Source organism: Leucopleurus acutus (genome assembly GCF_964270905.1).
Source record: "Leucopleurus acutus genome assembly, chromosome: 9".
Classification (NCBI taxonomy): Eukaryota; Metazoa; Chordata; class Mammalia; order Artiodactyla; family Delphinidae; genus Leucopleurus; species Leucopleurus acutus.
Genome location: NC_139144.1, coordinates 91,310,245 through 91,454,423, shown reverse-complemented (window position 1 = coordinate 91,454,423; position 144,179 = coordinate 91,310,245). Strand labels below are relative to the sequence as shown.

Sequence of the window (144,179 nt, the reverse complement as noted above, 5' to 3'; positions counted from 1 at the left end):
GAAAACCATTAGGTCTGTAAGCAAAGGAAAAATCGATTTTTTTTTTTCAAAACTAAATCTCATTTTTTCCATAGAAAAGAAGGGGGCTGGGAAAGAAATGACAAAGCTGTGCACATAAATGCATTTGGTAACACTCAGTGTCATTATTATTTACATTAAAAAGCAGAAAACTAGAAGCCAGTGGTGGCTTATGATGTCTGTTTTGTGAAGAAGGAGCTTTTGCTATAATCAGACTACTGTGAAGTAAAGAATTACCAGAAAAACAAACAGGATTACATAGATCAGATACATACATCTCAAATTTAAACGTAAATAAGACATTGTGTTCTTAAGATGTATGTAAAAATATTAAGTCATAGTAGCAATCTCATGCAGCAGTATACCTCTTATTTGCAAAAGTAATAATACCTCAAGTGTAAATATAAATACATATAGTTGTCCATTAAATCACTTTTGGATGTTGCTGCATAATTGTGATTTTTTTACAGATTTTATCTGTAATACTTGATGGAATCTTACATTTGACATTATATTCGCTTGATTGTGATAAATGGTCTGTTTCATCAAATGTAAACCGAGGTTAGGAAAGCTGTTTATAAAACTTCATTTTTCCTTTCAGCCACTTAAGCCACAATTTGGGGAAACTAAATAAATCCCAACTTTTCTGAGAATTGGAAGCAATTTATATAGCAAACCTTGTCCTAAGTTATGACCTGAGGTTTTTTTTTAAAAAAAGTATTACTTAATTTTAGTTTATCAGTAGGAATATATTTAATACAATTGATCTTCAACTCTAAGCAAAAAATATATTTCATTTTTCTTTGTAATACACTGGTGGAGAAGCTTTCCACTTTGAACAAGCCTAACACACGGGTTTAGAAACCCTTGGCAGTCATACTTGGCTGAATTGTAAGCAGTGTGTTCTAGGAGAGGACTGTTTGTCTGGCAGAAGAGGGTAAATTATTTTAATACATCTTTTCTTTTGTAAAGATATTTTGCTTCAATAAAAGCATTCTCAAGTAATTTTCTCCACTCTATAGTTTTTTTCCTGCCATCATCAAATTCTTAGTTATCAGCACTGTGAAGTCAAAATGAATTTACTTTGGAATCTTTAACACATCTGAAGAAGATATCTAAAGTTCTTTGATATTTTGATAGGAAATACAGAGCTGAGAGTTCAAAGTATTTTTGTATGGTTTAACTTTTTTTTATTTTTATAAATTTATTTATTTATCCTTGGCTGTGTTGGGTCTTCGTTGCTGCACGCGGGCTTTCTCTAGTTGCTGTGAGTGGGGGCTACTCTTAGTTGCGGTGCGCGGGCTTCTCATCGCAATGGCTTCTCTTGTTGCCGAGCACGGGGTCTAGGCGCACGGGCTTCAGTAGTTGTGGCTCGCGGGCCTTAGAGCGCAGGCTCAGTAGTTGCGGCTCACGGGCTTTGTTGCTCCGCGGCATGTGGGATCTTCCCGGACCAGGGCTCGAAACATATCCCCTGCATTGGCAGGCAGATTCTTAATCAGTGCGCCAGCAGGGAAGCCCGTGTGATTTAACTTCTTAAATGTAACATTTTGAGTATTGTAGCTTCATAATTTCGTGGGGTTCTTTTTTTTGGGATAGTTTGGAATACTTTCTGCCAGTTTCAGTAGTTGAATTCTTCAACTGAATAGATTATTTCTACAGAAGGGTTTTTGAACATGAGTTACTTGAGGTTGACTTATTATGAAATTTGTTTTCATAGAGTTCCATAGACAAATCTTTAATTTTATTAGGATGAGACAGTTATAATCAAATGGCAAAGTACAGAAAAATTGTTTTGTAATGCCCTTCAACTTCAGTCTGATTGGAGCACTAGCGATAACTTGCAGTTTATTACTTTGTAAAAGAAAGAGGGCATTGCTTAAGGATGAACTCCTTGCATTAGGGGAGTTTTATTTTTAAAATGATGTTGTATGTATCAATATAATGAAAAAATATCTTCTCAGTTTAAGCAGTATGATTTTAGAAATCTTCCCTTTCTCTCCTTCGCTACTCCTGCTTTAAGGTTAAGCTACACTCTTCATTAGAAAAAAGTTTCTTTTTTTTTTTGGTGCCTGCAGATAGCACTTGATTGAATCTATTTCAACTCAATGTTATTATTATTTTTTTAATTTTTTTAGAAGTTATTTATTTGTTTGTTTGTTTATTTATTTAGGCTGCATTGGGTCTCCGTTGCTGCATGCAGGCTTTCTCTAGTTGAGGCAAGCGGGGGCTACTCTTCATTGCGGAGCGCGGGCCTCTCGTTACCGTGGCTTCTCTTGTCGTGAAGCACGAGCTCCAGGCACATGGGCTTCAGTAGTTGTGGCTCGCAGGCTCTAGAGCACAGGCTCAGTAGCTGTGGTGCACAGGCTTAGTTGTTCCCCAGCATATGGGATCTTGCCGGACCAGGGCTCGAACCCGTGTACCCTGCATTGGCAGGCGGATTCTTAACCACTGTGCCACTAGGGAAGCCCAATGTTATTATTTTTATAGACCATTCAAATGAAATAGAAAGTTTTAGTTTATGAAAACTTAAACCTCTGCTGAAAATTCAGTTAGCTTTCTGTCATTAAGTATAGTACTGTCTTGACTTTTTGTGAAGGAAGTTACATTCATCTCAGTTCTAAAGAAAAACAGTAGGGAAATAGGTTATAGAGATTTTTAGTGCTCTAGAAATAGTATAACTAGAATGTACTACATACTTTTCTCAAAGGATTTCTTAATCTAAGTGGAACTTGTAAATGGTTTTCATCCCACTGGAATAGCATGTATTGGATAAAACTTGTTAACACATTTTGAGATTTAAAATATTTTGTGTTACCTCAGAGATATTAGGAAAAATCTGCAAATGCCCATGCTTATATAAAATGTGGCAATACCACTGATATTTTAAAGAGAGTAATATTTTTTTCTCAAAAGTTGAGAGTACACAAATTATAAAGATGGCATAATTTACTCACTTATTTAGTGATGCAATGAAAGAAGATAGTGGGACTGTTAATCCTATATTTAGTGGTTTTCTGAAAAAACTTTTTTCAGAATTGATTTTAATCTGATATTTATGTGGCCTTCTTTATTAGAAAAGATTGTGTAGTAAATGTCAACTTTTTCACGTGTAGTAATATTAACCCAATGGGTTTTGTCACATTTCTTTTTTGTAGCATGATTCTTTTATTTGTTAATCAGAAAGTAGTTTATAGAAGAGAAAATTTCAACACTATTTTGGCCCCTTAGATTAGCCTTACCGTAACAGTTTTTCTTTTACTAGAAGAGAGAAATTACATGCTACTAAAAAGAAGATGATTACTTTCACTTGCTAGGAAAATGAAACTTTAAAGATAGGGCAAGTACAAGGCAATTTGAGTATGAGTTTATTTTTCTCCTAAGGAGTTTATTTGTGAGGATGGTTTCATTCTTTCTAAACTCTGTTTATACAAGAGAGTTGTCCTGTTTTAAACTTTAATTGCATTGGGTGATGGGCAGATGATGTATTGCTATTGGGATAAAGCTTGCTATTTGTATACATCGGATATCTGTTCGCAATCAAATATGTTATTTAGTTATGGTATCTAAAACCTCCCCTCTTGAGTATTTAGAGAAAATATGGAGAAGGGGAAATCAGAATAATCAGATTGGTTTGTATATATGCCTAAAACCAGTTTTGGGGAAAAAAAAGTCAAGGCAAAGAAGCAGTGTAATTAGAAGAATAAAATGCCAGCATTTAAAGATAGATGTTTGTATCACTGCTTTTGGAAGGAATTAGTGAACGATGATGTAGGGAAATAATGGTTGAATTTTGAAGAGTAGTTATAGACTGAAATATCAAAGGGGTGGAGCTATATGTTGTCATTAAGCCAAATATCTGCAATTTCTTAAGCATATTTTTCAGGTCTCAGAATAAAGAGGAAGTGCTAATTTTCCTGATTATTTAAGAACCTACTAATTCAATCCCTGTTAAGGGCAATTGGTGTCTTCAGATAGTGAATTTCTTGAAATAACATTGGCTGATTCGGGTTATTGAACATTGATTTTAGCAACTTTTTTTCTTTTTATTTTCTGCCTTTCATATTATGCTTTTTTTTTTTAACAGTGTTTTGTGATATTCAGCTGTTGTTTGGGTGGACCCTTTTGTGAATGCTGTAATTGAATGAAAACTTGAAATATAAGCAGTATTGCTTTTTTTTTTTTTAGCATCTTTATTGGAGTATAATTGCTTTACAATGGTGTGTTAGTTTCTGCTTTATAACAAAGTGAATCAGTTATACATGTACATATGTTCCCGTATCTCTTCCCTCTTGCATCTCCCTCCCTCCCACCCTCCCTATCCCACCCCTCTAGGTGGTCACAAACCACCTAGCTGATCTCCCTGTGCTATGCAGCTGCTTCCCACTAGCTATCTCTTTTACGTTTGGTAGTGTATATATGTCCATGCCATTCTCTCACTTCGTCACAGCTTACCCTTCCCCCTCCCCATATCCTCAAGTTCATGCTCTAGTAGGTCTGTCTTTATTCCTGTGTTACCCCTAGGTACTTCATGACCTTTTTTTTTCCTTCCATATATATGTCTTAGCATACGGTTTTTGTTTTTCTCTTTCTGACTTTCTTCACTCTGTATGACAGACTCTAGGTCCATCCAGCTCACTACAAATAACTCAATTTCGTTTCTTTCTATGGCTGAGTAATATTCCATTGTATATATGTGCCACATCTTCTTTATGCATTCATCTGTTGATGGACACTTAGGTTGCTTCCGTGTCCTGGCTATTGTAAATAGAGCTGCAATGAACATTTTGGTACATGACTCTTTTTGAATTATGGTTTTCTCAGGGTATATGCCCAGTAGTGGCATTGCTGGGTCATATGGTAGTTCTATTTTTAGTTTTTTAAGGAACCTCCATATTGTTCTCCATAGTGACTGTGTCAATTTACATTCCCACCAGCAGTGCAAGAGTGTTCCCTTTTCTCCACACCCTCTCAAGCATTTATTGTTTCTAGATTTTTTGATGATGGCCATTGAGACTGGTGTGAGGTGATATCTCATTGTAGTTTTGATTTGCATTTCTCTAATGATTAATGATGTTGAGCATTCTTTCATGTGTTTGTTGGCAATCTGTATATCTTCTTTGGAGAAATGTCTGTTTAGGTCTTCTGCCCATTTTTGGATTGGGTTGTTTGTTTTTTTGTTATTGAGCTACATGAGCTGCTTGTAAATTTTGGAGATTAATCCTTTGTCAGTTGCTTCATTTGCAAATATTTTCTCCCATTCTGAGGGTTGTCTTTTGGTCTTGTTTATGGTTTCCTTTGCTGTGCAGAAGGCTTTGAAGTTTCATAAGGTCCCATTTGTTTATTTTTGTTTTTATTTCCATTTCTTTAGGAGGTGGGTCAAAAAGGATCTTGCTGTGATATATGTCATAGAGTGTTCTGCCTATGTTTTCCTCTAAGAGTTTGATAGTGTCTGGCCTTACATTTAGGTCTTTAATCCATTTTGAGTTTATTTTTGTGTATGGTGTTAGGGAGTGTTCTAATTTCAGCAGTATTGCTTTTGGTAGTAAGATTAATTTTTCTTTTGATGGAGATCCCCTCCATTTCGATTAGATTTTTTCCTTTAATTTTAAAATTAATTCTTAGTTGAGAATTAGCTCTTACAAGTTCCCTGTCAAATTAGATCTTTCCAGAATTCTTTTTCATACTTTAAATGGGGACTTAGGTATTTGTTGGGTAAAGAAAAGTGTTATGATATGCCTTGGTTTGTCATTTAAAATGAAGTAAAGACATTATTAGTGTTAAAAAAATGACTTATTAACATGAAAAATTTTAAACAAAAGTAGACACAGATCTCTATGTGTGTGTCACTTCAAAGATCATCAACTCATAGTCAATCTGGGTTTACCTATGCCCCCACTTAGTTTACCTATGCCCCCACTTAGTTTACTCTTTGACCTGCATTATTTTGAAGCAAATTCTCGTCATCACAATTATTTCATTTGTACTAGAACTCTTTTTGACATATAATATCCTTGATTTTTAAAAAAATCAGGATTATTCAATCAATTTTTCAAATAGTCTTTAAGTACTTATTATAGACCTACTTCTTGGGAAATGGCCCAGCCTCTTCTAAGAGTTTATTATCTTGTTGGGTATACTTTCATAATAATATAACTAGCACTATCCAAAGCATTATACAACTAACGCTTTGATACATGGGTCTGAGTCCATTATATTAGTATAGGGTTATCTAGGAGTAGGGCTTCCTTGAGAAAGTGGGACTTGAATAAAGAATATGTACTGTCTGCATAGGCAGATCATCTTCAGAAGGAGAACATTCCATACGTTCCATGTGGGACTTGGAAGCAGGAGCAAACACTTGGTGGGAACCAGCATGATGTGAGAGAGGTGTAAGGAGTCTGATCTCAGTAGAATAAGGTGTTAATTTCTGAGAATGGTGTCAGAGAAATTAGTATGCTAGAGTAGGGCTAGATTATGATGTGTATTCAGTGTCAGGTTGAATCTGATCAGCTACGGTAAGGAGCCAGTAGTTGGTTGGGGGCAGGAGATGACATGATGAAAGTACTCTTTAGAAAAAGATTCCTTCTTCAGTAGTGTGCAGCATATTTTGGGGTTGACAGTTGAATGTGAAAAATTAATGAGTAGGCCATGAGTAGAGATGTTGGTGTGGATATTCTACACGATTTGGCACTTAATTGATTCCATCTTCTCTTCAGTCCTTATATCCAGAAATGACAACAAGGTTTTGGAGAATAGAGGACTGAAGAAGTGTCTATTTGTCTTTGATAGTAAACTGCAATTTGTTATCCAAGCCCAGCTTTTGAAAAGGAAGTGATGCATGATTACTCAAATAACAATCTCAAGAAAATTCAGCAGAAAATAGCTACTAGTGTTTTCAAATAATTTTAGATATGTATTCACTGGGAGTTTGGAAAATAAAGAAAATCTTTATTACATGATAATGAGATGGAACATATTTCATTTGTAAAAGGGAAATTGATGCCTCATCTGCTTCTTATGTGTGTAAGAGTTCAGAAGAAGTATTAGGAAATGTATATTTGAACAGCTTGTAACCAGTATATATTACTGGATAGCTTTAAAGTTTAATAATGACCTGATTAATGCAGAAGGAATGGCATAAAATTCTGATGAATAGGGCACTAATATTGTCAGCCCCAACCTCCTTTAAGGATGGATAAGGATAGGTCAGCAGGCCAAAGAAGAATGTAGGGACATTATTAAGTGAAAGTTTATTCTTTGATTTATTTTGATATACTTTGTTTTGCAAAGGTATTATTAAAAACAGATCTGGTTACACAAAAGCCATATTTATTTTATTTGAAAATGTTTTTTAAGTTCTCAGACCCTTGAAGTTATTCTTTTCTTTGTTTTGGTTTGTTCACTCTTCATTAAACCAACTTTCTTCATCTATTGTGTATTTCTGGATAGCATGCTTGCTTTGTTTTGTGAAGGATAATTTCATTTGTTATCTTAAAGCAGCAGGGGAAAAGTAGATTTCTTGTTTCTGGCTTTGTAAATAGTAGATGAATAATACTGTATTGCCATTGTTCTCTTCCTGCTTCCCTCAGTATCACATGTATTCCCTTTCTACAATATTTAGCATGTGGATCTCAAGAATTCTTATAGTTGAGTCTGAAAACATCTCAAGCTTAGGTGCTTACAGCTTCAAAATTTAATTTACCGTAATTTACCAATCATTTTCTTTCCTATTATTATAAAAGGTATAACCTACAATAATGCCATGGACCTTTCGGGTACTTGGGAAATATTAATAAGGATAAAGATAATGATGCAATATAGTGCATTGTTGGGAAATACGTGTTTTTCATGGATGTTCCCTCCATCCTAAACCTCCTTAATCCTGGTGATGTGACAGAACTATTTTTCACATTTTTTTCCTTCTTTATTTAGCGGGTTATGCGTACTATCTAATATGATCACTGGAATAGAAAGCTATTGCCTTCTGCTTGGGTATGTTTTAACAGAGCCTTTAATATTTTAATTGTGGATTTAAGATTGAATTGCTATCGCCTTTGTGCAGGAGAATCTTGAGGAGGATTATGCTTCTTTCTCATTACCACCCAGTGTATGTGGGAAGGAAGTAAATATCAAATATGCAGTATAGGAGAACCTTAGTATTTGAGAATATTTTCAGTGGTAGCTGCCAATCCGTTCTTTTCCCCAAGAACTTTTAATTTAATGCCTTGAGTGTGGAGCCGCTTAAAAGTGTCACAGTGGGTGGTGGAGGGGAGAGGAGAAAATGGTTCCATGCTCCAAAAATCTCTCCCAGATTTTAACAACTTGAATTAATCTCAAATTATTAGTATTTTGCATAGTTTTATTCATGAAATTCTTGGGAGGGAGCCCTTTTGTGTGAGTGGCTTTGGGGTGTCTTGGGTAGCTGGGAGGGCAGGTGCATTTCAAACCTAGGAAAAGGGAGGAGAGGCAGAAAATACAGTGAAACACTTCAAATTCTAATAATGACCACGGTGCATTTTTGCCTAAGGCATTGATGGCACTGGCTCCTTTGCTGCCTTTGGCTACATACTTTAGGTTTTCTTTTCTAAGTTAGGCTTCTAGTTGGGAAGGCTACAGACTTTAGCCTTTTCTAAGTCAGACTAGCATCCTTATCCAGGCTTGTGCATTTTAACCTCTCTAGCTCAAAACCTGACCATTTTTGTGTCTTTAATCTGCCAGAATGAAGGGGGAAATGGGAAAGAGAAGAAAATGATATGTGTGATACTCCTCATTTTGCTCATGTATTAACGTAAGGTTATTCTAAGATTGTTTTATAGAAGAACCTCTTCCTTTCATTTTTAATTTTATGTAGTCAGTTATAAAGTAGTTTCATGAATTTACTAAATTAATACTTAGAAATCTTTTAAAATGTCCTTTAGCAATAGAGTTGGTGATAGGTTGAAGAGTACTGATGTTAGATGCTTCGTGGTACTTTCTTGGAATTTCTTGCTTCTACTAAAATCTTTTCTGTTGTCCTGGACCTAGTCCTAGATGTGAACTTTGCTTCTAAAAAGTAAAGCTAGTAGTATTTTTTAAGGTAGTTACCATCCCTGCACTGTTTTCAAATCTGTTTGATCCTAATGAAAACAAGTATGACAGTAAAATACTTTAATATAGCTGTGCTAACAAAACAACATTTGTTAGTTATGTGTTGCCCTCTATTTTTTTGTCACGCCTAGCAAGTTTTCAGCAGCTTTGGAGAACTCTGAATAATATATGATGTGTTTGTGTTTACAGGTTGTGCTTTTTATTATATACTACTAAATTCTGTAATTTTTAAAACTTGACATTATATTAAAGGAAATATTGCTCTTGGAGTAACGGGCTAACTTAAATGATTTTTTTTATAGTTGAACATAGTTTTCATTGGTCTATAGATTTGCTTGCCAGCCCTTTCAATTCTCCCTATTTTTATTTATGGCTTCTGCTGGGAGCATGCAGTTTAGTATGGAACCAGACTGCCTGAGCCTGAATCTTACTCCTACCACTTCTTGTCAGACCTAGGGCAAGTTACCTTATGCTGTCTGGACCTCAGCTTCCTCATTTGTAGAATGCAGCTATTAAGATTGTTGTGTGGAATAAATGAGTTAATGTATATAAAGTGCATGGAATAGCGTTTGGCATATAGTAAGCCCTGGATACGTGTTTGCTGTTTTTATATGTTTGAAAGAATTTTTTAAAAATCTATTTTTGAAGACTTATCTTTTTATTCAGTGTACTTTTTAATGTCTGGGTAGTAGACATATGTTTTTAGTAGTTACTTGACCAGCTGGAAACACAGGTAATGTGTTTTAGGGGGTAATCAAAGGACTGACCTACCTGGAATTCTTTTGAATCAAAGAGTAATGGAAAATGAACCTGGACAGGTATGATAGAAAATAATTATGGAGTATTTTGAACTAAGGCAGAGAAATTTAGATGTGGTCGATAAGAGGGGAATCATTGCAATCACTGCAGGTTTGTTTGTTTTAAGTCAGGAGAGTGATGTGTTTAAAATAGTATTTAGGGGAAGATGGTTTTGAGTGTCCTTGGTAGCGTAGAATTATTTGATTTTACGTGGATAAGAGAATTTTTTTTTTTTTGTCTATTCTGTTCACTGATATATCCAAAGTGACCCAAATAGTGCCTGGTAGATAGTAGGTGCTCAATAAATACTTATTGGATGAATAAACCTTAAGGGGGACTGAGTTAACAGAGACAAGCACAAAGGAAAGTAAGCTTTTGGATACCTACCTTTAAAGGGGTAGAAGTGAAAAAGTTTGTTCTTTTAAAATATTTATTTATTTATTTGGCTGCGTCGGGTCTTTGTTGCAGCACGCAGGATCTTCATTGCGGCACGCAGGCTTCTCTCTAGTTGTGGCGCACAGTCTCCAGAGTGTTCAGGCTTAGTTGCTCCACGGCATGTGGGATCTTAGTTTCCTTACCAGGGATCGAACCCATGTCCCCTGCATTGGAAGGTGGATTCTTAACCACTGAACCACCAGGGAAGTCCCTGAAAAAGGTATTATTAAAGGAACAATTAGAGAGGTAAAAGGAAGATGGAAAAGTTTGTCTCAGAAAACAAAGGAAGGGATTTTCTAAGAGAGAGAAGTCACGGGGATAGGAAGATCTAGGATGATACCACTTCAACTTCAAGAAGAAAAAAGGAATTTACATAGTTCGATGCAACATTCAAGCAAAATGAGAATAGAGAAAGCCCTTTGGCTTGTGTGTGACAATCACTAATCACATGAGAGCGATTTCAGTAGACTGAGAATGTAAATCAGATTGGCGGGAAGTTAAGAAGGATGTTAAGTAGAGACTAGCTACAGACTATTCAGTAGTAGGTAATGACTATAAAAGTAGCAAGAAGACAAATTATAATAGCAGCTTTCACGGTTATTGAATGTGTAATATGAGAGATTCTATTTATTAGAAATGAGAAAACTTGAGGCAGTCTTTGTGCTGAATGTTCTTAAGTTTCACAGTACAGAAGACTTATTACACATGCTGCTTCAGGGCTCTGCTACTTGCTAACTCTGTAATCTTGAAGAAAGTTGCTTAATCTTTTGTGCCTCAGTTTTCTTCCTTGTGAATGATGGAGATCTATTTCATAGATCTGTTATGTTCATAGATCTATGTTATTTCATAGATCTGTTAGATTACTTAATCTTTTTAAAACTCTTACAACAATGCTTGGTATATAGTAAATATTTGATAAATATTAGCTGTTATTATCATCCACTGCTGAAGTAACGTAGAGAGTAGGATTGGACGATAGAAGAGAAGAAATAGAAAAAAAAATAATAAAATTATTGCCAAGTAGTGGTAAGAGCTAAATGGAAAAGCCTTAGAATCTTTGCTCTGACTGTCCCTCTGCCTGGAGAACACTTATCTAATTACTACATAGCTGTCTCAACTCCCTCAGAACTTTGTTCACATGATGTCCTTTTCACTAAGGCTTGCCCTGTTTATTTACAGTTAGCATCCAGGCCCCTCTCCCCTAATATTAATATTTGCATTTTAAAGCTTTTTTTTCTATAATACTTATCTCCAAACATATCATATAATCCACTTAACTCATTATATATGCTGTTAGTTGTTAATCTCCATCTACTAGGATGGGGATGTTTGTTCTTTGATGTAGCCCAGGTTCTTGGAATAGCACTTGGTACATAGTAGGTGCTCAGTATATGCTCATTGAATGAGTAACTTATTTTACCATTGAAGTGGGGTGGATGGGGCAGTCAGTTTAAGTGGTGGTGGGGATACATTTTTGGAGGAGAGCCAATTTTCTGAGATTGAGGGACACTACATAGCAGTTGATCTCAGAGACTTTGTCTTCTCAAATGGGTTTTCTGAGTCCATTTTGGTACTGGTTTTCCTGGGAATCACTTGGGATACTCATTTAGCAGAGGAAAAAAAATGTAAGATGTATCTCTTTTTTTTCCCTATAATAATTATATTTTGTATTTGATTAATAAAAGCTTATATTTGTGTGCTTATTAGAATCTAGGAACTGTTCTAACTTCTTTATATTATTAATTTTTAAAAACTCTACAGCCTTACAAGTACATTACAGTTTCCTTGTAAGCTGTCATTAGGGGTGAAGGAAAAGCCCTTTGCACTGAGACAAAGGGCAGTGCTTCCCCAGATTTTTGTGTTCCATTGACAGGGAGCTTCTGATACCTCCCTCTAGCAGTCACAGCCTAGACACTACTGCTTGCCTAAAGTCCATCAGGACTAATCTCATTATATCTTTTATCCCTTTTTATGTCAGTTACTACCATCCTTCCAGGTGACAGTTCATGTCTCACACTTAAATCCTCACAATTTTCTGAATATTTCTTATCTTTTCACTCCTCTCCATCATCAGCAAAATTTCTTGTATCCTTGTTTTTTTTTCCTGAACACTTCCTCTACTTTCTACTTTTCTGAAGACACTGCCTTGTACGTGTTGGCTATAATGTTTTTCATTTTTTTCTTATATACTATCATCAGGGGTCAGTGAGGAGTCCATGCACTGAGATTTAAGACTGCATTTCCCATTCTGACCTCTTCCATGGAATAGGAGTCAAAAAGTGAGCCTGGTTATATTGTTCAAAAACCCTCATGTTTGCTGGCATTTCTTGCATTCTGAGTTACTCATCTCTTCTTCACTTCTAGCTCTTAACTTACTGTCATTCTTGCTAATAACACTATCCCTTTTTTTTTTTTTTAATGGTAAGCGGGCCTCCCACTGCTGTGGCCTCTCCCGTTGCGGAGCACAGGCTCCGGACGCACAGGCTCAGGGGCCATGGCTTACGGGCCCAGCCGCTCCGCGGCATGCGGGATCCTCCTGGACCGGGGCACGAACCCATGTCCCCTGCATCAGTAGGCGGACTCTCAACCACTGCGCCACTAGGGAAGCCCAACACTATCCCTTTTAAAATTCTTGGTAATTTCAACATATACCATCTGTGTTGCTTCTATTACTGTGGCCTCTTAAGTTCTAAAATTCTTTAATGATCTTGCTCTCCACTCTGTCTCAGTCACCACTCCATGGTCATATCTTTCTTTTTTTGGCCATACCTCATGGCATGTGGGCTCCCAGTTGCCCAACCAGGGATCGAACACATGACCCCTGCAATGGTAGCACAGAGTCCTAACCACTGGCCCTCCAGGGAAGTCCCCATGGTCATATCTTATACCTTGTTATTACCAATAACATGAACCCCCACCCCACCATGACTTGCAGTTCATGCAGCCCCTCTCTGACCACCATCCGTCTTTTCAGCTCCTTCCACGTACTTCCCAACTCAACAAGCTTACTATCATTAGGACCTCCAGTCCAGTTTCTATTACCTTTGCACTGTCCTTTGCCACCCTTGATTTCCTTTCTTCCCTTCTTACCTAGTGTATTACATTCATTACCTAGGTATCAATCATTATATTCATTCGCTTTCATTGGCCTCACCTCTCTTGCTCCTTTCTTGCTTCTTCATACTTACTTGGCGAAACCTTAACCCTAGTTAAATCAGATTCTCTGAGTTCTTCATGTCTGCACCTGTGCAGCTGACAGGGACTAAAGACTGAAAAGCCCTTAATATTGTCTGGAAATCGTAGTCTATTTCCTTAGTCCATTTGGTTTCCCCTCTCCTAGATGACCTAGTTTATACCTTTGCCTTTCTCCTCAAACTTCCAACTGTCCTCATACTCACTCTCAGTTGTTGGACCTGCTTTCTACTTCATTGAGAAAATAGAAGCAGTCAGAAGAATATTTATAGACTCCACCACCTATGTACCTACTGATATGACATTGCCTGCCTTCTATTACTATGGATGAATTGTCTTTGGTTCTGTCTAATCCCAGTTCCTCTGACTAATGCATTGGATCCCATCCCCTTTCATTTACTTTAGACAGTACTCTAGCAATTCTCCTCCCTCTCTGTACATCCTCAGTTCTTCCTTCTCTTCTGGATCATTCCCATCAGTGTACAGGCATACTGTTTTTCTCATCATAAAAATATCTTCTCTTGATCACTATTCCTTGCTCTTTTTTATTTCCATTGCTATAGAACCTCTTAAAGCATTGTCTAAGTGCACTTGTTCTAATTGTTTTCTCATGTTCTTTCTTAAGCCTATTCCAATCAGGCTTTTGCCCCTATCACTATGCTAAGATTTTTTTGTTCAGGTCTCCCAACAATGACATTATTAAATCTAGTAGTCAGTTCTTTGTCTTATGCAATCAGTCTACATTTGACAAAGTTACTTTCTTCTTCCTCTTTGATACACTTGTTTCACATGCCTTGTAGGATACCACATTCTTTTGGTTTTCTTCAAAACTCATTGGCTGCTCCTTCTTAGTCTTTCTTGTAGATCCCAGGCAGGGCTTACTCCTTGATTATCTTTATCTGCTCTCACTCCCTTGGTGATCTCTGCTAGTTTCATGGCTTTGAATTCTAAATATTGATGAGACTCAAATTTATTTCTCTAGTCCAGACCACTCTCCTGAACTCCAGATTTGTATGCCCGGTTGCCTACTCACTATCTCCGTCTGAATAATTATTAAACATCTCAAACTCAACATGTGCAAAATGGAATTCTTGCTCTTCCCCCCACCAAGTCTGCCCTCTCATACCTGCATCACCCACAAAGCCTTCCTCATCTTAGTTGTTGGCAGCTTCAAGTTGCTCAGGATAGAAACCTTGGTAAAATCATTCTTGATTCTCTTGTTCTCACATCCCACATTCATTTCATCAGGAAGTTGTTGGCTCTACCTTTAAAACATACCCGGAATTCAACCAGTTTTTCCCATCTCCATAGCTATCATCATCTCTTGCTGGGTAATTGCAACAACCTTTTAACCAACTTCCCTGCTTTTACCCTTTTCTTTATAGTCTGTTAACTAACAGCTGTCAGAATGATCCTTTGAAAACATAAATGAGATGGCAAGATTTGCTCTGAGTTTAAGAAATTTCATGAATTGATAAGATTAGAGATTATTCTAGTCTATCTTATCTTACTAAATCTTGAAGGCACATTTAATGTAGTCTTTGATTATGCCAATTTTTATGGCATAAAATTGGATGGGGAAGTTGTCATTGCTGGATCATGGCCTGCTTCTTTTCTCCTCACTAACCCTCCTCTCCTCCACCCTATACACAGAAAGACTTGACACCTATCTCCCAGAGGAAATTGGAAAGAGAAGCTATGAGTTGGTTGCTATTGCAGAAAGTTGCCTTGAGTAGAAGACTGGACCACCCTTTTAAAATAGAGATCTGTGGGGACTTCCCTGGTGGTCCAGTGGTTAATTCTCCATGCTCCCATTGCAGGGGGCACGGGTTTGATCCCTGGTTGGGGAACTAAGATCCCACATGCCACGTAGCGTGGCCAAAAAAAAAAAAAAAATAGAGATCTGTTGTTATTTCACTGCTACCGCTAACCTCCTTTAGCAATACTTGCTTTCTCCCCAACCCCTGCCAAATTAAGTGTCCACCCTCTACTCCTGCCCTTTCTGTTTTTCCCTACTTCCAGATGGATATATTGTATTTCTTAAGACTTTTGGCTCTATTTGAATTAGTATTTTATACTCTAAACTCTTTTCAGATATCTTGATAACCCATTCTTAAGTCTCTGATGTGAGTTGGTTTTACTTTTATTCATAAAGTTTCCAACAGAATGATGCTGAACATGACAGTAAAAGGGAAATTGGTACAAATAGGTGAAGAAGACATCATGTGTAAAATTGTGGGGAAAATGTAAGATATGTTTTTTGGGTACTCTGAATGTACTTGTCATAATGCTAATGATTTCTAGAGGAGTTACACTGTAATGCAACATATAAAGAAGCTTGGAGATTAGTTGAAAAAAGAACTTCACAGTTCATTTCCTTTATGTCTTTACTTCTGTTCTCTGAAGGCAAATGTTCTTTAATTAGTTTTCTTTTGATTTCCTTTCAGAGTGTTCTCTTATACTGGGATCAGCAATGATATTACAAGTTGTGATATTGTGTATACATTACTACTGATATCAGATCTTTTCTTATTATGGTGCATAGTACCATAGATTGGTACCAAGAGATTGGTCTGAGGGTAGATACATGCCTGTTTTCTCAAGCTGTTTCATAGACTTGTGTTGTTCAGTATGGTATTCACAAGCTACCTGTTGGCTCTTGAGCACTTGAGATGTAGCTAGTCTGAATTAAGATGTGTACTCAGTGTAAAATAATGATTACATGTTGAGTTCATAATATTTTGGATATATTGGGTTAAATAAAATTAATTACTGGTTCTTTTTTCTTAATGTGGCTGGTAGAAAATTTAAAATTCTGTGTATGGTTTACATTATATTTCTCTTTGACAATGCTGTCTTATACTTACCTTTCTTTTTGTCCTAACACTTTGAGTTATTTTAACTCAGTTAATAATCTGTTATGTATTCACTAAAAATGATTTTGGTATTATGTATTATAAAGGATTTTTTCCTGAAGTTTAATACTTTTATGTTGTTATCCTTCTTAGTATTCACTTTCTTAAGCTCTGAGTTGTCTTTTTTTTTTTTCAACCTTTTGACTTTTGTCATACCCTTCTCATGGTGCTACATAGGCATAAGTGATTCTTTCTGTATATTGCCTGGAAAATTTTTGGAGGAATTTAAAAGTTGATCTTTTATTTACTTCTTAAAATAATATTAGGACTACTAATAGTGTATTTTACAAATCATTCTGTTACTAATGTAAAATTTTAAAATTTAAAGTAAAGGCAGTTTGTATCTGGTAAAAAAGAAAATGGATTGAAAATTTCACATGTGAGGAAAGACTGATTGAACATGCAAATAAATTTGTATGATTGAGCAAACAAATAAACAAGCAAAAAATACCTACACTGACTTAGTCTGTTGTTACAGGTTTTTTTTGTTTTTTGTTTTTTTTTGGCAGTACGCGGGCCTCTCACTGCTGGGGCCCCTCCTGTCGCGGAGCACAGGCTCCGGATGCGCAGGCTCAGTGGCCATGGCTCACGGGCCCAGCCGCTCCGCGGCATGTGGGATCTTCCCGGACCGGGGCACGAACCTGTGTCCCCTGCGCCGGCAGGCGGACTCTCAACCACAGCCCCACCAGGGAAGCCCATGTTACAGGTTTTATACACTTTCATAAACTTGGACCTTAGCATCATTACTATTGTTTTTCCCTCCGTGTTATAGTCCTTTAAGGATTTAAGCTTATGATTTTATTACTCTTACCTTTTTTGATCTGTTGAAAAAAAGATTCATACTGGGTTCAGTGAATCCTTTTTTTAGGGTTAAGCCTCGAACTGTGTTTAAAACCAAGTGGTGTATAGCTCAGATCTGGGTAGTTTTTAAGTGAAAAACTGATTTGGGTAGCTGTGGATTATTTAAAGGGGGATTTTGATTTCTGAGCTCCAAAATATATTTCAAAGTAATCCATGATATGTTGTGACCTTAAAGGTATTAATAAAAATGGGTTTGTTAGGCATTTGAAAATAATTTATTTACTGGAGAGCTATTTTATTAGTTTCACCTACTCAGAGAGTCCACAGCACCTAGGTATTGAAAATTATGTAAAAGCACATTCAGAAGAAAGTGTATAAGAAAAAAGTTTGGGCCAAAAGGCTTGAATTTTTTAAAAATTTAATTTAATTTAATTTATTATTATTTATTTATGTATGTATGTATCTATTTATTTTTTTGCGATATGCGGGCCTCTCACTGTTGTGGCCTCTCCCGTTGCGGAGCACAGGTTCCGGACGCGCAGGCTCAGTGGCCATGGCTCACGGGCCCAGCTGCTCCGCGGCATGTGGGATTTTCCCGGACCGAGGCACGAACCCGTGTCCCCTGCATCGGCAGGCGGACCCTCAACCACCGCGCCACCAGGGAAGCCCCTAATTTTATTTTTTATACAGCAGGATCTTTTTTTTATAAATGTATTTATTTTATTATTTTATTTTTGACTGCATTGGGTCTTTGTTGCCGTGTGTGGGCTTTCTCAAGTTGTGGTGAGCGCGGGCTACTCTTCGTTGCGGTGTGCAGGCTTCTAATCGTGGTGGCTTCTCTTGTTGCGGAGCACGGGCTCCAGGAGCGCTGGCTTCAGTAGTTGTGGCACGTGAGCTCGGTAGTTGTGGCTCGCAGGCTCTAGAGCACAGGCTCAGTAGTTGTGGCGCACGGGCTTAGTTGCTCTGCGGCATGTGGGATCTTCCTGCACCAGGGATAGAACCCGTGTCTGCTGCATTTGCAGATTCCTAACTACACTGCACTACCAGGGAAGCCACAGCAGGTTCTTATTAGTTATGTATTTTATACATATTAGTGCATATATGTCAATCCCAATCTCCCAATTCATCCCGCTACCACAAACCCTGCCCCCCCTTTTCCCCCTTGATGTCCATATGTTTGTTCTCTACATCTGTGTCTCTATTTCTGCCTTGCAGTCTGGTTCATCTGTACCATTTTTCTAGATTCCACATATATGCGTTAATATATGATATTTGTTTTTCTCTTTCTGACTTATTCACTCTGTATGACAGTCTCTAGGTCCTTTTTTTAATGACTGGAATTGATAAAAAGTAGGTTTGAAAGTGACAATTAGGGGAGAAAAGATAAAAGATATCTAGGGAGAAAAGATAGAGAAATAGAGATAATAGGGATTGTGGGAAAGAAGAAGAAAAGTGAGCTCACTAAAGTTCACATTCTTAGATGCTCAGTGGAAGGATAATTTTGATAGACTCTTTGATAGACTGAAACAAAGATTTTGCTACCTGTCAACTTTCTGGATCTTAGAATACCCTATTAACCTGTTTGGTTCCTCCTAAGTTTTGAGGATAGGCCTGATTTCTGTTGGCTGTGCAGACTTAGGTTTGGGTTGATCTATAAGAATAACTTGTGAATCCATCTGTGTTGTTTACATCAAATGTTTGTACTTTTTTATTGCTGAGTAGTATTTCATGGTGTGGATATATCACAGTTTATTCGGGTTTTCAGTGTTTTTGGCTTTTACTAATTGAGTTGTTATGAACGTTTGTGTACAGATTTTTGCGTTAATAGACGTTTCCATTTCTCTGGGATAAATGCCCAAGAGCACACTTACTGGATCATCAGGTAAGTGCATATTTAGTTTTAAAAGAAACTGTAAGACTATTTTCTAGAGTTGCTGTATGATTTTGCATTTCCACAAGCATTGTATTAGTGATTCAGTTTCTCTGCGTTCTAATCAAAGTGGGTGTGTGTTAGCCCTGTTTTTTATTGTAGTCATTCAGATAGATGTGTAATGATATCTCATGGTAGTTTTAATTTGCATTTCCTTACGGTTAAAGATGTAGAACATCTTTTCATGTGCTTATTGGTCATTTGTAATCCTCTTTGGTGAAATGTCTGTTGACATCTTTTGCCCATTTTCTAATTTGAGGGCTTTTTTGGCCTTGAGTTGTGAGAGTTCTTTATATATTCTAGATACAAGTACTTTGTCAAGTATGTGGTTTGCAAATATTTTTTCTCAGTCTGTAGCTTGTCTTTTCATCTTCTTCATAGGGCTGTTCACAGAGCAAAAGTTTTAAATTTTGATGGGGGCCAGTATGTTAGTTCTTTGTTTTATGTATTGTGCTTTTTGTGTCAAGTCTAAGAACTCTTTACCTAGTCCTAAGTCTTGAAGATTTTCTCTTAAGTTTTTTCCTAAAAGTTTTAGAGTTTTACATTTTATGTTTAAGTGTATGATCCATTTTGAGCTACTTTATGTATAAGATATGAGGTTTAGGTTGAGGATTTTTTTTTTTCTTTTTAGTCCATTTGTCCTAGCACCTTCTGTTGGAAAGGCTGTCTTTCCTCTATTGAATTGCTTGCATACTGTTGTCAGCAATTAGTTGGGCATATTCGTGTGGGCCTATATCTGGGTTTTCTGTTCTGTTCCATCCATCCGTATGTCTATCTCTCTATCAGTACCACACTGTTTTGTTTTGTTTTAATTTATTTTTTTATACAGCAGGTTCTTATTAGTTATTTATTTTATACATATTAGGGTTATATGTCAATCCCGATCTCCCAATTCATCCCACCACCGCCCCCCTACCCCGAGTACCACACTGTTTTGATTACTGTAGCTATATAGTAAGCCTCAATATCGGGAAAAGCGATTCCTCCCACTTAATTCTTATTTTTCAAAATTGCTTTAGGTCTTGTAGGATCTCCTCTCCATACAGATTTTAGAGTAAGCTTATTTATACCTATAAAAAATCTTTCTGTGACTTTGCTAAGAATTACATCTATATCAATTATGGAGTATTGTTCTTTACTATGTTGTCTTCTAGTCAGTGAACATGCTAAGTCTCCAGTTCTTTAGGTCTTCTTTGATTTTGTTTATCAGCATTTTGTAATTTTCAGTATACAGACCTTGCACATTTTGTTAGATTTATAGCTAAGTATTTCATTTTCTTTGGAGTGATTTTAAATGGCATTGTATTTGTAATTTAGGTTTTCACATGTTTATTATTATTATATAGAAATGTGGTTGATTTTTATGTATTAATCTTGTATCCTCTGACCGTGCAGAACTCACTTATTAGTTCTAGGGCATTTTTTTTATAGATTCCTTGGTATTTTCTAGGTGGAAAGTCATGTCATCTGCAAACAGGGGCATATTTTTTTCTTCTGTTCCAATCTGTTTGCCTTTCATTTCCTTTTCTTAACCTTATTTGCTAGCTGGAAATTCCATTAACTATGTTGAAAGAGATTGGTGAGAACAGCCATTCTTGCCTTGAACTTGAGCTTATGGGGGAAATACATAATTTTCACTGTTAAGTTGTGATGTTAGCTACGGGGGAAGCATGGACACTATTAAGTTGTGATGTTGGCTATGGGTTTTTTAATATATATTCTTTAGCAAGTTGAGGAAGTTCTCTATTCCTAGTTTACTGAGAATTTTTGTTTTGAATTTGGTTAAATGCTTTTCTCTCAATTGATATGATCATATAATTTTTCTTCTTTAGCCCTTTTATCTTGTGGATTACAGCGATTGATTTTCAAATGTTGAACCAGCCTTGCACCTAGAATAAATCCCAGTAGTCTTTTTATACGTTTCTGGATTTTATTTGCTAACATAGTGTTTCGGATTTTTGCATCTAAGTTCATGAGGAATAGTGGTCTGAAGTGTTTATGTTTTTTGGTACTGTGTCTGGTTTTGATGCCAGAGTAATATTGGCCTCATAAAATGAGTTGGGATGTGTTCCTCCTCTTTTCTGGAAGATGGTATAAAAATAGAACTAATTCTTTAAATTTTTGGTAAGATTCTCCAGTGAAGCCATCTGGACCAGGGGATTTCTTTTTCCTGAGCTTCTGAGCTATGGATTCAAATTTTTTTTTTTTAATGCTTAAAGGATTATTCAGATTATCTGTTTCATCTGTATTGAGTTTTGGTGATGTGTGGTTTTTTAAAAAATTGTTTGTTTTTATCTTTTTTCTTTCCGTTTTATTGAGATATAATTGACATATAGCGCTGTGTAAGGTTAAGGTGTACAGCATAATTTCACTTACATCAGAAATGATTATCACAATAAATTTAGTGAACATCCATCATCTCATGTAGATACAAAATTAAAGAAATAGAAAAAATTTTTTCCCTGTGATGAGAACTCTTAGGATTTACTCTCTTAACAACTTTCATATATAACATACAGCAGTATTTTATTCATCATGTTGTACCTTACAACCCTAGTATTTATTTACCTTAAAACTGGAAATTTGTACCTTTTGACCACCTTCATCCAGTTTACCCTCCCCCCAACCCCCTGCCTCTAGTAACCACAAATCTTATCTATTTTTTCATGAGTTTGTTTGTTTTTGAAGTATAACTGACTTACAATACTACTTTAGTTCTTTTTATACAACGTAATGATTACATATTTCTATAAATGTCAAAATAATCACCATGATGTCTAGTTATGATATGTCACCATACAAAGATATTTACATGGTTGTTTATTGTATTCCCCACATGATGTATGGTTTTTTAAGAATTTTTCTAAGTTGTTGAATTTATGAGTATGAAGTTGTTCTCAGTATTTCCTTATTGACCTTTTAGTGGCTGAGAGATCTGTAGTGATCCCCTGTTTCCTTCTGATATGCTTCCAGTCTTTCCTCTTTTTGTTAGTCTTGCTAGAGGTTTATCAGTTTATCTTCTGTTTTCAATCTTATTGATCTCTGCTCTTTATTTTCTTCCTTCTGCTTGCTTTGAGTTTATTTTCCTCTTCTTTTTGTAGTTTATTGCAATAGGAACTAAGATTATCGACTTATGGCCTTTTTTCCCTAGTGTAAGCATTTAGCGCTATAAATTTTCCTCTGGGCACTGCTTTAGCTGTGTTTCACACATTTTGATATGTTGTATTTTCATTTTCACTTAGCTCTATGTATGTTTTAAATTTTCTTTGAGTCTTCCTCTTTGGCTCATGGATTATTCAGTAGTATCTTTGTTAAATTTCCAAGTGTATGGAGATTTGTTGAATTCCAGTTGGATTCCATTATGGTCAGAGAACACAATCTGTATGATATCAGTTCTTTGAAATTTGTTGAGGTTTTATGGCCCAGGATATTATTTATCTAGATGAATGTTCTATGGGTCCTTGAAAAGAATATATGTTCTCCTACTTTTTTTTTTTTAATAAATTTATTTATTTATTTATTTTTTGGCTGTGTTGGGTCTTTGTTGTGGCGAGTACAGGCTACTCTTTGTTGTGGTGCGCAGGCTTCTCATTGCAGTGGCTTCTCTTGTTGCGGAGCATGGGCTCTAGGTGCATGGGCTTCAGTAGTTGTGGAGCGCGGGCTTCAGTAGTTGTGGCTCGTGGGATCTAGAGCTCAGGCTCAGTAGTTGTGGCGCACAGGCTTAGTTGCTCTGTGGCATGTGGGATCTTCCCGTACCAGGGATTGAACGTATGTCCCCTGCATTGGCAGGTGTATTCTTAACCACTGCACCACCAGGAAAGTCCCCTCCTACTTATTTTTGACTCTACATAGTCTTACTGGAATACCACCTACCTCTCCCTATGCAACTCTCTTCTTACTCCCTGCCCCATCCATTCTGTTTGGTTCATGTTCCTTATTATTGGTTTGTATAGCATCATTAACATTTATTCTTATTTTCTCCCTTTATAATTTTTTATTTCTCATAAATTCTTTATTTTTATGTACCATGTCTCATTTGATGTTTTCTATAGTTTTAAACAAAATTTAATATTCTTTGTTCTAAATAGTCACTAGTTTTTATGTTGGCAATGTAATTTGTGCTTACACTAGTGGTAAATTGACCTTGAAATGTTACTACTCCAAGGTGAAATATGGTGTGTGTTTTTATTTTTCTTTAAAAAGGCAACCACAAAGTATGATTCTGTAGATAAACTTAGACTGAATAGGAATTATGTGCTAGGCATATTGCTCTGCATTAAATGGGAGGAAAATTTGTTTTCTCAAGGCACTTCATGGGGCACAAGATGAACACTTACGCAATGTTTCTAGTAGTATAAGACAGCAGACACCAGCTGCTTAATGGAGAAGTACTATAGAAATTCAGAAAAGGAGTAATTAAAGAATGTGGGCAGGATTAATTTGTGTGATCTTGTGAAAAAAATAATACGATTGACCCTTGAACAATGTGATGGTTAGGGACACCGACCTCCATGCAGTCGAAAATCCACATATAAAGAAAATTTAAAAAAAGAAAATCCGTGTGTAATTTACAGTTGGCCCTCAATATATGCACTTCTTCCATTTCTGAGATTTCTCTTTATCTGAAGTTTTGCATTTGCGGGTTCAACCAACAGCAGATCATGTAGTACTGTAGCATTTACTGTTGAAAAACTTTGCATGTAAGTGGACCTGTGCAGTTCAAACCCATGTTGTTCAAGGGCCAACTCTATTTCAGTGAGTGGTAGATGGAGTGGGAAAGGAAGTTGAAGTGAAACTGGGGAACATTATATAATGGGACTGCTGAACAAAAATGAGTATGACCTGTGGGAGAGAGTGAGGGGGACATTTTGTGAGGCAGTGGGGTTATTCAGTAGTTGACCATTGAACAACTTGGGGGTTTGTGGTGCCTAACTTTACAGTTGGCCCTTCATATCCCCAGTTCCAAATCCGAGGATTCAACCAACTGCAGATTGTGTACTGTAGTATTTATTGGAAAAAAATCCATGTATAAGTGGATCCCCAGTTCAAACCCATGTTGATCAAGGGTCAGCTCTACTAACAAGTAGAGGGAGGGTTCCAAATACAAGAAAGAGCTTCAATTTGAGCAGGAGGCAATAGCAGATTTAAAGGTTCTCATTCTGAAGAGTGACTTGAAGAATGGAGTATAAAGCGTTGGCATAACTTGAGAGCTTGTTAGAAAAGCAAATTTTAATACCTTACCTCAGACCTACAGAATCAGAATCTACATTTTTTTAAAAAAATATTTATTTTGGCTGCACGGGGTCTTAGTTGCAGCATGCGGGATCCTTAGTTGCAGCATGCGGGATCTAGTTCTCTGAACAGGGATCAAACCCGGGCCCCCTGCATTGGGAGCACAGAGTCCCAACCACTAGACCACCAGGGAAGTCCCAGAATCTACATTTTTAATAAGATATTCAAGTGATTTGTATGCATGATCAAGTTTAATAAGCACTGGTCTGAAGGGAGGTTAATCAGACAGAACTGTGTGTGAATTGGATTCTAGAGGAGAGAGATTTCATGTAGATCCTATATTAGTTATCCAGTTGAAATGGCGACCAGAGGGCATATAAGAGAGTCTTATTAAAGGAATACAATCAGTAGGACTTAATGACCTTTTTAAAGGGTTTAGAGAATGGAGAGTGCTAAATTGGAGATTATGATCAAGTTTTGGCACTGGGCAACTGAAAACTGGGTGGGCCATTGACAGGAAATAAAAAGCCTGGGTGGCATAAAAAACTGATTATTCTTTAGTCTCAGGCTACTAGAACTTTTTGTTAATGGAAATCGGCATAATAAGTAACACTGGAGAAAATCTTGAAGAACGAATGGAAAAAACTTATAATTACAAAATCCTAAAATAAACAGCATTTTCATTATTTTTGCATGTTATCTTGATTTTTTATTAATATGTGAACTTGTTTTTATATTGTTGTATACTTTATTTATTTGTTTATTTATTTTAACTTTTGGCTGCGTTGGGTCTCTGTTGCTGCGTGGGGCTTTCTCTAGTTGCGGTGAGCAGGGTCTACTCTTTGTTGCAGTGCGTGAGCTTCTCATTGCAGTGGCTTCTCTTGTTGCAGAGCACGGGCTCTAGGGCACGTGGGCTTTAGTAGTTGTGGCGCACGGGCTTAATTGCTCTACGGCATGTGGGATCTTCCCGGACCAGGGCTCGAACCTGTGTCCGCTGCATTGGCAGGCGGATTCTTAACCACTGCGCCACCAGGGAAGTCCCTGTGGTATACTTTAAATGTTTATTATATAAATGTTTTATATTTTTTCATAATTTAATTAATTTAAAGTACTTTTCCCATTATAAAATACATACTCTCACCCAAATTTTTAAAAATGCAAATTAAAAATAACAATGATTCCAGTATTTACATTTTAGATCGGTAAGGATTAAAATGTTTGGTTCTAATAGGCTTTAGTGAGAATATAGATTGGTGCAACTTTTATATATATATACACACACACATTTACTTATTTATTTATTTTTGGCTGCATTGGGTCTTCATTGATGCGGGCAATCTGTCTCTAGTTGCGGCAAGCTGGGGCTACTCTTTGAAGCGGTGCACAGGCTTCTCATTGCAGTGGCTTCTCTTGTTGCGGAGCACAGGCTCTAGGCATACGGGCTTCCGTAGTTATGGCACATGGACTCAGTAGTTATGGCTCGCGGGCTCTAGAGCGCCGGCTCAGTAGTTGTGGTGCACGGACTTAGTTGGTCCACGGCATGTGGGATCTTCCCGGACCAAGGCTCGAACCCATCCATGTCCCCTGCATTGGCAGGCAGATTCTTAACCACTGCGCCACCAGGGAAGTACTGGTGCAACTTTTTTTTTTTTTTTTTTTTGCGGTACGCGGGCCTCTCACTGTTGTGGCCTCTCCCGTTGCGGAGCACAGGCTCCGGACCCGCAGGCTCAGCAGCCATGGCTCACGGGCCTAGCCACTCCATGGCATGTGGGATCTTCCCAGACTGGGGCACGAACCCATGTCCCCTGCATCGGCAGGTGGACTCTCAACCACTGCGTCACCAGGGAAGCCCCGGTGCAACTTTTTAAAGGGCAATTTGCCAGTGTTCATCAAAATTAAAAATTGCACATACCATTCTTGATCTAGCAATTTCACGTCTAGGAATGTGTTCTGCAAATATACTGTCTCTAGTTCAGTTAAACTACAAGGCTGATTTGTCACATACACCAATTCTTTGTATCTATGTATTCAGGAAAATATTTTTCTAATGAATATAGACAAAATAGCATTTTTTATTTCATAGGAGAGTTTTTCAGTTTACTCTGATTTCTTTCCAGTCCTTTGAAGAGTTATTTTATGTTTCTTTTCTAGCATTTTGATATTTTTAGGATTCTTTTGTCAGTTTCAAAAGGCATCTACCAGGCTTGGGTTTTTTTATGTATTTGACTAAAATTTACAGTTATTTATATTGGATGGAATGATTTTAATAGCTTTTGAAGATTTTTGATGGAATTTGGTTTACAATTTCCCCCCCCCCCTCATTTTAAGGAATATTGGAAGCTAAGGGTCATAGGTTGGTTGATTTTTATGAATATATTTAATATTCAGAAAAACATTTCACAATTGGTAATTATTATTTCACTGTAAATCTTACATGTATTTTTCAGATATCTGAAAAATATCTAGAACAACCACATCAGTAAGAAATGCTAATATCTTGGTTATTAATCGCTATAAAAATTAAGAATGTCTTCATTGAGGCCTTGGGGAATAATAATAAAATTACCTAAAGACTGGAATAATGAAATATTTCATTCAAACAAGCGTGTGGAAGAACTTGAAAAAGTGGCCTAAATCTTGCCACAAAAGACAGATTAGTAAATTTAATGACTAGAAATACAAAACTAACAAATCTGTTTATTAATAAATATAAGATACTTATAGAAATATTTATAAATAAGTATGAGATATCTATATTTATTATATTAATAAATATACATATTTTTACATATAGATAACTGTAAGTACAGATATATCTATTAAATTAAAAATAATTTATACATACAGGTTATACTATAAATACATATAACAATGTATTAGTCAACCAATATGGTATATATTAATATAAAATATAATCAGGGTCATGTGTCCGATTTGTTCAGATCATTGAGATGAATATATAAATTTGGCAATTTCAGTGAATTTATTATTCAGCAGACTGAATTTTGGAGAATTGGTTGGTTTCTGATATACTAACATACTGGAACATATGTTCAAGGGTGTGTATTGCAGTATTGTAATACCAAAAGACTGAAATTAATGTCAGTAGGGCTTGTTAAATTATGTGTGCATCTATATGATGGAATATGTTGTAGCCATGGAAAGGAAAGAAGTAGAGATATATGTATTAAGATAGAAAAATTTCTAGTGTCTGCTAAGTGAAAAGGGAAGGTTCAGAACAATGCACACAGTCCTTTTCATTTTCAGTTTAAAAAGGAGATGCATATGAGTATATGCTTATATATACATTGAATATATCTGGAAGAATACATAAGAATTATTTACAGTAGTTGCCACTAGGGCCCTAAAAGATGGAAACAAAGTTAATAGGTACCCTTATTGTGTTTTAATTTTGATCAATTTTACTAACTAGTAAAAGTAAAATTAAACATTTACGGCATATATTCACTGTAGAAAATGTGAAAATGACATGTAGAAGAGAAGTCTCCCAAAGCTGACGCTTGTTAAAAATTTTGTTTTACTGTGTTTCCTTTCAATCTTTTTATTTTCTCTCTCTCTGTTTTTTTGTATTAGTTTATTTACTGCAACATTAGTGTTTGTTGTATACACTTTACCATACTTTCTGAAATAAGATGGGGATGTAAAATAAACTTATAAGAGCCAGTATTAAACATAATGTTCCATTATGTTTCTGATGGGAAGGCAGTATGGTTGTGTATGTTACCATATTGATTTCCTGGGTTGATGGCTGATCTTGGTGGGTTGGGTGCGTAATGTCTTCCTCATGGTTGCATGTATGTCACTCTTAAAGCTCCCTAGTGAGTTGAAGACAAAGCCTCCCTGGGTAGGAAAACTTTCCCCCCGTTGGACTTCTGGGTATTTCTGTTTTTGATGTTAGAGTGTACCCTTTTTTTTTAATACAGAGGTTCTTATTAGTCATCAATTTTATACACATCAGTGTGTACATGTCAATCCCAATTGCCCAATTCATCAAGAGTGTACCTTTTTAATTGAGTATCATTTTGACCCAGTGGACATACTGATCCTCCAAGGATACTGCAAATGCAAGCATTTCAATCAGTTACACCAACATGAATGAATTTTAATTAGATTATTTTCTGTGGAAAACTGTATTAAATCATTTAAATTTATTGGCCAGTTTCTTACATAGTGACATTAAAACGTGTTTAACTTTCTTTTTCTAGGTTTTTTTTTTACTCAAATTATTTTTACTGGGATTTATTCTTTTCCTTTTACACTTTAGAATGAACATACAATTTATTGATTAGATTTTTATTCTTAATTTTGAGGATTATAGCTTTGGTATTTGTTAGTTTTCATTTGAAGTTGCTTCTACCAAATTCACTTTTCCTACATATTGTACACTGAAATTTTGTCAAGAAGAGTTGACCCATCAGTTTTTAGTAGAATGTTTTACCATGTGCAGTTTTTGTCATGGTCTGCTTAATTTTGTTTATTAACTCTGCCATTAATATTCTTTATGAATTGGGCAAAAAGCTGATGCTGTATTTCCTAGCTAATCAATGAAAATGTTGTAAGCAACTTCTGTTTGATACTATAGGACTGCTAACTCTGTGATGTTCACTGAGTCTCAGAATTCTTTCAGTTCTTTTGTTATTTCAGCTCTTCTTCACCCTAAAAGCATTGGGCATGATTTTGACCTTTTATTTTGGAGGCTTCCTGTTCCAATGATAAGATTTTGAAATGTAGAATTCTGTCTGCATGTGACTTTTTCATATCTTTGATAAAGTTTTGTTCCGTAGTTGCTATTGGTTATTCTATCACATAGATAAAGCCTTCGGCGTAGTGCAAGACAGTTTCGATCTTGGAAATACTGATCTTCACGCTGACTGAAATCAGACTTCAGCTGGTTTAAATTGACAGCAAAATTATATTAACTGGACTCTCGAGTGCTAGGCAAGGTCGAAATAGCTTATATTTCTTTTAGCTAAATTATTTGCCTAAGCTGTGTTTCCAGACATGAAAATACTGGAGCAGAGGACATCATTATATAAGGCTTTTGCATTGTCTTTGCATTGTATTCAATCCTATTTTCAAAAGGATTGAATCAATTTATAATGCCATCAGCAGTGTATAAACACCTCAATTTCAATGTATTTTCCTTAGAATTAGTTATCATTATTTGAAAATATTAACTAGGAGTAAAATGGTCTTGTGGAGTTATATTTTCATTTGCTTTGTGTAGAAATTCAATAGGAACAACAAATTAGAAGCGGCATGGGAAAATGTTAACTCCTAACTAGAGCATTTGGTTATGCAGCCTTCACTGCATTATTGTTTTGAATCAAAACAGCTTTAAAAGTTAAGATTGGTTATTAGCATAATGAAAGAGAGTGTCCCTGGAATGAATGTCATGAAGAGTACTGTTGTACTCTTGGAACAGAGGAGTTCTTTTGTCTTATGTCCCTCTAGGCTCAGAATAGAATAATATGCTTCTTTTATCCAGGAGTTTGACAGTCACTGTGCTTAAATCTGTCTGTGTGTCTGCTTGGTTCAGTCAATTAAAAAATAACTGTTTGTTTCTTTGCCAAGTTAGTAATGCCATAATATAATTTGCAAGGAAGTGAATAAAAAACAATTTTTGTCATGTTTTAATAGCTTTTCTTGTTTATTCTTTTATATTTAACAAGAAAATTAGTGTAGCCCCACTTTTATTGTTTTTGAATGTAGTTTTTAAAACTATAAGTAATTTAAGAGAAACTTAGAAATAATCTTTTAAATTCAGCACATCACTAGTTCAGTTGTTAGAAAATAAGGAATACTTAAATAGGTTAAGTGAATATTTTTATTTACTTTCCCATTTATGACACTTTTAAGACTTATTCAGCCTCCAAGCCATCCAACAATTTTGTTAAAACCTGATTCTAAGGCAGGTTAATCACTTTTTTTAATATTAGCAAGATAAGAAATTATAATTGCATCTTTTAAAAGATTTATTTTTAACTGTTGTTTAGAATTTCTTATAATTTGTGAGGTGGATACTTAAGTTTCTTTTTTGTTTTTTTCTCTGTTTAATTTCTTGTGGAGCCAATCATTATCTTTAGAGCTAGTTTGAAAGGGTTGCTTAAGTGCTGTTAGATGCTTTCTGCCATCACTTACTTGTAGTGAGGAACCTTTGATATGCTATATAACAAGAGCTCATTTGGCTACTAAGTGTGCCTTCCAGCTCTGTGCTAGGTGTAGGGACACGCCTTCAAGGCACTGGCATGTAGGCTAGCTGAATTACAAGATTCACAGATATAACGTAAGAAAATTATGAGTAATACAAGTCATTGTGTACGTAGGAGCTGAATAAAGAGAAGGAAAAGAATAATCAATAATTCACTTTCACGGCTATTTTCTACCTTTAACTTTGCTTATCCCTTGATGATTTTGCTTCCCCAAACATAATTTTATCAGATCTCTTTAAAATTAGTCTTAACATGATTTTTTCATAAGTACTTAACTTATTTACAATTTTAGTACCAGTTGTGAAGGTGCAGCTTCTAGGCCTGTGTCACTACTCTCATAATAATTCATAATTGCAAAGTATTCTATAGTTTAATAATTTTTTTGAGGAATCTCAAGTTTTATAAGATAGGTGTCTTATAAAGTCACTTACAATAGAAAAGTTTCTTTAAAATATCAAGTTTTTTCCAGTAGTTTGAGTGGTCTCTGATTGGTTTTGCATGCATAGCGACTTTTTATCAACTAGAATCCCCTATCTCTATTCCAGTCCGCAGACCAATGGTACGTGGGCCTCTCACTGTTGTGGCCTCTTCCATTGCGGGGCACAGGCTCCGGATGCACAGGCTCAGCGGCCATGGCTCACGGGCCTAGCCGCTCCACGGCATGTGAGATCTTCCCGGACCGGGGCACAAACCCATGTCCCCTGCATCGGCAGGCGGACTCTCAAACACTGCGCCACCAGGGAAGCCCCTAAGTGGAATAATTTTGTGACTGGCTTCTTGTACTTAGCATAATGCTTCTGAGATTGTGCATGTCATATCTATCAGCAGTTCCTTTTTACTGCTGAGTAGTATTGTAGTATTCCATTGAATAAATATACCGCAGTTTGTTTATCCATTCATATATTGGTGGACATTTGGGTTGTTTTCAGTTTGGCTACTGTGAATAAAGCTGTTTATGAACATTCATGTATAAGCTCTTATGGACATGTGTTTTCATTTTTTCTTGGGTAAATATCTAGAATTGGAATTGCTAGGTTATATGGTAAGTGTCTGATTAAAAACTGTTTTCCCAAGGCCAGTGTTTAGAGGGGAATGGAAGTGAGAGACACCTTAAAAGGCCATACCATGGGGCTTCCCTGGTGGCGCAGTGGTTGGGAGTCTGCCTGCCGATGCAGGTGGCGCGGGTTCGTGTCCCGGTCCGGGAGGATCCCGCGTGCCGTGGAACGGCTGGGCCCGTGAGCCGTGGCTGCTGGGCCTGCGAGTCCGGGGCCTGTGCTCCTCAGCGGGAGGGGCCGCAGCGGTGAGAGGCCCGCGTACCGCAAAAAAAAAAAAAAAAGTCTATACCATGAATGACCTTCTAGGTCATATAAAGAAGATTTATCCCAAGTACAGTATAAAGCCATGGAAGGGTTTAAGAGGAGAGAGTAAAATTATCAAGTGTATAATTTTACTCTGACCGCTCTTTGAAGAGTGGATTAAAGGTGAGGCTGAAGAAGGAAGATCTTGTGAAGAGGACTCTTTTATTGCAAATGACATGAAACTTGACCCAAACTGGCTTAAACACAAGGAGAATATTTTGGGTCACATAAATGAGAAAGCCCAGGTAGTATCTTCAAAACCTTAAATATTAAATATGTATCTGAGTTTAAAATTTATATTTCAATAGCCCTCATATCACTAAACTCTAGGTAGGGTTATTCAAGTGACCCCCATGCTTAGGAAAGTGCATTGTGTATATTAGATGCTCAGTAAATATTTTAATGAATGAATGAATGTTCTTGGGCATCGCTGAGAGTCATATTGAGAGTCATTCTTAAAACCTCTTTCTCTTCCTTTCTCTAACATCTAGTCTATCCTCCTGCCAGAATATTTCTCAAACTTGTTCAGTTTTCTCAGTCTCTACTGTAACTATGCTCTTTTTTCTCCTGCCTCTCTCGAGTATCTTCATGGTCTTTATATGCATCCCTTTCTCCACTGCAGTCTCTACAAGGTTGGAATCACTCTGGTCTTGGTCCTGTGTCCTCATTTCTTTTTCTCTGCCCTTCCCTGGGTATAAGGTAGATTTTTTTAAAAAGGAAGGTTAAAGGTGTGGTATTTGGAGTAAGGCATGGGGTTTTAAGTGATTGTGATATACAGTGAGCTACATACTGATTTGCTTTAAGGAGAAAGTAGAAAATATACCAGTGGTTATTATAAAACTTCAGGGAAGGAATAGATATGTAAAATTTGAAGGAAAATTTCTAGTAGAGTTCTTTCTGGTTTGCTTGAGAATTGGGAAAATAATATTATTTCTTTGCTTTCAGTCTACAAATTAAATATCCAAAATATAATCTTAATGTACATATCAAGTAATCTGTAACCATTTTATTTTTCCAAGCCAATAAATGACTTTAAAATCTGTAAAGGAGATGAAGAAAAGAAATGTGTGCGGCCTAAATCAGTTAAAGTACCAGCATTTATACTTTCTTTTTGCTCTTGACTTCATCATTACCACTCCACCCTTTATTTTCCTCAGACGTTCAGATTTTCTGGAAAGTTTACATCTTTGCATCACAGACTGTTAACTAAAAAGGGTTGACTCATAGTGATGATGGGGAAAATCACAGCAGCATGGAGTAGACAGAATTGCACAGTAGTTTGCACAGCTATGTTTAGAACATAGCTGATTTATTTTTAAATCTGGAAGAACCTGAAATTTGCCTGTGTAAATAGAGTAAAGGTCATTGAGTGTATAATAAATTTATTAGTCATTAATTTTTCTCCCCCAAGCAACAACAACTTCATTATGATTATCAATATCATCATCATCTTCTTCAGTGCCTAGCACTGTATCTGACACATAGTAGGTACATAGGATTTGCTGCTTTAAAAGTGATGAACTTCAGTTCCCTGGAAAATTCACAGATGGTGAAAGATAAAGTAAACACTGCTAAAAATGCTCAGTCCTAGAAATGGAAATGTATTTTAGGGAGGAGTAAGAATTTGGTCTAAATATCTAGTCTATATAAAGTTCTTTTTTTTTAAATGTGAATTTATTTCTTGTCATTTATCTTTTTTCTAGACATTTAAATATAGCATGTAAACCTGCCCCAACCAGTGATCATTGTATTGTTGTAATATGACGTTTTTCAAGTGTATTTTTCTGAAAAACTTTGTTCTTAAAAATTAAAAAATTTACCTTTAGTCACACAAGCTATGAATTTTTAGAAAAATTCAAACTGTGCAAATAAAGCAAAGTCCCTCTTAATTGAACCCCACTGCCCTCTGCCCATCCAGATCACTTAGATAGCTAACTCCTCTGGTCAGTTTGGCATTTATACTTCTGAGATTTTATACATACACACAAATACACACACTTAAAAAAGTGTTTAAAATTATTGTTTCCCTTAAGTGAGTTTTAGGAAGCTTTCTGCACTTTCTCATCTGGTTTTATTACATATATGATACAGCACTCTTGGTTTATGTAATCAAGTCCTATCCTTTTATTTAAAATTAATTTACTAAAACTAGACAGCAGCAGCCTAGAAAATAAGCCAGACTTATCTAAGAATCTGCTTTAGTAGCCAAGCTGTCTTCCATATCACCTTTGGTAATTTATGCCATCAATAGCAATCCTAATGTATTAGATACAGTGTGTATACAAAGAAGTACTCTGCTAATTCAGACTCTCCTCCAGTCTAAATTAGGAAAACTGTGTTTGTATAGGAAAAACTTGTTTTATACAGTAACTTTTTAGATTTTTCTAGCTATTTAACACTAAAATTAAGAGCCATTTATTAACATTAAATGTCAAAACATTGGGCTTTATTAAATAAATCTTACAATTTTCTTGAGAATGGTGACAATTTTGAATTTTAGAATCACAAGATGCTGGATTATCAGTAAATGTTTCCTAAGTAACATTTTATTTTATTCCTATTTTTGGCCATTATATAATCCCCTTAAAATACTTTGTGCTTAATTGTAGGAGGTTTAATCACTTTGCATTTTTAGAATTTTTAGAACCAGGAGAGACCTCAGTGATTTATCTAATACAATCCCTTTATAATACAGACAAAGAAGCCTCAGGCCCCTAGAAAGTCAATAACTTGATCAGTTTCCCAAAACTAGTTATTGTAAGAATCAGAACTGTAACCTAGATCTCCTGCTATATATACCTTATTTTCTGACCCTTTCTAACTTTGAGTTTAATTGAAATAGAGAATGAGCTCAATATTTGCATGTTTGTTTCTTTAATTGGTAAGAAAATCTGCCAAAACCTATAACGGCCGAAAGTAGTTTGGGAAAGTGAAATTTCCTGTGAGAAAGAGTCTTAAGTCTTTGTCTTAGTGATATGTGGTTGATAATTATCCAGTCTTTTATTATTCCATCTCTTTTTTACTTCTCTCCCTTCTCCTTTCTCTCTTTGAGTGCAGATAGCAAGACTGTAAAGTAGACCTATTATAGGGAGATTGGACCTAGGGAGACAGGGTCAATCTGGAGTAGGTTAATTATGTTTTGTAACTTTCCATACTGGTTCTGATGTTCCAGCCCAGTCACTAGAAACCAAAGGAACCAAAACCAGATTTTTAGAAGCATCCCCGACTTAACCAAAGTTGGCAGTATTATAAACGTATTGAATTCTCTTTCCATTAGTTTTCCAGCCTACACCTGTAAAGTCTATCTTCTATGTTTTCTTTTTTAAAAAACTCCTTTTATCCTTCTTCAAACATTGTTTGCTTAGTAATTTTTTTTTACAAAGGAACTTAAAATATAAAGTGAATATACTCATAAGGCAGATATTCTTTTAATTCTTTGAAAGGTCACTGGTAAACAACTTACTTTTTAATATTATCTTTATTGTATTTCTTCCACTTGTTTTTTATAAAGATTTTATAGGTAAAGGGAGGACACGCTATGGAATAAGATGGGTACAATTAGGTGACAATGTTTATTCTTATAGCTGTGAGTCATTATGTAGCCACAGTTGGGAGTACAGTGTTTGTTGGCAGTAGCCTTTCAAAGAGTAACTTCTGAATATTTGATAAAAGTAGTTGAAGAGTTATGAACATTAGCAAAACCACTGATTCTGATAAGCACCTTTAAAATTGTTCATCTGTGAACAAACTGTGGCCTGCAGACCAAATCCTGTCCACGGACTGTTTTTGTAAGGTCCATGAGCTAAGAATGGTTTTTAACATTTTTAAAAGTTTGTAAAAACAAAACAAAACAAAAAAAGAATATGCAATAAAGATTGTACGTGGCCCTCAATGCCTAAAATATTTACTATCTGGCCTTTGAAGAAAACAATTGTCGATAGCTGAACAGAATCGTAGAGAAGGCTCTAACTGGTCATAAAGAACCATTTTAAGCCATTCAGATTTACAGTAAAAATAATAGAAATGAAGAAAATTGGGGCTTCCCTGGTGGCGCAGTGGTTGGGAGTCCGCCTGCCGATGCAGGGGACACGGGTTCGTGCCTGGGTCTGGGAGGATCCCACATGCCGCGGAGCGGCTGGGCCCATGAGCCATGGCCGCCGAGCCTGCGCATCCGGAGCCTCTGCTCCGCGGTGGGAGAGGCCGCAGCGATGAGAGGCCCGGTACCACAAAAAAAAAAGAAAAAAGAAAGAAAATCAACACAGATGGCCTGTTTGTTATAATATTGTTCACAGTAATAAAAAGTTGGAAACAAATTTTTAGTAACGGCACTGATTAAATAAATTACAGGACATCTGTATAGAAAAATATTACACATTGAGTGACATCACCCATGACTTATGCAAGGGAAGATATGAATTGCATTAAGCAGGGGGCTAGATTCCAGAACAGTGTGCAGGATGATCCTCCCCCTTTCAAAACACACAGACATTTATAATATGTACTTGAGGTGTGTAGGTACACAAAACTTTATATACTAGAATATTGGATTGTGGATGACTTACACTTTTTTTTTGAATTGTTGCAGTTTTGTAACTGATAATTATTTTATAGTGAAATTAAATAATTGACTTTTTGGTATAGAAAAAAATTAAACTTGAATAGAGTTTTAAGTCACAAAGTTCTAGAAGAGATAATATATTAATATGTAACACAGTATTAGAAGTATGGATACTCTGATGAAACTTAGAAGTCTTTGGACAAATGAAAGAAAATAGAACTGCTGTCAAAATCCTCTTAATATATTATCCTTGGACAGTCAGTAGGCTGAACATGTAACAATGGCATTTCAATGGGCTATTCAAAGAAAATAATACAATTTTGTATCATAGAGAACACTCCCTTCCACAAAAGATTTGTTGGTGTCCCTAAATTTTGATTTAGACCATGAAATTTAGATTAAAATGGCACTTCTTTCCTTCACCTCCCTTTTCTTCTTTTCCTTTGCAGAGTACATAATTGAGGGACAGTTCATATAAAAGTAAACATTTGACCTTTTACACATGTGTGCACACTTGTCTCCGACACCCAGATCAAGATATGGAACATTTACAGTCACTTTAGATGGTTCACTTTTGCCTCTTTCCAGTCAGTATCACCGTTCCCACTAAGAAGCAAGCATTCTGACTTTTGATTAGCTTTGCCTATTCTCAGACTTTCTGTAATGAAACCCTGTACTCCTTTGTGCTTGGCTCCTTGCTCTTGACATAATACTTTTGAGATTTATCAAAGTAGTTATTTGTATTAGTAGTATCTTTTCTGTTAAGAAGTAGTATTCCATTGTATGAATATAGCACAGTTTATCCACTCTTCTGTTGATGGACATTTGAATCATTTCCTTTTTTCGTGGGGGAGGGAGGGGAAGCTATTATGAATAATGCTGCTATGAACATTCTTGTACAAATCTTTTTGTAGGCATATGCACTCATTTCACTTGAATATATATCTAGGAGAGGATTTTCTGGGTTATAGGGTAGGTGTGTGTTTAACTTTATTAAAAACTGCTAGTTTCCAGAAATAGTTGTCCCATTTTATGCTCTAATCAAAATATGGCAGTTTTTTAAAAAATTAATTAATTAATTAAAAAAATTTTTTGGCTGTGTTGGGTCTCTGCTGCACATGGGCTTTTCTCTAGTTGGGGTGAGCAGGGGCTACTCTTCGTTGTGGTGCGTGGGCTTCTCTTGTTGCAGAGCACGGGCTCTAGGCGCGCAAGCTTCAGTAGCTGTGGCACTTGGGCTCAGTAGTTGTGGCTCGCAGGCTCTAGAGCGCAGGCTCAGTAGTTGTGGTGCACGGGCTTAGTTGCTCTGCGGCACGTGGGAATCTTCCCGGACCAGGGCTCGAACCCATGTCCCCTGCATTGACAGGCGATTCTTGACCACTGCGCCACCAGGGAAGCCCAAAATATGGCAGTTATAGTTGCTTCATGTCCTCACTAACACTTGGAATTGATTATAGCTATTCTGGTGATTGTGTAGTGATGTCTCAATGTAGTTTTAATTTGCTTTTCTCTGATGACCAGTGGTGGTGAACATATTAAGTGCTTATTGACCATTTGTGTAAATTGTACTGTCTTTTATTATTAATTTGTAGGAGTTCTTTATGTATTTTGGATATGGATTCTTTGTTAGATGTGTTGTGAATGTTTTCTTGCAATATTAGCTTGCCTTTTCACTTCATTATTGGCATCTTTTGATGTGCAGAAGGCTTTAATTTTGATGAAGTCTGTTTTATCAATTAAAAAGTTTATGTTTATTGCCTTTTGTGTGCTGAGAAATCTTTCCCCTGCCCCAAAGTCATGAAGATATTCTCCTAAATATTCCTCTAAAAGCTTTATGTATATTCTCATTTACTTTTTAATTGAATTATTTGTTCCTTTATTTTTTGTAGGGATTTTTCATACAGTTGAGATACGAGTCTTTTGTCAACAATATATATCAATAGCTTGGCACTCAAATTTAAATCTGTGATTCACCTGAAATTAATTATGTATATGATGTTAGGTAGAGGTTCACTTTTTTCCCACATTGATATTCAGTTTCTTCAATATCATATATGGAAAGCACCTATCTTTCTCCATTGAATTTTATTGGTGTCTGTCCAAAAATTAATTATCAAGAATGCCAGCACTGTTTTTACTTACTGTAACTTCACACTGAGTTTTGAAATCTGGTTGTGTAAGTTCTCCAACTTTGTTCTTCTTCAAGGTTGCTTGAGTATTTTAATTCCTTTACATTTCCATGTAAATTTTAGAATCAGCTTGCCAATTTCTGTTTTTAAAAAGTCCATTTGGATTTTGATTTGGATTGCATTGAATATATACATTAATTTGAGGACAATTGATATCTTAAAAATATCATGTCTTCCAATTCATAAACATTGTGTATCTCTCCGTTTATTGAGGTCTTCTTTCATTTTTCTCTGTAGTATTTTGTGATTTAATGTAGATGTTTTTCACATCTCTCCGTATATTTATTCCTAAGTAATGTTTTATTTAATTCTATTATAAGTGGTGTTGTGGTTTTACTTTATGTCTCTATTGTATATTACTGGTATTTAGAAATACAATAGATGTTTGTGTATTCCTTTTGTATCCAGAGGTCTTGCTAAATTCACTTAGTAGTTCAAGTAATTTTTCTATTCCTTTGGATCTTCTACGTATGAAGTTACATCATTTGCAAATAAACAGTGGTTTTAGTTTAACAATATTTGTTTGTTTACTTTTCTTGTCTTGCTGTACTGGCTAGGACTTCTAGTAAAATGTTTGAATAGGTAAGTTGAAAGCAGACTGTCTTGACTTGTTTTTGACTTCAGGGAAAGTGTTCGGTGTTTCACCGTTAGGTATGATGTTAGCTGTAGGCTTTTTATAGATACTCTGTCACATTGAGGAAGTTTCCTTTTATTTCTAATTTGCTGAGAATTTTTATCATGAATAGATGTTAAATTTTCTTACTTTTCTACATCTTTTGAGGTGATCATGATTCTTTTTTATTTGGTTAATGTGGTGAATTCCACTGACTTTTTGGTGTGTGTGTGAACTCGTAATGTTTATTTCACAAGTATTGTTTGTAGTTTTTAAATACCTTTTTGTCTTATACTTTGTAAGACATTTATAATATACATATGGATGAATAAATGAGGATGAATGTAATGGGTCAGTAGAGCCCACTGATAATTCAAGGTTTATATCCAAGCAGCTTTATTCTGATTCCATGTTCATCAAGCAACTTCATCTTCACATGAACTTGCTCACTGAGGCCGTGGGTTGTGCAGGCCAGTCTTCACACCTGGTCTGCTTGACATTATATTCTATTCTTCAGTGTCACTGGCATCCTGGTATACTCTCCTTGGCAGTTTGTACACTTATCCACTGACTAATTTTTGAATGTTAAATTAATTTTGCATCCCTGGGATAATCACAGTCATGATATATTTCCTTTAATATATTTGCTATATTTTGTTTGTTAAGTTTTAAAGAAATTTTTTTTTTTTGGTCTATGTTCATGAAGATTCTTGTTCAGTAATTTTCTTGTCATGATTTTGTCAGGTTATGATAACAGTGTGCTGCCTCATAAAATGCCTTGGGAAGTGTTTTCCTATTCCACTCTTCTCTAAAAGAGTTTGTCTAAGTTTGGTATTACTTATTTTTAAAATATTTTGAGGATTCACCCATGAAGCCATCTGGGAAGGTTTTAAAATATATATTAAATTACATTAGCCTTTAGAGGACAATCTAGATTTTCTATTTCCTCTTGGGTCCGTTTTATTTATTTATTTATTATTTTTTGGCCATGCCCCGTGGCTTGTGGGATCTTCATTCGCTGACCAGGGATCAAACCTGTGCCCCCTGCAGTGGAAGTGCGGGGTCTTAACCATGGGACTGCCAGGGAAGTCCCTTGGGTCAGTTTAGAAACTTGCGTTTTTACAGAATCTAGGCATTTCCTTTCATGCTTTTACTTCCTCTTATGGTATCTGTAATAATGTTCCCATTTCATTATGATATTGGTAACACATGTTAGTCTTCTACATTTTGTTTTTAATTTTTCTTTACATATAATAATATTGCTTAATTTTAAATTTTTATATAGCATTGACTACAACTTCTGGAATAATGTTAATAGTAATGATAGCATCCTACCTTATTCCTGATTTTAGTGAGAATCCCTTTAACATTTCATCATTAGAATGTATTGGGGTAGATATCCATTATCACGTTATAGAATAATCTTTTTATTCCTATTAAGAGAGGTCATAAGGACAAGATAGTGAGTTTTATTAAGTGACTTTTTAGTATTTCTTGAGGTGGACAGTTTTTTTGTTTTGACCTTTTGAGGTGATAAATAATTCCCTATTATGAAGTCCTTGCACTGCTGGGAAAACTCTACTTAGTTTAATATTGTTGAATTTGCTAATATTATACTTAGGATTTTTGTATTTATGTTTTCATAAGAATGATCTGTTGTTTTCTTTACTCAGATTTTGATATTAAGCTTATGATATAGTTCCCTCTTGTCTGTTTTATCCTTTTCTCCTTCCCTCCCCATTTTATTGAACTTCATCCTTCTCTACAATTACACCTACAGAGCACTTTATACTTGTTCCTTACTGTAAGGCTAATTTGCTTATTAGTCTTTGTTTAGGAGACATAATCTTATAAATCTAATTTTGCTACTTGAGCAATTTTTTTTCACCTAGTAGGTTGTAGTCTAGGTTGCTACTCAGAAGCTTCAAGCTAGTTCTTCTCTGATTCTTAGTTTGATGTAGATTTCTGCTTGGTTAATGTATTCTTACACATTTCTGTTGCTTTAAAGCAGAATTTTCTTTTTTAAAAACAATTCTTATTTTGTGCATTAAAGCTTCTAGAAGCATTGTAGGTGTTCCAAACAGTTTACCGTAATTTGCCTCGTCCCGCCAAATTGGTGGATAAGTGCTGAAGTTCTAGCCATTATCAAAAGTTAGACCCTTTCACAGGTTATAAGTGTAGTAACAGAGTTTACAGTTATGTACAGCAGTTTATTATGCATGCATATTATTGATATTACCAGCTTGATTCTTAAACTTTCCCCTTAATAGGTATACTGTGATTTTTACAGTAATTGGAAGGTAATGGTTGCATACTTCTACATAATGACTACAACTCTATTGCAAAAATGATTGGAGGTGGATTGTAACTAAATGGTGACTTAATTTTAATGTTCTATTTTGATTATTTTCTTTTTTATTCCCTCTTTCTCCTTGCATCCCTCACCACCGTTATTCATATAAACTGTTTTCTCTTTAATAAAACCCAGCTGCTTCCTTTGTGATGCTAAACTCAGTAGGCTACCTTTGGCTATTCTCCTTTCTTGTTAAAACATAACTTAGACTCTAATAATTTTTTAATCTCACTTCCATACCTTTACTTTCTTTGCTCTTGCATTTTTCGGTATTCATATTTTATTTTCATTATTACTCCTTTTTGCACCCCCAACAGAATTTCTTCCTTCTATGAAATATGAAACTGTACCCAATTCTAAACTTCTAGATAACTTTCTCACTCTTTGTATTTTTATATACAGATAGTATGAGTTTTTAGAATTTTACTGGGGCCCTCAACATCAGGAACATTTTGTATACGTTTAGTTAGTGTTGGTTAACATCACTAGGGACAGTTTTACTTAATGCTTCGACATGTATTATTGAGAATGATCTTGGTTTCATTGTAGTTGTCATGTGGTAGGTAAGTATTTCATGTCAGTATTTCTCAGTTACTGTATTTATTTCCTGAATTTTGTCTAATTGGAAAACAAGGCTGTGACCCCGAATTATTTCAAGTTTGTGAAATTTTATAGTTAAGAGTATGAAGATGCAGAAAGAAATTTTTTTTTTTTTTTTTTGCGGTACGCGGGCCTCTCACTGTTGTGGACTCTCCCGTTGCGGAGCACAGGCTCCGGACGCGCAGGCTCAGCGGCCATGGCTCACGGGCCCAGCTGCTCCGTGGCATATGGGATCTTCCCAGACCAGGGCACGAACCCGCGTCCCCTGCATCGACAGGCGGACTCCCAACCACTGCACCACCAGGGAAGCCCCGATCATGAACTTTTAAAGTATGTGTATAGAGTATACTTATATGTGCAAATTAATTAATTATATTTTATTTTTTGGCCGTGCTGCGCGGCTTGCGAGATCTTAGTTCCCCAACCAGGGATCGTACCCAGGCCCCAGCAGTGAAAGTGTCCTAACCATTGGGCCACCAGTGAATTCCCTTATATGTGCAATTTAAAGATTACTAAAACAAGCACATTGGAAACACAGCCTTTGAGTTGGTTGAATGAGTTTCCATTTCTATGCAGATTTGAAGCCACTTTTTTTTACATAATTCTTTTCTTGGGGGTAATGATGTGTGTTTTACTATTGTATTGGATCTAATGTCGTGTAACAATGGTCCTTTATTGTTTATAAAATGTTTTATTATTTAAAACATTCCAACACACACATTCTCTTTGAGACTTTCTCCAGAAATACAGTTTGCTTAACATTTTCTGTTTGAAGTAGGAATGAACTAGTTGTACATGTACAGAGGATTCTGAACTATGTACTATTTTTACTTGGCTTTATAGCGTAAAACTGTTACCATTCTGGATTTTACTGTGTCACAATAGAAGCAAGACACATGTCGAGATTAGGGAGGAAGAAAACAAATTGAAACATTGATTTTTGTCTTCTTTTTAAAGGAGAATTATTAGCTATTATTTCTATATCTTAGGCTCCTTAAATGCCCTTATTATTAATCTTTTAATTTTATCCTGGGTGGGGTGCATGGTAATGTATCTAGAAGTACATAATACTGACAATTCTGGGAGTATTCATATATAAGCTTGATTCCTGTATTTGTTTGGCATTAATGTTTAAAATTCATTTTTTCCATTTAAAAGGCACTTTTAAACCAGATTATCTCATATCTTTCCTGTCTACTGTACCCTTCTGTGTCTCACCCAGACAAAAAATTGAAAGGATGTACTTCCTTATTAGTCGGTGCATGACATGAAGTGGGAACACCAAAGTGCTGGCAGGATAAAAGAACTTAGGGATGGTTGAATTGGAAATGATCTCATGGTGGAAGAGGAGCATTTGATTGGCACCATGTGATCTGGGATCAGAATTGAGGAGATGGTAGAATCTAGATTTGGGTAAAGAAAAGGTCACACTTAACCATGCTAATAAACATTATTATTTGTTTATTTTTTAATTCTGAGAGGATGATCCTGGCCCTTGCACTTCAGTTTAGTATTTCTCCTTGGATTAATTTTTTTCTATCTTATCTGTTACTACTGGTATATTGTAAATTGATATACAGAAGCCTCTCTAAAAGAACTAATTTAATAGGTCCAGAGTGACTTGGAGGGTTTTAAGCTTTTGGTACCTGGATGCATTTGTTTCAGATAGTCTCTGGGTCAGTTCTTAAAAACTCTATAAAATAGGCATACACTTCTACCAGGCACCTTCCCCCAAATAGATCTGTTCTTTTTCCTGAATTGAAAATACGTTGATGTAGGCAACTACTTCTGTTGACAACCTGCCCAAGTATGGCAGAGAACTAATTGGCACATTAATTAGTCTCTGCTTTGATTTTATACAGATTTGATTTTATCTTATTCATAAGACCTTCATCAGGCCTTTAATTTTTTATACTCCTAGCCTTCTTCTGAGAGAGCATTAAGTTAATAGGAAACACATTAATGCTAATTCTCTAATTATACATTTAAAAGTTTTTTCATCTCATCACTTTGTTTCTTTTTATTTGTCAATTGTACCTAGTTTTTAACTAATTTAAAATAGCTTTTCTCATTGTAAATATAAATGTTTATTTTCTAAAAATTGGGTAATAGAAGAAAATAAAAGGAAGAAAAGAAGCTACTTATAACTGCTCTACTAAGTGATAAAAGTCTGCTACTTTGGTATATTTCTTTTGAGTCACTCTTCCATATCTCCCTCCACCTCTCCCAGTTGTGGGAACCTATTATTTGCTATACATTTGCCCATGGTACAGTGTTGAACACAATAGACACAATCTTTAAACGGAAAGAATTCAAAGTTTAATGTCCTTAAAGTTATTTTTAAAAATTAATTTGTTGTTATAGAGAAATGCATAAATATAGTCTGTCTTTACAAAAATCATAGACAAGGCTCAAGTTTCCAATCCATCCCATTTTCTTCATTGTTTCATAGGTGTAGCCACCATTACCACCTTGTGTTTAATTTTTTCTGTGATTTTGCATATAAAATTATATATTTTCCTTGACTTATTATGGGATTATATTCCAGTAAATTGAATATCTTGTCAGTCAAAAGTGCATTTAGTACACCTAAGATGCTGAACATTATAGCATAGCCTAGCCTACCTTAAATGTGCTCAGAACACTTACATTAGCATACAGTTGGGCAAAAACACCTAACAAAACCTTTTTTATAATAAAGTGTTGAATATCTCATGTAATTTATTGAATACTGTACTGAAAGCGAGAAACAGAATGGTTATCTGGGTACAGAACGGTTTAAGTGTATCGGTTGTTTACCCGTCTGATGGTGTGGCTAACAGGGACACGTGGCTGACTGGGAGTTGCGGCTCACTGCCGCTACCCAGCATCACAGGAGAGTTTTGTACTGCATATCGCTAGCCTGGGATAAGATCAGAATTCAGAATTCGAAGTATGTTTTGTCTTCTCCAAACACACATCGCTTTTGCATAATGATAAAGTTGCAAGTTGAACAGTCATAAGTTGAAGACCATCTGTATGTTTGTATATAAAGAAAACATATGGTTTCTTTTTTAATGTAAAAACTGTCATATAGTACCTGCAATTAGCTTTTTTCATTCAGTATGTTTGTATGTACAGATCTACCTTAGTCTTCTAAATTGCTGTAGTATTTCATTTTGTTGATATGCCATAAATTTGCCATTTCCTATTGATGGACTTCTTTTGTGTGTGTGGCCTCACTGTGGCATGCGGGATCTTAGTTCCCTGACAAGGGATCGAACCCATGCCCCATGCAGTGGAAGCGCAGAGTCCTAACCATTGGACCGCCAGGGAATTCCTTGATGGGCATTTAGATTTCCAGTTTTTTTGCTGTTACAAACAGTGCTGGAACTATTTGTACATGGTGCCTCATTAAAATGTGCACTGGTTTCTCTAAAAAAGATAAAAGGAAGTGCAATTAGTAGATCTTAGAGAATATGTGGTTATCCTTGATATTTTACTATTTGTATTGCTCTTAAAGTTGGATCTTATAGCAGTTTATCTTATATCAGTCCTCTCTCAACTGCCATGTTGTTGTTTAATGTTTTATTTTATCCTTGTTAAATCCAACAAGTTATATTATTTTATACAGAAATAGAATATTCTATAGAAATATGATTCAATTTACATGTATTTTTACTATATTCTTTCCTCACCATCTTCTTTAATCTCTGACTGTTCTTCTGAGATCATTTTCCTTCTTCCTGAAGAATATCTTCACAAATTCCTTTAATGGATGTCTCTTACTGGTAAACTGTCTCTATTTTTGTTTATTTGTTTTAATTTTAATTTAGCCTTATTTTAAAATCAGTTATTTTTATCATGGAAAATTTTAAGCATATGTGAAAGTAGACCAAATAGTGTGATGAAACCCAATTATTTCCATCCCTCAGTTTCTGTAGTTACGGACTTTTGCTATTCTCATTTCATCACTTCCCCATTCTGTGCCTCCTTTCCTGCTAAGATATCATACCATGAAGTCTGTAAATACTTTAGAATGTATCTCCTCTAGAAGAGCTTTTTAACAAAATAAACACAATACTACTATCATATTTAACTAACGTCTTCTAATAATCAGTCCATGTGAAAAGCTCGATTATCTCAAAAAATGTTGTTTTATCATTTACTTTCATTCTTAAGGGTTATTGTTTTCAAGGACCACAACTGTAGGTTGACAGTATTTTCTCTCAGAATCTTGAATATTGTCTTTCCCTTCTGGCTTCACTTGTTGCTATTGAGAAATCTGCTGTAAAGTCTAATTATCATTTCATTGGGTGAAGGGTTCTTTTTAAATGTTTGCTTTTGAAATTCTTGTTGCCTTTAGTGTTCTGCAGTTTTACTGTCTTGTGTCTGGGTGTGGATTTATTGATCTCACTTGGGTATGTTGCGCTTTCTGGGGCAGGGGGTTGTTTTTAACCATTCTGGGAAAATTGCAGCTATTATCTTTTTCTTTTAAGACTTTGAAAAAAGTAAGAACTGTATATTCAGAAACATAAAACATACACATGTAAAACATGTAGACTTTAATTATATAGCAAACATCTTTGTAACCATTTCCCAGGTCTAAAATAGAATATTTCATTGAAGGTGAGTCAAAGAAGGTGAGCAAAGTCAAATCCCATGCTCTTGGATTGAAAGAATTAATATTGTTAAAATGGCCATACTACCCAAAGCAATCTGCAGATTTAATGTGATCCCTATCAAAAATATCCATGATGTTTTCCACAGAACTAGAACAAATAATCCTAAAATTTACATGCAGCCATAAAAGAATCAGAATTCCCAAAAGCAGGAGGCGTTACCCCCCCAGACTTGGGACAATACTACAAAGCTACAGTAATCAAAACAGTGTGGTATTAGCACAAAAACAGACATGTGGATCAGTGGAACAGAATAGAGAGCCCAGAATAAACCCACACACCTATGGTCAATTAGTCTTCGACAAAGGAGGCAAGAATATACAATGGAAAAAGACAACCTCTTCAACAAGTTGTGTTGGAAAAGTTGGACAGCCACATGTAAATCAATGAAGTTAGAACACACCCTCACACCATACACAAAAATAAACTCAAAATGGCCTAAAGACTTAAATATAAAGCATGACACCATAAAAATCTGAGAAGAAAACATAGGCAAAACATTCTCTGACATAAATCGTACCAATGTTTTCTTAGATCAGTCTCCCAAGGCAATAGAAGCAAAAGCAAAACTAAACAAATGGGACCTAATCAAACTTACAAGCTTCTGTACAGCAAAAGAAAACATAAACAAAATAAAAAGACAACCTACAGACTGGGAGAAAATGTTTGCAACTGATGCGATTGACAGGGCTTAATTTCCAAAATATAAAAACAGCTCACATATCTCAAAAACAACAACAACAAAACAACCCAATTGAAAAATGGGCACAAGCCCTAAATAGACATTTTTCCAAAGAAGACATACAGATGACCAACAGGCACATGAAAGGATCCTCAACATCGCTAATTATTAGAGAAACGCAAATCAGAACTACAATGAAGTACCGCCTCACACTGGTCAGAATAGCCATCATTAAAAAGTCTACAAACAACAAGTGTTGGAGAGGGTTTAGAGAAAGGGAATCCTCCTACACAGTTGGTAGTAATGTAAGTTGGTGCAGCCACTATGGAAAACAGTATGGAGGTTCCTCAAGAAACGAAAAATAGAGTTGCCATATGGTCCAGCAGTCCCACTCCTGGGCATATATTTGGACAAAATTATAATTCAAAAAGATACACGCATCCCCTATGTTCACAAAAGCACTATTTACAATAGCCAAGACATGGAAACAACCTAAATGTCCATCAACAGATGAATGGATAAAGAAGGTGTGGTACATATATATACACAATGGAATATACTCAGCCATAACAAAGAATGAAATAATGCCATTTGCAGCAACATGGATGCAGCTAGAGGTTGTCATACGAAGTGAAGTAAGTCAGAAAGAGAAAGACAAATACCATATGATATCACTTGTATGTGGAATCTAAAATATGACACAAATGAGCCCATCTACAAAGCAAATAGACTTGCAGACATAGAGAACAGCCTTGTGGTTGCCGAGGGAGAGGGGAGTGGGGGAGGGATGGATTGGGAGTTTGGGATTAGCAGATGCAAACTATTATATATAGAATGGATAAACAACAAGGTCCTTCTGTATAGCACAGGGAACTATATTCAATACCCTGTGATAAACCATAATGGGAAAGAATATAAAAAAGAATGTATACATATGTATAACTGAATCACTTTGCTGTACAGCAGAAACTAACAACATTGTAAATCAACTATACTTGAATTAAAAAAAATAGAATATTTCAAGTACTTCAGAACACACACACCCCGCCCCCCACCAGGCATACACAAGTCTTCCTGTTCACCTCTTCATAACCCTCTCCCTTTCACCCAGAGGCAATCGCTGTCCTGACTTTTTATCACCTTATGTGCATCTCTAAAAGTTTTCTTTTATCTGTTGAAATTTATATGAGCACAGTTATATTCTACTTCTTGCTTCCTTGTTCAATACTGTACTTCTGGGATTCATCTTTGTTGTGTAGCTATAGTTCTTCATTTTTATACCATTGTTTCTTCAAATATGTTTCTTCTTTTCCTTTTCTCTCCTTCTAGTATTCCCATGATGTGTATGTTGATGTGCTTAATGGTGTTTTACATTTCTCTGAAGCTCTGTTCATTTTTCTTCATTTTTCCCCCTCTGTTCTTTGGATTGCTTAATCTCTATTGATCTATCTTCTCTTTCACCAATTCATTCTTCTGCCAGTCTACATGTACAGGCTTTGAGTGACTTTAATTTCAGTCATTGTACTTATAACTCCAGAATTTCCATTAAAAAAATAGCATCTATCTCTTTATTGAAATTCTCTATTTGATGTGACATTGTCATTATATATTACTTCTTTAATTATGGTTCCCTTTAGTTTTTTGAACATACTTAAAATGGCTCCTTTGAAGTCTTTGTCTGTTAAATCCAACATCTGGTGGCTCTCACAGGCAGTTTCTGTTGCCTGTTTTTTTCCTGGCGTATGGGTTATACTTTCTTGTTTCTTTGTACAGTTGTAATTTCTGGTTGGAAACTGGACATTTTATATAATATTATAGCAACTCTGGGTACTAGTCTCCTCCTACCCTTCCCAGGGTTTGTTATTGTTATTTGCTTATTTGTTTAGTGCCTGGGTGGATTAATTTAGTGAAGTCTGTTTCCCTCTTGCCGTGTTAAGCATCTGTTGGTGTCCCTGGGGTGTGCAGATTTGGATATGTCCACATGCATCCTGGGATGACAGTGTTTCGGGCAGGGCCCTCTTCCACTGTCTCTTTCATTGACTACACCCAGATGTTAAACTCCGCACTGACTGCTCAACAATACCCTAGGACATAAATTGCTTCTCAGCCTGATTGAAAAAAAAATTGAGCTCACTTGAAGGCATAGTTCTTGAGGTCAGAGCTTGAAATTTATTCTGACCCCAGGAGGGTTCATCCAGCAGTTAAGAACCTGATTCTCCTTATTCTTTCCTGCAAAGTAGCTGGTTTACAGTTCAGCCTGTGTCTGACTCTCCTCCCAGTTGTCTTTCACTACAGCCTTCGTGGTTTTGAGATTGTGCTTAGGTTTGGACTTCAGACACCATCACAAATGAAGTCAGTTTTTTGGAAAGAGATTCAGAGCTATCTGTTTTAAGACCTGCTTTACCTTCCTGTTAAAATCTGGCTAAGCTCTGGCATTGAGTAGGGGGGGCAGTGGTGTACTTTTTTCTCCATGTGACACTCCCAGTTTAGTAACTGAGCACTCATTGAAGGGGTATACAGTAACCTCAAGTCTCTTGCGTTTCCTGGTGCAGGACCCCAGCTTTATGAAGTAGCTGGTTGGAGGGCAGTCTGGGGTCATAGTATTTTCAACATGCAGCAGCAACATAGGTCCTCTTTCCCATGAGTGGCAGTTGGGTGGAAGAGGGGAGCCTCCATCTATCGGCTGCACTTAACCTGGAACTTTAGCTTCAGCATCGGGTAGCTTTGGGCAGGATGAGGAATGCTAATATCCTGCCCCTCCTAGGAAGATGGTTCTCTGAGTGGTAACCCTGTGTTCTTGGCAGCGCCAGCCTGGAGTGAAGTTTGAGTCTCACTGAACTGAGATGGGGGGGGGAAGGAGAGAGGGAACAGTTTTTAGTCAGATACCACATAGTATTGTTGTTTTTCCTGAGTTTTAGTAGATTTTCTTGAATAAGCATTTCTTCATTTGCCTTATGCTCTTAGCATCATTTCTGGATAGTTTAAATGGTTGGTTTTAAATAGTTTCCAGCAGTTTTGCTGGGGAATGAGCTCATGGAGCTCCTTACACTGTCACGCTGGAAGTGGAACCCAGAGAGATCTTTTGAAAATATAAGTCAAATCCATTGCCATTCCTCTTTCTAAAACTCTCGGGTTCTCTTCATGTATTTCGCAAAGAAAGCCAAAGCTATTCCAATGGCCGATGATGAACCCGTGCCAGTTCCTAGACCTCCACATTGCTCTGACCTTATCTCAAATTGTTCTTCCCTCGCTTATTCTACTCTAACCACTCTGAATTTGCTGTTCTTCAAGCATTTCAGGCAGTTTCCCTTCTTGGGGTCTCCCTACTGATTTTTTCCTTGCCTTGTCTGTTCTCAGTGTATGCATGGCTTACTCAGGTTCCTCTGTTAAATATTACCTTTTCAATGAAATCTACTCCAACTGGCCCATTTAAATTGCAGCCTGACTCTGGTACCTTCTCTCACCTTTTATCATACTTAATTTACTGACTTATTATGATTTTTGTTTAGATTTTGAATTAGAACAGGAAACAAAGGTGGAGATATTTGCCTGTTAGGGTCACTAAAGTATCCCAAAGACTTAGACTAGAATTTGAAACAAGGGCTTAATAACTGTTTGTTGAATCACTGAGTGAATGAAGGTAAAAACAGACTTTTAGATGGCAAAAACCTTCAGTAGCCAGCCATCTAAGTTTTCTAATAAAGGTAAAACTTTTTATCTAGAGAGAATAATAAGTAATGTTATTGGTATACTGGGTACAATTAGAATAATCAGCTTTCTTGATAAGAGAGCCTAAATGTGCTCTTTTTTTTTTAAAAACTCTCTCCCCCTTTAAAAGACTAATCATTGTTAAGTTCTGCCTACTATGCTTTTCATGGTAGAGATCTTTACCAAATTGGCTTGAATTAGATATTTTTACTTGAACCATTTTAAATGTGTTTGAAAACTTTTTCATTTAAAGGAAAGTTGTCACAAACCTTTTTTCTTTAAAATTGATTTTTCACAAAATGATCATCTTCAATTTTTTTATACATTTATATTTTCATAGTGTTAGGTTTTTGAAAATATATTTGTATGCAGCAGTTGCGTTTCTTTATGGCTTTGATTTAAATGGTTTGTCATCTCTGTTGTCTTTGTACAGCTGATAAATCGGTGGATTTTGTTGAACAACTCTCCCAAATCAACATCACATTGTTCTAACTATGCAAATGAATACTACATGCAAATTAGAAATTACTTTTTTTATTAGTGTTACATCATAAGAAAATAGAAAAACCTTTGCCTTTTCAGTGAGGTGTTCACAGAAGTCTATTACTATGTCTAATGTGTATTTGCTACATGTAGACTTGTAAAGATTAGCACAGTTTTGTTCAGTGACTCTTACAATATGTGCTTGCACATTTATGGATGAATGAATAGGTACTTCCCTTTCCTTCACTCCCTTTCTTCCTCCATCCCTTCTTTCTTGTTTTCCTTCCATTTGACACATATTTGTTAAGTGTTTGCTATCTGCCAAGAACTCTTCTAGGATTTTTGGATACGCTAACAAGTGAAACAGTCTCTGTCCTCATGGAGGTTGCTTTCTATTGGAAAAACATTTTTTGTCTCCTTCCACCCTTATCTATCTACCCCTTCTGCAAAAGATACTTAGGGGACATGATATATTATGTGAGATGACTTGTATGCTGATTTTTATTTACATCTTAAGAATATAAAGTACAGGGAATTCCCTGGCGGTCCAGCTGTTAGGACTTGGTGCTTTCACTGCCTGGGACCAGGTTCAGTTCCTGGCTGGGGAACTAAGATCCCACAAGCCATGTAGTGGCCAAAAAAAAAAAAGAATATAAAGTACAAATAAGTTAATAAATAAAGAACAAATTGGTGGGGAGGTAGAAAGCAGCCCCACATAATCGATTTTTTTGTATAACTGCAGCTTAACCTTTTATGAGAGAGACTTTAAATTCTTAGGTAGATTTTTTTTCTATGAGAAAATGTCTAAACGAGATGTTTATTTCTATGAGAAAATAAATACGCTTTCCTGCCTTCCTAACTTGGGTATAGGCAGTCTTAAGTTCCGTTGTAAATGTACATTCATGGTATATGTATATTGGTATTTTGGTATTTAATTTAAAAAGGCGAAGAGGTATTGGTGCTGATATTTAGTCAGTTGACTTACCTTGCTCTTTCACTTGCAAACTGTTCATAGCTACTGTTCAATCTGTTTTTGCCTTTGTGTAGTTTATATGAGTAACATGCTTTGTGAAGTATATGCCTAATACAGAAACAGTGAACAACCTGGAGCATTGTTTCCTACTTTTGAAGAGTGTTGTCAGCCAAAACTGACATATAACAAATAATTCTTTCCTTCTTTTATTTATTATTCATTCATCAAATATGTGAGTGCTTACTATTTACCCCCAGTCATGTTGTAGCTGCCTGGTATACCATCGTAAATGTGATGCACCAGTTAACTTCTCTCCTGGAGCGTCCATTGTATTGAGAATGGACTGATTGTTAAAGAAACAAGAATTTCTAGTTATAAAACATTGGCTAAGTAAAATATAAGCTGTGTGGTATTGTACGTAAATTTATGATAGGTTTTTTAAAAATGTTAGTTTATAGTTATATGTATATATTGAATTTATGGTTTTTATGGAAACTTAAGATGCTATTCTAGTTACCATTCAAAGTGTGTGTGTGTATATTTCATATCTATAAATAGCTTTTCTCTTATGTGTAATTATAGTGTACATTTAATTTGGGGTGTATAATGTATTCAGGAATGTAATTTCTATGTAGCTATTCAGTGGAATTGCATCATACATTTATGACAAATTCACTGCCACATTGGCAGAAAATTAAAGGATTAATTAAATTAAGCAACCAAGTACTTAAGTTTTTTCGAAAGTGCTGTTTATTACATATTGCATTTAAGTGTGTATAATTATATTTTCATTTTTAATTTTTATTGTAAAATATTTGTAACGTAAAACTTGTCATTTTAATTTTTTTTTTTTTTCTTGCGGTACGTGGGCCTCTCACTGTTGTGGTATCTCCCGTTGCGGAGCACAGGCTCCGGACGCGCAGGCTCAGCGGCCATGGCTCACGGGCCTAGCCGCTCCACCGCATGTGGGATCTTCCCGGACTGGGGCACGAACTCGTGTTCCCTGCATCGGCAGGCAGACTCTCAACCACTGCGCCACCAGGGAAGCCCCCATTTTAAGTATTTTTAAGTGTACAATTCAGTGGCATTAAGTATATTCACAATGTTGTGTAACCATCACCAGTTTCTATTTCTAAAATCCTTTTATCATCCCAAACAGAAACTCTGTACTTATTAAACAAAAACTTCCCATTCTCCCTCTCCCTCCCAGCCTCTGTTCTGCTTTCTGTGTCAATGAATTGCCTATTCTAGTTACCTCGTATCGGTGGAATCATACAGTTTTTGTTTTTTGTGACTGGCTTATTTTACTTAACATAATGGTTTTTTTTGTTTTTGTTTTTTTTATGGTATGCGGGCCTCTCACTGTTGTGGCCTCTCCCGTTGCGGAGCACAGGTTCTGGACGCGCAGGCTCAGTGGCCATGGCTCACGGGCCTAGCCACTCGGCGGCATGTGGGATCTTCCCGGACCGGGGCACGAACCCGTGTCCCCTGCATTGGCAGGCGGACTCTCAGCCACTGCGCCACCAGGGAAGCCCCTAACATAATGTTTTTAAGGTTCATCCACACTGTACCATGTATCAGAATTTCATTCTTTTTATGGCTGAATAACATTTCATTGTATGTATACACTACGTTTTGTTTATCCATTCATCTGTTGATAGACACATGGGTTGTATTGTGAATAATTCTGCTATGAAATTTGTGTACAAGTTCTGTTCAAATCCTTCCTTTCAATTCTTTTGGTATATCCCCCAAAGTGGAATTGCTGGATCAGATGCTAATTCCATGTTTAACTTTTTGAGGAACCACCAAACTGTTTTCCATAGCAGCTGCAGTTCTTGACATTTTATAGTGTTTTTTTTCTTTTCTTTTAATTTTTATTGGAGTTTAGTTGATTTACAATGTGTTAGTTTCAGGTGTATAGCAAAGTGAATCTGTTATACCTATACATATATCCATTCTTTTTTAGATGCTTTTCCCATATAGGCCATTACAGAGTAATGAGTAGAGTTTCCTATGCTATACAGTAGTGGCCCTGTGTTTTTTTTTTTTTTTAACATCTTTATTGGAGTATAATTGCTTTACAATGTTGTGTTACCTTCTGCTGTATAACAAAGTGAATCAGCTATATGTATACATAGATCCCCATATCCCCTCCCTCTTGAGGCTCCCTCCCACCCTCCCTATCCCACTATAGTGTATTTTATACAAATCTTTTGAACAGGGTCCTAAGTACAAAACCATGTGTACAGCACTTTATGAGTGATAAGGAACTTTTGAGCATGATTTTGAGTGTATGCTTTTTATTTTGTACACTTACTACATGGGAGGTTTTTGGTGATGCAGGAGCATTTTTATGTATGTCAGAACTTGTACTGTGTTGTCTGTTTACAATAGCCAGGACATGGAACCAACCTAAATGTCCATCCACAGATGAATGGATAAAGAAGATGTGGCACATATATACAGTGGAATATTACTCAGCCATAAAAAGAAATGAAATTGAGTTATTTGTAGTGAGGTGGATGGACCTAGAGTCTGTCATAGAGAGTGAAATAAGTCAGAAAGAGAAAAACAAATACTGTATGCTAACGCATATATATGGAATCTTAAAAAAAAAAAGGTACTGATAAACCTAGTTGCAGGGCAGGAATAAAGATGTAGACATAGAGAATGGACTTGAGGACATGGGGTGGGAGGGGGAAGCTGGGGCGAAGTGAGAGTAGCATCAACATATATACACTACCGAATGTAAAATAGTTGGCTGGTGTGAAGCAGCAGCATAGCACAGGGAGATTGGCTTGGTGCTTTGCAGATGACCTAGAGGGGTGGGATAGGGAGGATGGGAGGGAGGCTCAAGAGGGAGGAGATATGGGGACATGTGTATGCATATGGCTGATTCGCTTTGTTGGGCAACAGAAACTAACACAGTATTGTGAAGCAATTATACTCCAATAAAGATCTATTAAAAAAAAAATGACCGCTTAGAGTTGAGCCCAAGAAAAGTCTGCCTCAACCAACACATGCTTGCTACCCTGCTCTCTGTCTCTGGCTCACTCTTAACCTGAAGTGGAGGACTGCCCTTCCCCCAGCTCAGTGTGGTCCCCCTGTGCGCCCCCCCCCCATTTCTGGGATTTCTAAGTAATAAATCTTGTAACTTAAAAAAAAGAATTTATACTGTGTTGTGTTATTAGTTGCAGGTGATATAGAGAACAAGAACTTAAATAATGAAGTAGAGATTTCCTGTAGAATTTAAATTCTTGAAAGAGTAATGTCACTTTTACTTTGAGGACATTTGCACTATATACCGAAGAATATGCGATCGAGCCTTCAGTAATCATAACTTCTGTCTTACCATATTGGAAAGGACATGGGCTTTGAAGTTGGCAGTCTTACTTTTGCATTCTTTAACACCCCTCATTTTATTTATTTGTTTGTTTGTTTCTTTTTGAATTTTTATTGGAGTATAGTTGATTTACAGTGTTGTGTTTCTGCTGTACAGCAAAGTGAATCAGTTACTCAGTTATACATATACATATATCCACTCTTTTTTAGATTCTTTTCCCATATAGGTCATTACAGAGTATTGAGTAGAGTTCCTTGTGCTATACAGTAGGTCCTTATTAGTTATCTATTTTATACATAATAGTGTGTATATGTCAATTCCAATCTCCCAATTTATCCCTCTCCCCCTTTCCCCCCCTGGTAACCATAAGATTAAACCCCTCATTTTATATATGAGGAAACTGATAGTGGCAAAACTGGGTCTGCAGACCAGGATTCCTGAATTGTTTATAAATACATATACCATTTTTTTCTTTTTAAGAAACTTATATTTTGAAATAATTATAGGTTCATAAAAAGATATTTCATTTTCTTTTTCTTCTAATTATTAACAAAAGTCAGATTTAATTTTCCTAAAAGAGATGAAAATAATTTCTTTTTTTAAGTTTGGCCATTTGAATTGCAAAAATGTTCGTTGTAGCAATACAGATAATACAGATTTTCAAAATAAAATTAGTACCTCCATTTTGTCTTTTGTGATATGGATAACATTTTGGTGTATAACCTTCAATGTGCTTTATTTTCTTCGAGAAACAAATCAAATATATACACATAGAGTTTTTATATTTATGTGGAAGTAGTTATATATTGATGTTAGTCTCCAGTTTACTTTTACAAATTAAAAAATCGTATATAATAGACATCTCCTGATTCAACACACATCAACCTTACGGCTATATCATTATTTACTTAATGATTTGCCAGCTCATGGATAGTTAACATTGTTTGCAGTTTTCTACTCTTATGAACAATGCTGCAAAACATATAGCAAAGTATTTGGTGCACATGTGTGAGTATTTATGTAGGATAGAGTCTAAGGTGGTTTAAGGGAGTGGTTAAAAGCACAGATGTGGGGCTAATTCCTGGAATGAATCCAGGCCGCACCACTTAATAGCTGTGCAATTTAAGGCAAGGTACTCTTTGTGCTCCCATTTCCCTTTGTAAAGAGAAACTTAGATCAGTGATAATCTCTGCTTTGCCAGGGGAGACTAACTTTGACAGGCTGGTGGGGGAAAAATGCTACCTCACTGTTTACTAACTAAAGAGGTTGATCATCTTTTCATATGTTGTAATCATTTGTAATTCTTTTGTGAACTACTCATCATATTCTGTTCTCATTTTTTCTTTTGACTTGTTTGCCTTTTAAAAATTGCTTGTAAGATTTCTATATATTCTGGATAGTGACTCTTGTATACAGTGAATATATCCTTTACTCTGTTGCTTGCTTTACTCTGTTGCTTTAATTTGTCTGTTTTTTTCTTTTCACATTGCTAAGTTGATCATATCTATCTTTTATGAATTTCTGTTTCTGCTTAGGAAGACTTTCTGTATCCCAAGATTTTTTAAAATTCTATTTTCTTCTAACACTTTAATAGTTTATTTCAGTGTATAGCTCTTTAGACAGATCATATGGGATTTGTTTTGATTGCAGTGTGAGATAGCTATATACTGTTTCTTTCTTAAAATGGATAGACCAGGACCCTGTTACTGCTTTTAAATTGGGTCCATCCTCACCATATTGATTTGATATGTCCCCCCACACCTTTTTAAAATAAATTCATTTATTTATTTTTGGCTGCGTTGGGTCTTTGTTGCTGTGCATGGGCTTTCTCTAGTTGTGATGAGCAGGGGCTACTCTTCATTGCGGTGCATGGGCTTCTCATTGCGGTGGCTTCGCTTGTTGCAGAGCACAGGCTCTAGGCGCATAGGCTTCAGTAGTTGTGGCTCGCGGGCTCATTAGTTGTGGCTCACGGGCTCTAGAGCGCAGGCTCAGTAGCTGTGGCACACGGGCTTGGTTATGGCATGTGAATCTTCTCAGACCAGGGCTCTAACCCATGTCCCCTGCATTGGCAGGTGGATTCTTAACCACTGCGCCACCAGGGAAGCCCTTGTTATGTCCCTTTTATCAAATATTAAAATCTCATTAATTCATCGTTCTGTTTATAGATTCTCTATTTAGTTTCTTTGACCTTTTGTCTGTTTTTGTACCAATATCAAATTATTTGTTACTGTAGCTTTGTAGTACAGTTCAGTATCTGATAGTGCAGATCTCCACATTTCTTCCACAAAAGTTTCAAAGCATGTCTCATGCATTTACTCTTTCATGTAAACTTTAGAATTAGTTTGTCAAATTATGTAAACAAGCAAAATATCTCCGTTATTTTGACATAGCGTTTTAATTTAACAGTGACTTTAGCCTGAAAATTTTCAATTCTCCATAATCTAAAAAGATAAATTATTTAATTTTTAAAAAGACTTTGAGGCATGGATGTCTATTTGTTCTCTTCCCCCTTTCTGTAGGCTTTTTGTAGCATTTCTATAATAAAAAGGAATATTTTAATTTTGTTTAATATGTGTGTATTTTCCCAGAAGTGAACTTTTCATTGGCATATTAATACATATTTAATTGTAAACAATTAGGTTCTATGGCATATTTTTTTCAAGTCTTATGTTTTCTGTGGTAATGGTTTGATATTAACATGTAATTACAGGTAACTGAAACTGCTCTTCTTCATTAGTTTTATTTTGTAAACTAGGACACATTTTAGACTACTATAATACTCTTTTAGTTATGTGGCAGTATTACTACTAGCTTTTAGGTGAAAGATAAGACAGTGTAGAGTAGGTTTTAAGGTGAAGATGTTTCTGCATAGTATTTATTCCCCTAAAATATGCTATGATTAGTACTGGTTAGTATTAAATGTTTTAGCTAAAAAAAGGAAGTTCTTTTGTGTTTCTGTTGAATCAAAAAATTTAACAACCTCACGCCTTTTATCTTGACATGAAGAATATACAGAATTCCATCTTCTGAGATAGCAAAAATTGATCTAATATTTTTCAAATTTTTAATGCAATTTGATTCTTGATCATTGAATATGCCATATTTTTTCAGTAGTAAGCAGTATATTTTGTTTTTTCTTATGCAGGTCTTCGAAGTTCTACAGTTTAGTTCCTAGCGCTGAACCTCCTTCTCCCTTAAATTATTATAAACTTTTGCTGCTGTTTAATAAACGTGAAGATGTCTCGCAGTCCTGATGTGAAGGAAGACCCTGTGGAATGTCCTCTTTGCATGGAGCCCTTGGAGATAGATGATATCAACTTTTTCCCTTGCACCTGTGGCTACCAGATTTGCCGATTTTGTTGGCATCGAATTCGCACTGATGAAAATGGGCTTTGTCCTGCATGCAGAAAGGTAAATACTCCAAAATAACTTTGTGTTTAGTTTTTTTCCCCATGCCTATGAGTAAGTAGATTTAAAAGAATCTACAAACCTCAGATGAGATAATGTGTAGCATTGTATTTTTAAGATTAAATGAAGTGGAAAGAACACTGCCCTGGGAGTCAGAGTCTCGCCTTTATTGTTAACTAAGTATATGACTTTGGTGAAGCCACATAACCTCTCTGGTTAGCCTTAGTTTTCTTATCTGAGGAGATTGACAAGGTTGGTGGTGCTGGCTGTTTAATAGGATTAGGAGTAGAGAGAGGCAGTAGATTTAGATAGGATGGTGTGAAATTGGAAAAGCACAATCAGTATTACATCTGGGGGGAAATTTGCTTTAGTTTTCTAGTACAAAATAGTAGAGAAGTTTTGATGTTTACTGAAAAAGATCATGAGTTAAAATGAAAAGAGAAATCCTGGTTTAGAAGGTAATACTTAACTTCATTTGTTGGTCCTTATGACAATCCTAGGCTGATAGTGCTATCCCTATTGTATGCTTAAGGAAACTAGGCCTTTTAAGTAACTTATCGAAGGCATCAACTAATGGGTAGTAGGTTTGGGGGTCAAATGCAAGTCCTTTGAATCCTTTCTAAATCTAAAGTGTCTATGATTTTTAAAATAGTATTCTGGGTTTTGTTGTTTTTATAAGCAGATGCAGCAGTTACAGTGTAGTAAGTGACCTATTAGGGTGAGTAGGATTGCTGCATCTCTGTTTTGAAGGTTTGTTACCACCTTAGGGATTAATGCAAATAGCTATTTTTTGCCTTATCTTTAATGTCTGTTTGTATGATTTAAACTTTCTTTTGTTTACCCATTCAAAGAGCTCTTGGTTCATTATTACCAAATTTTGAGAATTGGAAATGTGTTTTAGATACCTAGGTTATTAAAAAAAATAATATCTCAGAAGGCAATGCATTGTCCAGTTTTTTTTTTAATCTAATGGGCAGTTAACGTAGATTATATGAATGAAAAAAGGTGAGCTCTACTTAAATGTTAATTAATGTAGTTTATATATATATATATATAAGTTATATAACAGTAGGTGTTTATAATGTATATATCTTTTTATATAGTTCATATACTTTAAGAATGTGAATGGAAAGGTAAATGAAAACGATAACATTAGCTTTTTAAATTTGTGTTAATGAATTTTAAAACATTCAGTTGTATTTAAAAAATCAGTTCCCCATCATTCCATTAGAGGACAATTGTACTGAACTATTATGTTGAAAGTGGTGACTTTCAGGATAACCTAAGACTATTTGAGGAAATGGCAAAGAAATTCATTTCAGTTTTAAGGGATTACCTAGAATCACCTCAAATCCTTAGAAAGTGGAGCAAAAAATAGAAAAAAATTTAAGATTAAAAACTAAACAGAGTAACTTCAGCAAAGCTGGTTGTTAGTAAAAGGGTTCCTTTCTGGGAGGACTAGTGTGAGGAATCTGGAGGGCAGAAGGCCATTGGGATCAATTTAAAGAAAAAGTGTTAACTCAAAACATATTCAGGAGAAGACTTGAAAAAAGGTAATAATAGTGGTGCTTCAAGATCCTCGGAAAACTGTCAGTGTGGTTGGTTGAGTACAGAGGCATTGGAACAACAGTCCAACTTTTATGCCAGGTAGCAGGTACAGATGCCCTCTGGGTGGAACACTGATTATAAATTTAGGTCAGAGCCTTAAAGGAGATAGAAATACCCTGGAGGAACTAGGACCTCCTATGCTCAGAAGATGAACTATTAGCCTACCCCTTTGAGCTGTTTTTCCTCTCTGTGGTCACAAAAAAACATCCTGCAGCAAACAGAAATAGTATTTTATAGACTGGTTGACAGAGTTCTTACATGTGCAACAACCAAGAATCAATAGGTATTTCAGGAAAGCCAACATTATGGAAGAGAAGCACAAAAATCAGTATATAGAAGAATCTAACATAAGTAAGCAAACAGAAAGAAACTTTTTCAAGTGTCATTGGTACCTCTCAAAGAGGTAAGAGAGAATGACATATTCATGTAGAAGGAACATTTTTTTTTTAAAAAAACAGATCTTCAAAATAAACAATCCTATAGATACGTTGAAGAAAAGAATGAACACAGTTCAAGAGCAAATAAGCGAGTTGGAAGATTGTGCTGAGTATTTTTTTGCAGGATATAGTGCAGAAATTTAAAAAATAGAAAGCATGAAAGAAAAGTTAGGCAATGTAAAAGAGATCTACTGGTTCTAATCTCTGCTAAGAGAAGTTTTAGAAGCAGTGAGCTAAGAATGGATCAGAAGAAATAATGAAAGAACTAATAGAAGAAAATTACTCACTATGAAAAGCAGTTGTCCTCAGATTAGAAGGGTTCTGTAAGTATGAAGCAAGATGACTGAAAAATATCAACATCTGTTTACATAATTGTGAGATTTTAGAATATCTAGAATAAAGACAAAGTTCTGAAAGTCCATGAGAGAAAAATACGTAGATCACAAAGGAACAAGAATAAAACTGATGTCAGTGTTTTTGTTTTACAACCATAGAAAAGAGAACACAAACGAAAAATTTGTTTTTCCAAATTTTTGAGTGAAAATAAGTTAATGAATTCTCAATTTCATTCAGATTTGAAAGCATAATAAAACATTTTACAGACATACAAAGATTAATCAGGTTTAATATCCACTGTACAATACTACTAGAAGAGTTGAAGATGACTGCAAGATTTTGAACTGAGCAACTAGAAGTAGAGAATGGCCATTAACTGAGATGGGGAAGACTGCATCTTCTAGGAATAGGGTTTTTGAGAAGATCAGGAACTCGGTTTTAAACATGTTAAGTTTGAGATTTCTGTTAGAGACTTAAATGGAGATATTGACTAGACAGGTGAATATTCAAGTTTGGTTTGGGCATGGAGATGTAAATTTGGGAGTTAATCAATATATAGAATATTTTTATAAATTAATGACACTGGATGAAATCACAGAGAGGGTCAGTGGAAAAAATGAGAGATTGTCTAAGGATGAACACCAAGGCTCTCCAACATTTATAGAAAGAAAAGAAAAAAAAATCCAGATTAAAGAAATATGAGACAACCTCCTTTTGGGTCTCCAAGTTAGAATCTTTAGCTGAGGCACTTATTGTTAATAGTCAGACCAGGAGGTTTTTTGTTTTTGTCTTTGTTTTTTAATTTCTTGTTGACTTAATATCCACTTAATATCCACAACTCTTAGAACCTCTCCTTAGTTTCTTAACTACCAGACTTTGCTCATACCTGTCTCATGGCATGAGTCACGGAAGGCAGACAGTGCAGGACACACAAAGTCTTGGAATCTGGCTTAGCTTTGCTAGAGAGTGCTGAACACACGTAATTATGAAGCTGCCCATCTCAGTCAGGGACCAGCAAATCTTTACATCTCTGGAGCCCAGCCTCAGTGGTTGTGTTAACATGGAAGGAAACCACAAGTGTTTCTGGAGAGGACCGTGAAGCTACAATTTAGATATAGCCCAACCCTGCAGGGAGAAGCCTGTAGAAGGCGTTCTGTGAGATGTCAAATTGAGATGATTTAAATAAACTTGGAGATGCAGGTGGCGCTAGTTGAAGCCAGCTCCTGATTTTGGCTCACAAGATGAAACCTGTCTGCAGAAAGGGCCTCTTTTGTTTTAATAGCTTTGAAAAGCAGAGAGAGAGGCAGGTTTTAAAAACATATGAAGTTGAATGTTTCTCTTTGGTCCTAGTTGCTGAGCCTAGTGGAATCAAAAGGACCTTAGTGCTTCCCTAAACAGGTGCAGGTCATTCCTTAGACTGCCTTTGCATGTCCTTTTAGTGCAGCATGTCTGAGAAAAATATCTGGTGGAAACAGCAGATGTGGGAACATGGGTGGTTTACTGATATAGCACCATACAACATTGGCTCACATGGAAATTAGAGACTGGCCAAGGAAATGAAAACTTCAACAAGGGTATTATTTTCACCTCAGAAATAATAGAAGATATTGAATCCATGAAACAAGAACAGTATGGTATAAAAAATTCAGTGAATAAGAAACAGTTATTGAAAATTAAAATATGATAGCAGAAATAACTCAGGCAAAGAGTTGGAAGACGAAGTTGAGATGATCTCTTAACAAGTAGTGCAAAAAGGCAAAGGAGAATATATGAGAGAAGAGATAACTTTTATTTGAGGATCAGTCCAGGAGGTCACATAACAAATAAGTTAGTATTCTAGAAAGAGATCACAATGATACAGAGGAAAATTGTCTTCAATAATATATGATTGAAGAATATTCCCAGAACCAAAGGACATATTTTCAGATTAAAAAGACCCCAAAGAACACGAAAACATTAATTCAGAAAGATACATGCACTGTTATGTTCCTTGTGGTATTATTTACAGTAACAAGATATGAAAACAACCTAAGTGTTTTGGATGAATGGATAAAGAAGATGTGTATTCCACACACTGGAATACTACTCAGCCATCAAAAGGTGGAATCTTGCCATTTGTGACAGCATGGATGGACCTTGAAGGGTCCATGCTAAGTGAAATAAGTCAGATGGAGAAAGACAAATACTGTATGATTTCACTCATATGTGGAATATACAAACAGAACAAAATAAATGAACAAACCAAATAAAAACAAACACATAGATACAGAGAACAGAGTAGTGGTTACCAGAGGGGAAGGGGTGGAGGGGGAGGGTGAAATAGATAAAGGACATCAACTGTTTGGTGACAGATAGAAACTAAATTTTTGGTGGTGAGCACACTGTAGGGTACATAGAAGTAGAAATATAACGTTGTACACATGAAACTTACAGGTTATAAACCAGTGTTATGAAAAGACATTTTCAGACCTGAAAGGTCTCAAAAATATTTTACCTTCTGTGCATTCTTTCTCAGAAATTTACTAGAGGATATGCCCCATCAATATAAAGGAATGAAGAAGAGAAAAAAAAATACATGGGATAGAGGAAATAGGTAATTAAACATAGACAAGAAGCAGTGGGATTTCTTGGATGATGGGGAAGGATGAAAGATGTGACCTGTAGAGGGCAGTTAATCCAGAATGTGGCAAATCAGAAAGCTCCAAGGGGAATCTCTACAAAAAGATGAAAATGAAAGAATACTTGGTGTTTTTAAGGAGAAATGTCTTGTGAAGCCATTTCAACAAGTGGAGGAAATTTTATGGTTGAATTAGTAATAAATACATAGAGATCTAATCAGACAAAACACAGTTATTAACTCTACAGGAAACAAAAACTTGTACAGAAAAAGTAATCATATTATGCTGCAATGGCTCAGATATGAAGTAGGGGTTGAGATTTATTTTTTTCCATACAGATATCCTGTTGTTACTGCATCTTTTGTAGAAAAGACTACCCCTTTACTTTTGAATGGTTTTGGACTCTCATGAAAATCAGTTGCTGATAAATGTGTCAGTCTATTTCTAGAGTCTGTATCTCATCCACAATGATTATGTCTATCTTTTTGTCAATACCATACTGTCTTGACTACTCTAAATCTTCAAATCTGTTATAATAAAAACTTTCAAATTTGTTATTCTTTTCAGAATTTATTCTGTGTATCTGAACCTTAGCCTTTCCACATAAGTTTTTTAATTAGCTTGTTATTTTGTACAAAAAGACTACTGGAATTTTGGTTGAGATTGCATTGAATAAGCAGGTCAATTTGAGGAAAAACGACATCTTGAAAATGTTGACTCATATAGGTCATGAATAAGTTTTATCTTTCCATTTTTCTAAGTTTTAAACATTTCAGAAACAATGTTCTGTAGTTTTTATGTACAGAGTACAGCATGTTTTGTTATATTTGCCTATAACTGTTTTTTTTGGGGGGGGAATTTTTTTGGGGGGGCCACACCACGTGGCATGTGGGATCCCAGCTCCCTCACCAGGGATCAAACCTGTGCCCCCTGTAGTGGAAGGGTGGTGTCCCAACCACTGGACCACCAGGGAGGTCCCTGTGATTTTGAGCTTTGGCACATGATACTGTTTTTAAAATTCCATTTTCCAGTTGTTCATTGTCATTATGTAGAATAATTGATTTTTGTTAAATAGATTCATTAGGACTTTCTAAATAGATGATCACATCTTTTGTGGATAAAGACAGTTTTATTTGTTTCCAACCTTTATTTCTTTAAATTGTTTTTCTTGCCTTATTGCAGTGGGTAAGCCCTACACTATAACCTTGGTTAAAAGTGGAATGAACACATATCCTTGTTTGTTCCCAATCTTAGTGAGAAGACGTTGAGTATTTCACTATTAAGTATGTCACTGTTTTTTTGTAGGTGGTCCTTATCAGGTTGAGGAAGTTTGCTTTTATTCTTTGCCTACAGAGAGTTTTTATCATGCGTGGGTGTTGCATTTTATCCAATGCCTTTTCTGCTTCTACTGAGATGATCATGTGTTACCTCCTTCGTTCTGTAGAAACAGTGATTTAGGTTGATTTTTTTAATCAACTTTCCCTCCCAAGGGTGAATCTCATTTGATCATGATGTATTATCCTTTTTATTTTCAATTTGCTAATATTTTCAGGAGGAGTTTTGCGTCTGTGTCATGAGAGGTATTTATCTGTGGCTTTCTTTTATGTTGTTTTTAGATTTGGTACCAAAGAAATACTGGTTTCAGGAAATGTTTCCTCCTCTATATTCTGAAAGAGTACATGTGACTGGTGTTCTTTTTTATTTCCTCCCTAAATTCATTGTTTACACTCACTCTCTCAGGGTGTCTTCAGGAGGGCTGTAATGAAAACTGGCTACCACAGGATTCCTGTATGTAGATTTCTGGAATTCTTTTTGTACTAGTTCCCCCTGTGTGGTATTTTGCCCCATAAATTTCAGTTGCCTCAACGTCTTCAAATTTTGAACACTGTCCCCCTCTGCTCATTGAGACAGTTGGACCCAGTGCCAATGTCCAGTAAGTGCCAGAAGAGCAGAAAACTGGGACACTTGTGGTTTTCATCTGTCTCCTTTCTTTTCTCTCAGAGGTCATAGACCTGCTGTTCACTGTCTGTCGTTCAGTGTCTGAAAACAGTAATTTCATATATTTTGTCTAGTTTTCTAGTTGTTTATGCTGGTAGCCCTAGTCTTTTACCACCTAATCTGCCATGGCTGGAGGTTGAAGTGTGTAAATAATATTTGAACTTTATAATAATGTAATTGTGACCCTTGACCTAACCAAAGGTTGGAAAGTGGGCTTGGAATGTATGGTTAGGCTGGATGAAAGAAATCTAAATCTTCAATTTGCATAATGTAATAATATTTAATACTGAAAAATCAGGAAGTAGCAATACAAGCATGTTATTTAATGATGTGATAGTAAATGACAAAAGAATCATCTGAAAGAATAAGCAGATTATTTTTAGGGAGAGGCAACTGTTGAGGGGGAGGAAGGATATGGGGGACTGCTCTTTTTCCTAATAAACCTTGTAGAACTGTTTGACTAGGAACACGTATAAGAAAAATATCAGTGAAACTAGGGGAAAAACGATAGAATGGGCAAATGGAAATCATAGGAAAGAAAGTATAATAGTACTGATATTGGTTAGTCATAATCAAATTCAAGATCAAACACATTTTAAAAAGATAAAGAGGATATTTTTCTTACTGATGAAAGGTCCCCTAAAGTCACAAAACTTTTATTTACTTAACAGAGCTAAGAAGTATATTGAGCTGATGTAAATACCAGGAGAAACTGCACCTACGTGCGTAATGGAGAGACTTCTAATTTCTGTATTTTAGAAATATATGAAGTACACAATAAAAAGGAAATGGAAAATTTGATTAACACAATTAGCAAGCATGTGTGTGTTTGTGCATGCACACAACTCTGTACAAATAAATTTGTACAAAACTTTAAAATACAGGTATAGTGGGTACAAAAATTGACTGTTAGGCCACAATGGATATATTAATCAGTTCAGAAAGTAGAACTCACTTGTGTATTTCTATTTATTCTTCTTGGGATTTGTAGTGCTTCTTGAATCTGTGGATTTGGTGAGTCTCATTAGTTCTGGAAAAAATTAAGCTGTTATCTCTTCAGCTGTTGCATTTATTCTCTCTCCTCTCTTTCTGAGACTCTGATTAAATATTTTCCAGATCTTTTCACTATCTGCCATGTCTTTTAATCTCTTTTCTGTTTCTTTCTATTTCTTCCTTTCATGCATTAATGGATGATCTCTTCTGATCAATCAGAATTTTTTCTTTTAGGTCTAGTCTACTGAGTTTTTAAATTTTGCCATTGTGTTTTCCATTTCTAGAAGTAACGTTTGTTCTTTTTTGATACTTGATTTTTTAAAAAGCTTTTTATACCATGCAGATATTTTCAAGTTTGTCATATATTTGTTTAAACAGATTAGAATTATTGTTTCAAAATCTGTCCAGTAATTCCAGAAGCTGAAGTCTTGTGAGGGATGTTTCTGTTGGTTGTTGTTCATGTTGTTTTATTTCTTTATGTGATTTGTTGTCTGTATCTGCTTCATGGTTGTCGTTGAATTATTTGTAAGGTTCTCCAAGGCCCAAGATGAATTTGCCCTCCGATAGAGAGGCTTTGATTTGGCTTCTGCTGGATCCTGTAAACATTGCCATTAGGGATGCCTTAAACGTAAAGGTCTTTTGTTCTCCTGGATGCACATCTTCCCTGGGGTTGGTTTCAACTTCTCTAGGATGGTTTTCTTCACACCCTTTTCCTTTTTTCTTATCGTGTACTGACCTCTGTGTAGTTTTTACTTACCCTGAGACAAAATGAGTTCTTTGAGAGTGGGCTGGGTGTCAGCTTAACATGGGAGTGATCTCCCCCAAAATTCTTCACCTTGATTTGGCCTTGGACTTTTAATGCTGTCCCTCTTTCCCCATTTGTTCCTCTCTCCCATTTGTTGTTACTCAGACTTTCCACTTATCTCTCTGGGTTTTGACTTTTATCCAAAAATTGTCTTGGGACTTCCCCACTGCAGATCATTATTGTTTTTAAGATGTTGGTTAGGAAAAAGTTTTATACAGTATTTTTCGTTGTCTTTAGCAAGAGGAAGAGATAAAGCTGTAAATGCATTAATTAGGAAATGAAGAACAAAAATAGATGAACTTATTTCCAGGTTAAGAAACCAGAAAAAGAATAAACATTGCGACAGTGGAAAGTAGGGATTAAGCAGAATTTAGTGAAATAGGAAAAAAGCAATATTTCAGTAACGGTTAGAGCTGGTTCTTTGAAACAACGAATAAAATAAAGTCCTGGTAAGTCTGATCAGAAAATAAAACAGAAGACACATGTAAATACACATGTAAATTAGGAATAAAAGTGGAAACATAACTACACATATGAAAGGAATTAAATGATTACATTAGAGACTATAAACCATCTTAATTAGTAGTTTGGCAATTTGTTGACAAATTAACACCATTAGAAATATTTTACACATTAAAAATGCTTCTCCACAGGTGTCCTATTTAACACTAGTTTGTAACATGCAGTAGTACCTTTAAAGAAAAATTTTTTACTTGTAATTTTTATTTGATCCTATATTCCTAGAAAATTAGGTTTAACCTATCTGTTTCAGTCAAAAAGTAGACCAGATATATTTTTCTTTATATCCATTTTTAGTACTATTACTAGCTTTGTGGGTCACAGTCTCTTTCTGCAGCTATTCAAATTATGTGTTTTCGTATCCCATCTTTAATCTACCTCCGTTCCTCATCTACTGTATGAGCTTATTAATTTTCTATTATTGGATTTGTAGAGTAGGTTTTTATGGTGGTGTGTGTGTGGAGGAGGAACGATCATGGAATTCATGGTAAACTAATTTGTTCTCCTGTGTTGGTATCTTTCTGTATTGGTATGTGTAATGTATCACTATGTAGCAGTTATATTCCAATAAAATTGACTTTAAGTTGACTTTGAAGCCTTATGGAAGTATATTTCCATAGAAAAAACTTGGAATAATATAGAAGAAGATTGGGGTAACCAGTGTTATATACTCAACATGATGGTGCATCAGTAATATACTTGATGAGAATTGATACTGCAACCCGATTTTTGGTAATTGTCATTCTCCATTTTTTTGTGTGTGTGTATGTATTTTAATTTTTTTGGCATTTGTATTACTTTGCATCATCTTTTATCAGGATTTTACAGTGTCAGAGATTGTTAGCAAAGAAAAAAACCGGAGTGCTTGTCAAATCCTTCATGTTTTCAGAAGAGTTAAAAGTTACATCAGTGTTTTTCAGACTATCTCTGATGCAGAACCAGATTTTTTGTAACCCACCCCCACCCCCAACCACAGTCTGTTGGTGACTGATACAGGGTCCTATTAAGCATGCCTAGTACCCAGCTTGTGTCATGTGATTTACCACCTAAGTTCGATAACAACCACACAGATAACTATCTTATTCTTCAGAGCCCACTGATGAGGTACTTGAATGTTGTGGCAATGTTAAGTTGCTATAAAAGTTTCCAAATGCTTTTTCTCAATTTTTATACTTCTCTTATCATGGACTGGTAAGATTCAGTGCATGGATTAGACTTTGAAATGGAACTAGGAACAATCTATATGCTTGATCCACTCAGGGAGTAGACTATCACCACTACAGATGTTAATGAAGGGCAACAGCTTTCAAATAAACTTAATGATAAACGCTCCGAAAGGAGCTACCCAGAAATCCTGTGGTAGAAAATAGCTTTTCCATGTGCAAATGAAAATTTTAAATGATCTTGTGGAAAGATATTTTAATTGGTTTGTATGTAGTTCATTTTTATACTTGTTCCCATATAGCTTTGAATAGATTCATGGGATTAAAATCATCCAGGCAGATAGATTAAGATTTGAAAGGAGATATAGGTACAGAAGGGTGAATGGAGAGAGAAAAGATTTAAATTGGGAAGATTACATCATTGATTGAAGAATTGAATTTATTGTAATAGATCCTTAACCATTTGGTTCCTCAAATTAAAATGTAAGAACAGGGTGTGGAGAAAAGGGAACCCTCTTACACTGTTGGTGGGAATGTAAATTGATACAGCCACTGTGGAGAACAGTATGGAGGTTCCTTAAAAAGCTACAAATAGAACTACCATATGACCCAGCAATCCCACTACTGGGCATATACCCTGAGAAAACCATAATTCAAAAAGAGTCATGTACCAAAATGTTCATTGCAGCTCTATTTACAATAGCCCAGAGATGGAAACAACCTAAGTGTCCATCATCGGATGAATGGATAAAGAAGATGTGGCACATATATACAATGGAATATTACTCAGCCATAAAAAGAGACGAAATTGAGCTATTTGTAATGAGGTGGATAGACCTAGAGTCTGTCATACAGAGTGAAGTAAGTCAGAAAGAGAGAGACAAATACCGTATGCTAACACATATATATGGAATTAAAAAAAAAAATGTCATGAAAAACCTAGGGGTGAAACAGGAATAAAGACACAGACTTACTAGAGAATGGACTTGAGGCTATGGGGAGGGGGAAGGGTAAATGGTGACAAAGCGATAAAGAGACATGGACATATATACACTACCAAACGTAAGGTAGATAGCTAGTGGGAAGCAGCCGCATAGCACAGGGAGATCAGCTCGGTGCTTTGTGACCGCCTGGAGGGGTGGGATAGGGAGGGTGGGAGGGAGGGAGACGCAAGCGGGAAGAGATATGGGAATATATGTATATATATAACTGATTCATTTTGTTGTGAAGCTGAAACTAACATACCATTGTAAAGCAATTATACTCCAATAAAGATGTTAAAAAAAAAATGTAAGAACACTTTGAAATAAGTTTGTTTTTTTAAAGATGGTAGCCAATCCTTTTTATTTATTTATTTATTTTTGGTTGCGTTGGGTCTTTGTTGCTGCGCGCGGGCTTCCTCTAGTTGTGGTGAGCGGGGAGGGGGGGCTACTCTTCATTGTGGTGCATGGGCTTCTCATTGCGGTGGCTTCTCTTGTTGTGGAGCATGGGCTCTAGGCATGTAGGCTTCAGTAGTTGTGGCACATGGGCTCAGTAGTTGTGGCTCACCGGCTCTAGAGTGCAGGCTCAGCAGTTGTGGCGCATGGGCTTAGTTACTCCGCGGCATGTGGGATCTTCCTGGACCAGGGCTCGAACCTGTGTCCCCTGCATTGGCAGGCGGATTCCTAACCACTGCACCACCGTGGAAGCCCGACATAAGTTTTTTTTTTAAAAAGAAAATTAGTAGTGCTAAATTTCCACTTCTAGAGAGTAGCTTGGTATTAAGGTGGCAAATATTTATTGAACCCCTAAAATGTGTGATATAAACTTTATATTTGATCCTGGAGAAAGCCCTCAGGGCATGCAAAAGTCAGGGAAATTACTGAGTCCTCTGTTTTCTGTGCCTCCCACTCACTAGTAAGTTGGAGTATGCCAAATAGATCCAATTTTTTTTTTTTTTTTTTTTGCGGTACACGGGCCTCTCACTGCTGTGGCCTCTCCCATTGAGGAGCACAGGCTCCGGATGCTCAGGCTCAGCTGCCATGGCTCATGGGCCCAGCCGCTCCACGGCATGTGGGATCTTCTCGGACCGGGGCACGAACCCGTGTCCCCTGCATCGGCAGGCGGACTCTCAACCACTGCGCCACCAGGGAAGCCCCTCAAATCTTTAAATGTGGGAATTGAATGGTATGGATTCTTACATCCTGCAGGACCACCAAGAGTTATGCCTGAATATTTAAGAACAGGATTTTTGGAGACTTTATGTTATTACTAATAGACGTTGAGGAACATAAAAGGAAATCTCACTTTCTTAATTGCCTTCAGCATTAATCAAAGTGTGCTCACAAATTGGAGGATGTTTGTTTTTTTAATTAATTTTTAAAACTTTATGTATGAAAAGATGAAAGTTACTTTATGTTAAAGGCATGCAAGTTTTCATGCTTGTGGATACTCCCTCCTCTCTTCCTGATTCCCACTTCTTTCTTCATTTTTTTAAAAAATAAATTTATTTATATATGTATGTATATATATACATATATATATATTTTTTTTTTTTTTTTTTTTTTTTTTTTGCGGTACGCGGGCCTCTCACTGTTGTGGTCTCTCCTGTTGTGGAGCACAGGCTCCGGACGCACAGGCTCAGCGGCCATGGCTCACGGGCCCAGCCGCTCTGCAGCATGTGGGATCTTCCCGGACTGGGGCACGAATCCGTGTTCCCTGCATCGGCAGGCAGACTCTCAACGACTGCGCCACCAGGGAAGCCCTATTTATTTATATTTTATTTTTGGCTGCATTGGGTCTTCGTTGCTGCACGCGGTCTTCCTCTAGTTGCGGCGAGCAGGGGCGACTCTTTGTTGCGGTGCGCAGACTTCTCATTGCGGTGGCTTCTCTTGCCGCGGAGCACGGGCTGTAGGCGCACGGGCTTCAGTAGTTGTGGCACGTGGGCTCAGTAGTTATGGCTTGCAGGCTCTAGAGCACAGACTCAGTAGTTGTGGTGCATGGGCTTAGTTGCTCCACAGCATCTGGGATCTTCCCAGACCAGGGCTCGAACCCCTGTCTCCTGCATTGGCACACGGATTCTTAACCACTGCGCTACTAGGGAAGTCCCCCACTTTTTTTCTTGATGGCAGGATTTCTGTTAATCCCCACTTCTGATATTCTGATAGGCACAGTTTCCCATTTCTGGGATCTCTTCACATTCAGCTTTTAGATATTATTATTTAGTGTGTTCCATCTTCCATTTATTATTGACTGTTTTTTGTAGTAGTTAAGTTGTCCCTTGGTATCTGCACAGGATCGTTTCCAGGAACACCACACCCCACTCCCGCAGATACCAAAGTCCGTGGATGCTCAGGTTCCTTATATAAAACAGTGTAGTATTTGGGTATAACTTACGCACATCCTCCCATATACTTTAAATCATCTCTAGGTTACATATAATATCTAATACAATGTAAATGCTATATAAATAGCTGTAAATACAATGTAAATGCTATGTAAACAGTTGCTGGGTGCATGGCAAATTCAAGTTTTGTTTTTTTGGAACTTTCTGGAATTTTTTACCTCAAAATATTTTCAGTCCATGTTGGTTGAATCTGAGGATGTGGAACCAGCAGATATGGAGGGCTCGCTGTTATAATAACTGACTTATTGAATGCTTCTGTGCAGAACACAATTTTAATTACTTTATAAGTGTGTTGTCTTTCTTAATTCTCACAGAAACCCTCTGAATAAAGTACTCTGATTCGCATTTTACAGAATAGAAGACTGAGGCAGACAGATTACATAACTTTGCCAAGGTCTCTTGGTAAAGAATGATCCAAGTTTCAAAGCCAGGCAGTGTGAGCCCACAGCTCTTATTCAGGCCATCAGTAGTCTTGGCATTAGCAATAGGAATGAAAACAAAATTATAATGATGAGAGAGGAAACCATTGTAAGAGTGTAATTACTAGTATTTATTGAGGGATTACTGTGTGCCAGTTACACACAATAATTGCTTTATGAGTGTTATTTTTACACCAGCCTTTAAGATTATTTTCATTTTACTTATGAGGATATGGAGGCATAGAGTTTAATTGACTTGTCTAAGACCACGTGGATAATAAGTGTTGAAGCTAAGTTCAAACTCCTGGGCCAGAGGATCTATGTATTGCTGTTTATTTGCTCATCTGTGTCCTTAGACTGGGAATGTATTAAGGAATAAGTACTTCATTAATCTCCAAGCACATAGTAAGTTTTCATTAAATATTTGTTGATTGTAATACATAAACCCATATTTAGATGAGAGAACTTATACTCTTTGCCTCTCACACAGTACCTTAGAAGCTTAATTTTCCTGTAAACTGTGTGCTAGGCATTGTAGGGAATACCAATATTGTTGTTTTAAATTTTAGAACCTTTGGTGATGTTTCAAATTTCAGCACAATAAGTGGTTTAAATAGTATTTTAAAACAATTCTATATAACATTTAACTTTTATTAAATAAAAACTGAAAAGATTCATAAAAAGGGAGTTGTAACAAAGGGAGATGTGATGTGCATACACATCATCCAGAATTTGATAATTGTTATTCATACAGTTTTCTGTTTATTTAATGCTAACTTCTATATTTGTTTTATGCCTACAGCCATATCCAGAAGACCCAGCAGTTTATAAACCACTCTCCCAGGAAGAACTGCAAAGGATAAAGAATGAGAAAAAACAGAAACAAAATGAGAGAAAACAGAAAATATCAGAAAATCGCAAACATTTGGCTAGTGTACGTGTTGTACAAAAAAACCTCGTCTTTGTTGTAGGTCTGTCTCAGCGCCTAGCAGACCCAGAGGTAAGTCTTCTTCTCTTTTCTTTCTCAACTTGGCATTTTTTCTTTTTGTATATTTGGAAATAATAGCTGACTCTGCCCAACTGCAGGATTTACCTGAAAATATTAAAACTTAGGAGAAAATGGGAAATATTTTTTTAATAATCACTAAGAAACCAATGACCAGTTGTGATCTTAGGCAAATGTATTAATCTTCCCTGGCTCATTTTCTTCAGTTGTAAAACTAAGCAGTTGAACTAGATCTCTAAAGTCCCCTTTAGTGCTAATAACCTGTGAAAGTTGGATAATGGTTCTATTTTGCTCTTAAGGCTAATGTGACATGACTGCTCTGTGTGTTTCCTCTTTTCTGTAGCTGTATTAAGGACCAACAGTGAAGATGCAGTTTCATGAACCCACCAAAGATCTGTGTTTTTTTTTTTTAAATCGTGCCCAAGTAGTGAACCTCAGTTATAGAACAGTGATAGAACTGTTGCTATACTGTATCATCATTCTTTACTCATTCATTTTAAGCCAGTTTTGGGGAAAGAGGGAGAATTTGATGAACGGAAACTGTGGACCAGGTTCTTTGTCATTCGTTTGGAGGCAGGGGACGTCTTAACCCTTTTGTTTATTACTTAACTCTTTTCTCTCCTTCCTCCACCAGCCTTATTAGAATAATGTTGAACTCATAACTTTCCTTGATGCCCATGGATGCACATCTGCTAACTTTTAGTTTCTGATATACCAGGAGGTGCTGACTAGATTGTTGGGAAGGCAGATAGAAACTGATTGGCAACCAGAATGTTGGAGAGAGCCGAATTTGGGGGATCTGTCAAAAGTACTCCTTGAGAAGGGTTTGAAGTAATGCTCATGATGGTCACAATCAGAGGGAGGATTGTAATGAATATGATTAGGGAGGTGGGAATCTTTGAACTTGGCTAAGTGGGCTAAAGGCCCCAGAAGGAGGAAATTTAAGGTGTCTATACATTGATTTTGTACAAATCAGTTTAGAGACAATAAAAAATATTTATTGCTGATAAGTTTACTGTGTATTGAGGCTGTGAAAGGCTTCATGATCAGTAGAGGAGAAAAATCAGGGTGACCTTACTAAGAAGTCTTTATCATTGGTAATAAATGTGGAGGCAGCTCAAGAATTACTAGGACCTAGGTCCAGAGATGCTGGCATTAGTGGGCTACATGATCTTCTGGAGACGTTCTTTCCAAAGTCAGAGGATTCATACTGGAGAAGACTTCTTTAATAAGAGATGATAAGGAGAGAGCTCATTTTAGGCCTATGACTTAACCTCAGCAGCCACTTCTCCCTTTTTCCTAAATCTAATACTTAACTCCCCAGACAGGCAGAATCCCACTTCACTCTTGAACACTGCCACAACTTTGTCCCAACGCTTCTGTCTCTCTCTTTCAACACTACTTTTTTTTCCAACCAGAGATCATTTCTTGCCTCTGCAAGTTTTTTATTTACCTACCTCTATTTATTCCTACTAATTTTTTTTTTTTGCTGCACCATGCAGCTTGTGAGATCTCAGCTCCTTGACCAGGGACTGAACCTGGGCCATGGCAGTGAAAGCGTGGAATCCTAACCACTAGGCGACCAGGGAATTTCCTGTTACTCCAGTAAATTAATGGAACTTTTATTTTGATTTTATAACTCTTGGATATGGATGTACTTGCTTTTCTTAATACAAAATCCAGTCACCTGTGGTACTGGAGGCATACAGAGCACCACCCAAAGGCTGGATAAAATTAAGCCATAGTCTCAGTCTGATGTTTGGATTATAGGTTTCCTACCTCTTCTTTAGAATCTGTGGTTGGTTTTTACTTATGTACAGAGATTTCTTATTTTCATTTCAAATAACATGATGTTAGTAAGATTAATCTGAAGAACTATTACATAGAAAGAAATTAATCTAGGGGTTGGCTAGTGAGAGAGAACATTTTATCATGAGTCTAAATATACTTAAAAATCACTGTCCTGGTTTTATACTTTTGAAATCATTGTGCTTGGTGAGAGGACAGTGAATTTTCTTTCTTTCTTTTTTTTTTTTTTTTGCGGTACACGGGCCTCCCACTGTTGTGGCCTCTCCCGTTGCGGAGCACAGACTCCGGACGTGCAGGCTCAGCTGCCATGGCTCACGGGCCCAGCCGCTCTGTGGCGTGTGGGGTCTTCCCTGACCGGGGCACGAACCCGTGTCCCCTGCATCGGCAGGCGGACTCTCAACCACTGCGCCACCAGGGAAGCCCGTGAATTTTCTTAAACATTAGTTTCTCTCTCTTATTTCTCTTGAAAGCCTAGGAAGACCAGAGATTAGTGTTTTAGTTATTAAATCCTACTACTTCTAAATATTATCTTTAAAATTTTTCTTAATGTAACTGTCTAACCCTTTCAGATTGGAAAAGTTAAAGTCAGCTTCATTAGAAAACTCGAAGTTTCAAATTGTTAGGGTAACTTTTGAGACAAAGAAGATCCCTGTGATTTACTTAGTTTTGGATGATGACAGTTTGATATTTGACTGAATTCTGATTAGCAAAACAGGAACATTTAGGAAAATTTAAAGCTTGTTTTGAAAATAATTTTTGTACATCTGAAAACTTCATGCCAAGATTGATAGTCAAATGTATTCATTTATCGCTCAATAGAAAAAAAAAACTATCTTAGAAGATATGGTAATTAGAGGTAATGATTAGAGCTAATCATCTCCTAAATCCTAAAAATTTATATTGTCAGAACCTAATTCATTCATTCTGTAAATTAACTCTTGAATACTTACAATCTGTTAGGTACTTTGATGTTGGAGATGAAGTGGTTTAGCAAGCAGACAGTCTCTACCCGTACAAGCTTACAGACAGTGGAGAAGACAGAATTAAGTCCTTGTAAGCATGCTGAGCATTTATAAACGGAAGTACAGGGCTTTTTGAGAACATGTAACAGTGGGGAATTTAGCTAGTACAGAGATCCACAAAAAGCCTTCCTGAGGAAAGGATGATTAAAAATGATTAGGAATTAGCTGGGCAGCGAATAAGGACAAGGATGTTTCAGGTTCGTGACTGCGTGAAAGAGCAGCTTGTTTGAGGAACTGAAAGACTTTAAAGACGCAAACATTTCATTTTACAAATGGGAAACCGACGCACAAGGAAGTTGAGTGACTTGCCTAGGATCACTCAGCTATTTCATAGCAGAGCCAGGGCTAGAAACCCAGCCCCATCCTCCCTCCCTGGTCTTAGAGCTCCTATTCCAATGTATTTTACACCAGTGAATGGTCTGTTGTTCCTCCATCCGTCCATTTATCCATCCATCCTTCCATCTGATTACCACATTTTTTATTTTCTCTGTGGTGTTCATGAACACTTGACTGTGTTCCCAAAGAATATATAGGAAGACATTTTACACATTAGGTATTCCATTGGGAATTTATAATTCTATCATGTGGCCTTTTATATGGTAATGAGTATTAAAGTTGGCTCACTGTGAAGTAAGTATAGGACATTAAATATATGGGTAATGTGGTGATATGCAGGGTGTTCTGCCTGCTACCCATACTCTTTACCTTTTTTATTTACTAGAGTATTGTTTTGCTCGTTGACTTATGTTCAGACAGAATCTGTAATGTGCAACTTAATATAGAGCGTCTAAATTATTTAAATTTCCCTTGCCTGGGCAAACCATTTCTTATCAGCCATAGGCCATTTTCTAATACATTAAGGCCCACTAGTGTTTTATATCCATGTTATTCTTTTTTTTTTTTTAAGATTTAGATCTGTATTTATTTGGCTGTGTTGGGTCTTAGTTGCAGCGTGTGGGCTTAGTTGCCCTGCAGCATGTGGGATCTTAGTTCCCTGACCAGGGATCGAACCCTCATCCCCTGCATTGGAAGGCGGATTCTTAATCACTGGACCACAAGGGAAGTCCCCCATGTTACTCTTTTTGTTCAATACTAAGACAGTTTAATTTTTCAATAAGCATTTATTAAGTACCTACAGTGTGCCAGGCATTGTGTAAGACATTGAACATAAACCAATAAAAAGGTAGCGCCTGTTTATTTATAAAAGCAACAGTACACTATGAGGAGTGCTGTGTGCTGTGGAGGCACAAGAGATGGTACCTGACCTTGGGGGGAAGATGTGTACTCTCCTGCTATCTCTGGGGTAAAGTGCTTCAGGTAAAGGAGTTATACAAATGCTTCTGGATGAGAAAGAGCTCAGTCTGCAAATGATTTGTTTGGCTGGAAAATTAGAGTGAAATGGTGAGAGAGGAGGCTGACAAGGTAAGTGGTAAGGGATAATGAAGGGCTTTTAAAACATGCTAACGAGTTTGCTCTTTATCTTAAAGGCAATGGGAAGCTATTAACTATTCTTAAGAACAGAATGACATGGCTAGATTTGTGCTTTGAAAATATTATTCTGGCTGCTCAGTGTAATTATGTACAAATCTTATGTTGTTATGAAGGTGTTATCCATAAGCCAGCTTTTAACCTTTTCACACCCAGTACCCACTTTTTTTAAACTTATATTTTATAACACCCTTTAAGTTTCATGCAATGACTTCTTGATAATATCTGTCTGTGTAGATACATAATTTGAAAAAAATGAAGGAGAAATTAAAAATTATAAAAAGACTATTTCTGCATGTAAATACTTGGGTAGCTCTGCTCTAGAACCTTGCTACTCAAGGTGTGGCCGCTGGGCTGGTAGCATTAGTATCACCTGGGAGCTTAATTATGCGGACTCTCAGGGTCTGAAATATGTATTTTAACTATATTCTCAAATGACTTGTATGCATATATAAGTTTGTAAAGTACTTTTTTTCCAGTATGTTATAAAATAGGTGCTTGCATCTGTTTGTAGAATCACTGTGAATATGACAACTACAAAGGCAGATTGTTACAGGTGTATGTATTGGCACCTCAGGTACCATGAAGTGCCAATGATGTGATTTTTCTGAAGCAATTCTTAGTAAAATTTCAAACAAAGCACTTGTGGTAGTCCCTTAATTACACACTATTTGCTTTTAAATTCAACATATGTCAAAACTGTGGGGAACTACTTTATGTTTATAATTTGTTTCTAGGTTCACTTAATTGTAAACAGGCCTCTCAGCTAGATGAATGTCTTGTAGAACATTCAAAAGTGGTGCAGGACAATTCTTTGTGGTACAGGGCTAGCCTGAGTGCTGTAAGCTTTCCCTGGCTCCCATCCACTGAACACGAATAGTGTCTCCCAGTTACTTTGACAACCTCCCCTAATAAAAGCTCCCACAGAGTTCCAAAATGTTCCAGCTTCCCTTGATGCTGCCTTTATTGAGAACTACTGCCGTAAACTTGGATATGATATGAGCTGCTGATGCAGCACAACTTGTAACCAGCCTGAATCCTTTGAAGCAGGTATTTTGGCTGAGGCCTTTTGCTGAGTTGGTATGCATCAAGCTGGAATATTGAATACAGTTCTATACTCCACTGGCCAGAAAGCTTTTCAAGGTATACTCTTCCCTAACCCTCTATTCTAAGACTTTTTTGTGAACAACCCAAGAGTCATTGCCTTTACCACACCTACCGCCATATCCCTCGGGGGATTTGGGTAGAAGAAAGATTGAAAGCCAATGTAGGCACTTCACCTTCTAATCCATTAAAATTGGCTGTAGAAAACATAAGGCCTAAACCCTATACTTATAAAAACCTAAAATAAAATAAGGTAAAAAAATTTAAATAAATCAAGTTGAAAACTGTTAAGAATTAATGACACCCCCAATCACAGACTGTTTCACAAAGCTTTGGTTCTGTCAGATGCAGAACATATTAGCTAAGTTGCAAGTATGTGAGAATATTATCAAGAGTATAAGAGTATTTGGTAAGGATACTTTGCACATACTTGAACAGATATGTGCATAAAGCTTTCATTGAGTGGGAAGCAGCCTCATAGCACAGGGAGATCAGCTCGGTGCTTTGTGACTGCCTGGAGGGGTGGGATAGGGAGGGTGGGAAGGGGGGAGACGCAAGAGGGAAGAGATATGGGAACATATGTATATGTATAACTGATTCACTTTGTTATAAAGCAGAAACTAACACACCATTGTAAAGCAATTATACCCCAATAAAGATGTTAAAAAAAAAAAGCTTTCATTGAGAGAGAGCTTGCTATTTGGAGAGATTGTAGGAACAGTAGGTCTATAGATGAATTCTAGGAAAAGAACAAATTTAATTTTGAGGTAGTTGCAAATCATGGGAGAGGTTTTTGTATCAGGTTAGCCAAGGTTAAGTAAGTTTTAGAGAAGCTAAGTGAATGCATATAGTGATCACATAGTAAAGGAGATGACACAAGTATGAGGGAAAATGACCACAAAGAAGTAACCAGGTAGTAGAGAAAATATTGTATAAATTTGTTTCCCCAGGTTTTTTTTCATCCATAACCTCACATTTGTTATTTATTAGGAAAAAGAGAGGAAAAAAAACAGGAGACAGTTGAGAAATGGTGAAATTGACATAAGGAAAATTTATTGACACACACAGTAATAAAGCGTAGAAGTTTGAAGAACATTCTGTTACCATATTTGGAATGCATAACTTATAAATAATGCTTTAATATAATATATAAAATATTATATACAATAGATTTATGAGTAAAGACTGTCTCTACTGGTGTCTGTTCTTGAGTTTCTGTTTCTGTTTAATACATAATCTTGGTCATTGTTCTGAGAATTACTTTCTTATAATGATCATCTATTAATGAAAATGTGGTTAAGATATTTGATCTGTTTTGTGTTTAAGAATACTGTGAAGCTAAAATCCCTTAGATTATTGGTGTAGATATTAGAATGTAATAGATAATACTGAACTTAGTAAGTCTCAGTTTCTATTCAGTGGGTCAATAAAGAATAGCTTTTAGACTTTGTTGATGTTTTCCTGTAGGTTAACCACACAAATTGTAATGAGGAAGTAGTCACATTTACTAGAAAACTTTAAAAATTATTTTATTTTCACTGAAGAGGGATGGTATATGTCCCCATTATAAGGATAAAGTTGATGAAATGGAGACAGTTTATACCTTATTTCTTCTTCTTTTATAGGTTTTAAAACGACCAGAATATTTTGGGAAGTTTGGTAAAATACATAAAGTTGTCATCAATAATAGCACATCATATGCAGGCTCACAGGTAACTAATTATAGGGATTTTTGCCTTTCCTCCCTATGGTCTGGGCTTGGCCTGGGCTGCTCAGAAGGAAAACTTGCTTTCTGTGATTAGAAAGCTTAAGGGTCAAAGATTTAAGCAGTGTAGTGACCTCTGTTGGTGGGGTGGGGGAATTTTTGGTGCTTATTTGACCTTTTCAGGACTTAACTGTGAATTGATAATAATAAGACGGAAATAGTAAAACAAAGATCTAGTGATGGTTTGAAGGGGAGGGGGAATTGAGTCTATTATCAGGCAGTTAAATTATATAATGATTTCTAATAATGTTTTCAGATACTGTGAACTTAATACAGCGTCTTTGTTATGCTGGTATTAGCATATAGAATACTCTTACAGATTGCATTTATTTTGGGGAGAACATAGTTTGACACTGTCTTCAAATCTTATTTTTTTTTTATCTAACTTTCAAAGTATGTTTTTTTGTAACCTTGACGAGCCTGTCAGATGACTTTTTAAAAAAATAGATGCCAAGCCAAAGATGATATTTTATTCATATTTATTTTAGTCTACTTAAAATCAGATAAAATTTATTAAGTATGATTATCTTAAGATGAACTAGTATATGGTTTAATCAAAGCTACTACTACTTCTAATCATTGTCATTATTATTAATGAAAGTAGTAGTAAAGGCCTTTAGAATTCCTTAGGCAGGTTGCAAGATAATTTTGTTGAATTTGATACTAATAACAGTGGGTTTTCACTTTAGGGTCCAAGCGCCAGTGCTTACGTAACCTATATCCGGTCGGAAGATGCTCTCAGAGCTATACAGTGTGTCAACAATGTGGTGGTAGATGGCAGAACACTTAAGGTAATACGGTCCTCTTGATTTTTTTTTTTTTAAGGGGGAAGGGATAACGTGTATTAACTAGAGAAGAGCGTAGCTTTTACATATTACGTGAAGGGAGTCTAATTTGAAGATTGCTTCTTAGGCATCCATTCCAACCTATGACAGCTAATTTGTTTATAACTGACCTATGTAGGGTCCTGTTTTACCAGCTAGGAGTAAACACATTCATTATTAAGGGATAATCTTTAAAAATCTCCTTATATTTACACATATTTTGTGAAAATGGATTTATTACTCTCCTTGTCAGAAATAGATAATTGTTCTGATTTGTTGTCCTTAAATATTTGGGCATTGATCAGTTCAGGTTTGCATGAAGGCTCCCACCAAGCAATGCTTTTAAGTAAGTGGAAGAAGGATGGCATAATTAGAAAAAGGAATTTGCCTTATGTGCCTAACCACTTAAAACGCGGAACAGATTTTGTCTTTCTACTCTTCTGACCTCTAGGGAAATAAATCTGGGTGCTCAAGCTCTGGAAACCATAGGCCGAGATTTTTTTTTTAGTTCTTTTAAATGATCATCTTTAATAAATCCTGCTAATAATAGTTTAGTTCTCTAGTATTCACAGCCATACTTTGTTTTATTGTGCCTGTGCCTCATTTTAGGTGAAATGAAAACACTAAATATGGAAATTTTCATTGTGGTGTCAGTTCACATTTTGGGTCTTTTTCCCTCCCCCCCTCCGCTTTCCTCCTCTTGCTGCAGGCATCTCTAGGTACAACAAAATACTGCAGTTACTTCTTAAAGAATATGCAGTGTCCAAAGCCTGACTGCATGTACCTACATGAATTGGGGGACGAGGCGGCCAGCTTCACAAAAGAGGAAATGCAGGTAGTAAAGTAATGTGAATTATCAACTTTGCAGAAAAGGAAGTATTTTTCTTTATAAGTTAAAATTACAAAAGCAAAAACTAAGAATTTTCTTTTTCTTTAAACTGGTATTACTTTAAAGTAGCATTTTCCAAATACATAGTGTTCCATGGAATGTCAGTTCTGCAGGATATTGTTACAATAAAAGTGGTTCTGTGGTCCACTGAGTTTGAAAATGCTTGATTAATGAAGATAAATAGACTCCCCCCCCAACCCCAGCAACACTTCTTAGAGTCTTTAGTATGCTAATACATATCCCAGAGGGGTATGTAGAACCAGGACTTAATTGACCAAGGAAAGCATTTTGGTAAATGCTACTTTAGGGGGAATGTCAGCAAAATGAAAGCCAAGTGGGATATTGTAATTATGAGGTCCCCCACCCCATCTCTACTCTTCACAGAGCATGCTAGAAAATAATACTCTATTAGATGCTGCTGAAAAGCTAACATTATTTTTATAAAATGATTCTTCCCATGAAAGTATCCAGTGAGTCAGTGTCCTGTAAAGGGTGAATTGAAGGCTTATTTTCCTGTGTTCTTTTTTACATTTCCTGTTCTCCTGTCTCCTTTCAATTTGTAGTATAAACATGCCTTTACAAGTAAAAATGTTGACCATACGGCATATTAAATGAGGATTATGCCAAAGCACAATACTGCACTTCCCTGTTATAGGTGAGGACTTCAGATTGTTGCTGTGGACTTTTGCAGGAATACTTCTCATTTAGAAGGTGGGGGGCATTGATTACTGCCTTTCATTCTCCAAGTCAAACTAGAGACAGTCTAGGAGGGGCTCCTTTCAGAGCAGATTGTTAAATGAAATGAAATATTACCTTTTTTGACTTGGAGTTGCTACAGATTAAATCCCATTATAATAAATATATTGGGATTTCTTGACAGTATGTATTGTCTTTATGATCTAAAAACAGTGTTAAAATAAGTTCTCTGTGATATTTAACGGGGATGGATGACTTACTTATTTCTTGCTTATCCAATAAATGCATCTTGATTTTTTTCTTCTTTTGGATGAAGTCTAAGGTTGAACCATTTCATGCTGAATTTTGACTAGTGGGAACTGTGCTTTACCTATGGGTACTATTACAATGAAAATCTCTGTCAAGGAATTTCTGTGCCCCAGTTGATCTCACTTAAGTATTATTGAAGAGTAAAAGGACATGGATGGACAGTCCCTTAGAATTTATTTGTAATGGGATTTAACCTGTCTCTATGAACTGCCCCTGTTAAATCATTTGAATACCAATTTGAGCTCTTTGTGGCTAACGAAAGCCATAATATGTCCTGAAGTATTGCTTGCAGAAAGAATTTTCAGGGTTTTTTATGTTTTAAAGATGTAAAATCCGCATCTAAACTGTGTTTTTTCTTAACAATTTAAAATTCATTTCATATTGTTGTCCTGAATTCATCTTGCTCTTCTTTATCTTAGTTCAGAATTACTTTGAAAAGGGGTTTCCTCGTTAAAACACTTTGTCAATGTAGAAAGGAAACTTGAGCAAATTATATCATGGCAAAAACCAGATCTTTCCTTGTTACTGCATAACTCAAAATTTAGTACCATATGAAATATTTATAGACCCAGGTGAACAGGCAAGAGCCCTCTCAGAACAGGGAACAATGCATTGTGCAATATATATGATACAGTTGTGCTCAATTAGATGATACTGCCCTTGTTTTTATTGTTTTGTTTTTGCTTTGATCTGTTCTGTTCTGGTTTTGGTTTTCCCATAACGTCTATTTAGACCACACTTTTAAAATAATTAACAACCCTGCAGGTAAGTAAAAAATGTCATTGCAGTCATAATATACATGCAGATAGTAAAAAGTTATTCAGAGTAATTTCATTGTACTGTAATTTATTTTTTGTATGTGCCTAGTTTCCACAGTCAGTCTTTCTGATTTATTCCATCACATTTGTGACACTGCCTTCTGATAGACAGCTACCAACTCCAGTAAATACAGAGTTGTCTTTGTTGTGTATAGAGCAGGGATTCACAAACTTTTTATGTAAAGGGCCAGTTAGTAAATATTTTATGTTTTCTGGGAATATGATCTCTGCAGCAACTACTCAACTTTGCTGTTGTAGCACAAAAGAGGTCATAGATAACACATGAATGAATGAGCATGAGTGTTCCAGTAAAACTTTATTTATAAAACCAAAGTGGCTGGCTCTAAATTGCCATCCTCTGGTCTAAAGTTTAAAATATATTAACTTTTATGTAAAAACAAATTAATGTGCTAATTAGTGTAAGGATAATGAAAACTATAGTAAAACTCTTCATCTGTGTGTTACTTATCAATCTTCTAAAAAGAGAGACTAATTTTTCAGTGATTTTCAGAAAATTCTGTAATGACCTGTTAGAAGATTTAATTCTTATGTGAAAGATGGGGAAGTAAGTTTAAAAGGGCCCCTCTAGTTTTTTAAACTAGCAAAAATGTTGTCTGTTAATATTCTTTTCTCCACATAAAGTGGGTGATGAAATGCCTTAGTTAATGGAATATGTCTCCTGTAGTTTTGTTGCAAGAACTTTCATTGGTCTAGAAGTTCTGTGACATTTTCCTCACAGGTTTCTCTGACGCCATGACAAATCCTTATGTGTTTTATTTAGAATAGCTTTAGTAATTCATAAAGTACATCAGCATTTTATACCAGCCACTTTGTGAGTCCCACTGCAGTTTTAATTTCTTCTTCCACTAGGCGGGTAAACACCAAGAATATGAACAGAAGCTACTTCAAGAATTATATAAATTAAACCCCAATTTTCTTCAGCTGTCTACGGGTTCAGTTGATAAGAATAAGAACAAAGTGACACCACTGCAGAGGTATGATACGTAAGTACCGATATTAGTGTAATCAGATACCTTACCTTCATGTCTGTCAATCTTCTCTTTTCATTCTATATCTTTTTCAGGCAGGATCCTTCTTGACAGTGTCTGTCATTTGTGCAGAATTGTGGTACTATATAGGAAATGTTGAGTCACAATTTCTGGGTTTGAATATTTGCTGCCTGCTGCTCCCTGGTAATACTGCAGATGAGCCTCTTGATGCTTCCCCTTTGCATTGATTTGCAGACTACCCTGAGCCCTGGGAACACTCTCCTTGATAAAAAGGAAATTAAGAGATGTGGGTTATTTAAAAGGCTCTTGTCACCTAATTGGGGTTTCCCTCCTGATGTAATGAGGGGGAAAACACTGTAAAAGGGACAGTGGGCGTTATCTGAAGCATTTTTTGTTGGGGATAGAAGTATTCATGGTTGTCTAGTCTCAGGAATCACCGAAGTCTTATGTCCTCTGAGTGAGGAGGGTATCCCATATTCAGAGCTTATTCATCTTGGAGACAGCTTATTTTTGCGTAGACCTATATTCTGTTGATGTTTAAACAAATTTATAATTTTATGTATTGAGTCTTATTCTGATATGATGATCTTCACATCTTGGATTGTATTTGGTTATGGCCTGTGAGAAAATGGTATGATTAATAAAACAATAATTTGGGGGTTATACTTTATTCTGAATGTACCTTAAGTTTGATGTGTCAGGATCTTTTTTTTTTTTTATAAGTCTGACTTTTGTAAAGTGAATTCATTTAAAGTAAATAGCTGTAATTAATTTAAATAGGTTGATTTTCTTTTTAAAAAAATTTATTCCAAAGTTAAATTCGTTTAAGTGATGTTTTAAATGTCTGGTTATTACATAGTCCCATTGTAGTCCCATGTTTATTTAGCACTAAAATGTAAGGGCCATTTTTTAAACATAGCTAATAATAACTACATGAATTGTTATCAGAGTCAGTTTCTTCAAAACTTATTCTTGTATTTAAATTCTTGAAGTCCTTGTTAAGTTTATTCACTTTGATAGTAAAGATTATTTATAAAGGCAATTCAAATTTAAATACTTCCTATTTCTTTGCACACACATATGTACATGTGTATATAAATATATGAGACCATAGAGCAAAACATAAAATTACTATATAATAAACTATGTGAAATTTGTTTTATCAAAGCTAAGAATAAAAGCTAAGTTTAAAATCTTTTTGGGTTGATAAGCTTTGACCCTTTCCGTTGATCTTTCTGTCCCCACCCCATATGTTTATTTTATTATGAACCTATGCTATTATTTACCTCATTGGTTGCTAACTCTGTAGTGCATTATATAAGAATGAGGTTATTGTAGTAAAAATTTATTTCAGATGCTTTTAAATGCACATCTTTATTCTCATTAAAAGTGTTGTCATTCTAATTAAAGTCATATTCTGGTTTATAGCCCCTAGAGAATTCAGAGCAGAAACGTAAAATTTAGATGATCTCTTTGCTACATTTGTTATTCCCTGAATATAAAAGTCATGTTTCTATTGAAGGAAATCTGAAAAATATACAAAAGCATAAAGAAGAAAGTAAAAATTGTATGTGATCTCAATACTCAGACGTTTTCACTGAAAATGATTTGATGTATCTTCCTTGCAGTGTATATTTCCTTGTAGTCCTTTTCCTTCCTGTGAATGTATATATACACAAAACACATTGGTTTGTTACATTTTAAAACTTAATACCCATTATTATGAATATTTTCCCATGTTATGAAAGCAATTTTTATGACTGTGTAGTATTCCATTATATGTGAGTATTTAAAATTTATTAAACCAGTCTCCTGCTGATGTATATTATCTTACTTTCATTTTGGTGCTATTATTTATAATACTGTGATGAACATTTTTTCATGTAAACATTTTGGTTATAGTTTTGATGCTCTTAGGACCTCTGAGTCAATGATTGTGAGTACCTGTTTACTTGAATTGAGTATTTTTTTCTGCACATTTACCAATTTGATAAACAAAAAATCTCATTTTGATTTATAGTTGATTAATATAGTGAACTTATGCATTGTGAATTCGTATCTTTTTGCCATGTTTTATTGGTATTTAAGTGTTTTCTGTGCAGTATATAGACTGGCTTCTCCCATTAGTTGACCAAGTCTGTTTGTTTCAAAATACTTGAGTTTAGATCAATTTTGGGAGAATTTATATTCTACAGTATAACATTGAATCCTCTCAACCATTAATGTGGTATATCTCTCTATTTAAGTCTTTTGTGTCTCTCAGGAAAGATTTTTTTTGGTCTTTTCCCTGCATTTTAAAATCGGATCTCCCACCATCATCTCTTCCTACTTGAGAATCCCTAGGCTAAAAATTAAAGAACAGTGTTAGAAAGTGGTGCTAGCAGGCATCCTGTTGCATTACTTTTATAGAGATCTCTCCAGTGTTTTATTCACTCTTAAATATGATTTTAACCATTTATTTGAGATAAATTTTTAATCACAATGCGAAAACACCTTGCTATTTTTAATTTATTGAGCTTTTTTCTTTAGATTGGAAGTGAAAATTGGAATTTACAAATGTCTTTTTAGCGTTTTAACAGTAGTTAGCTTTCTTTATTTTTTTGTGATCCCTTATTAATAGATTTACTAATATTTTATTGACTTTGCCTTCATATAAAGTGTAGTCAGAGCACATTTGTAACTGTTTCAGTAACAGGAGAGGAGTGTTATAGCAGCCACACATTGTAGAGGAAAAAAAGAAGAAAAAGGGGAATTTAAAACAGTATTCCCATTTGATAATTTTGCCCAAAACCAGTGCAACTGAACTTCAGCGGGGACCAGAATAAATTTTGACATAGTTACCTTTGCTTTTCATAAGTACATGATATAGGAAGGTTTTGGGGGGAGGGAGAAGGGTTGTTTTTTGTTTGTTTAATGCAAGTCCCCCAAATTTATTAAGGACAGTTAATGGCCCAGGTTACAGAGAGTTGTGGGTTTGTTGTTTTGGTTTTTTGGCAGCTCCTATAGTTTGTTTTCTTTCCATGCTAACCCCTGTAAGAGAGTAAGTTTGACTGTCAGTATTACTGAAAGTCTGCTTTGGTCTTCATTTCTACGTTGCCACCATACAAGGTACAGTGGTAGGGATGAATTTGTAGATAAGTTTGTATAAAGTTATATAAATTTGTAGATAAGTTTAGTCTGCCAAGTTAGAAAGATGAGCAGTACAACTCTTTCTGTGGTCCTACCCTACAGAGAACATTTTTCTTATTCAAGATGAATTGAGAATTAGACTTTCCAGGGACACAAAGAAAAAGAATGGTTCCTTTTCCTCTTTTCTTGGCATTCCTGTGTAGTGAGTAGCAGTTTTAGAAGAATTGCAAGAAAGCAAAACTTGGAACTTTATAGATTGACATTAAACTTAAAATGTACTTTTTTCATTTGTAATTAATCCAGAGTACAAATATTAAAAGTATCATAGCTACTAATCGTCACTGAACCCTGACATGGTCCCCTGATGCACATTAATGTTAGTAAGTGAAATTTTCTATAATATGTCTTATTCCTGTCTCACTTGAATAATAAATTAGAGGATGTGTGTCATTTGTTCTTCACACACACATCCCCATTATTATGAGTTTGAGAGTGTATCAGTCAGATTGAGTATTGACTGTAGATATGCTGTTTTTCTATATTAGTAAGTTACTTTGAAATGATGAATACAAATGTAAAGAATGGGGAGTAAGGGAGCCATGCAGTAGTGATGCTTGTGGACTGGATGTTTTGTTTTTAAGTTTGGGGCTTTGAGATACCTTTATTTACATTGAGGCACTATTTGTGCACCAACTGAAGACTGAGACAGGAATAGTAGTAGCTAGATGGCTGCTATATGCCCAGGACAGTGCATAGGCCTACCTACAAGTATGTGGGGGACAGATTATGGGGTGTGCAGATCACTCAAGGTAAGTGGTTCTGACTTTATGTGGCTCAAAGAAGCCACCGTTGAAGGAATCAAGATGTTCAGCTTTAGATTTAGGTAGAAAGAGGGTTGATCAGAAATTTGGTGTCTTCTGTGTTCATTTAATCTCCTCAGTAGTCTTGTGTGGTAGCCATCATTGGTATTTTACTACTGGCAAGAATACTAAGTCTCAGAGAGTTTAGATAATTTACCAGTATCCTACACAAATAAGTGATAGACCAGATTCTGACCTAAAGTCTCTGTCACTTTTAAGCCCAAGCTCATTCTCCCACTCTGCCATTTCTTAGTCTAGAATAGGTGAAATTTAAGACTCTAACATGAATTAAAAACTCTGACATGAATCAAACTAAATCAATTAAATGAAACTATGCCATAACTGTATGTAGTTTGACCTTAAAGATCTCTGGTACTTAAGGCTTAAATATAGTGGATGTACTATAAATTCCAAGGAAGGTTAAGCAAAACCTTCCCTAAACCACAGATTGGTGGCAGTAGAGGATAAGCTAAAGAAAAGATGAATGGAAAACTTCTATAGAAATTTGTCAGTTTTTATCACATTGAAGGAAAATGTACATCTTTAAAAAATATATACAGCTATATTTTTATTGAAAGTCAAATATAAGCTGTGATAGACGGAAGCCATAGCCAGAGTGCCTTATTTATTTAGCAGAATGGGGGTAGTCACTGCGTGAATCCTGTTCTTCTGTCCTAACATCATTTGGTAAATCCCTGAGATTTAGAAAGGATATGGTCCAGAGACTTGTACAAAATAGTCTCAGTAGAGCGTGTTAAATCACGCATAGGCTTCTGAGTATCTGTGATCTCTGAAATTTTATGTAAAATGTGTATGTGTGTGTTTGTGTGTGTGTGTGTGTGTGTGTGTGTGTGTCTAAATTTTTCTGGAGGAGGAGCAGTGTAAAGCAGTAATTCTCAAAGTATGGCCAAGTGCCATGAAAGGTAGCCTACATTTTTTTTTGTAAAATGGATCCCCAGAAAGCCATTCCCATTTTTGAAATAGGTAAATGATTTGCAGTTCCCTACTTTTATTTTTGTATAAAACTAAGGGCTGCTTACTAGTAAATTAAGTAGATAGTAAAGTTTGCTAAAATTGGATATTTACATTAAAATTCATGAATTATGAGATTTTTCTGAACTTATTTCTCAGTCTTTCCTTACTTTTCTTAAATTTTATTCCCATGATGTATTTGGATATATAAAGTTACTGCACATGTACACATACATACTTGGAAAACTAGTAAGTCAACTCTGGTATCTTGCTCCACCTAAGTAGAATATTTTCAAAAAGGATAGAGAGCTACTGGTATTTTTTCCAGAGGGTGGGTGTAATGAGGGAGGGGAAGGGAGGGGAAGGGTTATGTTGGGAGGGATGGGAGGAAACGGTTAGAGATAGAGTTTTTGGTGCCCTTATTTCTTAGACTAGAAGAAAAGGCACATCAAATGAGCAATTGTGTGTTTAAATTCAACTTAGTATCTTTTTAAGATCAAACTTTATTACTGAAATACAAAATTATAATGAATAGATGGAGATTTTTCTGTTGTTTTTGAAAGCTTGCCACAGTCTTATGATATGTTTAGGATGGTGGATGTCCATCCTTCAGTTTTAATATTAATGATAATTAATTTTTTGTGCTTACTAGTAATCAGAACATTTATTTTCATTCATATTTGGTATGTCCTGGAGTTATGAGAAAATTCCAATTAGAATCATATTTGCCACCTACAGTTAGTCTAGGTTTATTGAGGCATTTTTTTCTTGCCATGTTAATTGTGTCATGTTACTTAAGATGTGGCCATATTTTAGTAGCAAAGTGATATTTTCAATGTTAATGTATATTTGAAGCCCCTGTATCAAAATAAATTCTATAAAAGCAAGCTTCCTGTCTATAACTTAAATTCGTCCTTTGCAGTAGCAAATGTTTATCTCAGTTATTTAAGAGTCTGGTGAGCATGAAAAATTAAAATGAATTATTCTCAATAAATATGGGAATATTTAGGAGCGGTGTGAATATGTACTTGGGTATATAGTAACATGACAGAAATTTGGAAATGACCATTATATTGACATCTGGCTTAAATTTTACTTTATATTCAAAATGCAACAAAAATTAGTACAACCATGACTACTATTTTTATCTTGTGAAAGTGAGAAACAAGGGAACTAGACTTCCTCAGTATTTTTCCTGTCCCACTCCCAGCTCTTAAAAATGAATTTTTCTTTGATTCTTCTACTATGTGACTACTTGTTTTATGTTGCAAATTTTAGAAAGCAGCCAAGAAGACTATATTTAGGAATTTGGTGCTGTCACCACCAAGGAAATAAAAGGAAATCGAACTCAAAACTGCCCAAAGGGCCAGTTAGAAGGTAGCAGAGTTGGCTGAGCATCTGAAGATCCAAACAGAGGCACAGCAGTGTCACACTACCTGCTTCAGATAGTTGTGAATTTTGGTTTCTTTATCTGTAAAACAGAGTATTTCAATTTGATATTGATGATTCCTTCTGGCTCTAAAGTCTAATACCTTCAGAGACTTTGAGGAGACTTGATGCCTTTTCACTGTGTTCTTTTTGCACTAGCGCAGTGATCATCAGACACCAGGTATCTCAATTTGGACTAACTGAATCAGAATCTCCAAGGACAGAATCTAGATATATATATACTCTATACTTTCAATAGATAAATATAAATATTTATATTTTGAAAAGCTCCATAGCACCAGATTCCAACTGTTGGGTTAGTTGGAAAATATTTACCTGAGAAATCTGTAATTTCGCCATAGGTTTCAGAACTATTTAGGACTAGAACTTAAAAAAGATTTTTAATGAGACTATATGAAAACACGTTTACAAATTTTTATCTGCAGGGATTTATACACACAGCATTACTTTCTGGAAATAATATCTTGATTGTTGTGAACCCTAACTACCTATTAGAATTTCTCAATCCCACTTGAAGCCATTGCTTTTCAGTCAACTGTGTGGTTCAGGGGTCTCAATTTCTCTTTCCCTTCGTATTATTACTGGACAGCAATGATTCCAGGGCTAACATGCTATTCTTCCACTTCTTAAACCAACTGAACTATGAGTGTGGATGCAGCCAGGACCTTGCGTGTTTGTTACTACAGCACAACTTGCAAAAATTCTGTTGGGACATTCTGGCCTTTCCTCGGGGCCATACCTAATTGGCTGAGACAATCTTTGATCTCTTTAATTCTGATCCAGGCTCAGAGGGCTCATTCGGAGCAAGGAGAGGCAGACCTCGAAGCACCTGTGGAAAGCCAGCAGCATGAGATTGAATCCTGGACCCTAGAATTAAGGGCTATGATGGAGAAGCTGGTGAAATCCATCAGCCAACTGAAAGACCAGCAGGATGTCTTCTGCTTCCCATGTAAGACCCAGACCCCAGTGAGAATACCCTCTATGGGCGCCCGTCAGACCAGACAGCAGCAGCTTTTGCAGGAAATTCTCAGTGAACTGGACTAAAGGAGAAAGGAGGTGCTGGATGCCTCCAAAGCACTGCTAGGCCAGTTAATCACCCTAATTAATGGAAGGTCCAGCAGCAAAACACCTGCATCTGGAGCCCCCCCACCCCCGGACGATGGGTTGAATCAGCCGGAGAAGTGTTCACAGCTGGAGCAAAGTTGTTGTTTCACCTGAATCAGCTGCTGAAGGAACTCAGTTGCCTGGTTAGCTATCAGGATGACCTTCTGACTAAAGGGGTGGACCTGTGGAAGGCCCCATACACAGAGTTGCTTTTAGATCTGTTCCTAGCCTTTGTGGTAGAAACCCAGCCCTGTGTTTCCTAAACTCCCCATTGACCCCTCATCCTCAAGATGGGGAGCAAGTTCACTGTCCAGACGAGGCTGCTGATGAGATTCCAGGAAGACAGTGGGTCACTGATTGCAAAAGTCTCCACTGACTGTAAGCTTCATCAATTACAGTCAGCCTTCAGTATTCACGGGGATCAGTCCCTTAGGATAACAAAATCCTCGTATGCTCAAGTCCCTTATATAAAATGGTGTAGTATTTGCACATAACCTACACACATCCTCCTGTGTACTTTAAATTATCTCTGGATTACTTATGATACCTAATACAATGTATATGCTAAGTAAATAGTTGCTGGCACAAGAGAAATTCAAGTTTGCTTTTTGGAACTTTCTAAAATGTTTTCTCCTCTGAATATTCTTGAATCTGAGGATGTGGAACCCATGGATATTGAGGGCCAACGGTACAAAGTTTCCAGAAGTTCAACATTCTGACTTCAAACCAGAAAACTTTGTACCCCAAGAAGGAGCAGAGTCAGGCTTTAATTTGGTACTCTGGCTGCCTGACTGGTGGAGCCGTGTTCAGGTGGTTCTGGAAAGGGCAACAATAGGGGACTGCTGGGTGCAACAGGAATCACACGTTTATCAGCTTCATGGTCGGATACACCTACCAGGATCTGAAGCAGGAGCTGAAGACAGATACCCTCTGTGTGGTGATTATTTCTAACATGAACCTACTCTTGATTGCCTGGTCCTTGGTTCTCTGGTTCAGTCTGGTCAGCTCACATCCCTAGAATCGGCAGTTCTTTTCCAACACCGCCAGGAATGCCAGCTGCTGAAGACCATCTCTGATACCTTTCCGTTGCACTTAAGTGAATCATTGGGAGGGGGTATTACCTGTTCTTGGTTGAACGATGATGAAGTGCAGCCCTGCACCAGGAGGTACTGCAGTCATTCGTGCTAACTGAAGTCCACCACTACCAACCTCTTACTGAGGCGGACTTACCCGAGAACCTGCTGTACTTCCTCTACTCCTGAAGCCCCAGGGATGAGGCTTTTGGGTGCTACTACCAGGAGAGAGTTGCTCTTCAGGAACAGAGGAAATAACCTGAAACATAGGCTCATTGTGGTCTCTAACAGACAAGTGGATGAGCTAGAACAACCACTAGAGCCAGAACTTGAGTCATTAGAGGTGGAGCCCACACTGGCACAGGGGGCCAGAGCTAAGCCTGGAGTTAGAGCCACTGCTTGAGCAGGGCTGGATCTGGGACCAGCACTGGAGCCCACACTAGGCATGGTATCACAAAGAGTGCCAGAACCAAACCCAGGACCAGTACTAAAGCTGGAGCCTGTACTAGAGCCATTCCCAGGGAACCCCAGGAAATAGGTCTCTATCTTCATTAGTAAATGTGATATTTATTAAAGTTTGCTTTCCTTTCTTCACCATCTTGGCATGATAATGGGTGGATGGATGTTGAATGTAAAACAACAAATTTGTTAGTATGACAGAGCTTAATGGAATTTGGACACCTGATGTCAGGAGAGTTGTGAGAACTCTGACCTGTTAGTGGTAGCCTTGAGATACGTGTTTTCTGTTCAGCCATCAGAGTGCAAGAAGTTCACATTTATTGCAATTAGACTTCAAAAATACACTTTTTCTTTCTTTGGGTTTATACATTCATTTGCAGGGAGTCCCCCATCTTTATTTGCCATTTTTGCACTTACAGTTGCACTTACTATGGCAGGTTTAATTTTAATTGACCTTTTACCTAAAAAATAAAACTTTCTAGTTATATCCTTATTTCTAAAGCTCTCATTTATTATTCCTTGAATTTGTTAATTCTTAAAATAAATTGAGGAATATACTAAAACTGAATGGAACTTAAGCTTACTAATATCTTGCCCTGGTCCTGATTTTTCAGCAGCTGTCTTTGGATTGATGACAGTGATCTAGAAATTTTGATCTAGAGATCTTTGATAAAAGCTTCCCAGGTAAAGCGTTAAGTGTCAATGAATCACTGCTTATGAAACTGCAGGTGGCATGGTGGAAAAGATGATATAAGTTATCCTAATTAGTTGTAGTCTGGAAACAGTCTCAAGATTTAATTCTGAATGTCATAATATTTTCATATATTGCCCTTGACATTAGCAAGATTGACCTCATCTATATTGAAAATTATTATTTAGTGTGTTTTAATCGTGGCGACTGAGGAGGTGAACCAAGATCAAGACACTGAAGTTCTTCCTATGTAATAGCTTGATTTCATCCATCTGTTTCTATGACTACTCCTTCCTCTCAACTTGAAGCCTGTATTTCCTTATTATAAGAATAGTGCAAATTTGGGGAAGGTGGCAGAGTAGATAGCCCCAGGAATCACTCTCTCAACCTGGACAACAGTTGCACTTGCATAATCTGTCTGATGTAACTATTTTGGAACTCTGAGGTCTTTTGAAGGCTTGCAACTTCCAGGGAAAGACTTGGCAGTTAACTTCGGTCAATTTCAGCCTTAGCACAGTAGCAGCTACCCCTCCCCCACCCCCAGCCACATGGCAGGTGCTATGTACATGTTCCTGGAGCAGCTTGCATATAGCTTGCGGGAGACAGGGTGGAGAAAGAGGACCATGTTCTCAAATATTGAGGATCTCTGCTCTGAATGCTGATTATTGCTTCCAATCACAGGTGCAGACGAAGAGGCAGGCAGTCATTGTTGTACCTTCCCCAAGTTGCAAGTCCCTTCCTCTCTGAAGTGATTTCAGGGGATTTAAAGGACTGACACCTTCCTGCCATACTCCTTTAATTTTTGCTTTTTCCCCTTTTGGGAGCCAGACACTAAGACCTAGGACATTCAAAAACAACCACATATAATGGGGAAAATTAGAAAGTGACTGCATGTCCAGGGAAGGCTCAGAATAGACCTGAGAAGACCTTAAGTTTACACCTAAGACCGATTCTCAGCACAGAGACAGCCTACAACAATCAAAAAAGAAAAAAACAAAACAACAACCAGTAACAAAAGGAGCAAACACTGGAGAAGGGGAAGAATCTGATTTCCAGAGGTACCATGTTACTAGATAGATTTCAAATGGCCAGTGTTAAACAGCAAATCAGACAGCATAAAAAGAAACAGAAAAGAATTGTCCATTCAAAAGAAAATAAAGCAACAGAAACCATCCCTGGAAAAGACCTAATGGCACATATACTGGACAGAGTCTTTAAAGCAACTCTTTTAAAGATTCTTAAAGAATTAAAGGAAAATGTGGAGAAAGTCAAGAAAGTGATGTGTGAACAAAAAAGGAAACATCAATAAAAGGTAGACTTCCCAGGTGGTCCAGTGGTTAAGAATCCGCCTTCCAGTGCAGGGGCCATGGGTTTGATCCCTGGTCCGGGAGCTAAGATCCCACATGCCGCAGGGCAACTAAGCCCACATGCTCTAGAGCCTGCGTGCCACAACTAAGACCCGATGCAGTCAAATAAATAAATATTTTAAAAAATAAAGGTAGAAATTTTTAAAAGAAACTAAAAAATTCTGGAGCTGAAAAGTATAATAATTGAAATGAAAAATATTCTAGAGGAGTCAAATGCAGATTTGAGCAGGCAGGAGAAAGAATCAGCAAACTTGAAGATAGGGTGATAGAAATTATCTAGTCTGAGGAACACACACACACACACAAAGATTGAGGAAAGGTCAGCAGAGCCTAAGGGACCTGTAGGACTCCAAGTGGACCAGCAGATGCATTACTGGAGTTCCAGGGAGACGAGAAAGAAAAAGATGCAGAGAGAATATTTGAAGAGATAATGACTGAAAACCTCCCCAATTTGCTAAATATAAACATCCAAGAAGCTTAACAAATTCTAATTAAGGTGAATTCAGAGATCCACAGTGAGACAGACATGATAATCAGGACAAAGGAGAGAATCTTGCAAGCAGCAGAAGAAAATCATCACATAGAAGGGGACCTTCAGTAAGATTATCAGCAGATTTCTCATTAGAAACTTTGGAGGCCCGAAGGCAGTGGGCTAATAGATTCAGAGTGCTAAAAGGAAAAAAATACATATATACACCAGCCAAGCATCTTCTGTACAGCAAAACTGTCCTCAAAGAGTGAGGGAGAAATTAAGTCATTCCCAAATAAACAAAAGCTGAGGGAGTTTAGGACCTCTAGATCTGCCCTGCAAGAGATGCTCAAGGAGTCTTGCAAGATGAAATGAAAGGACACTGGATGGTAACCCAAAGCTGTATGGAGAAATAAAGATCTCAATAAAAGTAAATAAGTGAGCTATTATGAAAGCTAGTGTTATTATAACAATGGTTTGTCACTATACTTTTTTATTCCTATATGACTTGAGGTTAGTACATTTAAGGTCCAGTACTTTAGTGTAAAAGCTGGTATTACTGAAACTTTGGTTTGTGACTTCAAATCTTGTTTTCTACATAATTTAAGAAATTGCATTTAAAAGAATTATTGGGGGCACACAATGTATGAAGGTGTAATTTTGTGACCTCAGTAACCAAAAGGGATAGGGATGAAACTGTAAAAGAGCAGAAATTTTGTATATTATGAAAGTTAAGTTAGTATAAATTTAAGGTAGACTGTTGTGACTTCAGAATATTAAATGTATTTCCCATGCTAACAGCAAAGAAAGGAGCTCTAGAATATACACAAAAGGAAATGAGAAAGGAATTTAAACATTTCACTACAGAAAAATCAAATGTAAAAGAAATGAGGAGTGTGGAGGAAGCTATAAGGTATATAGAAAACAAATAGCATGATGACATAATAACTCCATGATCACTAGTTATGTTAAATGTAAATGGGTTCAGTTCTCCAATCAAAAGACAGAGATTGGCAGAATGGATAAAAATACACTATCCAGCTATATGCTGTCTACAAGAGACTCACATTAGACCCCAGAAAACAAACAGGTTGAAAGTGAAAGGATGGGAAAAGATAATTCTGTGCAAATAGGAACCAAAAAAGATCAGAGGTGGCTATACTAATATCAGACGTAATAGACTTTAAATAAAACAGGATTATATGAGACAAAGAAGGACATTATACATTAATAAAAGTTTCATTACAGCAAGAAGATAGGACAGTGATAAACATTTACACACCCAATGACCACCGAAATATATGAAGGAAAAACTGACAGAATTGAAGGGAGAAATAGTTCTGCAGTCATAGCTGGAGACTTCAGTATCCCACTCACAATGATGGATAGAACAACCAGACAAAGCATAAGGAGAGGATTTAAACAATACAGACTAACTAGATCTAACAGACATATACAGAACACTGTACCCAACAACAGAATACACATTCTTCTCAAGTGCACGTGGGACATTTTCCAGGATAGACCATATGTTAGGCCACAAATTAAGATTCAATAGATTTAAAAAGATAAACATACCAAGTATCTTTTCTGACCACAATAGGATGAAATTAGAAATCATTAACAAAAGGAAATCTAGAAAATTGTGGAAATTAAACAACACTTTTAAACAACTAATGGGTCAAACAAAGAAGAAATGACAAGGAAATTAGAAAATACTTAAATGAATGAAAATGAAAGCACAACATACCAAAACTTCTGGGAAGCAGCAAAAGTGGTGCTAAGGGGGAAATTTATAGCTATAAGTGCTATTATTACATTAAAAAAAATGAGAAAGATCCCAAGTCAACAATTTAACCTCACAATTTAAGGAACTAGAAAAAGAACAAATAAGCCCAAAGCAAGCAGAAGGAAGGAAAGAATAAAGATTCGAGCAGAGATAAATGAAATAGAGAATAGAAAAACAGTAGAGAAAATCAATGAAACCAAAAGTTGGTTCTTCAAAAATATCAACAAAACTGACAAAGCTTTAGCTAGGTGAACTAAGAAAAAAAAAGAGAGAGCTCAAATTACTAATATAAGAAATTAAAGTGGGAACATTACAGATTCTACAAAAAATAAAAAGGATTATAAGAGAGTACTGTGAACAGTTTTATGCCAACAAATTGGATCACCTAGATGAAAGAGACAGATTCCCAGAAACATAAAACCTACCAAGACTATGTTACAAAGAAATAAAATACATGAATAAATGTATAACCAGTTAGGAGATTGAATTAGTAATCAAATATCTCCCAACAAAGAAAGGTCCTGGATCTAATGGCTCCACTGGTGAATTCTACCAAATATTTAAAGGAGAACTAATACCAATCCTTCTCAAGTTTTTCCCAAAAATTGAAGAGAAGGGAATGATTCCTAACTCATTCTTTGAGGCCAACATTCCCTGATAACGGAAGCCAGACAAAGACACTGTAAGAAAAGCAAACTTTGAACCCCTAATGAACATTGATGCATATATCTTTAACAGAACATGAGCATACAGAATTCAGCACATTAAAAGGATTATGCACCAAGACCAAGTGTGGTTTATTCCTAGAACGCAAGGATGGTCTAACGTGTGAAACTTGAGCAGTTCAATATGCCACATCAACAGAATGTAGGATAAAAACCACAGGATCCTCTCAATAGATGCAGAAAAAGCATTTGACAAAATTAAACACTCTTTCATGACAAAAACAATTAACTTAGGAACAGAAGGAAGCTACTTCAGCATAGTAAGAGCCATCTATGAAAAACCACAGTGGTTTTTCAATGGTGGAAGGACTGAAAGCTTTTTTCCTCTGAGGTGAGGAACAAGGTAGGGATGCCTGCTTTCACTACTTCTGTTCAACACAGTATTGTATTTTCTAGCCATAGCAATTAGCCAAGAAAAAGAAGAGGCATCTAAATTGGAAAAGAATAAGTAAAATTGGGCTCCCCTGGTGGTACAGTGGTTGAGAGTCTGCCTGCCGATGCAGGGTACACGGGTTTGTGCCCTGGTCCGGGAAGATCCCACATGCCGCGGAGCGGCTGGGCCTGTGAGCCATGGCTGCTGAGCCTGCGTGTTTGGAGCCTGTGCTCCGCAACGGGAGAGGCCACAACAGTGAGAGGCCTGCGTACAGTAAAAAAAAAAAAAAAAAAGAATAAGTAAAATTATCTCTTTTTGCAGATGGTATGGTTTTAGATGTAGAAAATCCTAAAGATCATACACACACACACACACACACACACACACACCTGTTAGAACTAATAAGTGAATTCAACAGTGTAGCAAGATACAGAGTCAACACGCAAAAATCATTTGCATTTCTATACATGAACAGTGGACAATCTGAAAAGAAATTACAAAAGCAATTTCATTCACAGTAGGATCAAAAGAATAAAATACTTAGGAATTAACCAAGGAAGTGAAAGACTTGTACAAGAAAACTATGAAACATTGCTGAAAGAAATTTAAAAAGCCACATAAATGAAACAACATCTCATGTTCATGGATTGGAATACTTAATATTAAAAAGTCAATTCTACCCAAAGCAATCTACAGATTCAATCCCAATCATGTCAGAAATCCCAGTGACATTTTTTGCAGGTAAAAAATCCATCCTAAAATTCATATAGAATCTCAGAAGACTCCAAATAGCCAATATAATCTTGAACAAGAAGAATAAAACTGGAGGACCCACACTCCCTGATTTCAAAACTTATACAAAGCTGCAGTAATCAAAATAGTGTGGGATCAACATAAAGATAGACGTATAGACCAGTGAAATAGACAGTCCATAAATATTAACTGTCACAAATATGGCCAAATGACTTGACAAGGGTACCAAGGCCAGACTACCGGGGAAAGGACAATCTTTTCAACAGATGATGCTGGGAAAACTGGGTATCTACATGCAGAAGAATGAAGTTGGATCCTTACCTAACACTGTATTCAAAAATTAATTCAAAATGGATCAAGCACCTAAATTTAAGACGTAAAACACCCCCCCCAAAAAAAAACCTTAAGGGAAAGTATAGGACAAAAGCTTCATGACATTGAATTTGGCAGTGATTTCTTGGATATTACACCAAAGGCACAAAAGAAAAAATAGACAAATTGGACTTCATGAAAACTTAAAAATATTTGTAAGTCGAAAGACACTATCCACAAGCTACAGAATGGGAAAAAATATTTGCAAATTATATATCTGATAATGATTATTAACCAGGATATGTAGAGAGCGCCTAAAACTCAACAACAAAAAAATCAAATAACCCAGTTCAGAAATGGGCAAAGGACTTGAATAGACATTTCTCCAAAGAAGATATGTAAATGGCCAATAAGCATATGAAAAGATGCACAACATCACTAATCATTAGAGATATGCAGCTCAAAACTACAATGAGACATCTCCTCATACCCATTCTCCTCCCACCCGTTAGCATAGCCACTATCAAAAAAGCAGAAAACAAGTGTTTGAAAGAATGTGGGGATATTGGAGTCCTTGTGCACTGTTGGTGAGAATGTATAATGGTACAGCTGTAGTGGAAGACAGTATGGCAGTTCCTCAAAAAATTAAAAGTAAAATTACCATATGATCCACCAATTCCACTTCTTTATATACATGTAAAAGAATTGAAAGCAGTATATTAAAGCGATATTTGTACCCTTACATCATAGCCCCATTACTCACAGTAGCTTAAATGTAGAAGCAATCTCAGTATCCATGGACAGATGAATGGACAAGCAAAATGTGGTACATATATACAATGTAATATTCAGTTTTAAAAAGGAAGGAAATTCTGCAGTATGTTACAACATGGATGAACTTCAAGAACATTATTTATGGAATAAGCTAGTCACAAAAAAGGTAAATACTCTGATTCCACTTATATACAAGGCATTTAGAATAGTCAAAGTCATCTAAACAGAAAGTATATGGTAGATGCTGGAAGGAGGGGAAAATGGGAAGTTGTTGTTTAGTAGGTATAGAATTTCATTTTCATAAGATTAAAAGAGTTATGCGGGTGGATGTTGGTGATAGTTGTACAACAAGGTGTGTGTATTTAATACCACTGAAATGTACACTTAAAAATTAAGATGGTAAATTTTATATTAAGTGTATTTTACCACAGTAAATTTTTTAAAAATATTGCAAGTTTATCTCAGATTATCTGAATTATATTCAAGCCTGTTCTTCATGCTATCACCAAATTGATCTTTCTAAAACACTGCTTTATTTATTACATAACATTTCTGTGCTCAAAAAAATTTCCATTGGCCTCTGGTGTCTTACCTTTCTATCCTTACCTCCCATTGTTAAAATCATCCTATATGTTAGCTAAACTACTTACCTTTCTCTCAACCTTTTCTATGACCTTTTGATTCTTGAAACACTTGCTCTTCCTACCTTTAATGCCGTTTTTCCCCCTTTCCCTTCCTCCTCCCAATGTGCACATCTTTTTAAGGACCTAGTTAAATTTGAACTTCCCTAGGAGACTTTTCCTAATTGCCCCACTTGGGGTGGCTTCTCTTTCTTCTAAAGATTTATGGCATTTAATGTTTAAACAGTTCATTTAATAGTTGACACTGGCTGATATTTGTTGGTGTGTACCTGTTTTGTTTCCCCAACTGCCTCTAAATTAAGTGGGCTCAGTGCTGTATCTTAAAATTATTTGTATTACCCACTTGACAATATTATGAATTGATTTATTGATATACTGTGAATAATAAGAAGTAAATATGCTCTTCAAGTAAATTTCAGACTTATCAATCAGATTCAAGAGCATCTGGCAGTGTTTCTGCAGAAGATACACTTGGTATTCAGGTTGGGTTCTTGTTAAATTTTTCTAGAACAATTAAATATGATACCAGTAAGTTGTCTGTTTGTAAGGTGACTTTGTATCTGTTTCCAGGCAATAAAATAATTTTGAGAAATTTGGAATCTTAAATTTTTTTGCTGTAATATTGTATCAGAAATAAGTATTAGTGTATGGGTACTAATACTTATCTTTTGTTCATGTGCTGGGTTAAAGTTAGTTGTAGAAATGACTTGCTAGGTCAGTGTTATAATGTTTATAAAGATTTTTGTTTTTAAGTCAGATGAGTTAAAATGGACTTGAAGTTAGCAAATCTGTGTTACTTTACTGTGATACTGCATTTTCTCTTGTGGAAGTCAAGTTTTACTGTTTTAGTTTGAGGCAATAGTTTGCATAAAAGTTTCTTTCTGTTAGTCTCCTGTGTGTGGGTGTGTGTGTGTGTACACTTACATATGCCTCCTCTAGGGTTATGATTAGGATATTGAAGTATTAAAGAAAGGTATTGCCTTTAAGAAATGTAGATAACATTTCAGTAACTTTTACGCCCTCCATTAAGCACCTAGAAAAATAGGTGAGTATTATTTCAAGAATTTTAATGGGGAATGTGTTTATCATGGGCACAAAACTAAATAATGGATTAGTATCCATTTTAAGCAATACTTTTCTTTTCATAAGCCATTGTTTCACCTGTTGTTTTTTGAGAATCTAATTAGACTGTAAATTGCTCAAGGATAGAGATTTTATCTTATACTTCTTTGTGTCCCCAGCATCTAACCTAATGTCTTACATCAGAGTGCTTCAATAAATGTTAAGATGATAAAATGTCTATTTTTCTGGCTTTGGTTGTGGGGAGTAAATGTACTCTGATTTGATTTTATTTTTTCCTATTTACAGCCCCATTGACAAACCTTCCGATTCTCTCAGCATAGGGAATGGTGATAATTCCCAGCAGGTAAGATTTTGATACTGTATTCCTTCATTTATCTGCCATCTGCTGAAACAAGACATTCTATGCGAGTGAATTTTCTAGATAGTGAAAAATACTTTAAATACTGAAACAATTTTAAAACACTTTTAGTGGACATCTTTGTTAAATGTATTAGCCCTCTTTTTCTCCACAGAATAGAGCATAATTTAACCCTTTCTTGATGACTCAGAATTATCATTATGACCATATGTTATTGTACTGTGTGCTAATACATTAGTGTCCTTGGAGTCCCTGATATTCTTGGTCTTTCTGACCCTACGTGAAATGGTCCCAGACTAACACGCCTCCTGCATTCTTGATTTTGAGTTGTTTCTCTGCCCCATGCTCCCCTTGTCCCTTGCTGTCAACTTTAATTTTCTTTTCTTTTTTTTTTAAATTTTATTGAAGTATAGTTGATTTACAATGTTGTGTTAATTTCTGCTGTACAGTACAGTGACTCAGTTATACATATATATATTCTTTTTCATATTATTTTCTACTGTGGTTTATCACAGGATACTGAATATAGTTCCCTGTGCTATACAGTAGGACCTTGTTGTTTATCCGTCCTATAGATAATAGTTTGCATCTGCTAATCCCAAACTAACTTTAATTTTCTATTTCTCTCGGTGAACTTGACCCCAAGTTTTCCCCCTTCCCTCAAATGACTTTTGGCTTTGAAATGATAAACCAAATAGTTAAGTTCAAAGTTGCATCCACTATGATACAGAATGAGGTCCTGATCTTTAGAGCATGCCTTGTATCATCTTGTCTAGTTGCTAGCTTTTCACTACTTAAGTTTCTGTACACCTCTTACTTTAGTTTAAAAAAAAAAAAAGTGTAGTTTCTAATCTCTTCTGTAAAGAACAGCCAGTTCCCCACAGTGTGAGAAACTTAGAGATCTAAAATACATTGTTTTTCTAAACTTGTTGTTCACAGTTTCCATGAAAGAATTTGAAAATCTTTATATCCCCTTGTATATTTTAAGTTAACATTAAATTTTTTTCATAATAAGTTAAAAATAGCTGCAAAGGATGTAATTTCCAGCTTATTATAAATTTTGGTATTTTTAAATAAACATGCTACATTGGGTTTTAATAAGTATCTGAGAGATTTAAGTACCAGAATGTTTTGTTACTCCCTCATCCATTTACACAAGCTATTCTTTAACAATCAGAAATTTTACATCATTACTTGAACTCATTTTTTAATTTTCACTGGTATTACAGAATTTTTTCTTAATGCAATATAGTTTATGCTTGGGACTTCCCTGGTGGCTCAGTGGTTAAGAATCGCCTGCCAATGCAGGGGACACGGGTTCAAGCCCTGGTCCAGGAAGATCCCACATGCCACAGAGCAACTAAGCCCGTGAGCCACAACTACTGAGCCTGCGCTCTAGGGTCTGCAAGCCACAACTACTGAGCCTGCGTGCTGCAACTACTGAAGCCCGTGTGCCTAGAGCCCGTGCTCCGCAACAAGAGAAGCCACTGCAATGAGAAGCCCGTGCACTGCAACGAAGAGTAGTCCCTGCTCACTGCAACTAGAGAAAGTCCACACACAGCAACGAAGACACAACACAGCCAAAAATAAATTAAATTAAATTAAAAAAATATATATATATATATATAGTTTATGCTTGATAGGCATTCTCTCAAATAAAAGTAGACATATAAATTTTGAATTGGAAATAAAAATATTTGTTGACACAATGCCAAACTTCTTTCTTCTGAATTTATTTGTAGTATTGATTTGATCAAAGCAATATATATGTAAGTATAGATTTTGATTAAAAAATTAATCATTAAACATAAACACTAAAATTGTATTGGAAATTTACCTCTTAATGAAGTGGATAGGGCATTTTAAAATTAGTTTTTTTGTATGCATGGATGAATATTACCTATTGGTACAAGGAGATGTTTCAGCAGCAATCTAGCCATGTTTTCATTTTTCTAAATACAGGTGCTGAGACATCTTGTTCATATAAATAAGTAGATGGAAGAAAGAGTTGTTATATCAATATCACTCAAATTTTTGAACTCCTTGTGAATTAAATACCTAAGAATCATATTAAGATTTCTTATAAAAACTATTTTTAATGATGCTTTTGGAAATAGCTTGATTAGATCTTCTTTCCATTTTGTTTAAAACTGAAGTATTGGGAATCATCTAGTTTGCCAAAGAATCTAGTCATTGGAGTCAGTCACTGTGTCATCACTAATCTTAATATTTCTAATAAAGTTTTGTTTGGCTCCCAGAAAGTTTTCACACTTGGACAAAATACTATAGTTAGATCCCAGAGAGTGAGAAATAGTATTGTCTTTGTAAAGTAAGAGAAATTAGGTTGTAAAAGGAGAGGATACTGGCTGTGTCTTTTCAGGAGGGTCAGTTTTATAAAAGAGTACATATGTAAGTTGATGGATTTTTTTGAAAATTTATGCTCTCATAAAAAAGTCTTTAAGTACCCCAGTTTTTGAAAATCACTATTCTAATACCTTTCATTGCAAGCCTTTTAAACTATGGCTTATTACATTGTATAAACTTATATTGATTATTCTTTTCTTTTTCCATTTTATTTAGATATCTAACAGTGATACACCTTCACCACCACCTGGTTTATCAAAATCCAATCCAGTCATCCCCATCAGTTCATCCAATCACAGTGCACGGTCTCCTTTTGAAGGGGCAGTAACTGAGTCACAGTCATTATTCTCAGACAATTTTCGCCATCCCAACCCTATCCCAAGTGGGCTTCCTCCTTTCCCCAGTTCCCCACAGGCATCCAGTGACTGGCCTACAGCACCAGAACCACAGAGCCTCTTCACATCAGGTATATAACAATACTATGTGTGTTAGTAATTATACTCAGACTAAAATGAGACCTTTGCTGGATGTGTTTTTATCCCTTTTTTGTCCACTCCCTTTTTCATAAAAATGTAAACTTTTAAATGGCAAGGAATTGGATGGTTAGGTAAGTAGTTCTGTGACCTAGAACTTACCATGTTAACAGACAAATTTCTCCAAAAATCAAGGGTTAGATCATTTTTCCAATAATCGAATGCTTATTCCTCTAGGAAGTATTAAGGGCTTACAATTTTTAATTAGATTTGTGTTTGTATAGTTATATTTTTAGAAATGTTTCCCCAGCTGACAAAGAAGTATGTTAGTTAATTTTTAAAGTTACATTTTGAGACATTTCCAATTTCATTCATTGTAAGTTCTCATTAATGTGAAGGATAACACAAAATCAAGACAATTTTTTTAAGACAATTTAAAAATATAAAGATTAAATGGATACTTTTTTCATTAAGTTATAGTAGTAGTATGTAAAGCGTATATTCAAACTTATACTTCGTCTTTGATAAATACATTTCAAAAATAAACTTTACTAATTGAATTCTATTATATTTATTTATTTCATTTAAATGACTTACTTTGGGTTTTGATGATGAATAGTTGAGAGTATAACTTTGGTTTCAAGTAGTACTTTGTTTTCTTTGATCAGCAAAATCAGTCTATATCGTTCAGTTTTTGAAGTTAGTAACTTATGGATGAAATCATTGCTAGAAGTATCTGAGGCCTTTTGTAATTTTACAATCGTAATGTTCTAAGAAATTATGTAGATTTTGCATATATTTGCCTTTGTGTTATAGTATGATGTTGCACTAGTGTGGAAGTGAGCTATATATTTTAAATTCATCACTCATTCTTTTTCCCACCAGAAACAATCCCAGTATCGTCTTCTACAGACTGGCAAGCAGCATTTGGCTTTGGTTCTTCTAAACAACCAGAGGATGACTTGGGTTTTGATCCCTTTGATGTCACTCGAAAAGCCTTAGCAGACCTGATTGAAAAGGAACTGTCAGTCCAAGACCAACCTTCCCTTTCGCCTACATCTCTTCAGAACTCCTCTTCACACACTACAACCGCCAAAGGTCCGGGCTCTGGATTCCTGCATCCTGCTGCACCTGCAAATGCCAACTCGAGTCTCAATAGTACCTTTTCAGTCTTGCCACAGAGGTTCCCTCAATTTCAGCAGCACCGAGCGGTTTATAATTCATTCAGTTTTCCAGGCCAGGCAGCCCGCTATCCTTGGATGGCCTTTCCACGCAATAGCATCATGCACTTGAACCACACAGCAAATCCCACCTCAAATAGTAATTTCTTGGACTTGAATCTCCCGCCACAGCACAACACAGGTCTGGGAGGGATCCCTATAGCAGGTAGGTTCATTTATAGCCTTTGAGAATTTGTGAATAACTCATGCCTTCAGGTTGTTGGGTGGGTAGGGAGGGAACTTTTGAATAACAGAAAGTATTTATCATCAGTCTTGGAAATTTCAATGGGAAAAACTATCATAATCTAAAAAAATTTTAATTGGATGGATGCCTTGTAATAGTGAGCTTTATAAGGATGGTGGAGTATTATACCTAGTTATTGCTTGGAAACATTTTACTTAATAGAATAGTTACCAGACTTTCTTATGGCATATAAATGCAAAAAGACAAAGAAAAAAGAAGGGCTCTGAAATTATGGTGCCATAAAGTCCAACACCATGGTAAAAATTCTGATTATACATTCTAAAAGTAAACTGGTTCAAAAAAATTTTTTAGAGATGGTAATTAGTGAGAGCATGAGGGATAAAGCCACTCTCTTAACTCCTTTTGACAACTTATTTTGACTGATAGACACGTACAAACACACACACACACACACACACACACACACACACACACACATCAAAACTGTGCTATATGTTAATAAAGGACTTAATATTTGAGAACTCTCATTATTAGTGTTTCACACACGTACGTGTATAAGTATACTTTCTGTGAAAAAGAAATTGTTCAAGGAGAGATATTTTTCCTTTTGGTCTGTCATGTTTTTATTTCTGGGGTAAATATTAGGTTCCTGTAAGTGATGCCAGAATACTTCTGGTTTTGTACTGCTACCCTTGAAGGTTTCAGAACTTTTGGCTTTTAAGGTCCCATATGATATTTATTAGATCAAGTGACCTCTATATCTAAAGGAATCTTTCTTATTAATAGTTTTTCAAAATTTAATTTGGGCTTTAGATATGACTGGTAAAAGAGTTTGTTCTCTCCTGATTCTCTCAAGTAGAATAGAATAGTCCTTCACTCTGTTACATAACTTATAAAATTTATTTTTATCCCTTTTCATGGCCTTTGTGATATGACATGGCACAGCATTATTGTAATAATGTGCTGTTACCAGCAAAGCGTTCGTTCTCTTGTTTTTAGCAAGGTTGATAGATAAATTTACAGAGATCCATCAAAATTCTTTGGCTCTATTCTCTTTGTGACCAACAACATTTCATTTTCAAGACAAGTAGTTGGGTTAAGAGAGTATGGTTTGTGGCTGTTGATACAGTGAAGTTAATTTACATATAAGCATGATAGCACCTAATGTAGTGGTTTGCACATTGGTGGGACTCATGTTATTTGTTCATCTGATATGGTAGTTAGTAGGTAATCGAGAGTGACATTTTTCAGTCCTCTTCTACATGATATTCACTTGTGAAACACTAAGTGTTCAGTTCCTGGTACTCTTTTTTTCATCCATTGTAGACAGCATATTAGAACGTAATTGTGTTTTGTTTTGCTTTGTTTCAACCATTTAGAAATGTGGCATTTAAATTACTAGTAGTGTATCTCATAACATTATAACACTAGAAGTTAAAGCTAAGTTCCCCTAAATATTCTAAACATTTAACAATAAAATATTAAACCAATACTATAAATATTTGGGTATCTGTTTGCCCAACAATGAACTGGGCCATGTGGATAATACAGAACAAGTATAAAATATGGCTACTATTTCCAGGTACTGTACAGTATAGTTGACGAGATAAAATAAGACTGTGTATGAAAGTGGTAACCATATGGTACTGGAATCCAAAACACATCAGTGGAGCCTATAAATTGTTGGGGAGGCTTCATTGAAGAAATAGGAATTGATCTGTATCCTGGATTTGGGTTAGCAGGAGGGAAAGGAAAAAACCTTTTATGTTGATGGAAACTCCTGAATGAAGGCATAGAGGCAGAATTTAGTATGTCATTACATTAAGAAGCATTAGAACTGCCTTCTATACCAGGAGGTCCTTCATATATTTTATACATAGAATGGATGAGAGGACGGAGAGCTCTGACGGTGAGGCAAAACAGTATGGACTTGATCTGATAGGAAGGAGGATGCCTTTGTGGAACTAGTTCTTAGCTGTCTTCATTGTGTACTTTTATTTGACTTATTACATGACCATCTTCAAAAATTATCTGTTCTTCTGATTTCATAGTTATCATATTGTCCATTAGTACAAAATGAGCAGTTTTAAACCAAATATTTCAAGCCAGTATATATTCTGGAGATGCCACAGGGGTGATGAGTAATCACTGATTTTTGAGTGTAGTTGTCCTCATGTTGGTCATTTGAAATCTTCATCTAAAGTAGGTGCTTTATGAAAAAAATGTGGCATTAAATTATGGTCCTATCTTGGTGGGCTTTTCTTTTAGCGTATACTCAACCATAGAGCATAAAATACATTTTTTTCCCAGAAATTCTAAGAATGAAGTCACCGACGATAGGTTCTGAATCATTGTTGTATTTTGTGGGAGGTGGGGAGAGTTTGTTATTTCAGATTTTCAGTTTTTGACTATGCATACTACCTTGGTATTTAAATGGTGACTTATGATTAAGCTTATTGTTAGATTACTTTTAAGGCTCTCACGACTAGAGAAATTTTAGTTTTAATGTACCAAAATATTTTAAATTGTTATCAAGAGTTATAGAATCCTTCCATGGCTTATAAATATTTGGCAAATACCTCAGAAAGCTGAATGTGCTGAGCCTCAAAACAGAATAGTTTTATAATTGTAGCCAGATGATTGAGGATTTTCAGTAACAATTAGAAATGACAAACTAAAATTATGAAAAACTGTGTACATCTTAACTGTGAATTATTTGAAGCAATTTAATAGGTAGGCAATATCTGCCTCCCACCCCTAGCTGTAACTCAGTTGTACTTGAGTTGAACTATTGAAAAAGGCCTAACTCTGTATTCTGCAGTGACTATCATGGTGTCTTACACAGGTAGCTGTCAAGTGCTTCATAGTGGAGAGTACATACTGTTTTAGTGAGGCCTGCCACTTTAAGATATACTTAGACAATATTCAGTACTGGAAAAGGCATGTATATTTATTCTTTAGATATGTAGAGCAAAATGAGGTTCCTGACCTTTAGGAGTAAATACTCAGAGGTGTCAGTCTTCTGTGTATCATACAGAAACTATGTCTATATTTATTATATATTTGTATTTAAATTTTAAGTTTTGGTTTGTTTCAGTTAATTATTAAAATTTGATACACTGAAACCTGTCATGGGAAGGACAGTTGCCAGAGGTTTGACAGAAACATGGTTTCCATTTCCTCTGCCAAATTGAAATCATTTTTGTGTTTAAAATTAGTTATTTCCTTAATTAAGTGAAATCTTTTTAGCAGCATTTTCTTGGCTGCATATTCAGTTTGCTAAATTTAGAAGGATTTTTGGAATAAATATTCTTGAGGGGAAACTTTGATCAGTGGGCAGTAATAGTGAAGTCCATTCAGACCTTTTTTATTATTGGAACCACGTGCTTTTGTTTTAAAAAGTGACTTTTCTAGTCCTAAAAATTGACCTACCTTGTTCAACTCCTTCATTTTAGGAATGACAAAGCTGTGTTCTGGAAAGGTTAAATAATTTGTTAAAAGTCACACATTCAGTTAGTAGTAGAATTAGGATAAGAACCCAGATCTCAGATTTAGTAACTAAAATGGTTTTTCATTACAACATTGATGTTCTCCTTCATAAATGAAAATTACTGGCGTTTACTTTAACATGGCTTTCTTCCCATAGTAAGTGATTTTTGCTCTCACACAGTTGGGAGGTCCCTTTTTATCAACAGTATCTATTCATGAGACAATTGGCCCATCTCAGGAATATGACCTGTAGTTACAAAATAGAATGAATTTCATTGACTTGATGAAAATTAATCTCTTGCTTAGTTCTTCTAAGTACCACGTTCTCACCAAGAACTCTAGTCTAAAATTTCCTTTACACAGCCTCCTTGCTATGTATTTGGGATTTATAGAATCTTTGCCAATTTACTGAAACACTATGAAATAATCTGTTCTAAAGACTGAAAGTCTTTATCTTCATGTTATCAGTTAAGCTGTCTTTCCAAGTGTAACTTTGCAGATTTGTTTTTCAAAGGACTCCCTGCCAAGATGTTTTTATTCCATAATGCTAAAAATTATTTGGAAGACAAATAATAGTCTAAGTCTGTAAACATTGTTGTTTCGGAATATACCTAGAAAAATATTTGAAACTGTTTAGGATTAGATTTTTGTTCGTGTTTTTGTTCACTTGAATTTTACTTAAGAGAGGGCATTAAAAAAAAATTCTTAGTTTCTGAATTAGCTGTTTTAACAGTGACTTGATTGAATTTTGAGTCACGTGTGAAACAAGTCACTTGTAGTCATTATCAATTATAATTGGGAGAACTGATCTCATTTCATGTACAGTTCTCTGACCTAGAAGTAGTCATCTCACTTTCAGTCAATTGGATCATTGTATTGTTAGCATTTTACTATTTGCTGATTACTTCAAAAGTGCACATTGAATTTTCAGATGCTGTATGGTAATTTGCTAAATTAATATTTACATCTTTTTATTTCTTTTTTCTAAACATAATTACTGCTTTTAAAACATGGATTTGTCATTTTTCCCTTTTAAAAAATCACATTTTCACTTCTGTGAATTTAGTTTTAATTTTTTCACAAAATACTGCTTACTATTAGGAGTGTCTAAATATATAAGAGGTCCAATTGGCTTGGAAAAGAATGGCTTTCCTGGTCTCTTTTTTTTTCCTTTTTGTATATTTATAATTCTAAATCTATTATATTTGTTCTTAAATCTGACAGTGTTAAATTTAAGGGTGTGATTGGAGTATAACTATTTTCTAGGTACTTGATAAGTTTATATTTTAAAATTCATGTCTTGTTTCACACCCGCATTCCAGCCATTACGCATGTATTTTATATATGTATCAGTATTCCAAATATTGAAGTCATTTTTAAAGGGACTGTTAACAAATCTAGTCACCCATAACTAGACCATGACTGACTTTTCCACAGGGGAAGAAGAGGTGAAGGTTTCGACCATGCCACTGTCAGCCTCTTCCCATTCATTACAACAAGGACAGCAGCCTACAAGTCTCCACACTACTGTGGCCTGACAACAGAACTGAGAGGAGAGGATTAGACTCTGGGGTGCTTGCATGGGCAACCGGATTTTTGCATGATTCCTTTCTGATTTTGCATTTAATGTATACACCCAAAAGAGCCAATATAAACGTTCCTCATGCCTACAACTAGTGTGTTACCTCATAGTTGCTAAAGTATTTCTTCATTAGGCCTTTAACACAATTTATTAGCATAATAATTTTGGCATTGTTTCTCATGAGTGATACTATTTTTTAACTCACACAAATAAACTTGTAGTACTATAATTAAGATCCCAGATGAGATTAGCTAGAATTGTTATTTTGGCTCTATTAATTGAAAATATTCAAAGATAATCGTAGTTCCTTGTTTTCTGATTTGTGAAAAAATGGTAATATCCTAATATATTCATGAAAATTTGAAAATTAAGAAGATAATGTCTTGCATTCTTTGAATACTTGAGAAGAAAGAATACATATAAAACAAAATTGGTGGTGTCATTTAATGCTCAGAATAATGTTGTCAGCAATTGTTTGTAGTTGTATGGATTTATCCTATATTATGCATTACATGTTTAGAAACTGTCTTTGTTCTCTCTGATTTGCACATTTGCACTTTCTTTTTGAATGGTTGTTAATTATATAGAGACGCTTAAGAGATAATTATTATAGACTAAATGCAATATAATCTCTTTTCTAATGCACTGCCTAGTATACCGGGAAATTGCCTCAGAAACAGAATTTCAACTTACAGTTGATTTATCAGAAACTTGAATATGGGGTAAATATTGTATGTGAGAAGCAACCATAGTAGTGTAACATTTTTATTGGAAAAATGGTAGTTCTGTGGGATATTTGTTTGGAAATTTCATTGTTTCACAATTGAAGTGTGATAATAAAACTATATTACAAGTACCTGACCAGAATGAGACTAAGGTGGAAGAGAAGAGATTGGGGATCCTCTAAAATTAGGCCACGTAAGTTGTCATAGGTAATTTTAGTTAATCACAGAGAAGAGTGGTGTACTTTATTAGGCTATAATGTTGAAGTGATGTTTTTGGATAATAGACAATTTTTTGAAATAGTTCTAAAGCTGATAATGAAAGAAAATAAACTGAATTCAGTTCTGAGCATTAGACAAAAGCTGGTTCAGAAAACATGACTATGTTCTGCCTAAATTAAGCATCTGGGAAAAAAGGGGAAAGTCAGATCTCCTCTTGAGATTTTAAAAAAAAACATTGTGATATAAAAGATACACCTTAATTTAAAAAAATATTAAAAGAGTAGCATGAATACCAAAAAAGGAAGCCTAGAGATTTAAAATAATAATAATGATAATAATGAAATACCTTACTAGGAGTGATACTTAATATCATGTTGGAGTTGGAGTTTTCAGGGTTCCCTCTCTATGTAAAGTCTAATAACTTTCTATTAGATAATAATACACAAGTTAAATGGGTTTGTCCTGAGGTATAGTGGGTAAACTAAAATCTATTCTTAAATATCCTTCAATTTGGTTAGCTGAGGGTGTAGAAACAACTAATTATCTAGCCATTTTAATTATTTTTGTAAAATTCTGCATAAATGATAATCTCTAACTTCTATCTAGAAGTGACTTTAAGACAGCGTTATGAGAAATTTAGAAAATACAAATAAAATATTGTAGATTTCTTAGCCTTTTAGCATGTGTTGAATATGAAGTCTTTTAGTATGTGTTGATTATGGTTTCATTTTTGCTGTGAGAGGCCAAGACATCCACTTAATGTCTCCCGTGGTGCTGAGGCTCCTTGGCTTTGTGAACAAACGTGGGCTCCCTGTAAGAGGGCTTACTAGCGCATAGTTTTCTCCAGCCTTCAGTGCAAGCCTTTCATCACTCAGATCTTCTTACAAAAACGAGGTGGTTAGCTCCCATTTACTTACTGTTTTGAGAGATATACTTGTTAAACAAGGCTTTTTTCCTGTGGTAGCTTTCTCTATCCTTTCTCATTCCTGGCCATTGCCATAAAACTGTCAGGTAGTTTACCAGACTTGCTAGAGTCCAGGACTGTCTTTCTGCCTGCTTCCCCTTCTGCCCCCACCCCCACTTTCCACATACACACCATAATGGGAAAAATGCTTTCTTGGGTAATTAGGCTTCAACTTAGATATTTTCACATATACTAGCTAAAGATTATCATTTAACTAACTGTAATTCCAAGACTTTGTAAGCCTAAACAAGTAAGCTTCGCTGTTTTGCTTACTTAATATATATATTATGGTTTTAAAAAGTGAAGTCTTAAAATCAGTCAGAATTAATTATACTAAAACACAGAAAAAGTTACACAACATGTGAAAGAAAGTACTGCTTCACTTAGCAAGTAAATTGATGAAACCAAATGATGGTAAAGAATGAGAAATTCTAAAAACTTCAAATTAGTTTTTGATAAATTCCTTCCTGATTGATCTGTCATACACAAGGGAAACTTTATATGCTTTTATATCCTTAACTTTTAAAAAAACATTTCAGAGCAGCAGTTCTTAGTGCCAGTGTGTAGGATATAGACCTGGGTTGAATGATTTTGATCTTATGATGAATGTCAAGTGCCTCTTTTTAATTTCTTAAAGATTCCATTAGAAAATATTTTCTGATTAATAATACTTTCCTTTTCATTCTACTGTTGCATTTTGTTTTTACAGGTGGTGCTTTTGTATACTCTCCTCTTATTTCAACGAAGCATTAATATTTGAGTGCCTATTCTTTGTAGTGACTTGAGCTAGATCTTGAGGGATACAAGGCTGAATAAAGTATAGATCCTATTATCAAGGGTAACAGTCTAGTGACAGTTTTATTTCAATTATTTCTATAGGGTCAGCTCTTGATATATTTTAACCACAGGAACAGCCAGAGCAGTCCAGACTTATTTCATTATTCATTGCTCTGACAGTGGCAACAAAGGGTATTGATTACTGATATTTGAAATTTTAAAATATATGATAATTTGGAGAGAGTGAAAAAAATTTTAACGGGAGAGACATACATTCATTATTCTAATTTAAGTATTTCTCAGTCGTGTGTGTGCTCATGTCTTACTCTTAGTGTTGTGGCGATTAAGTACAGCTTCCTCTATATATGTTCTTTTAAAGAAAACTTTAGGGCTTCCCTGGTGGCGCAGTGGTTGAGAGTCTGCCTGCCAATGCAGGGGACACAGGTTCGTGCCCTGGTCCAGGAAGATCCCACATGCCGCGGAGCGGCTGGGCCCGTGCGCCATGGCCGCTGAGCCTGCGCGTCCGGAGCCTGTGCTCCGCAACGGGAGAGGCCACAACAGTGAGAGGCCTGCGTACCGCAAAAAAAAAAAAAAAAAAGAAAGAAAGAAAACTTTAATGCATTGTGTGCACATTTTTACTGACATGGCTCCTATTTGTACAGTATTCCAAGCACCTTCAAGACTGACAGAGCTCTCCTCTGCTGTGATACAGGTACATAGGGAGCTACTCCCACAGAGGCCTTACCTCAGAAAGCCAAGAGAAAGGAATGAATTGCAGGTGCATTGAAATCTTACGAAATGAAGACCACCATGTTATTTATGCATATATAAAAACGGGGGGACATTTTATCCTATATTGAGTTGTAAGGTTTTAGATTCTTTTGTTTATTTGATCATGAAGCTTTCCCATATTTGCTTAAGAGATGTATATCATACAATTGAGAGCACAATAGCTTAAAAATGTTTTTTTCTTTTAAAGAGGTAATATCACAAAACGATGATATATATGTCTTTTTCTACAAAATATAACCAAGTCAATTACCTGGTTTCAAGCTAGTCCTTCTGCCATTAGTGCTATGTGTCTTCTCTCAGTCTTTTTATTTGAAGATCTACTATGTTGTCTCCTTGTGCTGAATAAATGGTAGTAGTATATACAGGTATTCACACATGAAATGTTTAGAAATGTTTGTAGTGTATCAGACACTTTGCTGATACAAAAGTAAAAACAGGAGTTAGAGAAGTTACTGTGAGCAGATTCAGGGAAAGCCTTCATAAAAAGTGTGGGGCTTTTCGCTTTTGAAGGATGGCTTGAAATTAAATGATGGAAGTGGAAAATACAGTAAAGGCAACATATTGAACAAAGAATCGGGAATGGAGATTAGCATGGTCTGCTAAGGGTCAGGAGGGAAGGATAGTAAGGAGATGGACTCGTCTGAGGTATTACAGGTCATATAGGAAGGTGGGATAAGTGTGCAAAAGCCTTGAAAACTAGGAAGAATAGTTTAGTCTTGATGTGGATGTGGTCAGTGTTAGAGAACTACACGTTCTTTGGCAAAGATGTAACTTGATTGTAGCATTTTAAGAAGATTAATTCTGTAATACATTTGCTTGAAATTAGGACCAGTTAGAAAGCAGTTCCAGTATGTCATTGCAAATAAGATGGCCTGAGCTGGAATAGTAATAACTAGTAGGATTGGGGAAGAAATTATGAATTAGAAGTCAGAAAGAATGAGATCTAGGAAAAGGGCTTTGGGTTTGGCCAAGTCTCTAATGACCTTTAAAAATGTTACTTTCAGGGGCTTCCCTGGTGGCGCAGTGGTTGAGAGTCCGCCTGCCAATGCAGGGGACACGGGTTCGTGCCCCGGTCCGGGAAGATCCCACATGCCACGTAGCGGCTAGGCCCGTGAGCCATGGCCGCTGAGCCTGTGCGTCCGGAGCTTGTGCTCCGCAACGGGAGAGGCCACAGCAGTGAGGGGCCCGCGTACCACAAAAAAAAAAAAAAATGTTACTTTCATAAAAAGATACAGATGGAAAGCAGATTTCTAGGATTTATGAGGAAATGTCAAGGATATGGATACAGCAGTCATTGACTGAAGGCCTTTGGCAACAAAGGGGAAGAGAAAAGACGCTAATTAGATGGGTGGTAGATCTTAGAAGGCATTGCTTTAAGATAAGGGAGATAGCTAAATATTTAAAGGCAGAGCATATAGAGTCAATTGAGAGGACACCATAGATAGTGCGGAAGAGAAGATAGGCTAACCAGTAGAGTAACACATTTCTGTAGGTGCTGGGAGGAGATAAACTCCTGAGACGGAGTTAGGTTGACTTAAAAGAGATGGGATATATCTTCCTTTGCTATTTGTAAAAACAATCAGAAAATCTAGGAGAGAGAATGTGAGATTAGAGAAAATGAGAATAGATGAAGGTGCTCATATCAGTAATTATTGAATGCATATTGTGTGAGAAAATGGGGGTGAAAGAGTGGAGTTGGGAACCTATTAAAAAAAAAAGAAAGAAAGAAATTAAATAAGTCTGTGAGAATAAGCCTAGAAGTGCATCGGAAAGAAATTTAAGAATTGCTGAGTCAAGATAAGAATCAAATTTAAAATTTTAGTGTCCAGATATATATGGTTTTGTATGTTCCAGTGATTCAACACAAAGCATCAGGAGTGGACAAAGCAAATAAGAGAGTTTGGTTAGAGGGTGAAGAAGGAAAGGACACAAAGATATTTAAGAAGACAAAACTGATATAACCTTGTGATCAGGAAGAGTCCAGTAAGGCAGGAAATATCCAGTGGTGCGAGTGTGTTGTGAGGACAAAGAACAGGTATAGTATTGTTAAGGGAAGGACAAATTAGGAGACTGTGGTCAGTATGATAACCACTCAGTGCTAAATGATGAGTGAGAACCAGAGAAAGGATGGTAGATAGATGTCTAACATTAGGCCTAGAGGTTGGAAAGAAGGCAAGCTTTCGTTACCCCTGTGGTCTTTTCTCTCCCTGCTTTCCCTCCAGTCCTTTTTTGAGAGTAGGAAGTCAGACTGTGTGAGAGAGAATTGCAGAAAGCATGGTATTGCCTGGGGGAACCTGGATCACGTTTCCTATAAGTTGAAGGTGATTCAAAGGAAAACGTCCCACAGTGGAGTAAACATTGCTTCCTCAAAGCACAGTAGGAGGATGTGAACGCAGAGTGCAAAGGAATGCCTGGGAAAAGCCAGAGATGAGATTGGACAGGTGTACGTATGCCCAGTGAATGTGTTACTTATGACACGAAAGGTTTAGACAGAGGGGGTAGGTGTGCCATATGATGAGTCTGCTAGCTTGAGGAGCCCATATTACAGGTGTGAACTAGTTTCTCCCAAGCTTAAATGCAAACTGGAAAGAATCAGCTTTCCACCTACATAGGGAAAGTATCTCTTCTTAGTTGGACTAGGTCATTCTGCTTTAATTATATGACAAGTTGGTATTAAAAGCAGTAGATTGGTGAAAGTAGAGAGAACTTAAGAATTTTATTATAACAGGTTATAAAAATATTTTGACAACTTTCCCCAAAAGAGAATGTGCTTTGTAAATAGACACAAACCTACAAGTTATTGAACTCAGAGATGGAGATATAAATATATAATATATATTTTTTCTCATTCAATTAATAGCAAACATGCCTAGTTTGAAAGCATCCTTAATTTCCTGACTAAATTAAAATCCTACCTGAAGTCCTACTAAAATATTTTTAAATTCACTGGACTTGTTCCGTATATGTCAGCTAAGATATCACCTGTGACATTTAAAAATGATAATGCTTCAAAGTATAAGTTATTGCTTAAGAATGCTAAGTTTGTGGAACCATGTTGATGGATTGAGAAGCCGCTGCTCCTTGGATCTCCTTACTGCCCTGTGATTTAGTAGTCTTAGCAACCTTGTATTGCTAGGCATATTAGACCACAGCTTCTTTAACCAGGAGCTTTTTCTAAAGAATCACTCTTGGGAATTCAAGATTAATTAAGGTGTATCTACTCTGTTCTGGTGCTTTGGAGAGTATACCCTGGGTTTGAGTTATGTAAAAATCTAGTTTATACCTATCAGGTACCTAGAATTGAAGGCAAGCTTAAGTAATACAAGCTGCTTGAGAATTGGACAGAAGTACCTAGAAGTTCCATGAACCAGCTGGTAATTATTGTGCTTGAGAACCAATCTATTTACTCCAGCTTCCTTCACACCAGCCTTCATAAGGCAGCTATTGACTTGACTTTGTTCTTAGCCTGCCTCACATTTTATGGTTATTTTTGAGGTTCCTGGAAGCTCCAACCCAACCCCTAAGAACATACTGTGCTTAGAACAGTTTTGTTGTTCCAGCTCCAGTTTGGTCCTAAGACCCACTATTGTGTAACACCCCAAAAGTTTTTTTTCCCCTCCATATAATTTATAAAGCCTTTAAAGCACCCAGTACCTTTTTTTTTTTTTTTTGGTGAAATTCACATAACATACAATTAACTACTTTAAAGTGAACAATTTGGTGGCCCAGTAGGACTGTTCTTTAATTACCTTAATGTTAAAATTGAATAAATAACCCACTGTGGCTGTGAGAATTTTGGACTGTCCTTGTTGGGGCTGTGTGGTAACAGCTGCATCTAGACTCGGGTAAAAACGTTTAAAGCAACTGTCTGAATAGTTCTTAAGTGGTAATAATAGTCCTTCTGTCTTCATGACATTTGATTAGCACATCACCTAAGAGAAAGCTTACTTAGCAAAGGAAATAAATAAGCCTGGTTCTGTGTCTGGGGGTGAGGTTGAGTGTTGTGTGTGTGCATGTACATTCGTTTATATATAGTAATTTTCATTTAAATCCTCCACTAAGTGAATGTGGCAGGTGAAAAAAATCTCAGACCATCTCTCTGTGACTTTCTCTAAAGGTTTTTTTTTAAAAAAGAAATTAAGACCCTGTTTAAATGCAGCAGGGTTACAGTACAGGTGCCCACTTCACCCCTGGTCATGCTTTTATCTGAACAAATATTTTCATAGCTTTTTCTCATCAATTTTCACTTCCACTACTAAGCATATCCATCCCATGTCTTACTCTTTTGGAAAACCTAAGGAAAGGATAATAAGAAAAAGACGTTTTAGAATCATGAAATTTCAGAGCTATGAGACATACAGTCTTCAACAATCCACTTTTAAAGACCAAATAATAATAACGCTATTAATAAACAAGGCTCAGAAGGATTGTGATTGCCCATAATCACATTCTAACCACAGTTTTATGTTTTCCTAGCCCTCACCATGTGAATATGCTTTTGTATATGTAATTCAAGGAGAAAAAAACTTCAAGATTCAGAATATATCTCTTCTCTAAACTTCGTTGTGTCTTACAGTTTATTTTAGTAGTTCTCACAAGTCAAGGGCTTTCAACTGTGAATATCAGTGCAAGTAATGAATTGAAGACTTTCAGATTGTGTATCTGCTGGCAACTGTTATTACAGATCCTGTAAGTTGTTAAAACAGCCTTGTGTTAAATGTGGCCCAATGACCTTGGAGTAACTTTAGTGGGGGGAAATTGTAACCTTGCAGGTACTCTTAATGTAGACTTAAAGTACAAATGTCAGAACCAAAATAAACAGTAAAACAGGTGGAATTAAATTTACCCAGCATTTTTCTGCAGTGCCAAAGAGCATTTAAGGATCAACATGCATGACCACTAGACTGGTGATATCTCTAATGTTACAGAATGAAAAAAATGCTTATAGTAATGGCACCAGGATGTACTATACCCACACTAAAGGGGTGATTTTAGATTCATCTTTGAAGAGCTACTATATGCTACACTATGTAAAATGATAGCATATCTGCTGATTTTTTTTTTCAATCAAGGAGGTTGTTGTTTTCAGCATAATGAAAAAGAGGGAAAGCTCCACAAGGATTTAAAGATGATAATACCATCATCATCTCCAAGAAGAAATGCAGGAATGCTGACTGCAATCAACTTTTGTAGCCTAGTGATGTTTCCTAATATGGTGAGATCTCTTCCCAAGGACTATACTGGCGTTTATACTCTGTTATCAGTCTTGCGTACTGAAATAATGTGTCTACGGAGCAGAACATAGTGATCTGGAACATTACTGGGATGTTTTTAAACATTGTCGTTTTATATGTTGGCATTTGCAAGAAGACTGACACCCTGAAACCATTCATTTTTTTCCTTCACTACATCTATAAATTGAGTATTCAGCTTAAGGTAAAAGGAGGCCCTGGGTTATGACTTCATCCACAAAGTAGGAAGGTTTCTTATTGGCCTTAAGCTGAGTGTTGGGCTACATACCATTGTTGCACTTATGTTTTCTCTATTAAAATACGTTTTTATAAAGTTTGTGATTATAGATTACTGATATATATATGCCCTATTCCCTCATCCCTCACTTAGGGTATGATTTGCTACCAGGTATGGGTTTTTTTGGTTTGTTTTTTGTTTTTACATCTAAACTATTAACATTCACTAATTAACCTAACAGTGGCCTTCCCCAGTCCCAGAGTCACAAATAAGAATGACATTTCTTGAGTCTTAGTGTAGTCAATGCTGCAAAACCTCACCTGTATTTTAAATGGTAGGTGATTGGAATGAAGCTTATTACTAAAGTAAGCAAAGATCTTACATAATTTCCAAATAAATACCTACAGCCCTGCAACCTTTGTTTTAGAACATGCTTTCAGGTTTTAATTCCTGACTAGCTGGAGTCTTATTCTGATAGTTTGTACTCACCTCTCTATCCAGTTTCTTTTTCTTTCTTTGGACAAGAAAGAAATTGTTTCTATCTCTGTGTAACTTAACCACAATTAGAGGGGACGGTCTTGACTAGATCTTAATGTGCACTACCTGTGTGATTACCCTACAGGATCCCTGACAGGCCTGAATTTTCCTATTTCAAAGGAGAAGAAAGTGCTCTGTCAGGCTGCTGTTTACTCAGTCTCTGGTCATTTACCTCCCAATTTCCTTCTCAGTATCTGGTCTTATTTCCAAACTAGCTTTTGATTTTAAATGATCATATTATTTTTTTCTTCTCTCTTTTAAATCAAAACAGCACATTTAAGCAGAAAGCACAGTCTGGGTTTGGAGTAGATTGAGTAACAAGTGTCAAATTGGTAGACTTTTGACATTGTAAGATTGGTGTTATTCACTTTCTCCTACTTCTAAGTTATTCTAGCTCTTTAAAAATACATTCTAGACAATACTACTAAAATTCAGTGCTTCACAAATACGTGTGATTTTTAATAGAACTAATTTTTTTTCAGTAAAATGTTCTAGTTCAGTATAAACCTGGATATGGTGAAATAGGAATTGTAGTTTCTGATTTATATTTAAGATTGTGTTCATATGATCTTCCTTCCCTCGTTCCTTCCTGCTTTCCTTTCTTCTACACTGATTGAGATTTGGTTCTGTCAGGACCATCTCTGGCATTCTTTTGCAACTGAACTATAATAAATCATAGCGAAGGATGAACACTTAAATAAGTATATTTCAAAAATGATTTTTAAACTAAGGCCCCTTAGTGAACTGATGGTAAGCATATAGCTCTTTAAATTCATCAGCATATAGGCCTTTTGAAATGCTTTCCTCCACAGGAGTATCATCTTTTGTAGTTCTGGAAAGGATGCAGTCTTATGTTAAGTCTTTCTAAATTGAAGCATAATTTGAAAATTGGAGGCAAAAAGTTTCTGTATTTTCCCCAGTATAAGAATAAATAGTAAGGAGGAAGAAGAAGCAAAATAGTCTTATTTTTTCTTAAATCATACATTTCACATAGCTAAAAAATAAGTAAATTTCAAATTTGCATTCTTGTTTTGAAAAATCAAATGTTTATTTATAAAACAACCTCAAAACAAACTTTAACAAATATCTCTGGTTTGTGAAAATAGTGAGGGAGAAAGATGTATGCTTGGTCAGTTGGGTTGGAAATGTTTATTACCATGACTATACCCATATCTATGTTATTTAGTTTCAGGATAATGAGGCATTTACTTCGTTTCCTAAAAATAATCTTTTTTCTAAAATTAAGAAACAAAGCAAATGATTATTTTAATGCCTAAAAAGATACTTTCTAAAAATAAAGCTCAGAGTTGGGTTATGAAGAATTTGTCAATTAAAATCATGTTTCAGAGCATGGATAATTTTAGTCTTCTTTTGGGGGGATTTTTATGTCTTTGATATACACCCTTAAGATAGGAGCCATCTTTCAGAAAAAGATGAGACTGATCTTCACTGTCAAAAGTGAGCTGTGTAATCAAATGGAGTAAAAACTGGCTGTATGTTTTTAAATAACTTTTAGAAAATTTAGAAATCTTTTAGTTTGGAAAATTATGAACATCAGAAACCTTAGGACTTTCAGTAGACATATAACCATATGGGGATTTGCTGCATAGGCAGCAAAATACTTTGGTCTTAGTGCAAGTTCCTCTTGAGGCCTGGAGAGGAACTTATGCTCGCATAAAAATATTTTATTGGCACTAAACGATCAAAAGCTATCACTGCTTTGTTCCGAATAGCCAAACTCCAGGGATCCGTTGAAGAAATACAAAACAAGCAGAGCAGCAAGACTTTTAGGAAGCTGCTGTAAAACGTTATAGCATCAAGCCCCAGAGAAAATAATAGAGTAGATATTCGATAAATGTTTGTTGAATGAAAACTCACGGTTGAGAGAGTAATGTATGATTATTATTTCTGGAGGTCTGCAAAGCCTGGATCTAGATCTGCTTTGTGTTAAATCGGGACTTCTGGAGACCTTAATTAGATTCTTTTCCACATGAATTATCTCACCTCTTGGTTGAACTGTGGCCTTCAGTTCAGTGTTAAGATTCCCCTCACCACTCTATGATCAGTCCTTCTCTTCTGTCTTCTTTACCTCTGAACTCTGGAAATTCAGCTCTTGACTGATCCTTATTTTCCCAAGGATCACACACTGCTCCCTCCCTTCACACACACAAACTTTAAAAAATTTTACCTAACCAATACTTTTCTTACCTCCAATTTCTCATTTGTGATACTCACAAATATATATATATACACACACATATATACACATACATATACATACATATGTATACACACAATTCAGAAAGTCTTTCTAAATAAATACCTTATTTTCCAGAACTCTCTGTGTGGGTAATGAAGAGCTGTTTGGGGAACTTAATACTTTCCTAAGTAGGGAGCTCTCTTTAGGTAACTTATAATTGTTAAAGAATTTTTTCTCTTGGCTAAACCAAAGTCTTTTTCCCATTTATACTTCTTGTCAAATATGTGAAGGCAGTTTCCGCTTGTCTAGTAACTACTAGACCTCAATGAAACAAACTTAGTCCTTTTAACCTTTTCACACCTAACATGGTTTCTAGTTCTCTCTGTAGCCCACTTCTCCTCTACACATATTTTGGCATGACAATGAATGCCTTTTTTTTTAAATTTTATTTATTTTATATGTTTATTTTTGGCTGCGTTGGGTCTTCATGGCTGCACGCGGGCTTCTTCTAGTTGTGACCAGGGGCTACTCTTCGTTTAGATGCGCATGCTTCTCATTGCGGTGGCTTCTCGTTGCGGAGCACAGGCTCTAGGTGTGCGGGCTTCAGTAGTTGTGGTGCACGGGCTCAGTAGTTGTGGCACACAGGCTTAGTTGCTCCACGGCATGTGGGATCTCCCCGGACCAGGGCTCAAACCCGTGTCCCCTGCAATGGCAGGCAGATTCTTAACCACTGCACAACCAGGGAAGTCCCTGAATGCCTTTCTTAAAATAGGAAGCTCACACTTTAATAATCCAGACGTGATTAGATAATCTCCTTTTTCATTAACACTGTTCTTATTACTAAAGTTCGTATATTCCTTTAGAGGTTACAGAGTCTTTTTATAAAAATACCCTGTGGGGGGCTTCCCTGCTGGCGCAGTGGTGAGAGTCCGCCTGCCGACGCAGGGGACACGGGTTCGTGCCCCGGTCTGGGAAGATCCCACGTGCCGCGGAGCGGCTGGGCCCGTGAGCCATGGCCGCTGAGCCTGCGCGTCCGGAGCCTGTGCTCTGCCGCAATGGGAGAGGCCACAACAGTGAGAGGCCCGCGTACCGCAAAAAAAAAAAAAAAAATCCTGTGGGGTTATTATCCCTATTTTGTAAATGAGAAAACGGAGGCTCAGAGTGGTTATCATTTGTGATTTGCTCAATGCCATACCATTGCTAATTTAGATGCTTTAATGTTACCTATTTAGAAGATCCATTACCCAATTGTTATATCAAATGATATAAGTGAAACCACTAAACCTTTTTTCATACACATGACTGGTTAGATCTCTTCCATCCTACACTTTGCTAATGAATTTTTAAAAATCTGAATGTATACATGTTAACTTTTATGTGTTTGGATTTGGTGTAGTTAGAGTGTATCCTGTTGTATATCACCATCTTACAAGTTTATCTCATGAAAAACTACATGATTATAAAGTGATAGATAAATGTTATTAGTAACAGTAATAACATTTGTGTGAAGATTTTAAGAATTTTAATTTAAGAATAGGTATAATTTTAATTATTGATTCTGTCCTCTCTAGAATTAGTTTTCTGTTTGCATATTTAAATAAACTTTGTAGGTTTTGTTAAATATAATAAAAAGCATGGAGTCAAAGATAAGCCAAGCACTATCTCAGGAACTTTCAGGCTAACACACAGTATCTTAAATTCTGTGACAGTTCATCTAAACGCTGCTGTCATCCATGCTGTACTTTACTATCATATACCAAAATGTTACCACTAGAAAACTTTCCAAAAACTGCTGAATTCAACATCTGTTGTAGTTATGACAATCCTAGAAAGCCTGTCCAAAGGATAAATTACTTTGATATGGTTGATTCTTTATGGAAATGCATTTTGGCTTTCATTGATCACTCTATTCCATTTGTTTTATGGGATTGACGTGTCAGTGGGTTGGAAGTGGAGTTTAGCTGCAAAGTTTTTGAGTTTGGGCAGGCAATAGAAGAAGAAAGGAAATGGACCATAGCATTTAGAAGGAGGACATTTCCAGTAGAAAACAATTGTCAGTAGAAGCTGCCTCCATGACTGCTGTTCCACCTCAAAGTTGAACTTCCTGTGTATTTCATTTGGAAAGGAGCTGAGGTTTTAGCCAAAATGCTACATATTATTTCTCACAAAAAATGCCTGCAAACGTAAGCAGTAGAGCAGTGCTTACTAAACCTATCATATTCATGTCTAAAGAAATCCAGCTTCTAATCTGTTTCCGAATTTTCCCAAGAACTCATTTTATATTAATTATGTAGCTTCTAGAGTCTGCCTTTTCTTCCTTTCCCGGCACTTCTCTTTCTTTTTTTCTTGGCTGCGTCGGGTCTTCATTGCTGTGCATAGGCTTTTTCTAGTTGCGGTGAGCAGGCTTCTCATTGTGGTGGCTTCTCTTGTTGCACAGCACAGGATCTAGGCACGCAGGCTCAGTAGTTGTGGCATGTGGGCCCTAGAGCGCTCAGGCTTCAGTAGTTGTGACACAGGCGCTTAGGTGCTCTGTGGCATGTGGGATCTTCCAGGACCAGGGATCGTACCCGTGTCCCCTGCAATGGCAAGTGGATTCTTAACCACTGCACCACCAGGAAAGTCCCGGAACTTCTCTTAACAGTGGTTTTGTGATGACATCTGTGAGGATTAACACCCTGGAATAGAATCCATTTTGCACCTGGAAATTTTAAACTTATTTAAATTGAATAGATGTTCTTTTACTGTCTTTGCATCTCTCTGACTTACAGTTCTCTCTCCACATTGCTTAATCTGTCCTTTCCGGTTTGAGGATCATGCTGTTTTATAAAGAAGATGGAAGGAAGCAAAATGAAGATGGAACTACATAGTTCTGGCTTTTCTCAGGACTTAGCATTATGACAGGCTGAGCAGTGGCTTTTCCTAATTTTCTCCTTTTCCAAACTTAGCTTTTTTTTGCCTTCAGCATTTTTCACAAGCTTCAGATCATTATGGATTCTGATTTTAATCCTCAAGGATTATGATACTCTTATCTACAGGTAGGTTACATAACTCTATCCAGCTTTTCTAAGCTTTCTTTTCACATCTTATCCCATGAGATTCTCCCTGCACAAGAACTGGTTTCTTTAGATTTCGCCCCAATTTCTTTTCCTTATTAGAATTATTTATTGCATAGTCAGAATGTTCATATTTTAGCATCTTCTGTGGCCTATGAATCACTGTCTCCTGTAACCAGGGGACCATCCTGACCTACCCTTCCTTTTTTTTTTTTTTTAAACCTTCTTTGGAAAGATGTTTTCTCAAAAAAACCTGGAAGCAAATGTTCAGGGCTGTTCATTTAGGAAACATTAAATACCTCTTGAGGTTCAGGTTCAGTAACTATTCACTATATACATAGAGGATTAAATCAAGGCCCTTTCCTGGAGGAGCTCACAGTCCAGGCAAAAGAACTAATATATAAACCGGTGAATGCAATACACTGTGGTGATTGCAGAAGTAGCCAGGATGCCAGCCATCCAAGAACTCAATCTAGTTAGTCTCATTCCTTGCTTCTTAAAGTCCTAAAATTATGTCACATACTCTTAGGGCTTCTATTTTTAAAAAAATAAATTTATTTATTTATTTGGCTGCATTGGGTCTTCACTGCTATGCGCGGGCTTTCTCTAGTTGCGGTGAGCGGGGTCTACTCTTCGTTGTGGCACGTGAGCTCATTGGGGAGCATGGGCTCTAGGCACGTGGGCTTCAGTAGTTGTGGCATGCGGACTCAGCAGCTGTGACTTGCGGGCTCCAGAGTGCAGGCTCAACAGTTGTGGCACATGGGCTTAGTTGCTCTGCAGCATGTGGGATCTTCCCGGACCATGGCTCAAACCTGTGTCCCCTGCATTGGCAGGCAGATTCCCAACCACTGTGCCACCAGGGAAGTCCTTAGGGCTTCTATTATATTCACAATAGCCAGCCTGTTCTTTGTTGGTCAGAAGTCCAGAATAAAATTTTCCCTCCTTGTTTCCAACTTGGGAAAGAGGGGTGGTCAGGAGGTGAATTTTCTCAGGTTTATTTTCTTCTGGTAGATTTAGATCTCAGAGATGTCAGGGTGGTTGACATCCTCCGTGTCTCTGCAGTTTTATAATTCAGTGAAATCATATTCTGGTGGATCTGTATATCTTCTCCTGGATGATAAGTTCCTTCAGTCGTCCTTGGGTGTCCTCACGGGGCTTTTGTTCATAGTTCTCAGTTTTGTGCTCACCTAAATGCTTTCCTCCAAGCTTCCAATTTCAGATTTTATAGATTTCTTATAATGGATTTTTGTCCCTCCCCATCATTTAGTTCTGTTTCTTGGTTCCATCTAATCCAGTTTATAATGCTTCTAAGAATGTATTTATCTTCTGCATTAACTTTTAAGTTTACTTTTTCTTCATTCGATGTACAGCTTTATGTATAGACTTTTTTCCATAGGTATTTTTTCCTGTTTTTTTTTTAATAGATTTTACTTCCTTAGATCCTTCATAAAGCAAACATCTAGATGTTTTCCTGGTTCTCATTAGATGGTCTGATTCTTCCCCCAAAACAAACATAGATCCTCGTAGGAACATTCTAGAAGAGAAAAGTACACATTGTGTAAAACACATCTACGTATATTGTGCAGTGTTCCTACTGTATTTTGTGATTAGCTGCTTCTCCTGCTCTCTCTGTACGGAATGCTGTTTCCCTTTTCCATATCAGCTTCTCTTCCCTTGAGCTTCTCCAGTCATCATTTATCCTGCATGCAGAATGGCAGAATTGTTCATTTTCTTCTTTGTGCCCCACAGGACTTTGTTCATACCAGAACAACACTCACTATCACATGGTGTAGTTGTTTAAATGTGTCTGACCTCCCCTTCTCTTGGCCCATGAGTCCTGCCAGGACACGGACTAGTTGGTAGTGTGCTCAGTGGTGAGAACAAACACTTTGGAGTCAGAATGGATATGATTACTGACTTCAGCACTTTTGAACTATATAACCTTTGGCAAACTCCTTAAAATACCAGAGTCTACTTAGTCTCCTCATTTGTAAAATGAAACTACTACTTACTTAGTTCATTGGATAGTTGGTACTAAGGTAATCAAGTACATCAAGTGCATAGTGAGTGAATGAATAGTGTCTAGAGTAGAAAAGTGGATAGAATATAGCTAATAGGCCTGTTTACTATCCTGTACACATAATATTAGAATATCTTTTTTAAAAAGCATTCCTTATTTATTTTGGTGCATTGGATTTTAAAAATTATTTTTGCTTGTGTTTTGGCATCTCAAGCAGTATTGAAAACAGCATTTTAGTGGCCTCTTTTTTCAGAGAGGCCTTTTGGGCCCCCAAATTTAGCTCATTCCTGCCGTCAGAAGGATTTGCATCTTTTTTGAGAGAACAGCTTGATTCGTAGCATTATACAGATGTGAAATAAATAGGCTTTTTGGGGGAAGGTGGTTTTTCAGCTCCTCTCAAGTTGGATCTTTGACTCAGCAGATATCTTGAAACACATCAAGTTTCTAAGACACTGAGCTGCATGCTCAAGTATCTATAAAATAGCCTATTGCAGGCCTTTCATTAGAGTTGTGAGAGAAGATGTGAGTACACATAAGGGTGTACATACTGGATGTCACAGCACAGTGTGCTGCCACATGAGTGTGGTTCAGACCACAGTGCTGTCATCCAGAATGATCTGAGTGGAAGACTTGGACTTTTGGAAGATTGAGTAAAAATTAGTCAAAGAGATTGGGAAAGCATTCTAGACAAAGAGAAAGGCAGGAAGTAAAGACAGAGTCCAGAAAGCCTAAATCATATTTAGCTAATCCTCAAGGCCTCTCTTTTCCTGTTTATGTCATTTCTACTTCCTTCTGCTAGTGGGAATAAAATTTGACTGTTTTTTGTTAATACATTGTTCAAGTTCTTCTGTTCTCAGAACTCTTTTTCATTGAGTTCTTAGAATTTTTCACATAGTTTAATCTCTACTTTCAGGTCTATTAAATCCTTAAGATTTTGTGCCCCAGCAAATCTGCTCTGCAGTAGTGGTCTATCTTGCTTTTTATAATAAAGCATAATCTTAGAAATTTGAGGGTCAGTTCTTTTTAAGTAGAGTAACATTTTTTCACAAACAAACTGATTTTATAAATCTGTTTGAAAGAATTCATTCATATTTTAGTTAATAAGTTGAAATGATTTTTGTGACTGTCCTAAAGAACAACATGCCTATGTCATGAAGGCTTTAAGTTCTGATAGGAGAAATTTTGTGTGTTCTTTAAAGTTTGGTTTTGCATATAGGACAAGCATAATTCATTTATATTTGAGTTGCTTAGAGATATGTTGAAGTTTGAGAAAGTTTAGGCTTTCTTGAAATCATATACTGGTGGAGATGGACTCTGTCCCCAAACTCACAGGAATTAGTATCTAACAGGGCTGGGGGCAGAGTGGGGAGTGTAGTGAGGGGTAGAGTGGCTGAGACAGGCTGTACTGTATGTCCTTCTAAAAATGCATGAATATTTGAGAGTCTAACTGGTAAGAACTAATCATAATGGGAACTAGATTTCTGATGGACCCCTTGTACCAAGAAAGATTTGTTTCGCTAAGTAACCTACCTATTGGAAGTAGCCTCTGGCTTCGAACTGTAAAGGACAGCGGTGAAGAAAAGGAAGATAAATCTTGTGAGAAAAAAAGATCAGATTGAAGACTGAGGCTTTGGGAAGTAGCTATGAGATAAGGATTAAAAACGGATGAACAGAAGAAACTCTTTCAAGAATATTTTGTGACTGGAACGCTCAGTGACTACTTCCCAGTTGGCGGAGACTGCTACCAGAAATATATAATAACTTGAAATAAGAGATCTCTGGTCCTAGGGACTGCAGTCGGGAATGGAGTAGCCTAAGGATCAGGGCCGAATATGTGAGCCAGTTATCCCTGCCCAAACATGAAAGTGGACAAATTGGTGGATTTGTGACTGTAGTTACATCTAGCTAGTTTAATTAATAAGGCCTATGTGTTTATAATAAAAAGACCATGTGGAGGGGGTACCAAAAAGGTAGAGGCAAAATTCCAAGAGGAGACAGAATCCTGACCTGGTGGTGTAAACTGTATTAGAGGAAACAAAAACTTGGAATAGCCTTTTGTTTTAGGGTTCCCCTTAAGTGTGCTTTATTTCACCATGTTGTCATTATACATAGATCTTCTGTCTTCCCTCTTAGCAGATCTTGTTTTTCAAATGGAATCTTATTGCTACCCTAAAATGGAAATAGATGAAATCAGGAGGTGGGAGGGATGTGTTGTCCTACTACCCTGTCCCCTTCCTCCCCAGTGGCTCCTGAGGTGGTTTTGCAGTCCGTGAAACCAATTTGAAAATTGTTCTTTTAGGTGACGACTCTATGCAAGCCAGAAAAACTCATTGGCTTGTCACCAGTGACAATTTATCACAAGGAGCAGATTTTCCACAGCCTTGTTCTCGGTAGCAAAGTTTTACATTTTATAACAATATATTGCAGTTAATCTGAGGAAATCCACTTGGCCGCTGTAATGTGTGCTCTTGCCTAAGCCATTCGTCTTTTCCTGCTTTATGATTTTCTGTGAAAGGCCTGATGTCAGACACAGCTTCATTTTATTTTGTAATATAATCATTGCTTATAAAATGTGTATGTGTATTTCCTAGTAAGTAGTTAGACTAGTTTAGTGTTATGTAAAAATACCAAAGATAGTTTTAACCTGTCTTGGGGTTTTCAGGCTCAGGGCATCTACGAATTTTAACTCCATGAACTTAACTCCATGAATGAAAGACTGCAACTCCTGTTCACCCACCAGCACATTTCCACACGTGTGCCTAACTAGCCTCTCTTTTTACTAAACTTTTATAGCCTTTATTAATCATGTACAACCCCATGACATTTCTTCTGTTGGTTTTTCAGGTTGTGGTTATTGAGTTTTTCCCATATTTGCATTGTCTCACCATCTAGACTTTAAGCTCCTTGAAAACAGGAGTCATGGCTTAAGGGCTTTGCCCTCCTTAGACACTGTAGGCATTCAGTAAATAGTTGCTTTGACTTTTATCTTGGCAGCTTTAACACATACAGTTTTTGTTGTTGCCACTGTTGCTAAAATCTAGACTTGTCAGCTGCTTAGTGAGCGATGATTGGCTTGTTACGGACTGGGTGTTAGGCTACCAGCAAACTGGCAGAATTTTAACCATAATTTCTTCTTTAATAAAATGTGTTCTGTGCTAGGTAAACTGAAGTATACTGGTACTTCTTACACAATGAAATATGAGAGTGTGGTATATGGCATCTTGAAAGTACTTTAAATTCTGTCTTTGAGTTCTACTCTGAAAAATAAAACTACTACAAACAACTTCACCCGCTCTCCTGCCCTCAAATTATTTAGAACCGAAAACAGTGGTTTTGTACATATTTGGAAATTATAAATTAAAATTAATTTTTTAACATCATAAAACATTTAAACATATTAGCAATCCTTTAAAAATATACAATGCTTCCCTAATGTATTACACTACTACTAATTAAATACTTTAAAAATAAAATTAGTATCATTTAGTATAAAGTATGTTCAGTGACTTGATTTTCATTGTAGTTTGCTTATGGAAAGTTTAAAGGGCTTTCTGTGTCTTCTTTGTCTTTGTACTGTGTTGGTGGTGAGAAGGCTTGTTAGTTAGCTTGACTACACAGTACCTCTGTGAGAATATAGGGTATTATCCCTCCATTGCTAGGAGGAGACTGTTGTGCCCAGAGCCAGTTCCTGGCAAGTGAGAAATCTTCTTAGCTTGGCTTTTTGGAAACTACTATCTATTCAGTATTGAGTATTAGAAAAAAATTGTTGTTAGGCACCTATCAAGTAATAAATGGTCTTCAGATTGCTTTCCCTTCTCTTATTTTATCCTTACGAGAGAAGAAAGCAGATGTTATTCTTACTTATGAAGCATACTAAGAGACTTACTTACATGCTCCAGGTTATATTAATTACGGTTGCCTTATACAGCCCATCTGCAATTTTCAGCCCAGTGTTTTCTCCATTAGACCTACGGACTTGTACATAGTGAATCGTATGCCAGTGTGAAGTCGTATATAAATAAAGGGAAATGAAGTTGCATCAGGTTGCATCCAGGTGTCCTGTCCTGGTACTATTTAAAAGGAAATGTGTATTCGAGTGGAATTATTTAGAGTCCTAGAAACAAAGGAATCAGCTTCCTTTGTGTCAGTGGTTATCAGCCAGGGATGATTTTGCGCCTGCCCCCCCAATAGCCATTTGGCAATGTCGAGACATTTTTCATTGTCAGAATTGGGGGTGGGGGGTAGTTGTGCGCACACTGCTAGCATCCAGCGGTGCTGCTAAACATCCTACCGTGCACAGGACAGCCCCCTCACGACGAGGAGTGAATTACGTAGTCCAAAATGTCAGTAGTGCTGAGGTTAATCAACCCTGCCGTATGTATCGCAAGGAATGGAATTACCAGAAGCCCTCTCAGCCAAAACAAATTTGGGTCAGAGGTGGGGTGGGCGGGTGGGCAGGGAGGTAGAGGAGGTGATTTCAAGTGTGGCTGTTGAAATTTTCACGGGGTTTGAATTTATCTGATTTCCTTTTTCTTGCCCCTTCCTTGTGCCAACACTTGGCATAGCAGTAGTAGAGAAAACAGTGAAGAAAACTTCTTTTCTTCTTGTAAACGACTTAGAATAGTGGTCCCATTCCCAGAGCTAATGCGTCAGTCCAGTTCCTAGGGACACTCACAACTCCACTATAAACCAATCCTCCATGCTATCAGGCTCCCAAGATGTCTAGGCACATGACTTTGTTTTTGGCAAGATTGTGAGAATTATAAACTCGCTAATTTATTCCCCAAGGTATCTTATAATCATAACTATGATTATAAGGAGGATTATATCCTCCTCACCTGGGAGGATCTAAGTTTCTCACTGTTTCTATATCATGTGCCGTCTGTGAATGTCTTTGGCTAACATACTCTTGCTTGATTTCATTAGCCTAAAACCGGAGAAACAAATATCTGTTTTTTAAATAGATGTTATTTTTTTAGAGCAGTGTGAAGTTCACAGCAAGATTGAGTGGAGAGTACAGAGAGTTCCCATATATCCCCTGCCTGTGAACAAATGTCTGTGGATTTTATTGTAATACTGATTTTCAGATAAACTTTATATAAATGCAAATGTTATTCTGTTAATGCAAAGTTCCTTGGTTCCAGTTCTCACTAACTGTAAAGCAAAAGTAAGGAGAAAATGGGTTTTACTAAGTTATGGGTTTGTTTCTTTTTCCCTGTGCAGTGAAAGAGGGAACCTCAAATCATCTGCATAGGCTTCTTATTGACTTTGGCTACCTAAAGTTCAAGAGCATTAATCTTCCTTAAAATTTTCCCATGTAGTTGTACGTCACCTTTTTATATCAGGGAGATTTTATTTCCCTCCTGTGAAGTTTTCCTTGTTTAGAGTTCAGTTTTTGGTTAATTGAAAACAAGTTAAGTTATTCAGTCTGACAGTGTGACTACTTTAAAGGTTAGAATGTAGCCACCGAACCTTCCTGTAATTGGGGGTATTCTAGGACTTTATTAGTGTCATCTTGTTAATGCCTCATGCAGCTGGAGTGGACTAGGGGGTGGGGGGAATTGATGATTGTGTTGTTGATTAGAATTTTTCTCCCCTGGCTGCAAATTCCAGTTTGTTCCTTTAGCGAAGTATTTCTCCTACTAGTCAGGGCTGATGGACATACTATAATGTTTCCGTGTTTCTTTTTTGCTTCCTTTTCATCATGAGTCTCACAAGCCCCTGGGATTTGCCTTAAACATTTAACCTATTAAAAAGCCAGTTAATTGTCTATACAAATATAAAGTAAATAGTCTATATAAGAGTGAGAGCTCGGTGTTACTAAAAAAAAAACAACTCAGGGTCTGGGTTTCAGGTCTTGATGGTACAAGTCATGTGACATGTGCAGATTATTCTAGAGTCTATTTCTTTATCTGTTAAATGCACACTATTCCCCCTGCTCTGCCTACCTCACAACATGAGGATCAAATGAAATAATAATGGACTATAAGAGTGCTTTGTGAATTGTACAACGCAATGCAAATGTCAGATAGGATGCAAATAGAAGGGTAAGCTTCAGGAAATTACACTGATTGTGCATTGGAATTCGGTTTGAAGAATTTATTTTCCTTTCTATTGACTAGTCTGTAGTGTAGATTGTCTTTTCTTCATCTAAGTAAATTCAGAGATGACTTTTGTTGCGTTTGGTTGTAGTTTTTTGTCTTTTTATAAATAACATCAATAGGGTCAAAAGCTTCACTTGCTGAAATGTTATAATTTGGCATAGGTTAGTGATTGGTGCAAAGGAAACATGATAAAAAGAAAACTCTGAATTCACCAAATAGCATAGACTGTACCTGATCGAATATCGTCGTCATCGTCGTCATCATCATCATCAGTGGTGATTGCTCATCAATTCTGTAGAACCAGGAATAATTTTCTATGCTCTTCTCAAAAACCACAGTTGGTAGTTTGACCTACCATCCTATTTTCAATAAAGCAGTTATTCTAAGTAGTAGTGACACTTTACGCTTCCCCTCCCCTCCCCCCAGCCAATTAGTTATATACCATGTGGCTTCTGGATGGCAGTAGATCAAGTGAGTTTAGTCACAATTTATGAAAGCCTTTTTATCTTGATAGTATTTTATCATATTTGATGCTATTTGTAAATAGAACCAGAGAACTAACTGTAGTACTCCAGGACTTGTGTTTTAAATGATGGGTAGAACTGTAAGAACAGAGTGGGCAGACTGCTGGAAATGATTCCATCTAAAAGGTAGCTTCGCCCTTGTCTCCTTGGCCTTTGTGACTAATGCAAAAATACTCTTTTCAAATTCAAAAGCCTATTCATTACTGCCTTTCTCCTCTGAAATACATGATCAGTTTTATAATCAGGAAGAACTTAATTATTTTTCTTTTTCTATTGTCTTATGTTTATTCTTCATAAAATGACTTTTCTTTCATTTAATGGGCTCAGAATACACTCCTATATTGAACTTTACAGCCTTGCTTTTTTTTATAGCGTAAATCGGCTCAGCTGGCTAAATGCCCCACTAACTGAAACTTTATAATGTAGCTGGAACTAAATTGTGCTCTGGAGCATTGAGTCTTTAAACTGGATTATTGACTTACAAGTGAAAATGGTAAAGAGTCTGTAAGAAGGACAAGGATCCCTCTCCTGATCCTTGAGCAATTTTTTCCTCACTTATTTCAGGGGCTCTGAGCTCATGAGCAAAATCCTAACCAAGTTTATCTTGCTAGGAAAACCCATTTTAAATGCTCAATAAAGAAAGAATAATTCTTCTCCCGCTTAACCACTAAAGAACAACATATGTTTCTAACGTCAGCTTTTTATTTTTTTTTTTATCTTTCATTTTTTTGTTGGTAAATCTCCCAGACAACAGCAGTTCTGTAGAGAGTTTAAATATGAAGGAATGGCAGGACGGGCTAAGGGCACTTCTACCCAACATTAACATCAACTTTGGTGGACTGCCCAATTCTTCTTCCCCCTCCAACGCCAGCCACAGTGCACCAACGTCCAACACTGCCACCACCGACAGCCCGAGTTGGGACAGCCCTGGCAGCTGGACAGACCCAGCCATCATCACAGGTAACTTTCTCACTCCTTCAGCTCCACTGACTGCCATCAGTTTGGTTTTTAGCACAGATTAACTAAAAACAAGAGGTCTCTTCAACGTAATCTTCCCAAAGCCACAAGTGTGTGGTAGCTTGTTTCGTTCTCCGGGGTCACGTAGCCTCAGTTAACTCTGTTGGCCTAGTTGTGTAACAAGGCATTTGGTACCTAGGTTGCTTCTTTTGGTGTAAGTAGGTGCTAACATCTGACAGAATGTGTGTATTTTGTAGGTCTCAAAGTACAAAAGGATCTGACTTATCCTCTCAAAGGAACATACTCCACTTTAAAAAATAAAGCTCTCTATTATAAGGCTATCTTGTTCATGTATCCCTATTAGAGAAGGAGAAGCACAATTGGGAAATAACATCATGCAATCCTGGGGACTCATTTTGGCAACTCTGCCTCTGTGACACTGGGGGATGATGTCTGTATAGTTGAAGAGGAGGCATGGGTTTGTGTGACAATAAATCGTGGTCATTGTGGGTGGGGAATAAAAGGAACGTAAGATTGAGAAGGTATTATTTGGAAGGAGTTTAAAATTGTAATTCTTTGTTTCTTTTTGGAGAAACTAAGCGCCTTAAAATTTTTTGTTTGATGAAATTCTTATGCTTTCTGCACAAACTCACCATTTTCCTTCTTGTTTTATTTTCTCTCCTTAGGTATTCCAGCATCTTCAGGAAACAGTTTAGACTCTCTTCAAGATGACAATCCTCCACACTGGCTAAAATCCCTTCAGGCCCTCACAGAGATGGACGGCCCCAATGCTGCTCCATCACAAACCCACCACAGTGCCCCCTTCAGCACACAGATCCCTTTGCACAGAGCCAGTTGGAATCCCTACCCTCCTCCTTCAAATCCTTCCAGCTTTCACTCGCCACCCCCAGGCTTTCAGACAGCCTTCAGACCCCCCAGCAAAACCCCCACAGATTTGTTACAGAGTTCAACACTGGACCGCCATTAGGGAAAGAGGAGAATTCATTAGAAAATGCAGGATTTGTCCCACCCTGTTTTCGCCCTCTCAGCCGACCCACAGCTCCCTTCTCATCTCTTATGTTCTGAAGAATCCAGTTCCTGATCAGTTTTGTTTCTCCCTACCCCCAGATGCAATGCGATCGCAGGGTCATTACCATCTTTTTTTTTTATTGTAAAAGTTTCTGTTGATCCAGCATTTGAGTGACACTGTTGAATGTTTTCTAAAAATGCCTTTTTAAGGAGGAAAGAAAAGAAATCAAAGGGCAGTCTCGATACTTAGAAAATTACTGCTTGTCTGTTGCGCATAATAATGACATAATCTGCTTAGCAGAAAATGATGATTAATTTATAGGGAAGGTGAAGTAAATGCATTATCAACTGCAGAAGTTTGAAAACCAGGTTGATTGAAATGAGATGGCTAAATGCATGGGGGAAAGCCGTGGTCCTGGCATCCATCTTGTATTCAACTTATCACTATTGCAGGGAAAATGCTTTTAATTTAATTTTTAATTCTTTTGGCAAGTTGATGGAGAGGACTCGATTGTGTTGTTAAGGAAGAGAATTTATAGGAAGTTGATGGAGAGACAAATTGATCTGTGGTAGTAACTGGCCTATTGCTAAAGAGTTTAAGGAGCGGAGAAGTGATTTTTTAAAGGAGAAAAAATTTTGGCTTTAGATTTAAAGTAAATTCAAATGTTTTAAAGAAAAAAAGTATTCACAGATTTAATACCTATGCATAATATAAGTGCTGAAATATAAGTGATTTCTTCAATCTTTCTCCTCTGTCAGAATCTTTTTTTCTTTTTACCTTAAATTCACCTGACTAAGGGCACTCTGAGATAGCGCTGCTCTGGGGCCACCTGATCACCATCGGGAGCAAATCTCTGACGACCTCGCCTGCAGCTTTTACTTAACCCTGTGGTTTCTGGACATTTGTGCAGTATTGAAAAGACAGGAGAAAAGAAAACAGAAACCTGGTTATAACCTAATGCTAAAACTAAAAAAAGGAAATGTACCTCTTTCTTCAGAATTAAAACTAAAATCTTAAATAAAACAGAAAACTTGATGATGACCCTTGGGTTGTTCTTGTTTTTGTTTTTCCATTTTATTGCATGTGAATTTGAAACATTTTGTGGTGACAGTCGTCAGGTGTTTCCATTGATTTTACATCTTCAGCAATAGGGAGGATGGGTTAGAAGAAGACATCAGAAAAAAATTCATTTTACTGTCGGTCGTTGCCATCTTTGAAGGTCAGCCCATCTTATCCTCAAGAATTCCTCTTCTGGTGGCTTTCAGTAGAAGATGCTTCTTTGTGCTGTTGTGTTGTGCAGACCAGAGCTTCCCAACTCAGAAGCTTCTCAGCTTCCCAACTGAGAAGCCTCATGGGCCACGAAGGAGCAGATAGGCTGGGTTGTGCTGAGATGTTGGTCATCTCGGGGAGACCTGGCAGCCCCAGCAGTCAGGGTGCCATACAATTAGCAGCACATGTGAGCGCCACGACGGGAAAGAGATCAGGAAACACTGATAGAGGAAGCCCACAGAGAAATCTTTCGTGACCAACCATTCATTCTGGGAGTACCTAATGATGGAGAGATGGTCACACCACTAACCAAAAGAGGATACAAGGTTGCTAGGAATCTGTATGATTTGGGTTACATTCAGAAGTCCAAAGCTGGAGATGGCATATTTCCAGTTACATCCATTAAGGGGATCTTTGTAGGATGAACTAAGGAGATCTTTTAAATTTTACATTCTGTGCTTTCAGATGGATTTTCTCCTTCTTATATTTACTCTGTACTTCAATTTGCTACCAAAAACGAATTTTTAACATAGTTTTTGAAAAATGTAAAGCAGATTGTCTCAAATAAATGTCTCTATAGACTAGGCTTTCTCTGGTCTGTAGGCTTTGCTGCAGTCACCTGAATCTTCACATTGTACTGGAAAGTGGTGGCCCGACACACAAGCAGTATCAGGTAGTAGTGAATTGTAATCAAGGCTTTGGGGGATTGTAGGGGGCGGTTTGGATATTCCTGACATTGGTATATCAACAAAAATGGGAAGGGAGGGAAATTCTGTTTTGCATGGCTGTGCTGTGATTGTGCGTATGTTTAATGAATCATACAGAAGACTTTATAAAATATGTAAATATCATTCACAGAATAATAAAACAATAAAAATCAGTGTGCCTACCACCCAAGTTAAAAATAGAACCTATAATATCTTGAAAGACCTCCTATCTGTCCCTTTCCAATTTTATTTCCTTTTCTTTCCTTACCATCCACAAATCACCATTATCTTGATTTCTGTGCTGATCTTTCTTTAGAGTTTTGCCACTTACATATGTACCCCTGGATAATGCATTGCTTTGTTTTAAAAAGCTAAGTAGCAAATCAAAACTTAGCCGTGTAAGTGAAGGGCAGTATTGTCACTATCAGATCAAGGCTTTTAGGGGAAGATAAATTGAACAGATTCTTTAGGTCATAGCTTGGCTTTAGTTTCTCTGATAATTTATAAAAGCCAATTCTGGGGAAGACAGTGTGCAAGGTCATGAATGAATCCTGGAAAAGAGGGTCCAGTGCAGTCAGGGCATCCGACAGGGCTGTTGTGAGCCCGATCCTGGGTGTCTGGCAGAGTGGTCTGCTCTGTTTCCTGTGTCTAAGCTCTCCGTGGCTTCCCTCAGCCCTCTGGAGTTGATCAAAGCCCAACCCATGGGAGTGGGGTGGTTTAAAATAAGCATCAGCTGATCAGTTCACCAGGGCGTGGAGGGGAGAACAGAAATTTCATTAGGTTTGGTCAAAATCAGATAAGTACAGAAAAGAACCTGGACCAAACTGATTTAGGCAGTCTGCTGGTATTAACAGCAGTGGGAATCTTGGTACTGACAACCCTCAATGTCTGTCTCGGCTCACAGTACTCAGATCTGGTGCACAGCTGACATTCCTAGTATTTCCTTTCACCTCTCTCCTTTCTTGGGTCTACTTTCCCCTGTATTTTTATATGCCATTTCTTAGTCTTTTTTTTTCTTCTTCTTCTCTAATTTTGTTGAAGTGCATCTTCCAGTAACTTCTTGAGAAATGCATGTGGGAAACAAATATTTTAGTAATTTGCATATACAAAAATATTCTGTTTCAGTTGATAGTTTGGTGGATAGACAATTCTAAGTTGTAGATATTTTTTCCTTTAGAATTTTGAAGGCATTACTCTATTGTCTTCTTGCTTCCAGTATTGCTGTTAAAAAGAAATCCAAAGCCACTCTGATCCTTTATATGTAATCCTATTGTCTCCCTCTCTGGAAGCCTGTAGAAATTGTTTTCTGTGTTCCTTGGTGTGGGTCTATTTTAATTCATTGTGCTGAACACAGTGGATACACACTAGGTTTTTAAAATCTGTTGGCTCATGTCCTTCAATTCTGGGAAATTTTCTTGACTTATTTCACCAGTGAATTTCTTGCAATTATTTTCACTGTTTTCCGTTTCTAAAAATCCCATTATTCTGGACTTTCTCCTATTCTTTTATCCAGTTTGCCATCTTTGTCTTTTGCTCTTCTTTCTAGGAAGTTTTATCTCAACTTTGTTTATATTTATAGTTTTATTCTCCTTGCATTGTTTCTATTTCTTCAAGTTGGTTTTATCTGTTTGTTTTGCTTTGATCTCTATCTTCTATATTAAGAGACTTCTCAGATCCCTGGTAGCCCTTGATACCTTCTCTTGAATAAGACTAAAAAGCTGATAGGAAGTTTTGTAAACATGAAGGCATGCCAACTTTGAACTTCACTGTTGGAAGATCTGGATGGGCTCTGTGTTGGGGAAGCCCTAATGTCAACGTCTTTGGGCTTTTTCTCCTGGGCTGGTCTGATTCCATAGAGAAGAGTCTTATACTGGCCGGCCTAGAGGGTGAGGGTCTGACTGCCGGAGCTGTCGCGGTGGTCTCTGTATTCAGTATGAATATATTTACTTCATCCCTGTTTTCAGTCCTTTTCTCTCCAGAGATTGTCTCCAAATATCTGCCCACTTAGGAGAAGTGTGGTTGCGCTATGGTGTGGAGTTGGGGAATGAATTTAGGGAAGTAACTTCTTAAAACAGCTTTCTCAGTAATCTTTATTTTAGCCCCACCCTGCAGAGTTTATCCTTGGTTCTAGGGGTACCTGGCACTGTCAGTTTATGTGCCCTTGAGGATTCTGTGGTGTGAATTGTGTTGGATCTCAGCTTTCCCTGCTGTTAGCTTGAAGCTTCTCAATCAGCCAAGTGAAGCTCAACCCGCTGCTTTCTCGGTCACCGCATTTTGTTCTGTCGTCTGCTCTCAGGGTTTCCCTACTTTTTTCTTTATTCTAATTTTAAGTTAAGTGTGTAGGTTTAAGCTACCGCCTTAGTGCAGATTTGTGCTCTGGTTTTATAAGCTAATAGGCGTAGTTTGTCGGGCAGTAGAGGGCGCTTCTTGCTATGGACCTTGGTTTGAATAGCACCTGCCCACGTGTTTGTTTTGTTGAAGTGGTTTCTCTCCTTTTAACATCGTCTTTCCGATGAAGCTCTTTTGA

At 36.4% G+C, this 144,179-nt stretch overlaps 1 protein-coding gene across 4 annotated transcripts; it reads left to right on the top strand.

Annotated features, from left to right (window-relative positions):
- The first annotated feature begins 59,330 nt into the window (after window positions 1-59,330).
- Window positions 59,331-140,709, top strand: CNOT4 (CCR4-NOT transcription complex subunit 4). Of its 4 annotated transcripts, none has more exons than XM_082846402.1 (11): window positions 59,331-59,573; window positions 74,654-74,851; window positions 81,906-81,992; window positions 82,735-82,836; window positions 83,579-83,704; window positions 86,452-86,576; window positions 104,900-104,957; window positions 107,553-107,802; window positions 108,695-109,195; window positions 138,437-138,649; window positions 139,333-140,709. In XM_082846402.1, the coding sequence occupies exons 1-11, from the start codon at window positions 59,400-59,402 to the stop codon at window positions 139,632-139,634; spliced, it is 2,136 nt and encodes a 711-aa protein (XP_082702528.1). In that variant the 5' UTR covers window positions 59,331-59,399; the 3' UTR covers window positions 139,635-140,709. The 4 variants fall into 4 exon arrangements, with proteins under 4 accessions (XP_082702528.1, XP_082702527.1, XP_082702530.1 ...); XM_082846401.1 differs by having other exon boundaries at window positions 86,452-86,585; XM_082846404.1 differs by lacking the exons at window positions 138,437-138,649; window positions 139,333-140,709 and adding an exon at window positions 114,161-116,118.
- The last annotated feature ends 3,470 nt before the right edge of the window (window positions 140,710-144,179 follow it).

Excerpts from the sequence above, each read along its gene's own strand:
- CNOT4 (XM_082846401.1), top strand. The coding sequence starts at position 59,400 with ATGTCTCGCAGTCCTGATGTGAAGGAAGACCCTGTGGAATGTCCTCTT. Across the intron at positions 81,993-82,734 it reads CATCATATGCAGGCTCACAG|GGTCCAAGCGCCAGTGCTTA; the intron begins GTAACTAATTAT and ends TTTTCACTTTAG. Across the intron at positions 107,803-108,694 it reads ACAGAGCCTCTTCACATCAG|AAACAATCCCAGTATCGTCT; the intron begins GTATATAACAAT and ends TTTTCCCACCAG.